General features: G+C 45.9%; 4 protein-coding genes across 6 annotated transcripts; all 4 read right to left on the bottom strand.

Annotated features, from left to right (window-relative positions):
- Positions 1-4,746: 4,746 nt before the first annotated feature.
- On the bottom strand, positions 4,747-31,099 carry RHOT2 (ras homolog family member T2). Of its 2 annotated transcripts, XM_067551229.1 has the most exons (19): positions 31,005-31,099; positions 27,809-27,867; positions 26,077-26,158; positions 25,832-25,875; positions 23,835-23,888; positions 23,087-23,139; positions 22,268-22,376; positions 21,749-21,850; positions 20,614-20,712; positions 19,685-19,793; positions 19,169-19,289; positions 16,527-16,611; positions 14,907-15,052; positions 14,698-14,798; positions 14,471-14,601; positions 13,663-13,743; positions 13,005-13,127; positions 10,824-11,026; positions 4,747-8,519 (listed from the first exon to the last, which is right to left on the bottom strand). In XM_067551229.1, the coding sequence occupies exons 1-19, from the start codon at positions 31,039-31,041 to the stop codon at positions 8,402-8,404; spliced, it is 1,857 nt and encodes a 618-aa protein (XP_067407330.1). In that variant the 5' UTR covers positions 31,042-31,099; the 3' UTR covers positions 4,747-8,401. The 2 variants fall into 2 exon arrangements, with proteins under 2 accessions (XP_067407330.1, XP_067407331.1); XM_067551230.1 differs by lacking the exon at positions 10,824-11,026.
- A 2,801-nt stretch (positions 31,100-33,900) lies between these two features.
- WDR90 (WD repeat domain 90) lies at positions 33,901-85,908 on the bottom strand. 2 transcript variants are annotated; one of them, XM_067551231.1, is made up of 43 exons: positions 85,808-85,908; positions 84,663-84,754; positions 83,808-83,984; positions 83,018-83,156; positions 81,934-82,104; positions 80,790-80,913; positions 78,999-79,066; positions 77,638-77,747; positions 76,683-76,916; positions 75,224-75,286; positions 74,674-74,742; positions 73,791-73,901; positions 73,358-73,503; positions 73,180-73,237; positions 70,876-70,994; positions 70,301-70,462; positions 67,943-68,073; positions 63,244-63,360; positions 62,348-62,583; positions 61,399-61,538; positions 60,598-60,728; positions 59,283-59,413; positions 58,496-58,657; positions 57,507-57,635; positions 57,007-57,140; positions 56,866-56,906; positions 56,219-56,350; positions 55,599-55,784; positions 54,423-54,523; positions 53,612-53,714; positions 52,873-52,994; positions 52,316-52,475; positions 51,726-51,916; positions 50,005-50,173; positions 49,479-49,590; positions 47,655-47,826; positions 46,431-46,553; positions 45,994-46,174; positions 45,350-45,480; positions 44,354-44,497; positions 36,982-37,101; positions 36,084-36,168; positions 33,901-34,927 (listed from the first exon to the last, which is right to left on the bottom strand). In XM_067551231.1, the coding sequence occupies exons 1-43, from the start codon at positions 85,812-85,814 to the stop codon at positions 34,770-34,772; spliced, it is 5,592 nt and encodes a 1,863-aa protein (XP_067407332.1). In that variant the 5' UTR covers positions 85,815-85,908; the 3' UTR covers positions 33,901-34,769. The 2 variants fall into 2 exon arrangements, with proteins under 2 accessions (XP_067407332.1, XP_067407333.1); XM_067551232.1 differs by lacking the exons at positions 33,901-34,927; positions 36,084-36,168; positions 36,982-37,101; ... (3 more) ...; positions 46,431-46,553; positions 47,655-47,826 and adding an exon at positions 48,075-48,821.
- A 2,707-nt stretch (positions 85,909-88,615) lies between these two features.
- CFAP70 (cilia and flagella associated protein 70) lies at positions 88,616-115,360 on the bottom strand. Its single transcript, XM_067551510.1, has 23 exons — positions 115,248-115,360; positions 114,598-114,780; positions 114,143-114,237; positions 110,780-110,879; positions 109,834-109,968; positions 108,440-108,601; positions 107,938-108,018; positions 107,338-107,429; positions 105,105-105,165; positions 103,736-103,927; positions 102,805-102,936; positions 101,453-101,578; positions 100,690-100,823; positions 100,473-100,588; positions 100,099-100,293; positions 97,340-97,492; positions 95,948-96,084; positions 94,066-94,218; positions 93,166-93,327; positions 92,553-92,642; positions 90,867-90,968; positions 90,458-90,505; positions 88,616-90,022 (listed from the first exon to the last, which is right to left on the bottom strand). Exons 1-23 carry the CDS (start codon positions 115,278-115,280, stop codon positions 89,942-89,944), a joined length of 2,763 nt encoding a protein of 920 aa, XP_067407611.1. The 5' UTR covers positions 115,281-115,360; the 3' UTR covers positions 88,616-89,941.
- A 1,114-nt stretch (positions 115,361-116,474) lies between these two features.
- Positions 116,475-119,895, bottom strand: LOC137155259 (cilia- and flagella-associated protein 70-like). Its single transcript, XM_067551464.1, has 4 exons — positions 119,749-119,895; positions 117,319-117,505; positions 116,830-116,928; positions 116,475-116,620 (listed from the first exon to the last, which is right to left on the bottom strand). Exons 1-4 carry the CDS (start codon positions 119,878-119,880, stop codon positions 116,475-116,477), a joined length of 564 nt encoding a protein of 187 aa, XP_067407565.1. The 5' UTR covers positions 119,881-119,895.
- Positions 119,896-121,126: the final 1,231 nt, after the last annotated feature.

The following is a 121,126-nucleotide window of genomic DNA, read 5'->3' on the forward strand; positions in this document are numbered from 1 at the left end:
CGGGCCAGCCAGTTTCAGGTGCATACAGCAACTACCCGTGGCCCCCAGCCTCCTCGCCCCACACGGACCTGGGATGCTGTTTGCACCAGTTCACCTTTGCTCTGTTCCAATGGATGCACCAAGGGTCCTACACGGCCTGAGACTCCGCCCACAAAGGGAGGAGCTTGTAAGCAGTGCTGAGCCTGGGGGCACGTGGCAGTGGCAGCCCCTATGCTCTGCTGGCCACTGCTGCTGGGGGAGGGGAGCAGAGAGGGAGCACCCCACCTGCAGCATGCAGTGTCACCGTGCTGCTTCGGGCTGCCACGTGCCTGGCCAGCACCCCCAACCAGGAGCTGGGCAGCGTTTCCCCCTGCAGCCAGCGTGTGGAGGTCCAGAGGAAACATCCCTTTCCTTCCTCTCTGCAGGGCCCTCAGCGAGGCAGTGGCTGGAGACATCCCAGGGCAGGGACCAGACACGCCATTTCCATCTTGATGGAAAAGTCTTAGAATAGGACATGGAATTGAGAGTCAGGACTGAGGGGCAGCGGCAGAGCCGGTGGGCGGGGCGGGGGGCAGCACTGGAACCACAGGGGGGCTGCAGGTCAGTTTCGACATGGGCAGGACGCCTGCCGGGGCCCTGCACCCTGGCTCCAGCCCGCCGCACTCTGAAGTGCTACGCTCTGATCAAGCTGAGAGGCAAAAACTCTTTTCCCTGCTGAAGGCAGCTCCCAGCGATGCTCCCCCAGGGGGCTGGGCAGGGGTCCTCACAACTCCACCGGGCTTGCCTGATGGGTCCCAGTCTCACACGGGGCAGCAAACAGTCAGGCTGATGGGGAGCAGATGGGCTAGAATCACCACCACACTACAGGCGACCCCCCTCGGCACTGGCTGTGCATTAGCCCTAGGTCTTTGCAGCAGAGCAGTGGTGTCCTTCTGCTCCTTTTAGGGATGGGGAAACTATGGCACAGAGGGAAGTGACTTACCCCAGGTCACATGGCAAGGGGACGGCAGAGACAGAAGTGGAGCTGAGGTGTCCCGACGTCCAGCCTGTGTCCCGTCTGCCAGGCTGTTGTAGGCCCAAAGCTTAATTCTGTTATATTGATTCAATGTAAAATATCCTTATTCTGTTCGTATGACACAAACCACCACAGCAGTTTCTGTAAGACTTTGTATTTTGAGTATGCAGCGTGATCTGTTCACTATTAAATACGTTTGTTTAAAACCACCATTTGTTTGTCCAAAACTAATATCTGGTCATTAATTATCCTGTTTATAAAGTTCCCAAAAATCATTCTGTAAAACTGTTGCTATTATTAAAGTACACGTTTTAATATCACTGCTTAATGTGACATCAACAAATGTTCTACAACAAAATTCAATATTAAATATTTTTTAATAATGTTTTAAATAAAAAATGTTATTGTTTCTAAAGAACACTGATGTCTTCCAATTACAAATTTTAAATAAATATTAAACAAATAAAACAAATAAATAAGTAAGTAATATGTATCTGTAAACTCAAACACTAATAAAAAAGGCACCAGCCTCAACGTTCAAAAACATAAAAATAACGTTTACGACCCAAATGGCCAAAAACTGCCCCGCCCCAGATTCACCTCAAAAAACAAAATAAACCAGAAAAAATAATGGTCATGCTTGCAAAACATAAGTAATTAATAATCACCCCAGAATACAAATGCAGCATAACAAAACAAAACCCATAAAATAGCATAAAAACTTACCCCTATTAAAAAAATAAATAAATAAAAACTTGGAGTTTGGTTCTACAGTGATCCTCCAGAAGCATCGGTGTGCACCGACCGACTAACCGACCCACCCCTGCTCCCTCCTTGTGCTTAGCCACCTGGCCAGTGGACTAACACAAGCAACTAAGGCTAGTAACTATACTTCATCTTTGTAGAACCCCAGTGCGCACAGCTGTGGTGTCTTTGTTTCTCCATGCTATTAGGGTAGCTTTTTTCTAAGTTCCCAACAGCCTCGTTCCACCTGATCAGTGCCTCAGGCTTGGGCTGAGTGGCTGTGCCCAGGAAAGGGCGCGATTCCTACCTACAGGCTTTGCCACCTTTGCCTTTTCTTCTGACGCCAGCTGGGCCCTTCCCCCAGCACCTGCAATAAACTGTATTATTCGCCAAGCTGCTAGTGGAAGAAAGAAGGGGCCGATGGCTGGGGACTAGCTTGTAACCATATCCCAGACAGACCAGACACTCGCTACCAAGACACATACCCACCCACCCTGATCCATGTGCAAATCAGAGGCTGCTCTGTTATCATCACATGGCTGGTCCAAGGGAGCTTCCTAGGGGGAGCAGCTCAGCCCCCTGACCTGTGCCCCGTACAACCCATTTAAATCATTTCAGATCCAGGGGGCACAAGCAATGAGTCGGACAGAGCTCCGACACCCATGTGCAGGAAAAGCCACTGGCACCCCCACTGGCCCCTGGGCAGCCGGGACACTCTGCCATCTCTGGAGAAGGGTAGCCAAGTGCTCTCTGCAGCGGGGAGAAGGTTGAGCATCTCACCCACATTCCTGCTCTTGACGTTGCTCATTGGGCTCCACGGGACCAGAAATCCAGACCCGCTCACCCACATCTGCTTCCTCCTGTGCAGGGGGCCTTCGGGGAGCCTCCTGCAAGGCTCCCAGGGAGAAGCGAGGGTGCTCCTTCCAGGCTGGAGGGGAAGCAGCTGAACCACAGCCCTGCAGGCTGGAGCAGACATGCGCTGGTTTGGGGTCATGCCAATCCACGATGCTGCATTCTGCTGGCAACTATCCTGCTGGGACCCTGGCCTCTAGGTTTCCCCTCCCCAGCCCCGCTGTCTGCAACGCCAATGGAGAGAGGAGGGGGCTGGGGGCCAATTTGCCCTAGCAGCCTGTGGCGGATGATGATTGTGACAGAAGCCAAAAGGTTGCCATGGCAACCACAGCTGAGGGATGCTCCTGAATCCGTAACCTCCGGTCGGAGAGCTGTAATGGAGCAATTACTCTTGGCAACCCAGGCCTCCGGAGAACGCCCGAGGGCTGGAAACACCAAGCCGGCTCCAGAAATAGGCTCTGGGAAGGAGCACTGCTCTAGCAGAGAGCTGCCCAGGAGCCGAAGCACAAGAGAACTGGAGCAGGGAGGAGAGTTTTTCCCTATGCTGCGCCTTCACGGCCTTCCCATGCTGAGCCGAAGGCGGGGGAGTGAAGGAACGGCTGAGCCCTGCGCTGGGCTGCACCCTGCAGCTCCCAGGGAAAGGTTCATTGGAGTAGCCCTTGTCCAGCCCCAACGAGAGCACGTACTGCGGAGCTGAAAGGAGAATTCAGGCACCGGGGTGGAATCCTGGCCCTACTGAAGTCATGGGAGTTTTGGTTTTAGCTCCTGTCCTCTCTTCCCAGCAATGGCTGCCAGCCATCCTCGTGGCAGGCTCCATGCAACACTGCACTGGATTCTGGGCAACTCGGCCTGGCTGCCTCTCACACACAGATACAAGCACACTCGCCGATTCTATGAATGAAATTTCGCCGCACCCAATGCCACAAGCTAGTCCGAATTTTTTTCTCAAGGTACCGGCTTGTGGCCCTCTGGCTGCGCCCAGTAAAGGATTCCTATTTTCCTCCCTTTACTTAGGACCTGCCTCCTGGAAGGATGGCTTGGAGGTCCTTGCCCCCAGAAGTCAAGATGACAATGCACACAGGGAAAGGGAGATCCTGATGGTCACTCATCTGCCAGGCTCCCAAGATCGTCTTTGAGTCTGTGGATGCACACGTACCTCCCTGTGTGATCTGCTGCTGGGCCCTCACCCATCCTCACCCTACATTTGTTCCTCCCACTTGCTGTGGCAGGGCTCAGGTTAGAGTCTAAGTTCCTTGGGGCAGGAGCCACAGATTCCTCTTTGTCCTGTGAGGTGCTGAGTGCACAGTGGATGCTATAAACACACAGTGCAATGGTTCAAGTACTCTGTTTGCCTTGCACTGGCGGGGGATGACAACACTGAGGCAGTCTGTGACCAAATCCACATGCTTTGCCTCTCTCTATTCATTATCAGACTCGTCTTGGCTACTATTCACTGAATAATTGTGGAAGACATTCTTGGATTTTAGCCTATTCGTGTAATCAATATATGAGCTATATTGGACACAGGGTACATAATAAACTCCTGTTCCTGGATTGGACGAGCATAACTCCACCCACAATTGTGTGTCTGGTGCAAAGACTTGATTGGAGAGTTCAAAATTGGCTGTGGCCAAGTGTAAGCCAACAGTCACTTCATGCTCCTTGCTCCCAAGGACAGTCCTGCTGATGGAAACCGCAGACGCAGGAGGAGGTGCAGCAATTTGGCTTATTCATAAAAAAATCTTCTGCGCATGGAGAGGAGTGAGGTGAGGAAAGGGGGCCACTTCAGTATTGCTCCATTTTTTTTTTTAAAGACTTATTTCAGATCTTGGTCCTTGTCCATTGTAAATTGCTCAGAGATGGACGCCACCACAGCAGTGGAGATAAATCATACTGTACAGTTTGACAAATTGCTGATTTTCTATCACTGTTGGTTTTTCTCCCCTTTGATTGTAATCTCTATGGGGCAGGGACCTATCTTCTATTCTGCTTGTACTGCAGCTAGCACGCTGAGGCCAAAATATATATACTGCTACCCCCAAGTCTTCAGCTTTGATACGTCTAGCAGAAGGTCAAGGTGGTTTCATCTGCATGAAACATAACAGAGGAAGAATCACCCTCCCCAATAAGAAAATCAGTCAAAGAATTTGCAGCCAGAAGGTGCATAAAAATTTATTTTTTTTACAGAATTCATCTGATAAAATCATATGGCTTTATAGGATTCAGACTGTCATTGGAACACAGTGTCAAGGGCAGGAGGCCCTTCATTAGTGTTTCTCATATAGAAGATGCCACATTTGGGTCTTAGCTGTGACAGGATGACATCAGATAGACTCAAACAAGAACTGGGGAACAACCAGAGAAATGGGAAACTTGACGTGGACCCGGGCCCCACAGCACAGCAAACATGGCTTCTGGGGGCCTCAAATATAATCCAGGCAGAAGATTGTGCAGATTCCACTGTGTGGCGTGCCCAACATTACTTCCACCAGCAATGAGGGGTGGGCAAGGGAACAAGGGGAAAGAACACCACAAAACAATACTGTCAATTTCAAGCCATCAGCCAAGACGGCAGCTCTGTCATGAGAGTGACTCCTAGGGAAAGCTCAACTCACAGATCACCTGTGGGCTGACAGCACCTCTCATGAACAGTAACAAACTAGGCCTGCTGAGGCTGCAGAGTCCACCCGTCGTCAGCCACAGTAAGCCTTGAAGACAGAGGCAGCTGGGCACTGCTAGGTGAATTCTGAAATCCTTCTGCTCCAGGCCGTCATGGGTCATCTTGGAGCTGGACAGCAGGACCCTTTGGCAAAGGCTGGGCCTCATGCGAACATTAAAAATTCACTGAAACACGGCTCGATTAAAACCAGAAACGCTCTTGAGCCCTGCAGCACTTTTGCCTGGATGTAGCGAATGTCCCATCAAATGGCTCGAGGGAGGGCACTGCCAGTCAACTCTGTGCTGAAGCCATAGAAGCACGGCAACTCACCTATCTCTACAACTGCACCTTGCACAGATGTCTGCGAGATTCTGGTAGCTGGTCAGTGCTCTTCCTCCAACCCCGCTGCGAGAAGACCCTGGACTGCAGCCAAGGGCTCCACACAGCAAAGCCAACGCCACAAGTTAAAGATCACCCCCACCCAAGCCTTCTCTGCCTCAGTTCATAGAGAAACTCAGCAGCAGGAGCCACTTTGACAAGCATATGTATGTCACCTACCACCAAGAATCAGCAAAGACAGGGGCCCTGCTGAAACAATCAGCTCCCTGAGCTCCTTCAGCAGGACACTGGAACACGCCCCCCAGACTGGGGACCCACACCCCATCCCCATCCCAGTTAAGGAGGAAGATGCTGTACTCAGTTGCCAGAGGAACCCCTACACATGAAGATTTAAACACAAGATAAACACACCCTCCTGCTACGAACCCAGCATTCAGACTGCTGCCGTAAGCTTTTGAACCATAGACAAGAATATAGGGAAACAGGTAGATTTTCCATCCAATCATCCCACAAGCATACTGTACACAGGCCTGCCCTGAGCGCACTCGAAAGGCTGAAGTGCTAGTGGCGTTTCCTGAATCAATCGTTTATATGTTTTTTCCAGCTCTCCAGCAACAGGCATAAACAGAGCGGAAAATTTGTGCAGATGGGAGGTGAAGAAAGCAGAGACAGGCCCGGATTGGCTGGTGAAGACAGTCTTTGCCCCTGGGAATCCCAGAGTCGGTCTTCGGCAAGTCTCCTTGGGCTTTGTGCCGGGCCGATGAAATGAGAGCTGGTATCTGTGCCCGAGAGAACCAACAAGGGGCTGGCAGTCCCCATGTCTGCCAGTTAAACACTTTGGATCAGAAAAAGCCAGGGTGTCAGTGGAAGCGGGTGTCCAGCAAAACTTCCAGTTCAACCAGGAGACTCAACATTCAAAGCTACGTATACAAAGTATTCTGTGCCCGTAGAGCCCCGCACAGACCACTGGCCATGCAGCATGGACACTGGCTACTTAGCTGCACAACACCTGCTCACCAGTGGCACAAATTCCATTAGGAACTGCGGCTGACACACAGTAACATGACAGTATCGGTTTGACACCGTGCATCGCTGATATATGTGGGCAGTCTAGACACCCCACATCTCTAACAGTGACGTCAGGCACAGCACTCTTTTGCTTAATCAGATGGCATGTCACGCTGCCAAACACGCCATCATTGCTCAGGTTTTCACATCTCCCTTGATGTCTATTAATACTGGCAACCCAAGCAGGGTGGGGTAGGAAAGGGGGAAATGGCCTTGTGAAGGGAGGGATGGGACAGGCTGGAGAAGGATCTGCCAGGCAGCAAGCCCCACTACCGGGGCATGGTGGGGCTAGCTAAAAACCTTTTAATAGAGGGGGAAAAAAAGGAGCCACTAGGAAACTATGGTGAGCTGGCGGGGGATTAGCACCTGGAAATCACTTTCTCATGACTGCCTTTGATTGCCATTGGAGTGCTGTCAAAATGCTGGGCCTTTTACAGGGACACTGGTAGTTAGGCCCAAATGGAGATTTAAAAAAAAATCTGATAAAGCAGATTATTAAAAAGTCATTTCATGACACTGAACATAAAAGTCACAGGAAACCCGCAGGGAGCTTCCAATCCAAACCCCTCTGCCCCTGCGGTTTGCAACCCCAAAACTGCAGAAAAGCCAGAAAGGGAAAGTAACTAAGCTATTTCCACTGCCCAAAGCCACGTGAAGTGCAGGAATATTTAAGTAGTAGGTTTTTTAAAGGCTCCCTTTTAATAATCTAAGGGGTTATTGGTGACAACTGTAAAGACTTCACATGTTAACTTTAACCTGATGTTATCCCTGGACACATGGAAAGGGCAGAAAGTCCCTGGAATATCTTGTATGTGACAATGCTTTGAGGAGCGCAGCATTGCTAAACTCCAGCGGCTTGGAGATTCACAATGCCACTAAGATCAGTAGGTATTCATGCCAACTACCCACTGTAGTGTTTGGCCAGCGTTCAATAGAAGGATATGCAAATAAATACCAGGCGACATTAGATGACTACTAGACAGAGGAACGCAACGATTAAACCACCCACCCTCCAGGCAGCACCATTTACAAGACATTCTTTAAGAAGCCTAGGCTTCCTAAATCCCAGTTTGTCCATTGCTTCCTGATAGAGCTTGTGCTATAGGACGGGTCACAAGCCCACTGGACAACTCCATCCCAGAGGAGAGAAAACACAAGTTGCCACCAACTATGTTGCTTTCAAAGTCCCAGCAGGCTCCAGGAAGTCCCTGTGAACCACACTGTGATATAAAATGATACCTTCCCTGGAGAATAAAAGACTGGACAGGGGTGATTGCTGCCGCCCCTTGTTTGAAAGATATGTACAGCTTTCCCAGGGTGCTGTTTGTTTCAAGTCTGAGCCGGTCTTAAAAACTATATTAAAAGAGACACAAGTGACCTCCTCAGTACTCTGAGGAGACTGGACTCCAGGCTCTGGAGATGCCCAGACATGGCAAGGGGAGGCCATGAAATTCACACTGCCGGAGTGGACTGTGGTAATGTTGAGCAATGGGGCATTCAGAGTCAAACCCCTCGTGATGGGTAGCTTGAAAGTGTAGAGAATTTCTCGGCCATGCTGGTTGGTGTCATTAGGTCCAGAGGATCCTGTTTGTGGGACTGTTTTGCTGGTGCTGTAATCAGGTTTGGGGGAGGAAGGAATTTCCTCCTGGAGGTTGCTTGATTTCTCCCACTTGGGTGCATTGTACTAGGAGAAGGAAGCTGGTGTCTGTGTTAGGTAAGCATGGGGGGAGGGCCAGTTCTCATCCTCATTTGCTCTTTGCCAGCGCTTTGTAAAGTGTGAATCCTACCACAGCAGTGATACTGGCTCCCAAGGCTACCCGGAGCCAGAAGGAAACAGCTCCCAGCTCAGTGTCGTTCAGATGACTGCAAAGAAACAGACAAGAAGCCATTCAGTGAACTGCACAGTCAAGGTCCTACAAGACAAGACAGACACATGCACAGACAAGGTCCTACATCCCACACAGATGTTAGAGAATCTGCTAGCCCAACAGGACAGGATGCACTTGGCCATGCAGTGGGCTCTCATGGCCAGCCACTGGGTTAAAGAGGGACTGTCACTGCCAGCAGTAATGTTGGAGTAAGTGCTCTGCACTGGCATGAAAACACAAGAAGCGCATGTAGCAGAGACCCGGAACTAGCTCCTTTCAGTCTGCAGCTGACAACAGAGGGTCAGCACTTCCACACAGGATCTTGAAGCTAGCCTCTGCTAGCCTGACCCCTTGAGTAGAGCAAACAAATTGAAAAGCAGAAGCACAATTGATGGAGAGGATGGGGGAGGGACAATTCCCCCCTTTTCTGAATTCTGAAAATTCAAAATTTAAAGAAAACACATGCCCAGGACTATAGTTGGCTAAAAAAGGGGAATGTGAGAATTGTATCAAAATTTTGCACTCAAAGCTTTCATGATTTCTAGGCAGAAGAGACGAGGAGAAGGGATGGGGAAGAGAACAGGAGGCATTCATTGTAAGGTTGGTCTTCACCATCATTTGTGCACTGATGACAAACAAGCCTCTTGGCAGCTAAACAGATCAGATTACAATGCAATAAAGCAATTCCTTTGCCCTTCTATGTGCATTTATGAACGGATGGAATAGATACAGGCTTTACTGTCATGCTTTTTTCTTAGCAAGGGTATAAATAGCACAGCAACATCTCAATAACTGGGGCAAACCAGGAGTTATACCTCTTCTTTTCTAGGCCAAGCTGCATTTATACCTTTCAATGCTGAGGAGATCAAAATACATCAAACCCTACACGATCAACACCACTAGTCGCCCACAGGACATTGTGATGGAGCCTGCACATCTGGAGTGCATTACAGTGCAGGCTGTTAAGCAGAACTAGACCAAGCCTCGCCATACAAGTCAGCCTCCTTAGCAAGCCTGTATTATCCAGTTTTGATAATCCAGGCACCTCCTCAATGAGGAGAGAAAAATCCATTATTCATATGCTGCTAAATCAAAGAACAGCCAATCCCAGGGCCTCCATTATATTTACTTATACTGAATTTCCTAGATATATTAGGAATTTTAAAATTTTAATACAGTGGAGGGAAAAATAGTGTCAGCGCTAAAATAAAAAATGTTTATTGAAGGGAGACTAAAGAAAAAAATCTCTTATCTGCTTAAAGTTCTTCTAGACTTAATCTAATTTGCTTCCCAGAATGAGTTTACTCCCTGCACCGAGCTAAACTGGTTTCCTTTTCCAGCTACACTCTACTAAAACAATGCTCTTAATGCAGGCAATGGTCGATTCGGGAACTTTTTTAGTAACTTTCTTTTACCACACCTAAATGTTGAACCTAAATCTGCTTCCCTGGGCAACCCGTTCAAAGCGAGCTTCTACTCCAGAAAGCAAATCTGTACAAATGGCCTCATGGGGCTCCGTTTGACCGACCTCGGTACAAAGCTGATCAGTTTAGGGGGAAAATACAAGACCAATGTCAGACCTGTAGGCTCAGCAACTGGGACTGGAAATTCCTGCTGGGTTCTTTCCCAGCTCAAGCATCAACACTAAAGATTCTGCAATGTGAATGTAGTTGACTATTCTGTTGGCAGTGCATGGACTGGAATAGAATCCAGCTTTCTCCTCCTGCGCTGAGCGAGGTGGGCAGGGCTAAAAGGTAACACAACCTTGTTTCAGTTTATAAGCAGGCCAGACCTGATGCCCACAAATGGCAGTCTACTGTGAGAGAAGGTGCTGTTTTTACACCCACTGTCTGCAGAGCCTAATCACACTAAAGGAGAAGAAGGACGATCCTGTGGCTAAGGCTGAGAATCAGGAGAGCTGGGATCTTCTCCAGGCTCTGCCACTGACTTCCTGCAAGTGCTCTCGGGCATGTCGTCCTATGCCTCACGATGGGGACTCTAATACTCCCCTACGTCCCAGTTATGCTATGAAGATACATTTAGGAATGTGCTCAGATCTTACAGCAATACAAGCCATCGTAAAGCTGATAAAATAAAAATGAACTGATGCATTTAAAGTGTTTTTGGCTTAAAAAGGATCCCATTCGTCACCATCTAAGTGCCATAACAAGGGTCTTGGCTCATAACATTTGCAGGCTGTGTTAATATGCACCCCTCAATCCCACATGCATTCTGCCTGCCCACGATCGGGCTGCATGCCTAAAAGAGTACTCTCAACTGGCTCAGAAAGAGTACTAACGGGAAGGCAGCCGCTGTGGCCAGTTTGGTATAGATGGTGGTCGTGGGCAGGCCTTGGCTGTTGCAGGTGAAGTAGCATGGGGGCGGCAGGCGATGCTTATAACAGAACTCAGCAGGCGAGAGTCCATGCTGCTGAGTCACTTCTGGCAGGTCTGACTTGGAGGCGACGAAGATGCAGGGAATCTGTCCATCCATGTATTGTTGCTGTGTAAGAGACGCACAAAAGTCACAAACAGGAAGATATAGGGAAGTGGTCACACCCCCACTACAAATTGAGGGGAAAGGGAGCAGGAGAATCCAAGGCGAGGATGTGGTGGGGTGGAGTAGCCTGGCCCCTGATGAAGGGCAGATCACCATGCAGGCAGGCAAGCGAGTTCTGCTGTGGAGGGGGCTCAACGGCAGGACCCGAGGCTGCACTGGCAGAACTTTGCTGCCACAACGCTAGCACTAACATATTGGAGTATGATGGGGTGCCTGGGGATCAGCAGAGCCATAAGCCCTGAAGCAAGAGCGGGAAAGGTAGTAGTGGGAGGGCCTGGGTCCCTCTCCTAGCCCCTGACTGCCATAACACTGGTGGCAGGACTGCAGGGGCCACTCTGGGAAGGGGCCAAGATACCTGCAGGAATACCTGAGGCAGTTGGTTGAAGAGCAGCACCATTTGCTCGAGATCCTCCAGGAGGTGGACAGGGGCCAGATGGCCTGGGACAAGAAGCGCAGCCCCAGGTCAAGAGGCCAGAAGCCTGGGCAGAGCAGTGTTATGCCTGCGGACTGAGGGGACGCTTGGAGAGAGCATGCTCCTATTGGGAAAGGAGGAAGTGTAGCCCCAAGGGAAAGAAGGCAGGAAAGCGCCAAAGTCCCCGACTTGTGAAGGGAACAGGAAGGAGGGACGCTTGTTTTGCCTGTGGGGAACCAGGGCATGTGAAGAGGCAGTGTCCTCAAAGGCAGAATAGGACCCAGGATCCTGACAGGGGATGAGAAAAGGGATCCAACTAAGGAAAAGGGCAAGGGATCCAGAAAGGACCAGAGGGAGGTGCTAAATACCCAAGAGTGGCTGCACCCAGGTGGTGGAGGAGAAGGCAAAAGGGGGCAAGCGGGTGAGACGTGAGAAACAGGAGAGAAGGAAGAGACCCTTAGACATCCAGCTGAAGAATGTGGGGCCTCATACAGACACCAATCAAAAGGAGCTGGGAACTCAGACCCGAGGGGAGGAGGTGGAGGGGGGGGCCTGCTGGGTGCACCAGCAGAGCCAGGGCCAGAGCTATGGGAAAAGCGCAAGAGGAGGCAGAGACACAGAGAGAGAAATACAGGGACACCAAGGAGGAAAAGGAGAAATTGCTACTCCTGGTGGATGACTTGAAGCAGGAGAGAGATCCCCTGCGGACCCAGCTGCGAAGGAAGCAGGGAGGTAATACCCTTCCTCGGGGCAGTCTGTCTTGAGGGGGAGGGTGTGTGATGGGGCGCCTGCCCCTCACTGCCAGGAAAGGGTTAAGAGGGCCTTTGGAAAGGCAGCGAATAGGAAGGAGCTGCGTGGTAGCCAATCAGGGCCCAGGCGGCCAGTATATAAGGCAGACAGAGCAGAGCAAGGACAGGGCCTCCCAGGAGCTGGAAGGGGAAAAACTGTCAGCACCCTGGACAGAGCAGTGGCTGGCTGCTGGGATTCAAACCCTGAAGTGAGGGCAGGGAAGGTCCTGGAGCTGCAGGGAAGTGGCCCAGGAAAAGCGGCCCAGGGAAAGCTACGGAGGAGTTGGGGGAGACACAGTGAAAGGCTGCCACACCTAAGGGCCCTGGGCCAGGACCGGAGTAGTGGGTGGGCCTGGGTCCCTCCCCCAGCCCGATTGCCATAGCACTGGTGGCAGGACTGCAGTGACCACCATGGGAAGGGGCTGCAGAATCCCCCGGAAGGGGGAAGCGCGGACTGTGACTTGAGCGGAGGACCGAGTCATGAGACCGAGACTGAGGGCTGAGCAGAGACAGGCACAAGACACTGCAGAAAGAGGTGTCTGCCTGACTGAGGGCTGATTCCCCAGATACCCAGCAGGAGGCACCAAGGCGGGGAGTCACACCATGCTACAGAGAGCGGAAGCAGGGACCCTCTGCAAGGTCTGGCCTGTCTCTCCCATTAGGAGGTGGCTTTGCTTCAGGGGGACTGGGGTTGCCGCTCAGAGGCGGACATGACACTTACCTTATAAATAGAGGCGCAGTAATTGAAAGATTTGGAATCGTTCACATTGTACATTAAGCAGGCCACATCACAGGCTGCATCCGACGCCTTCATGAACTCTGTGTCCACGTCGATCTCATACAGCTGGAGCAGTGGAAAGAAAAGGAAAGTGGTGCAAGAGAAGACAGCCAAGAGCACATGGAGCCAGGAGATCACACAGCGTCTGGAGACTGTGGTACCTTGTCCGTCAGTGCACAGGTGTCTGCCACAGGAACAGCATGTCGGGACAGACGCCCCCAAGGTCAGGACTGCAGGGTTCCCCTCCCAGTGACCGGCTCTATGACCCATGCGGAGTCACTAACCTTGCCACACCTCTATGTAGGTGCTGCATATGACACATCTCTAGAGAGCACCCAAAAGTGGCTGCCTAGCAGAGGTAGGCCTTCAACACAGGAAAAGCAAACTGTACTGGAAACCATGAAGATACTTTAGAGAATGGCTTCTAAAGACTGGGGGCTGCATACTGGGAGGCTCTTAAATGAAGCTTGCATCCTCCTCATGACCATTTCCATTGGGACATCTCCAAAATACCCAGGAAGCCCTGCTGCTCTCTCCCCATGGCAGAGAAAGCTGCTAGTCCATCCTCGAGAGCCCCCGTCTCCTGCTCCATGGGACTTACTATTAAATACTTTTCCTGGCCACTGACTTGTACCGTGTTGATTGCATAGAAGGACAGCTCTCCCGGGGACTCCTTGTGTGCCTGCAATGAAGCGGATAACAGCGGTACAGCCATGAGGAAAAGAGAATGTTTACCATGAATTGAGGTTTGTGAACTCTCTCCCAGGAGTCCCCAAGTGCTACAGCAACCCGTTACTGGACGCAAAACTACTCCAGGGGTGCGGATCCAGCTCACCTGTGTTTCTGGCACACACACACCAAGCCATTCACAGAGAGGATACAAACATACTGACAAAATGAGTAAGCAGCTATGAAGACTAGATGCTTCCTTGTCCATTCATCCCAGGGAATGGGAAATTCCTCCACAACACCAAAGCAGAGAGCAGGCCTGCTAGTGCAGAAGAAGTGTGAGGAAGGAACTTGTTGCTCTGCTCCATGAAATGAAGGAAAACTGAGGCTGAATATGAGAGGAAAACATGCTGTCAGTGAGATCTACCAGGTGGAACAGTCTGCCCACAAGAACTGGTGGAAATCTCATCATTTGGGACATTCAAACTAGTCAGAATAAAGTACGAGGGAATGTGCCGTAGGGAACAATCCTGCCCTGGCCAGAGGGATGAAGTAGATGACGTAATAGGTCTCCTCCCTGATACTACAGGCAGAGGGTCTCAGCCTCTAGTCAGTACTTGCCTGGGACAGCTTTACATATGCACAGCAACACAGGAGGAGCTTGGAAGCACTCATCTTTTCAAGCTCTAGGCCAGGCCAGAAACAAGGGGCTTTGGGGAGAGAAGAACGTGCATACTCACGGCCAGGTTCTTCCCAAGGAAGGCCTGTAGGAACGCAGACTTGCCCGTGCCCCTGGGGCCAATCACCTTACAGAGGAAGACATTTCTCTGGGTCTGACCCTTCTCTAGGTCGATTTTCTTCTCTCGGGTAACTGGAGCAAGGGACGCAGAGAGCTTGTGTTAGCACTAGGAGAGGTGGGCACCAAGGATACCAGAGGCAATGCTGGAGCCTCTGAGGGATGGCGTACCTGTGATGGCCTGTGTCTGAGAGTTGTGCTCAGAGAAGATGGGGTAGCCCAAGTAACCCAGGTACTCTAGGCAGTGATGGACATCCAGATAGGACACCAGCCTGGGGGATCCAAGCAAAGAGAACACTGCCAGTTATAGGGACCCCCGACAGAGCCAGGGATGTGCTAAGTGAATTGGGGTAAGGGGGATGGAGAAGGACTGCGCTTACGTCCATTGGCAGAGGAATCCATGCAGTGAAAGCAGGCCTTTATCAGTGGTGCATACCGTGTTGTAGAGTTCAGGGCCCCAGGGCACGTAGGGGAAGACGGTGAAGAAGCTCTGTAGTTCGACAGGTGAGAGGGCTCCATCTCCGTCCTGGGAACACAAAGGGTGGGTTGATGCTTCAAGCGGGAGCCCCAGAACATTATGGATACACTCTTGTGCGTAGTGATCCATGCCCACACACTGGCTAATTAGGCCTAAGTGATGTATTTATCTGGGCACAGACAGAGCCCCAGGTGCTCTGTGATTCTGGGACTGCACACCCTGCTGAAGAGGCCACTTGCTGCTGCAGAATTTTGCTCTGGATCAGCTAGTGTTGAAAAAAATATTTCTGATCCTCATAGTTGCAGAGACCCTGAACAAGGGGAGCCACATGTAAACAACGCAATGTTGTCTTCCTGAGGCTGCGGAAAGTCTGAATCAGTGTGAAACTGACATCATTCTTCACAAGAGTGCTAACCTGGACACCTAGAGGTGGTGACTTCAATGTCAACAGCTGTTTCACTGCTGCTCATTTCAGCAGAAACACACAACCCATGTGCTTACCCTATAATCCCATGCTTCCTTTCACACTTTCTCAGGGGCCAAAAGCTCTCACTGCCCATCACTCAGTGACCAGCTTTGCCCCAGACAGCTTCTATGATGCCATAACATGTGGGGAACAGAAAGTGCAGGAGCAGTGTAAAATGGAATTGAATATCCAAATAAAGAAGGCTACTGGAGCGACCGGGCTATCTGCCTTCAGACTGACCTCAATTCTGAGTTTGCCACCCTGGAGTGCTGGTCTGAGGCTTGGTCTGTTTCTGAGCACACAGGGGCTTGGGTATTTATATAGTGCACATCACTGTGGTCCCAGAGTGGCACACAGTTGGCTAGGCCCCAGCTGGGTGAGCTGCGCAGATCTGGCACTCTTCTCACTTCAAAGAAGCAGAAAAGAGCTTTGTTCCTTCTCCCATCTTTGGTCCTTGTGCTAGCTCCTGACGGCTGTCTGGTGCGTGGTCATTTAGAATCCCTACGCAGCTGCGGGCTGTCTCCAATTCCAGCTAGCCTCCCCTTTGTTACCAAGAGCCCGTTGTTTGAGGCTGGGCGCTACCATAGAAGGTTACGGTAATAGAGAGAGAGGCAGTCTCCATAACAGCCCAGCCCCAGCGAGCTCATCAAGACCCAGAATTTAACGGCTGCCCACTGAGCACCCCGTCAAGTTTAGGATGATCAGAGCATGTGAATTCTGTGCTCTTGACAAGCCGTGCTGGCCAGACAGCGCTGCCATGTTCTGCAACAGCTGGCATTTCCAAAGAGTCCGGTTTAATTCCAAGCTGCAGTGTGGTGCAAAATATCCTCTGTACCCAGAGGTCACAGGCATACGATGAAGATGCTCTCCCTGTGCGAGAGAGGAAGGCCTGGGCTGCCATACCCAGTCCCCTAAAGAAGGAGAATGCAAGGACAACAGAATAAGCAGATGGGACTGCATGCACAACAACTGCAAATATGCATCTACGAGCAAGAGCGTAGGGGCAGCTAAGCACATCTGCAGGATTGGACAGCCTGGCTGCCAAGCCCTGCTCACCTTGTCGTGCTTCTCAAACATCCGCTGCAGAAACTGGTATCCAAAGTGATTGAGCTCGGTGGAGCAGCCCTGGGGCACGCGAAACCTGGAGGGAGACAGTGCAACCTGTCAGCAAGGCACTCAGGGACCCACTAACTCCCATACTGGGGACATCTACTCAGACTTCTCCTCACGGTGCCTGGCGACTAGCACAGGAATTGTTATGGCTGCTTCATGCCATCCAACAGCCCACGGCATGAAACAATCCCATGAGAAGAGAGGATCGGACTCTGAACTGAGCCTGGAGCAATAGTTCTCACTGACTCTGAGGGCACAGGCTAGCCATCTGCACACAGCTCCAATGGGCAGCCAGAGGAGACCGGGGGTCCTTGGTGTCCAAACAGCCAACTTCCCAAACACAGAGAAGAGGGGAGGCCATCGTGCAGCTCCCGACCCCCTACAATGCTTTTATAGAGACTACAGCTCCCAGCTGACAATGCTTCATCTTGATCCCCGTAGCCTGGCTGCAACCTGCTCCATTTCAATGCAACTGGGCGCAGTCCCTGAGCTCCTGGCAAGTTGCTAATGCACCCTCAGCTGGTGATGTTTGGGTGCCCCTAATTTATAGGAATACAGGATTCTTCCAAGTGCCTGGATGCTTCTCTAAGTGGGGAGTAACTGCCACAGCCCTTCCTGTGTTGATTTTGCTCTGCCTTGAGCTCCAGGTGCAGTATCCACCAAAGAGATGGTCGTTACAGAATACAGCCGTGTTCACATCCTGCGCACTATTGCAAGAACTTTTGTACTAGAAATGCCTTGCAAGGTATCATTTGAAAACTCATTATTTGCTGGTCAGTATCGTCCTGTTAAAATAAGTGTGGCAATGTTGTATGTGAAGTTATAAGAGTTCCCTGTATGACATTATTAATACATATTCCAAACCCCACAGCCCTGCCCAAACCGTGGTTGGCAAACAAGTCTGTCCTAAACAAAGAAACGGGTGCTCTGCTTCATTTGCATCAAAGTAGGAAACAGAGTCATCAAGCAGGAAGGAAAACAAACAAAGCTCCAACTGGTGAGAAAAAGCCAGCAGGGAACATCTTTCCACCCAGACTCTGTCTCCTTGTGCCCAGCTGGAAATGTTTTTCAAGACAGGGACTGAAACTATAAAACTGCGGGACAAACACCCCCAGGAACTCCCCTCTCTCCCTGCCATCGCATTCACTGCACCTGAAGCGACAAAGGAGGCATTTGTTGGGCTCTGGGGGCGGGGTCCTGACCTACAAGGTTTGGTCAGTAAGGCTGCTGAAGGCATGGGCTGAGAAACTTGGCTTGAAGCTGATCTAGTTTAAGTCAGGTATTAATGAATGTCTTATCTTTACTTTTCTTGTAACCATTTCTGACTTTTAATGCCTCATTACCTGTACTCACTTAAAATCTCTCTTTGTAATTAATAAACTTGTTTTACTGTTTTATCTAATCCAATGTGTTCAAAGTGACATGCCTGAATAACTATTTGAGATAATCTGCTGGTATATTATTCCCTTTCAGGGAATGGGCTTAATGGATTTAAAATATTGTGCTCTGTCCAGGAGAGGGATGGGTAGTACAGGACACACATTTCTGGGGAGAAATCTGGGATGGGGGATGGTGGGCTAACCGTGTAGTGTAACGAAGGCTGCTGAGAGCCAAGGTGTTACCCCAGTGTCGCTGGCAGGCTGCAGTTACACACAGATACTCAGGGCATGGCTTGCATTCTGGCAGCAGCCCAGGTGGCAGCTACTTCAGCACGGAGTTGTAAGGCACCCGAGGTTACAGGGCAGGGGTGACACAGCCGCTCATTAGTCTGGGTCGTACCTGAGTATGTCACCTTGGTACTTTAATCACAGTAGTTCCCTTTCCGATGGCGAGAGCCCTGTTACACCCCCTGCTGCTCTGGCTCTAGGATTCTCTAGCTCAGTGTTTCTCAATGACCGGCCCGTGGACCGGCACCGATCCCTGAGATCTCCCTGACACAGTATAGGAATCCGGGCCCTGGTATCGAAAAGGTTGAGAAACACTGCTCTAGCTCACAAATAAATCCTTTCGTTAGTGATGGAACAACACATCTGGGGGCATGACAGGGATCAGAGAAGAGGCAGCAGCTGCAAAATCCCAGCTGAATACTGAGCTGACAGCTTATTGCTCCAAACAGCTTTTGTGAGAGGCAACGGACTTCAAAAGCCCCTTAATGATTTCACTGGAAAGTCACAGTCCCCGTTGGCTCCTCTCGGTGGGCACCAGTGGAATCAACAGCGTCTCTGGGTTTGTCGTCTCCCTGCCCCCATGTCCTGCCTTCCAAGACAGGCCACGGCAGGGGCAATGAGCGCAACTCCGTCTTTGCCAGTGAACTGGAATGGGTGTTGTGCGCTGGCATCAGGCTGGATTCCAGCTCCTGCATCTCCAGGCCAACAGGGCAGGGAGTGATGCAGACGCACTAGGACTAAAGGAGAACCTTACTGCTCAGAGACGCCGTATGGTTGGAGAAGGTCACTTAGGACAGGAGACCCCGAACCTCCTCACAAAGGAAGGATCATCGAGATAGCTCTGAGCCGTCTCCCTAGGGGACCCACCCCAGCCTGCCAACCTCTCCCCAGCATTGGAGAGGATGAGCCCATACGCACTGCGGGTGGAGATAGTCATCTGTCAGCTCCAGCTCATCAGCGTAGCCGAAGCGGCGCAGGATGGTCCAGGTGGTCTCGTGCCGCCCCCTCTGGATGAAAAGGGTGTTCAGGAAGAGGAAGCCTGTGAGCAGAGAGTAGGAAGAGCCTCAGCACAGACAATGCAGCCACTGCTATGGCGCAATGGCCCGGCAAGCTCCGCTCAGCCCAGCCAGCGAGACACTTCAGCGTAAGATCTGAACAGATGCTCCCTAAGGAAGCCATCCTTCCTCTGGGAAAGCGAGGCACCTGAACCCCACCTGGGTCAGCCACCAGATCACACCAAGAAGAGGCCCAATTAGCCTTTTCAGTATGGTTTGTGGGCCGGGATACAAAAACATGGCCCATGCTTCTGAAAATCTACTGTTTTTCCTTCTCTGCCCAGCACAGAGCTTATCTCCCAGGTGCCAGAGGGGCGTGTGACTGGGAACGGAGCAAGGAGACGGTGACAGCAACACAAAAGCACCCTGCTTCAGTTACCGTTTAATGTCAGGCCATTGTCCTGCACTCCATCCGTGGTGTTCTTCCACACCACCATCTTCACATCCTCCAGCGCCTGCGGTGCCAGGGGATTCCCGAAGCAGGACTTCTACCTCCGAGAGACACAAGGGCAATGTCAGAAAAGCCCCTTGCCAGCAGGCAGCCTCCCTGTCTCTTTCTAGCTCTCCAGAAGGGAGGGAAGGAATTAAAACCACTCCAGAGACCTCACCCTCATCTCCCCGAATCCTTGATTTACTCCATTTCTCTACTCCAGCTAGAAGGCTGCTTCCCAAGAGCTCCCAAACTCTTGATATACTATACTTAGGAAACACCCCCGGGTACTCCAAGCAAAACTTGCTACTGAATCAGAGGTAACCTTCTCCTAGAAGACAAACTCCACTCATCTCCTGGACTGCCAGCCCTGCTTTCTTCCTGATACACAAGTCCCTCAGCAGTCCAATGCAGCAGAACTCCTTCTTACTCTCTAGAGGTATCCTGCTTCACATGTCACAGAGCAAACCCTTGTAGAGCTCTCTGGAGCTGCAGCTTTGCTTGGCCTTGCTCAGAGTGTGTGGGCATGAAACCTTTCCATAGACAGACGATCAGCTACACAGATCTGTGTGTGCCAGAATATGAGCTGCTGGCACTACCGTTTGGCATCAAGGACCAGGAGTCCAAAGAGGCCTCAATGTGCCATGCAAGGGGCTCGCTCTTTACTCTGGAGTTAGAAGGAAGTCGGAATCGGAGAGGCTGGCCAGAGAACAGGCAGGTGGGGATGTGGGCAGCTGCAGAAAGCACAGCATACTCCTGCTGTAGGGACCCCATTGGAGGAACAGCAGCAGTGGTCACTGGTGATATCACAGCCCAGGGAGAGGGGAGCCTCTGGCAATACAAGCACTGGAGCAGTCTGGGCCTTGACCTGGCCATACCTGGAAGTAGTTGAGCTCATCGTCACTCAGGATCTGGTTGTTATCCTGATCTGAGATGTTGAAAATCCGTGTAAGCGCTCGTGCACATGCGGGTCTCAGCTGTGAGTATAAGACATAGTGAAAAGCACATGAAGAGGCTGTCTTCAGCTCAGTGCTCCCTCCTACCTCCAGAGGCATTCCTGTACTGGCTCAGGGCAACAGTCCACCCACTCCAGCACCCTATCTCTGACAATGGCCACTACCAGCAGCTGCAGAGGTAAGTGGTCAGCCCACATGGGAAGTTTTTTCCTAGCCCCTGTCAGAGACTGCTTATGTCCTGAAGTCTGAGGGCATACCTCCCTTCTATGCGACGCCCTGACATAACCGTGGGTGATCTTCTTATCCATATAAAAGTCCATTCCTTTTCAGAGGCCTCCGAAGCTCATGGCCTCAATGCCATCTAGTGGCAGAGAGTTCCACGGGCTAGCCATATGCTGCACAAAAAAGCATTTCCTTTTCTAAATGTTAAGATGATTTGCTGCCTTTCAGAGTCACTGGACAGCCCCTTATTATTGTGCCACTAGAACCACAGGGACAGAAGTGGTGGGTTTCCCTTCTCCAAGCCAGTCATTATTCTGGATACCTCCATCACATCCCCTCGCTAAACAGTCCCATGCTTTTCACACACACTTCCCCGGAGAAGCCTTCACAGGGTGCTAAATCACTCGCTCTGTCCCAACGGGGTCTGGTGATCTACCCATTGTGTCAGCGCAGCACGGCTCTGTTTGACAGCATGACGTGTGCAACAAGCACTTCTGGGCAAGAGACACCAGGGAAAAGGTGCACTTCAGCTCACCTAGAACAGATGCCCTAGCACCACTATGAACTGCACCTGCAGAGGGGTGCAGAGGGCACACAGCGAGTTCAGCTGCAGGGGGGGGATGCTTAATGGGCTAACTCTGCTGAACGGGAGGGACTGGCGATTGGCAGACAGAGGACAAGGAGAACCAGGCAGCATTTAAGAACATGAGGATTTACAATAGTGCCAGAGGATTGAGTGTGTACAGGCAGAACCTGGAAGGTTACTGGGAAGCGCATGGATGTTTGGGAGGGAGGAGAGGAAGGCTGACTGGGGTTCAGGGATGGCTTTGATTACCTGCTTCTCCTCTGGATCGTACAAGGGGGCGGTCGGGTGCAGAACTGCTTTCTGGGCATAGTAGAACAATTCCGAAATATTCTTTAAGTTCTTGGCCGAACACTAGTGCAACGACAGAGAAAGGGAGCATGAGTGGGCAAGGCCTAGGGCCCTTGGAGTCAGATGGAAGAGGGAGCTGAGAGCACAAGAGAGGAGTGAGGTCTCAGCTCCAGGCAGGCATTAGATCAAGGCATGGACTGAAGTCAATGAGAGTTAGTAGGAAACAAACGGAAAAGGAAAACTCCCTGTTCACATGTTGGTTTTACTAGGCTCATTTCCAGGGCTGGGGCTCTTTGAGGGATCCCCGTTGAGAAGGCAGATCTGAATCAGGGCAGAGAATGTTCCTCCTAGTTACCGTGGTCACAGTCCATGGAACCAGGAACAAGGTCTCTGGTTAGTAATTAACATAAGCCATTCATAGGGCTGGACATTCCCCTTTCACTGACCAAAGTGCAATAGACGTCCCTACTGTTTTCCCACCTCCACGCAGGTCTCTATCTCAGAAAACTGGTTCATGATGGGTAGGATGATCTCCATGGAGCTCCCAGACTGTAGGTCAGACTTGTTTCCCACTAGGATGATTGGGATTCTAGGAAGGAAGAGAAGAAGTGTCATGGAGAGAAAAGACAGAGGACAAGGCCTGACACTGTCTCCCTATCATGCAATTCCCACCTGGGCTCCCATATTCCACATGTGCTCTTAGGGCAGCTGGTCAGAAGAGCATTCAGAGGAACAGAACTGCCAGCACCCTGACCTCTCTTCCCCCTACAGCCACTGTAAACAGATATCTGCTCAGCAAGAACAAACCAGGCTGGGTGGTCCTGTGGATGTTTTCACCAGACCATCGGGCACGTGAGACGACCTTACATTCAAGTAACCCACAGTTCGCTTGTGCCTCTGTAGTCCTGCACTGACTCAGCAGCTCAGCTGCTCCCCTACATCTGGCATCAGGAGGTACCTCACCAGCAGGTCCTCTTGTCTCAGTGGCAGGAGGAAAAGCCTCCAGATTCTCCCCACCTCTCTCAGCTGGGGGACGCACGAGCTGGACGACTGCCCCCCAGTGCTGAGTGCTGCAATTGGCAGGAAGCTCTCAGGCAGTGCCAGGCTCTTTTCTCTGCAGGATCCCCCAGGTCCCAAATCCCTGTCACACAGCCAGCAATTCTCAGGCTGTGCTCAAGTGTTTGTGTGCATAGCCACCATACTGAGCTACAGGGCAGCAGAACCCAGAGCTGGTCCAGTGGGCCACTGGCATTCCCTCTTCCCTGCCAGCCTCCAGAAGAGCGGTCTTAGGCACAGTACCTGGAACCCTTTTCAACTCCCCCATTCACCAAGGGAATCCATTTGGTCCGGATCTGAAAGGCAAACAAGGAGACAGCCCTGCTAAAACAGACTGGTGACTGCAACGCATGGCTGGGAAGGTGGGGATGTGGCGTGTGCATTAACTGGAAGCCAGCAGGGGGCCACGGCAATACAACAACCCCATCAGCACAGCCCATCTGCTCCAGTGCAACCCCTAGTGAGCACAGATAATCAGAGTGCATGTGACAATAAACAGGTCCGAGGCTAATCCCAGGGCGGTGCGCTGGTGGTGACCCAGTCAGGGCTCCACCAGAGGTGGGCAGGAATTTCTCTGCCTCTGATCTGATGCAGTCCCATTGTGGCTGAAGAAATCTCCAGCACGCCACCCCCTGAATCCCTTTAGGAACTGCCTGTGACTGCTAATGACGAGGTGCTCAATGGTGGTTGTGAGCAAAAGTGGACTGGAAAATGACCTACACTGCAGTACATTCCCTTCACATACAGAGCTGGGGAGATGGGGCTGGATTGGATGGCATGTCTTGGAGACGACAACCAGCTAGTGGCTTCAGCAAGAAGCAGCAGCAAGCAAACAACTCCAGGAAGCCTCAGACTGTGGCTGAGAAGCAGGTAGTGCTCCAATGAGAACATTGAACAGGGCAGTCTTTGGGGTATTTGGGGGGTAGATCAGAGCGAGGCCACATGTGACATTGTGGGTCAGAAGCACACAAGTCTGGAGTTAGCCCGTTACCTTCTCAATGGTGGCCTCCACGGTGACATCGTACACCACACAGACAACGTTGGCCTGCAGGAGAGAAGAGCAGGATGAGGCTGTTGGGGACACTCCGCAATGCGTTGCACTCAGGTATTTTAGAGGCTGTTCTACGCAACAGCCACTGCGTGCTGCAGACCATGCTCCTCTCCCAGAGTGGAGAGGCAGGTCCCGTCCTGGGCGCAGTACAGCTCTATTGCAACGCAGGCTCACCAATGGCCCTGCACTTTGTACCAATGCCCGCTGCCGCTTCCCGCACACACACCCACGAGCCACACCTAGACTGAGACAGGCTGCTTGGCAGCCAGATGATTTGAACTGAACAGATGCTAGCTGTCATTCCAGCTGCCAAAATTCCCCCCACAGCCCAGGCCGGAGCTCCAATTTCATTACGTGTTAATCTTCAGTGAAACCGCTGCTGCTGAAAGGGAAGAGCCCTGCAGTCTGACACTCTGTGTCACTCTCAATGCAGCCCCACTTCTCCCGCGCCCACCCTCACAGTGAGCCTCAACTCCCCCCAGGAAAAGCACCTTCTAGGAGAGGCGCGCCTCTGCATGCTGCGAATCCCTCTGACGGCCCTCTCTGCTCAGCCTGCCAAACAGGCCAGCTAAGGCCAAGTGGAAGGGTGGATTTTGCAGTGTGGAAACTTGCTCACCGGGAGCTTCAGCGAGAGCCTGAAACAACCCAGCAAACAGCCGCCAGATAGCACGGCCAGGCTTGCTGTCTGTGTGGGCTGGCTCTGAACTGGGAAAAGACTCCATACCCCACTCTCAAGCCCCTGAGCCAGTTAGTTTCCTAACGTTGGGTTCTGAAGCATGAACAAATCCTTCCCCTCCATTCTCTGCCTTTACTGAGCATCCATTTCTTCCTGGGACGGATGAGTACTATTAACTGTCCATACCTACCCCAACGAGATCCAGCTGGGATCTCGGCATCCCAGCTCTGGCTCAGCACAGAGGTAAGCCTTGGAGCTGCCACAGTCGGGTGCTGGATCGTAGGATCACAGAGATAACCAACACCTTTCCCATGTGTGGCAGCTGTCAACACCCCTAGCCTTCACCCCCACCATATGTTACATCCCCCACTGCGCCTAGCCACAATCAGCTATTCCATCTGCTTGCTATGCTCTGACTGGGTCCCTGCCCTCCCCCTCCAATCCCCAGTTCAGATAGCACCAGCCCAAGTGCTTTTAAATAAGCAGATAGGCGGATCACTGCCCCTTTCAGGAGAGAGTTTATTGCTAATCCCAGAAATATGCAAGGGTTTAGGCAGGGTTTAATGTAACCACTTTAAGCCTCCTGTTTGCATACTTGCTCTGTGGGGGTAGAGTGAGCTGGTTCACACGGCCGCTCCAGTTCCTTTCCCATGGGATCCCAGGGTGGAGAGTGCAGAAAGCTTAGCTTAAACAAGGATTTCAGTTTGATTACCCATATCAACGGGACATCCCCCTCCTGCCCTCACTCAATCTGGTTAATCCTAGTGCTGCCAAGAACTGGGTATCAGCTCAGATTGCTCATCAGAAGGTTGCTATGATGATCAACCCATGAGCCCTTCCTCCCAACCTTACCAGCACCTGCAGTGCCCAGTCTTATACCTCTACTTAGAACCTCCTGGGCAATCGCTTCATAAAGCAAGAGCTCTGACCCTGAGCCAGCTCAGTGCCAGGGGAGATCTCACCCAGAGATCTGGGTGTATAAACTCATGGCTTGCTTGGGAAGCCCTGCTAGTCAGCAACTTCTCCCCTTCTTACCCCCCCACCTCAGGAGGCTTCCCAGGAAGCTGGGGCAAATCACACCCTGCAGCTTACAAAAAGGAAGAAGTTATTCAAGCTTCTAACAAAACAGACAACATTAATCCTGCGGTAGCTCTGCAGCCTGCCCATGTACACCACCTCAGAGAGCTGCCATAGGCTAAGACTCACACACCCTGACTTGCCATCTCAAACCCAGATGCCCCAGCCTCCCATCCCCACTCACCTTGGCAATCTCCTCCTGCAGCTCGTCCTCTGTTTGCTCGGCCTCTGAAAGGGAAAAAAGGCAGTCACTCAGCTGCTGCTGCCTGCCTCTCTAAAGCCCACCTGGGCTGGCAGCATGGCACAGCTGCGGGGCTTGTGCATGGTGTGGGTCTGCAGGCTGGGTTCTGGTGAGGAAGGAAGGAGTAGGAAAAGCCGGAGGTGCAGCAGTGAAGGTGCAATGGCATGCAGGAGGGAGAGGGGCCCTACCTGAGTAGTCCACGATGTGAGTGGGGACTTTCTCAGGTGTGACATCGGCTGGGATCGTGATCTCCTCTGCACGGGGGGGCACCTTCAAAATAAACAGACACGTTCAGCCTGGTAGCATGAGGAGGAACAAGCCCCGGGGCGGAGGGAAGAGATAGTTGCATTCAGCATAGATCTGCCTAAGAGGAGACACAGAGGACTTCCGTCACCTGAGAGACGCAAGAGCGGAGGGGTCAGGGACTATGTGAGCTTCTGTGGCTCAGCACCATCCCCGCTGGGGCCACAGCACATGCCTCAAAACAGCTACAACCCAGGAGTGGGAGACTCCGGGAGTCGGCCTTGCATCCCCTCCAGGAGATGTCCCCTACTGGGCAGAACTGGGACCCATCAGCACAGAGAGGTTCGGGGGAAGCCAGCCCAGGACTGAATGAACAGGGAGAGTGGGTTACTACCCAGCCTGTTGATTAGCTAGCAGGAAGGAGAAGGACCAATGCCTGATTGCTTCTTACTCAGGGCTACTCCAGCGCTCACATCTAAGCCCGAGTTCTGCTGTGGATCCGGTGCAGGGGCCAGCTGATGCTTTGGCACAACTATCGTCCTGCACTGTGCACCCCAGTGGCTTTGTATTCAAATAACCTCCAGCCTTGGAGTGCACCGTGCCCCAGGCACCGCACGACAGGGAGAGGCTGTACAGCACTACACTTAACTCAAGAGGAAACTCCACATGGGGCCATTCTACCTTCTCTTGCCCATGAGAAGATGGGATATGGAAGGTCAAACCTCCCCCTTTTTGGCCTGTAGATTAAACCTCTTAAGCATTCCCACAGCTCCTTAAACCTTACAGAAACACTGATCTGAAGCCCTGACCTCACTGCATCTTGGGAAGAGCGTTAATCTGATTATCTGGACTTTGCTAAGGAAATGGGGAAGGCGTTTAGAACTATCCCGCAAAGGGTCACGCTGCAGCAGGGCAAGTGTGTCAGAGGCCAGAAAGGGGCTCAGGGACTCTCACCATCTGCTCTATGGCCGGGGGAGATGCTGGCTCATGGTACTGGGGAAATACACAGTCATTTGGGTCCATAATGTTTTCTATTTCTAAAGCAGCCCATGCCCTGAAGCTGGGAGGTTTTCTATAGTGCATGAAGGCAGGCTGGCTGCTCTGTATTTCACACAGATGGCAGCAGCTCTGGGCTCCAGGCACATCTCTGCATGTACACAAAAAAGCAGAGATCACCAGGCAACCACTTCAAGGGACTTCCCCAACTGGGCCAGTGACAGCAGCCTGAATTGTCACGCTAGAGAGGACACCTTCCAGCTGGGAGAAGGAGGCTGGAACAGGGACACTGCTTTGGGAAGCTTCTAGTGGCCAATGCATGGAACAGAGCAGACAACTGTTCAGATGGGCTGCTCATTCCAAAGGCACAACAGCAGCCTGCTATAGAGAAAGAACCAGGCACGATTGCATGAGGGCAGGCTGCTCTCCAAAGTGGGCATGAGCAGTAAGGACTGTGGTAAGAAAACACAGGGGAAAGCCTGCCTGTCACACCCTCAAAAAGGCAGTAAAGGATTTGCTGCTCCAGGCTCAATCTACCCTGGATAGTAGAGCTGACGCTATTAACACTGGTCTCACATCTAGAGGCTCTGCTGGCCTCCGTCCCATGACAGACATTCACCCTCGCAGGAAGAGCAGGACGCATTAAAAACACCCAGGAAAGGCAAACGGCCTGTCGCTCACCTCCTCAGGGAACTCCTCGCCCACCAGAGCCATAATCAGCGATGTCTTCCCCACCTGGGCTATGGGAGAAAGAAAGGTTCAGATTGGACCTTTACAGGACTGGCATTTGGGAATGGAGGTAGCAGAGCCATCACATGCTCGGTGCTGAAATCTGTCCAGGTGGCAAAGTAGAGGAGTGGGGGTTGGAGCAGAGAGATGAAAGCAATTTCATTCCAAGTCCAGAGGCTAGAGGGTGAAATTTCCTACATCCACTGAAGGTCACAGGCTGTTGCTCCCTTGAACATTCACACCTGCCCTTAAACCTTAAGTCCCAACTGTTTTGTGAAGCAGAGGGGGATCAGTGCCACATCGAAGGTCACGTTACCACCAGGGCCCTGCACCAGTAAACACCATAGTTTACTATCAGTAGATGGTTAAGCATCTAACCTCACTTTCACACACTCCTAACTTCCCAGGACATTTGCTCTTTGGGGTGCAATTTTCTATGCTCAGGCTCAGCCTACAGGGAGATCCATTTGGAAAGCTTGAGGAAAACCCCACCAGCTATTTTCTCAGTTATGAAAGCATGAAAAAGATAGTTCCTTAACAAGAACAGGAATTGAGATGGCTGGAAAACACTATACCGGAGAGATCTTTATGAAGATGGGGGATTGCAAATGGGGTAACCAAGGCACAAAGAGGCAAAGTGACTTGCCTGACATTACACAGCAAGTTGGGGCAGGCAGGAATCAAACGTAGGTTTCTTGACTGCTATCTTTGTGCTCACGCCACAAGAACACAATTGCCTCCAGAACATGCTACTTTTTTAAAAACAAGTGCAAAATAAATAATAAAAACCAAACCAGAGCTCTGCACCTTGAAAGCTGACAAAGATGCAGCTCTCAATGAAGAACTAAGTATGAAAAAAAGAAAGCAAGTTATTAATATTTGAAAATGCCGCATGGAACCTGGGAAATGTCTTTAAATTGTAATTGCACAGGTCCCAGCTGAGACATTTGTGCACACAGCTCTAGGGGTTGGTCTACATGGGGAAGTTTACCAGCATAATTAGAGCACTACAGTTATACTGGTCTGTCTTCCCACATGGACATTCTTATTCTGAATTAAAGTCTTTTTCCAGATTAATTTATCTCGCTTTCAGAGTGACATGAGAAACTGGAAAAGGCACTCTAACTCTGGAAGAAGAGTGTCCTCATGGAGAGTGAGACTGGTATAATTATACCTGACTAGCGGTATAATTATACCAGTAAATTTTCAGACAAGCACTGAGATGCATCTCTGAAACCAAGGTTAAAAGATAGCAGTCAGGCTTAACCCAAAAGACATTATCTCTTTGCTCGAGCTCCCTCCTGGCCAGGCCCTCAAAGCCCCTTTGCCCCCCACCCCCCAGGTTGTATTTTTCAAATGGGTTTTTTTTGACCATTTAAAGTCTCCTGCCTGGTAGGTCTCTGCATCACAGAACGTGCTCACAGCTCAAGGGTTATGAGAAATAAATGGGAAAGGACTGAATCCTGCCATTCCTTTCCCTAGCCTAGCACTGGAACCCATGGCTGAATCCCTATAAGCAAGTCCTATTCTTGTTAATATTGCCCCGCGCCTCTATGAAGAGCATGTGTACAAGCGGAACACTGAGTACACACTTCAGAGATGCTTCAATTCTTTCTCCTGCTCCCTGCCCCAATTTTATAAAAAGGGAAATGTAATGTGAAAACCCATGTGAACATCACTGGGTTTTAAAACATTTTAAAAAAGGAAATGTAAGGTTCTTACAGTAATATCCATCCACCATACTTCACATATTAGAGATCTTGCCTGTCTTTAGATTAGTACAACAATAAAAAGGGGGCACCTGTGCAGGGCTATGGGTGCTGTTACCCTACATAAACAGCCAGCAGAAGACAAACCCCCCTTCCTCATGGGCAATCTAACAAGCCACCCAAAACCACCTTCCGCAGCACCCGCACAAAGAAAGAGGCCTTGCAAGATGCCCTCAACTTCTTCGGACCAGATGGGGGAGCTTGTTCCAGAGCTGAGGCCCTTCCCAGAGCATGCTCCTCTACCACCCACCTCCACTCTTTAAAAGGGGGGAGAAATCCCAGCTCGAGCACCTCTGCTGATCACAACTGTGCCGCATGTTACATGTAATTAGATATAATTATTATAGGGAAGGGGCACATTCAACAACATAAGCATTAATGGAAACCCCACTGTATGTGGGTGTCAGTTACTGTTAAAATGAGAACCCTAGGTCAGATCCCTAGCCAGTGTAAGTCTGTGTCTTACCACTGACTTCAATGACACAAGGTCAGTTTACGCCAACTCAGGATCTAGTCCCCCAACTTTTCCTGTTACCAAATTTGTACATGGTAAGCGTTTTCCCACTGAATCAGCCATCCAGATGCAGCACAGCTGGAGCCTGCTCCTTAGGGTTGGCCAGCGGGACATCCCTGACACTGGCAGTCCTGGATGGAGCAGGAGGGATGTCACTATGTTTCATGATGGGGCTAATTCTACAGATAATTCCGCTCATGGCAGGCCAGTCTCCTCTGCCCTAGTTCACAAAGCCATGGTGGGTTAATTCCTATCAGCAGATTGCTTCCAGATATAGGCCAAAGCAGGCAGAACCGTCTAGTGGTTACAACACAGGCTGGGGGTCAGGAAAGCCGGTCTCCAGTCCCAGCTGTGGGGTTGATGGGCTGCATGACCTTGGGTGAGCCTCTTCTCTGCCTCAGTTTTCCCAACAGGGACGACTCCTCCCCCTTCCCAATCTCAGGGGAAGTGTCCCCCAGTGTACAGAGGGGCTCGCTAGGGACAGCCACCTCACCCAGCTCCCCCCCTCCACGGAGTGGGGATCTTTTTCCCCACACAGGACATTTCTCTGTCTCCCCAGTCCCGTCCCCCGCCCCCGGGCAGGAGGCTGGAATTGAAGAAGAGACAGAACAGGAGATCGCCCTGCCCTGCCCCCACCCAGTCTGACCTGGAGGGGCCTGATGTCTGGGGGGGGGGGGGGGTTTGCCCCCATTACCCAGCGTGCCCCGGGGGGCTGATCTCTCTGCACGGGGCGGGGGTGTCTCCCCCCATTACCCAGGCTGGCCCTAAGGGGGAGCAGAGCAGAAACCCCTCCCTCCGCCCTCAGGGGCCCCCCATTACCCAGAGTGCCCCGGGGACGCCCCGGTAGCCAGGCCCCGGCTCTTACCCTCCCCCACCAGGAGAATGCGCACGTCTCGCTTCATCGCCGCCTCTAGTCCCGCGCCTGGGGCTGCCCCTCCCCCCTCAGCCTCAACCACTTCCGGCCTTCCTGCCTCAGCGTCACCACAGAGAGACCATGCGGGGAAGGACGTGGGGCACGAGCGTCGCTCGCGGAGCAACTCCGGGGGGCCAGGATCCGCCAGCGCCGCCGTGCGGCCAGTTGGGGCACGGCGGCACCTGCCCGCCCGGCTGGCCTCGGCGGACAGCGAGGGAGCGGTTCGGGGCGGGGCAGGCCCCTCCCTCGCTGCTTGTTCAAGGTACAGGGTGGGAAAATGTGAGTGTCCCCTGCCCCCCCTGGGCTGTCCCTAGGACAAAGAAATGGAGGCTGTGGGATACGGGTGGGGAGTCCAGAGCACAAATCCACTGCATTTACTCTGCCACACAACGGGACTTGACCCCTGGGTCCCAGCTTGACACACTCAGCCCATCCACTCTCATGGGCTACTGGGATCTGGACCCTAGAGCAGCATGATTTGGGGGTAGAGGGAAAGGCGCCCTGAGTTCAAACTCTGCGCTTAAGTTGAGGCTGAGGTTGAACGCTGGAATGAAGTTGCAGTGTAGAGATAGCCAAAGGATCTGAAACAGGCCCTGGGCCTGTCCTTTCCTTTGCTAGCAGTCCTAGTTATTCTGCACCTGACAGAATTACCCCCAGTGACTGGTAATGATTTTGACTGGGGTAAGTGGGGGAGAACAACATATTCATGCTGTAGCCAAACCAAGATGTCAAGACTCCAGTTAAAAATTACAGAGGCTTCCCCTACAGTGATTCAGCACCACACTTAGAGCACTGCAAAACACACCCCTGAAAAGAGCTGGATCTAACTTTATATAAAGCTTTGAGTAGTGTTGCTGCAGAAGAACAGCTGCCTTTTTTGAAGAACATATTGATACGGACAAATTGAGACAGCTATTGAGAGCAACTATTTCCAGCATGTGCAATTCCAAAAAAAAAACCCAGCACCATCTCCTCTTTCATACACAACCTGACCAGCATGCTTCTGTCCCACCCCCTCGATACAGCTCTCAGTAGACGATGCTCTGTCCTGATCCAAACACTTGGGTGCAGATACCAGAACCATAGGTTCCTGCATACAAGGGCTTCCTCTATGCAGATAGGGACAGCACATTGCAAACTAAAACATGCGTGATACTACAGTTCAACCACTGAGTGCATAATGGGACCAATGCAAATTAGGGACAACTCTGAGAAGCCTGGAAGTTGCCAATATGGTCCCCTCAGTGTTGCACAACTGCTAATATTTGAGTTTGTTTGGCAATCACAAATTGATGAACTCCACCATCCCATATGCCCCAAACCCCATCACCCACCATCTATTTGTCCCAGATGCCTGTTTTACAGTCCAAGCTGCAGAAAGGAGAATACACACCCACAATTGGTTTAACTACTTTAGAATTTCTGCAGTTAAAACATGCAGCACCTAAACAGAGTGTCACTCTCTCACAGAGATAATGGTTTTTCCTGGTAGGCCAACCTGGCCCCTTAGAATAGTTGCTTGGTTTTAACACCACTATTTCCTTTGCTAGTAAACACACAGTGTCAGATGATTGTTCCTTCTCATTGTCAGATTATGACAAAGCTATGTTTGCCTCTTGTTCAGGTACGTAAGATTTGCCATACGGCAACAAACCAGCAGTTTTTCTAGTCAAACATCCCCTGACAGCATCCAGTGTTGGGTGTGAACTCCACATTCACCCGCTAAATACACTTACCTGTGCATGATTCAAATATGGTAGGTGGCAGGGGTGCTCTTGATCATGGCCGTTGATCAACGTGTAGCCTGAAGCATTAAGCTTGATAAAGACTAGGTGCCAAGAAATACATACCATGTTGTGCAGTCAGAAGACAGCCTTCTAATTTCCATCCTGACATCACACAGCAGGATATCAGCTTCTCCCTTGAAATCAAGCAGGGTCATTATGTAACTAAGAGTTTCAGGCAGCACGTCTCATTAGATGTGCTTAAGTGCCAGAACAGTCCCTTGATGTGCTCATCATGCTACTTTCTACCTCCTAGCTGCTCCTGCTGCCTTTCTAACACACCCATTTTCCAAATTACACCGCAGAAGTGTTTGAAGCTGGTACTATTTTTTTGTCATGCATGTATAGTTTATAGCAGCAGGATGATCTCCTCAAAGACTGCAACACCAGTATCACTGATCCATAATGATTAAGGAGGCTCAATTCTGTATCTGCCCCATGCTCAAAACTCCCTTTGCCTTCAATGGGAGTTGCACTATAGAATCTGCCCCAAGTGAACAAGTGCAGAGAAAAGTACGATGGAACACGGAAGAGGAACACTCACAAAGCAGAGTATTACTGTCTAGTGTTCTCAATTCTCCTCAGTCACCACTTATATAATTTAAAAACAGCTCAGCCAGCTAAACACTTGGGCCAGATTCTGATTACAGATACACCAGTGTAAAACCAGAGACAATAAAGTTACTCTGTATTAACTCTGGTGAAACAGAGGAGAATTGTAATGCAGAATTACAGCTCTTTCAGCTGATTTCTTCAGGTAAGTGACACACTTGTATCTCCTGTCAATACACAGAGCAACAGAATTTAGACTTCATATCCAAGTCTGCCGCTGCAAAGGAGCAGTGAGAGAGAATGACAGAGGCCCTACTTCATTAAATTTGAATCTGGGAAAGAGTCCCCCTAGTTCAGCTCCTAGCTGTGATGTGAAAGGCAGACTGAGCAGGCATCTTTTTTGGAATAAGCAGCGGTGGGAGAGGGGGTGGGAACAGCTCTACGTTGTCACACGCAGGTCCCACTAGAAACGCTATAGGCAATTAAAGAAAACAGGGGGAACCAACCAGACAGAAAATCAACCCAACACCTTTATTTAAGAACTATACAGCTTATAAAAACCAATACAAAACTCTTCCCAATAAAAATCGATTCCATGTTACATACAAAATGACACGCGGAGCCATTGGGTCCTGATCATTTACAAATAAAAATGCCATGTATCTGCATCAGGTGGGGCAAGCCAGACTTCTGCACACAAAGAGCCTAGGAATGAAAACCCTGAAGGAACATGAGAACAGAGAGAGGCCAGGTTACAGCCATGTCTTTCGTTAGCGTGTGGGGTGTTTTCTTTTGCAAGATATGTTAGATGCTTGACAGCCCTGGAGATTGTCCTCTATTTAACCATAGAACACAGCACAGGCAGTGGCGGCAAAAGCTTCCCTTCCCTGACATCGCAGTGTGTCTTAGTGCTGATCTGGTGGACCACTCTTAGTGGGAGAGAGGGGAATCCAGTCTTCTTGGCTCATTCAATTCTTGGCCTCTGCTTAGCCTGCCAAGAAGGTATCAACTGTGATGGTGCCTTTCTGATTCGGACACTGTCCACTAAGACCCCAAATTCATTTCACATCCTGTAAGTCAGGTTGTGTGTGAAAGCAGAATTAGATTTATGATTAAATACTGGCCGCTCCCAATTTCTGGTTAGTTTGGGCGTCTATGCCTTGTGAACTGGAACAAAATGGCTGGCACAGACTCTGAAATGCCATTAATACCCAGAAGTGACTGAAGATTGCAAGGGTCTGGATTGGATTTATTCAGTTGCTAACACCTGAGAGAGATGGAAACATTTCTCTTCTCACATTATCTGCCTTGATTCATGCTAGAGTAAAACTGTTGTTTTGAAAACCTCTCTCGACTCTGGTAGGAGCCAAACTTGCTCAGTTCATCTGTTCGTTATCTCCCACACCAGGATTTCATTGTAGGAAGCCGTGAAGAGGCGTTTGCCGGAAGGGGTGAATCTGCAGAGGTGAATGGAGTCATCGTGTCCCACAAAGTCTTGTTCTGTTCTCGTCATGCAGTCAATCAGCCTCAGCACACGCTCTGTGGAACAAACACAGCCGCATATCAGACACAAAACTGACCCACTCCCCTGGCCATATAGAAAAGCCCGCATTTCTGGGATGCTAAATGGTATATCAGAGTCCCTTTGCAGATCCTCTCCAGTTCTAAAAATAAAACACATTCAGTTTTGTGAAGGGTGTGACAGAAATGCAAGTGGAGGTGAGGAAGCCTGCAGTAATTAAGAGTTAACAGCAGTTTCTTTGTACATGAGGCCCTATGATAAAGCAAAAGCTCCCACCCTCGCCTGTTTTATTCTGTTTAGTTCTGTTTGCTGATAATTACCATCTTGCCCTGAGTTTGTAGAAAACCTTCCCCCACACATTGAAACTGCTCCTTGATTAGCTAAGAGATGTGGAGGGGTTTCTACAGAAACAGGCAGGTAATTAGTGGCTGGTAATCAGGATGAGTGGGTGTGACAATGGCAGTGCCATGCTGTATGTCAGACTGTCAGTCCATAGAACGTACACTGCAGAACATGCGTGCAGAAATACTGCATCATTTAGAGCTTTCCTGGCAAACTTATAGACAAGGAGACAATTTAATGAACTGTTCTCAGAAAGGCGGAGGACTTAGCTGCATGCGTTTTAAAGCCAGAAGAGACCAATATGCTCATCTAGTCTAAGTTCCTGCATAAGACAGGCCAGAAAACCTCAGCCAGTGATTCCTGCATCTAGCCCCAACTTCTGTTTGAGCTAGAACATCTCTTTCACAAAGACACCCAGCCTTGAGTTAAAGAGATGGAGAATCCACCACATCCTTAGGTAAGTGGTTAATTACCTGCATTGTAAACAAAATCATGCCTTCTAGTCTGAATTTGTCTAGCTTCAGCTTTCAACCATACTCATGATGGGATCTCATGATGCCTTTTTCTGCTGGATTAAAAGCACATACTGCTCATGGAGATGGAGGAAACTCCCTGCATCCCACAGGCAATACCTCCACATAAAGAAGGGGTATGCTGGAAGGACTTTTTTGGTCACTAACAAAGAAGAAAGACGAGGTTGTTGATGCAGAGATGGGGAATGGGAGACACTTCATAATCACAGGTGAACTGTTGCTCCTAGTGCAACCACCACTAGCAGCATGCCAGAAAAGAGGGGGTCCTCTGACTTCAGCATGTCTTCTGGACACTTACCATTAAAGCCCACAGCCAGGAAGCGCGCTGCTGGAGACAGGCTCAGTGACGTGGCGAAATGCGACAAGGGGATCTTCTCGACTACCTGCATGAAAGCAAGAGAAACATGACACCTGCACCTGGAAATTAACATGCAGCAGCAAAGAGCCAGGAACTGACACTCTGTGGGAGGCCAGCTGACAGACGGTCACCAATGTTGACAGCTGAACAGCACCCTCTGAGCTCAGGAAGCTGCTAAGTTCTTCGTTTCCAGAGCAGTCTTAAGAATTTCAACCTTGTCTCTTTCATCAAAAGAAATGGGTCCAATGAAAGGTAAAAACATTAATGTTCATGAAAGCAAAAAAACAGCAGTGGCAGCAGTCAGGTGCTTTGCAAGCTTTACCGCATGCAGCTCAAACTTGAGCCACAGCACTCCTTGCTATTCATCGGTGATCCAAGTCAGACCTAAAGAGGTTTCTGGAAATGAAAAGCTGGTACCATTAACTGTCTGTTAGGCAGAGTCTACAATGCCCCATCCCACCACATATATGCACCATGTTTCATTCTATGTCAACTGCTTGATGGCTGGTCCACATTAGTTATACTGGGTGCTGCTCTTTATACCAGGTGTCAAGAGGATACTGACACTCCAGCACCATGGCTATCTTTCACTGCAGCATTCCCACGCTACATCTGTTTGGCTTCGAGGTTTCCAAAGCCATGGCAGAGGAGCACCACATTATCCTCTATATTATTTTTGTCGGTGTCTTTCGCGGTGAGCTAAGGCTGGACTCAGAGTCCAGGACGAACTCCACGGTTTTCCAATATGCACACAGAGGAGTTTGTAGCAATTTGTAACATCTCGTGAACTTGCCCCATACAGGAGGGCAGGTTGGAGAGGGAAGACACTGCTGCGTACCTGTTTCTGGCGCAGACTGTAAAAAAGGATCTCCTTTTGCATCCCAAAGCCTACGTACACCAAAGTACCATTGTCCCAAGGGCAGAAAGCCGCCAGGCTAGGAGGGAGGCTGCTAGGAGCCTAGGAAGTGAAACAAAAAAGGAGCAGAATTAGCTCTAACTTCTCCCCACTTATTTCAGCAAGGCCAGACATGCAGGGGAAAGAAAGGAGAGTGCTTAGGTGTGTCAGCATTTCTTCTTTAGATCTGTCAGCAGTAGAAGCCTGTGACCCCCTGTATTATGGAATTAGTAGCGTGCAGGAACTTTCCTTGTTCTTATGATGCACTCCCAAACAGATGTGCTCACTAACAAACGAAGAACAAATGTATATTGACCTGGGCACATAAGATGAGTCTCTGCTGTATATTGTAGTGGGATCATATGACATAAGCAAGATCGAACATGCTAAATACCACCCAACTTCATTTACACCACTAGGCTCAAATATTGGAGTAGTTCCTGGATATGGACGGGCTTGTTAATTTCTCAGGGAGCGAAAACAGTTTAAAAAAGATCAGATCCCTGGTAGTGGATGCTAATCCAATTGAAACAATAAAACTCATACCAAATCATTATGGTGAGAACACAGCCCACTGACTGTGATTCCCTTCTTTAACATTTGAGGACAAACAGAAAAAAACTTCAAATGGCATCACTGGACTTGTTGCTGTGTCTGCCAGTGCCGTATCTAGGACTGATTAAGCTTGAAGGTGGATAGTCTGATGAGCCACTGCTGTACATCAGAAGAGTGACCTACCACTTACATTCTGCCACATTCCATAGGCACAGCCTGCGCAGTAAGGCTCCTCCTTCTCTTCCCCCAAACCCACTTCTTTCCCAAAGCTTTCTTATATCAATCTCCTCTTTTTCTCATGTCTCAACTCTTGTACTAAGTCTTGTATCTAATTTGGGGCAAAAGTTCTGGTCAGGGACCCTGCCTACGTGTTCTGTGAAGTGCCATACCTTTTTGACGTTCTGTACATAAGGCAGAATTGGAACAGATGTATCTGGGCTATATTAACCTACGTAACCATGAAGCTACTAGCTCAGAGCATTAATGCTATTACTGAGCAGCCAAGTTAGCAGAAAAAACCTTCTGTAACTTTTGTTCTTCGAGATGTGTTGCTCATGTCCATTCCAAGTAGGTGTATGTGCGCCACATGCATAGTCTCCAGAAGGTTTTTCCCCTAGTGGTAACCTTAGCTTTGGCTCTGGTGCTCTCTGGAGTTGTGTCCTCAAGGTGCTGTGTATAGGGCTCTGCTGACCCCCTGCCTCTTCCGTTCCTTCTTGCTGGCACAGAGGTAGATGGGTGGGTCTTGGAATGGACATGAGCAACACATCTCAAAAAACAACAGTTACAGAAGGAGAGTAACCTTTTTTTCTTCTTCGAGTGCTTGCTCATATTGATTCCATGTAGGTGACTCCCAAGCTGATCCATTGGAGGAGAGGTCGGAGTTCAAAGACCCACAGATTGTAGTACTGCTCTGCCAAAAGCATCATCATCTTTGGTGTGCTGTGTAATAGCATAGTGTGCTGTGAAGGTGTGAATAGATAACCATGTTGCTGCTCTACGAACGTCCTGGATGGGGACTTGGGCAAGGAATACTGTTGAAGATGCCTGTGCCCTTGTGGAATGAGCTCTCAATGCTGGGGCAAGCACCCTCACCAAGTTGTAACACATCCAGCTACACAATGTGATCTATGAAGAAATTCTTTGAGAAGAGACAGGGAGACCATTCATCCTATCTGCTATTGCTATGAAGAGCGGTGTTGTTTCCTGAATGGTTTTGTCCTCTTAATATAGAAGGTCCACCAGGCATCCAGAGAATGCAGCCTGCGCTCCAAACTGTTGGTGTGTGGTTTCAGATAGAAGACCAGGAGGAATATGTCCTGGTTTGTATGGAATTGGGAAACCACCTTTGGAAGGAAGGCTGGGTGAGGATGAAGTTGAACCTTATTCTTGAAGAATGTTGTGTAAGGAGGCTCTAACATGAGAGCTTGAGTTCAGACACCCTCCTGGCTGATATGGCCACCATAAAAGCTACTTTCCAGGACAGATAGAGGAGCAAGCATGATGTTAGGGGCTCAAAGGGCAGTCCCATCAGCCTTGACAGCATGAGGTTAAGGTCCCATTGGGGAATCAGCTGACACATATGACGGTATAGCCTGTCTAGGCCCTTAAGGAAATGCCTGACCATGAGATTAACAAAGACCAAATGGCCTGCAACCCATAGGTGAAAAGCTGAGATGGTGTTCAAGTGGACCTGAATTGAGGACACTGGCAGGTCCTGTTGCTTCCAGTATAACAAATAGTCCAAGACAGAGGGTACTGAAGACAGCTTAGGTGGGATGCCCTTCTGAGCTGCCCAAATAGAAAATCTCTTTCACTTAGCTAGGTAAGTGGCCCTCCTGGAAGGCTTTCTGCTGCCCAAGGAGGACCTCTCTAACTGATTCCGAGCACGCTATTTCCAGAGGGTTCAGCCATGTCGCTTCCATGCTGTGAGTTGAAAAGACTCAAGGTTGGTGTGCTGAATGCTGCCATGGTGCTGGATGATCAGGTCCAGAACTAGAGGCAGAGTGATTGGGGCTTCCACAGAGAGGTTGAGAAGTGTGGTATACCAGATGTTGACGTGGCCAGGCTGGGGCTATCAGAATCACGGAGGATCCTTCTTTCCTGATCTTCAGCAGAACCTTGTGAACAAGCAGGATAGGCAGGAACGTGTAGAACAGCTGACCCGTTCACAGGATGAGAAACACATGCACAATTGATCCCAGACTGTGATTCAGGACAGAACTGCAGGCAGAACTTAGGCACATCCAGCTGAGCCTTGTTGTGAACAAATCTATGTGGTGAACTCCCAACATCTTCCAACCGTGGATCACCACATTCGGGTGAATAGACCACTCATGACTAAGAAAGGATTTGCTGAGGCTGTCCATCAACTCGTTCTGAGCTCCAGGAAGGTAGAATGCCTCCAGGTGTATTGATCAAGCAATGCAAAAGTCCCATAATCTGAGGGCTTCCAGGCACAGGGAAGAGGAGTGTGCTCCACCCTATCTGTTTATATAAAATATTGCTGTTGTATTGTCTGCCAGGACCAATACAGACTTGCCTTCCAGATGGACATGGAAGGCTTGACAGGCCAGGTGTACTGCTCTCTCTCACTTCTTTTACACAGATGTGGAGTAAGAGTTGTGTGTGATACCAAAGACCTTGGTCCTGAGCTCCCCAGCCCATCGCCGAGGCGTCCGTCACTAGGCACAGTGAGGGGTGAGATGCGGAGAAAGATACTCCTGCGCATACGCTGTGCAGGTTGAGCCACCAATCTAGGCTCTCAATCACTGAGGGCGGAAGTGAGATTACTCTGTCTATGTGGTCCTGAGCTGGATGGTACACTGAGGCTAGTTACATCTGAAGTAGCCTGAGGCGTATTCTCGCATGCTGAACTGCGTATATGCATGCCGCCATGTGCATGCCACAACAGCTTCAGACAATTTTGATCCATAGTGCTTTAAGTCCTTTATGATGCCACATAGGTACAGGAAACAAGATTCCAGGAGGAATGCCCTGGCCTGAACCAAGTCTAATACTGCCCCGATGAGTTCTATCCTCTGAGTGGGTGAGAGCTGACCTCTGCTCGTTGACCAAGAGCCCCAAACCGTCAAACCAAGAGCCCCAGACTGTATCAGGTTCACACCTGCCTCTACAGTGCCCTGGTGCATCCTTTGACTAGACAGTTGTCTTGTTAAGGATAGACTTGTACCTTCTGCTTCCTCAGGAGCGTGGCCACAACTGCCATAGAATTGGTGTATACACAAAGTGCTGCAGATAGGCCAAAAGGTAGGACCATGAACTGGTAGTGGGTCTGACTGACTACAAATCAGAGGAACCTCCTGTGACTTGGGAAGATGGCCATGTGGAAGCATGTGTCCTTCAAGTCGAAGGTGGCATAACAATACCCCAGATCCAGAGAGGGAATAATGGAGGCCAAAGAGACCATGCAGAATCTCAGCTTCTTCATGAATTTGTTGAGGTTTCACAGGTCAAGGATGGGCCTGAGCTCCCCTTTGACTTTTAGGATTAGGAAATATAGGGAATAAAATCCCTTGCTTCATAGCTCCCGAGGAACCTCTTCCACTGCTCCTATTCTTATAAGCTTGCACCTCTTGTAGTAGAAGTTGCTCATGAGGGGGTCCCTGAAGAGTAACGGGGAGGGTGGGGGTTCGGTAAGAGGGAGAGAAGAAAATGGGAGTGAAAAACCCAGTTGTACCATACGTAGCATCCAGCCGTCTGATGTGATCTGGGCCCTTGCTTGGTAGAAATGGGATAGGCAGTCCACAAATAAAAGGGGTGGTGGAGCCGAGTCTTTGACTGGTGCACTGTCCTCAGGGGCACCCTCAAAAAGTGTTGTTTGGGACTGGAGGGTTGTCTCGCGGGTCCAGGCCCTTGAATGGAGGAAGGCTGAGGAGGCCTCTTCCTGTAATTCCTGCCCCTCTTTTGATTATAGTCCTGCCTAGATTGATTTTGATAAAACTGAGGCAGGAGTTGAGGTTTGAAGTGCCTCCTTTGAGATACCAGGCTGTGAAGACCCAGGTACTTCAAGGTAGTCAGAGTACCGAAGGCTGTGAAGTTTGGAATCTGTCTGTTCAGAGAACTGAGCTGGTCCCTCAAAGGGGAGGTCTTCAAAAGATTTTGTTGGACCTCATGAGGTAGGCCCGAGGCTTGCAGCCAAGAGCTTCTTTGCATGGCTACACCAGATGTCATGGTACTAGCTGCTGTGTTGAGTGCTGCCTGGAGTGAGGCCTTTGCCACAGCCATATCCTCATCTACTAGGCCTGTGAATTCCAGCTTGGAGTCTGATGGTATTGACTCCGTGAACTTGGACATGGACCCCCCAAGAGTTAAAAGCATATCTGCTTAGGGTTCCTTGCTGGTTCGCAATGCAGAGTTGGAGTGCCTGATAGAGTACACCTTCCTACCAAAAAGGTCCAACCTCTTAAATGTCTTTGGCCTTGGGCGTGGGGCCCTGCTGACCCTGCCTCTCATGCTCATTAGCCACTGCCACTACAAGCGATCCTGGTGGAGGATGAGTGTAAAGGTACTCATGGTCCTTGAAAAGCACGAAATACTTTCTCATCACCCTCTTTACCATGGGAGGTAAACAGGCTGGAGTTTGCCATAGTGACTTCTGTGTGTCACGTATGGTCTTTATTAATGGCAAAGCGACTCTGGAGGGACCCACTGGAGCTAAAATGTCAACCATGGGGTGAGTCTGAACTCTCTGAGACCTCCTCTATTTGGAATCGCATGTTCTGTGCTACCCTGTAATTCCTGGGGAGCTCTGCTGTCATCCACAATAGGCACAGCTGCTGCTCCTGCCACTGCCTCGCCCAACGAAGAAATTCTTAGGGGCCTGGACCCCTGTTCTTGCTCTTCAGCACCCAAGGGCTCCCACGGTACCAGTTCCTCATCCTTAGTGCAGGGGTTGAGATCCTGCTCAGTGCCAGACTCAACACTAGGTTCAGGACTGGGCTTGGTGCACTGTCCGGTGCCACGTGGTATTTTCTCAACTGCATGAGTTGGTAGGGTTCTGCTCTCGGAAACAAGTGACAGCGACCGTCTGGAATGCAACCTCTGCACCTGGTGGAAAGCCCATGTGGTCCAGAAGGCCACTGAGCCAGCATCTGCCATTGGGCAGGCTAAGGTATGGAGAGAGGTTGTGCTGCCTCAACTCTCTGGTGCCATCTGCCTGAATGGTGCCGGCTTCTTCTTGAGTTGTATAACTCTGCCTTGGAGTCGGAGGTGTACTGTTCACTCCTAGGTAACCAGGGCACTGCGGTGCCAGACACAGCCGGGGAGCAGTACTATGGGGAGGGTGATTGCTGCATCATGGATGGCTTGCCCTAGACAGCACCAGGAGCTTTCTTGAAGCCGGTAGTCTGGGGTCCTGGTCTCAGTCCTGCCTCGGAAGGGGTGTCAGTGCCGTGCACTCTGTGAGCTCTCTCGCCACCTCAAAAGTCTCCAGCGTGGAGGGGAGCTGCAATTCTTCCGCATGACTCTCCCTGGGCAGGGAGTCAAAAGGCACTGGAGTCGATGGTACCATACTCTAGGGTCTGGGACAGGAGTGGCCTGACGAGGGTCGCACTCCGCTCAAGCCCTTACAACCAGATGTTTTTGGCGTCAGCAAGGGTCCCGTCTTCTTTTACTTTTTAGGTGGGATTGGGGATTGAGAGTGCTGCCGGGTCTCTCCTCATGAAGCATCCCTCGGTGCTGGTGATGCATGCTGGTAACGAGCATCTCTATGCATAGAGTCCTTCCTCAGCGCCATATCTCTTACCGATACTGGTGTGGCTCCACACTGAAGCCAAGGTGCTGGGTCTTGGCTCCACTGGACTTTGCTCCGGAGGTCGGAGAGCAGCCCCCATTAAATTTATCCTAAGTCTCTGGCTTCTTTCCTTTTTGATTCTGGGGTGGAAACCCTTGCAGATCTTGCAGCAATCCCTCTGATGGATCTCTCCCAGGCACTTGAGACCAGTTGAATGCGGATTGTTTCTTGGCATAGGTTTCTTACAGAGCCTGCACAGCTTAAAGCTAGGGGATTGAGGCATGCCCCAGCCCCAGGGACAGGGGAAAAGACCCTGATAAGCGGGATCCTAACTACTCTAATCTATGAACTATCACTACTAATGCTAAATCTTAACTATTTACAGGTGCGTATGAAAAGTCCACAGGGGAAGAGCTTGCTGAGCAGGGAAAGAGTGATGGTCCAGCAACTGTCACAGGGGGTAAGAAGGAACTGAAGAGGCAGAGGTTCAGTAGGGCCCTATATATGGTGCCATGAAGGCACGACTCCAGGGGGCACCAGAGCTGACTTTACAGATACTAGAGGAAAAGCCTTCCAGCATCTGTGCGTGTAGTGTGCATGCACACCTACTTGGAATTGACATGAGCAAGCACTCGAAGAACACCTGTGATTAGCTCGTCTTTGTATACTGATCTCAGAAAAATCCTATCCCTGTGTTTTGTATAGCAGAGGTACCAACTATTTGCAAATTTAATGTTTTGACTTGAAATACTTACAAAGCAAATACCCTCTCAGCAGTTATGCAGTGATGCAGTCACATTGCAAATCTACATCTTAAAGGAAGACTCAAAAACACACACTGTTCTCTTTATATACACGCACCCTGATTGTTAGCAGTTCCTAGGTAAACCTTTCGCAAGCAGAAATAGCTAGTAGTAGTGTAATTGTGTGGGAAGGATCTGCTCTACTCTTGGCCTTGGCTATAATGCTGAATGTATGTATCATATAGTCAGTAAGGTTTAATCTTACCTCAGAGCTTGCAGGAGCTGGGAAGCTTAGCCAATCGATGAGCTCACATTTATCCTTCAGCCAGGCAGAGACCCAGACACTGACACGTCGATCTGAACTTGCAGCCAACCAGAGTTCACCACCTTCAACCCCAAAGTCATGGAACTACAGAACATAAAAGCATAGTTATGATTGTACTGACATATCAAAGCAACAACACAGCAGAGCTTTCAAATAAGGCTGAAAACTAGTAGATTGATACAGGGCAAAAGTTTATCTGCACTAAAATTTTAGAGAGCAGGGGATTAAAGTGCTAGATTTTCCCATTTGGAGAATAGTGCTTAAATCTATTTTATCACAAGTGAAAGAGGCTTGGTGCCTCAGTCTGGTACTCAGTGGATGTCTATACACATCAGAAAAACACAGTAGTATGTGGCCTAATTCTCTCCACACTCAGAGTTGAAGGAACAAGATTGCTTCAGATTGTTCACTGGCAGAGAGTATGTGGCAAGAGATTGTAGCATTGAACCTCACTGTGCTGGCTCTAGTCAGTGCTAGCATGATCTCCTTTATATAAAAGCACCAAATTCCTTCCCCTACTCCACCTGCACAGTAAGTGGTGGCTACTTCCTAGTCTTGCAGCAGAACTCCTAGTGTTCTCTGGAACTTCAAGTGTTACTTTGGTAGCAAGGGAACAGCAGCAAGCGATTAGACATTCAGCTCCTGTGGGTAGTGGGAAACTGAGGACTTCCCATCCACTTTATATGTATCATACTATGACTGCACCCTACCATGCTTGACTTTACTCTATTGAAGATCCTCCTAAACGAACAGAACAAGATTCTGTGGCGGTGGCATGGGCTGGGGGGGTGGGAAATCGTAGAGGGACAATAAACTAAGCAGCACAGTTATTAATCTGTCCCCTGTCTATGCAGCTGTCTATGGCTGTGGAGTAACAATACAATGGAGACTGTGCTCTGGTACAAGAGTACTACGGCACCTGGGCTCAGGCCTCACCTGTTTCTTTGTGCACTGGATGACTGTGATGGGGGATCCTTTGTGGTCAATGAGGACACGAATGGTCATTCCAGTCCGAGGGCTGCTGACAGCCATCAGCCCATCCTTGCCTCCAGACAAGATGATTTCGCCTACAGATAGGGGAGAGGAGAGAGCTAATCAGCTTCCTGCAGATGAAGAAAAGACCAAATGGGGAAGCCTGCAGGAATGCCTGACTCAAGCTTTCTGAGCACTTGCCAGGGGCTGAAACAACCTGGTCCTAGGGATGAGAGAGGAGAGGTGAGATGAGAGGACACATTTACTTCACTTTAAAACACTGCTTCAGAAAAATAGCTGACATAAGTTTTAAGCAGACAAAAGCTTTATGTGCCAAGTCCCTGAGCTGTCCCAAGGCTACTGTCCCATGGGACACCCAGGATGACAAGGTGCCAGATACACAGCTGGTGTGAACTGGCATAGCTTTATTGACTTCAATTCTCCATCTTAGAATCTGACCTGGGGCCTTCGGAGGGTCACCAATATCTGTAGTGGCCGGAGAGTAGAGCTGTCTCCTCCAAGCACACAGAAGCTGAGCTGCATGACCAAACTATGCTCCTTGAAGCAACATCAATGTATTGGTTATGGGAAACAGCATGTGATCTCACCATCCACAGAGTAGGCAATTGCAGTCAGTGCAACAGAGTGAGGGTGCATTTTCAGTTCCATCTCTGTCCTTGAAATGCTGAACACACGGATGGTGCCATCGCTGTACCCTGCCACTACATGCTGACCCTCAGCCCCACCATGGGAGATGGGGCTAGGGCTCCAGGCCAGACACTGGCAGCTCTGCAAAGGAACAAGATTAGAGACATGGGAAGAAGGAGCATTATGTTCCAAAGAGGTGCATGTAGGTTATTCCTCAACCCCCACACAATGAAGACATGTGAATGATGCTAATCTACATAGATTTCATACCTAAACCCTTCAGTTACAAGCATTTCTCCCACCTCTAGTTCATTCAGTGAGGACAAAGAGGTTCTATCACAACAGACAGTGGCTGCTATCAAGACAACATAGGACATTAGAATGTATCAATGATTACCTGATTCAGCACTTGAAACTGTACCACCAGCTCCATGCTGGACAGAGACCAAACCCTCACACTGCCGTCCTCCCCGCATGTGGCACAGTGAGACTCATCAGGGCTGAATGTCACTTCATTCACCTGCAGCAACAAAGGGGACGGACACTCTACAAATGCCAAAGCAAGTTGCATATCTGCCCCATTCCTTACCCCTATTCCTATCCCTTTCCCCTATCCCCACCAAATTCTCCTCTGGTAGGAGACAGCACACAGGACATTTCAGAGGGAAAGGAAGATTTTTTTAAAGAAAGCTGAGGGATGATGGTAATTAAAATTAGTTGGGCCTATAATGGAAACTTAGAACCGTAACTGCAAAGTTCTGACTGGTTGCTCCATAATGAAGGTCTCAGAAGGGAAGTCTGCAAATCCCATTACCAATCTAGTCACATGCGTTTCTTCCAGGCAAACCCTTATTCAGTAGCACAAATGCAGTGCAAATTAGCATCCAGACTGACACCCTTCAGACACATTTTCCAATATTCTGGACAAAAGACCTCTTTATCCATTAGAGAAGTCTAGCTAGTAAGTAACACTGCACTTCTAGAGTGTTTCATCCAAGAGCCCAATGTTCTAAATAAATTAAGCCTCAAAGGTTCTGTGAGATGCCTCAGGATTGTCCCCCTTTTACTACAGGAGACAGACACAGGGCAGTTAAATGACTTAACCAAGGTCACACAGGATATCTGTGGCAAAGCAGGAAAGAGAACTCAGATTTTCTGACTTTCAAGTCCTCTGCTTTAGCCACAAGACCATCTTTCTCTCTTGGATGAGAGAATATTACCTAGCCCTTCTATAGCACTTTTCATCCATACCTCTCAAAATGCTTTACAAAGGAGGTAGGTAACATCCTCCTTATTTTACAGACGGGGAAACTGAGGCACAGAAGTGAAGTGACTTATTCAGCAATCCATTGGCACAGCCTGGAATAGAACCCAGGTCTCTCAAATCATAGTCCAGTGCTCTATCCGCTAGGCCACATTGCCTAGGCAGCAGTGACAGATCTTTTACCAGTGCCCTGTCAATATTAGCCAAGGCACCAGCAGTGCAAATTCTCTCAGTTGGGCCTGGCCAGCCCTTCTGCAGCGTGAGCCTCCTCACACTGCATTGCGCCTCTGGCTCAGGTGGCACTTGAAACATGTGCTTCCTTCCAGCACAGAAACCCCCCCTTCCAATCCCGCTCACCTTATTCTTGTGTCCACTGATTAGTCGGATGCTGGTGCTCTCCGTCCAGTTTATGTACCACAATGTTCCTGCAGTGGTGCCCACGATTCCCATATCCAGAGAGTCATCAAAGGTTGCACCAACTATTGTCCCATCCAGGGTCATCTCATGTTCCAAAAGGACTGAGCTAGACCTGGGGGAAAGTGGAGTCCAGAGTGGAATATACAAAATAACTAGTTACATCCTTAAGCTGGTAGAGGACAGCCATTATCCTGCCTTCATGGGCAAACTGCCTGGGACTGCCTTAAGGATAATGTGGTTATCCTTAACTACATACATGGCACCTAGGTTCTACAGTGATGGGCTCATTAGACCTGCAGCCAGTGACTACCTTTAACCATATAGCGTAACCATCTTTCTGGGGGAAATAGGTAAGCTCTAAAAGGATTATTTTGATCATCCACTGTGCCTCCTTAATTTGATCCAAAATATTTCACATGTAAAAAAAAAGTCAGAAAAAGAGAAGAGCTGATATGTACAAAGATATTCCTCAAATGTTTGTGCTGTAAAAGGGCTAGCTATCTAAACAGTCTAGTTTAAACAAGACAGCTAAGGCCTACCGGGCTTTCCAACAAGGCAAAAGCACATACAAGAGTTCTGAATTGCAGAGCAGACACATTAGCTCAGTATTGCCTTGTTCAACCTAACATTTAAATGGAAGTGTAAAATAAGCAGCTTTACGTAAGGCTGGGACAAATCACTACATGAGGTAAGACTGACTGAATAGCAGGCTTTCTGTAGTGAGCTGGAGTTACAAGTCTTGATAGGAAATCTGGGGAAAGGAATTCAGGGAAGATTTCCTTCTCCTTGGAGTTTCAGAATTCGAGTGGGGCATCAAAGCTTGTATCCGTCAGCTGAGCCATTAGCAGTTCACATGGCATTTGAAGGCCACAACTAAGTTGAACAAAATAAAGCATATTGCAGCTGAGCTTGCCTTTAGGATGCTTAGATACCATGGTAACAGGTGCCTTATAAAAACTTAAGGCAAAGACAGAGGTACATCCCAAGGAGACCAGAAGGCTGCTCAGATCAGGATGGTGTATTGCATGCTAAGAGCTGTAGTCTCCACAGGCTGAACTCCTGTAGTAAAGATGATGGTGGTCCCACATCGTGCTGGGATAGACTTCGCTGAGAAGAGAGGGAGTCACAGTTGTTAAAGGGGCAGCAAGGGATGCAATATTCCAAGACAGAATAAGCACATTAAATTCTCTTTCCTGCTAATGGAGCTTTTACAAATCACCAAGCCAAAAGGTCAGGTGAGGTAAACTCAAACATTTTTAGTACCAAAAATGTCTATTAGTGACATGATCAGAAAGGAGATGGAACATTCTTTAAGCCTGCCCAGGATTAAATACCTACCTGGACATGCTAAAATACACCAATGAAGAAAATGCAAATTGTATCCGGTTCAAAAAGTTTGATACTCAGGCTTGTCACAGACATACACAAAGAGAACTGTAGGTGTTCTAGACCCCAACCCCTTTGGACAAGGATAAAAAAGGAACAGCCAGAAATTTCCACCTTGAATTCCAAGAGAATCCAGACTGAAGGAACCAGGAGTCTCAGGAATTTAGAGGAGAAGCTAAGAATTAAAGGACAAGGGGAAGCAATTGCATAGGCCAAACAAAAGCCAATGAAAAGATACCACCTACTACGTTCAGGGAGTACAAGAGGAAGGAGAAGGTATGTCTCGAGAATGACTAAATAGCTACGTATCTCAGCACAAACCTCTCTTTTCAGGTTTGTGAAACATGAGTTAGCCACTGCACACACAAGCCAGCTCACCTGGCACCAGAACCTTTCAGCCTCAGCTCCTGCACAGCTGCCACTGACCACAGTCGGATTCTCTTGGTGTTGCTGCCACTGACCAGTCTGTTGCCGCAACATAGAAGCACACCTAGGACACCAGAAAGAAAATGCTTAATGCGACATTAATACCTAGGCTTGTTGATCATTGTAAAGGGATTCATGGACTCTATCAGCTAGTTCACTGGTAAATGTTTGGGAAAAGGAGCAGTGGCTCCGATAGCAGGACTTTGAATCCAAAGCCTCTTGGTTGCTATCCAGAGTTTTCTAGAAGTTGGAGGTGGAACCCAGGCCTCTTAGCAATTGCACAGGAAGGGTGGGGACAGCACCAGCTGTGGCATGAATCTAGCCCCCTTCTATTCTAGCATCTGCCAGTGACTCAGCATTTGAGTGCTGGGAAAATGCTGGAATCAGGATCCAGCAGGGCCAAGATTCTTCTTTCCTCTCAAGTCTCTGTGGAATTTAAGACACAATCCCAGCAGAAGCCAGCAGTATCTGTACCTACCAATCTCACCCTCATCAGCCTCCCAAGTCATAAAACAGCGATTGGTTTGTGTGTCCCACACGCAGATCTGTCCTGTGTTGGTCCCACTATAGAGGAGGTGGTTGGTGCTGTAGCAGAGAGATGTCAGTTCCACCAGTCCTACCATATCAGGGAGGGGGGCTCTATGAACCTACCACATAACAAAAAGCAGCAGGGTCAAAGACATCTTGATAGTTTATGTTTAAAAACCACCCCCAAATTAAGTTAATTCAGCCAATACTTTAGCTCTAACTGAAAACCAGTCACCACCAGTAAGCGTTGCATCACTAAGAGAAGCCAATAGCTCCCACTGGCACAGATGAGTATGGCAGAGCCTTCCATATCCATTACTATGTGCGCTTTAAAAGAAGAGAAGGCAAAGTCTGACAAATAGAAAGGGGAAGTTCAGATGTTCAATTTGCAAACACCTAGAAGATCATAAGCAGATAAGTAACAGTCAGGGTTTGTCAAGAACAAATCATGTCACACCAATCTAATAGTTTTCTTTGACAAGGTAACAAGCCTTGTGGATGGGGGAAGTGGTAGATATGGTATAACTTGACTTTAGTAAGGCTTTTGATCCTGTCTCACTTGATCTTTTCACAAACAAAGTAGGGAAATACAAACCTAGATGGAGTTGCTATAAGGTGGGTGTATAACTGGTTGGAAAACTGTTCCCAGAGAGTAGTTATCAGTGCTCACAGTCAAGCTGGAAGGGCGTATCAACTGGGGTGCCACAGGGATCAGTTCTGGGTCTGGTTCTGTTCAATATCTTCATCAATGATTTGGACAATGGCACAGAGAGAACACTTGGATGATATCAAAGTGGGAGGGGTTGCAAGTGCTTTGAATGATAGGATTAAAATTCAAAATGATCTGGACAAACTAGGGAAATGGTCTGAAGTAAACAGGATGAATTTCAATAAGGACAAATGCAAAGTACTCCATTTAGGAAGGAACAATCAGTTGCACACATACAAAATGGGAAATGATGGCCTAGGAGGGAGTACTGTGGAAAGGGATCTGGGGGTTATAGCTAAATATGAATCAACAGTGTAACATTGTTGCAAAAAAAAAAAAAGCAAACATCATTCTGGGATGCATTAGCAGGAATGTTGCAATCAAGACAGGAGAAGTAATTTTTCCACTCTACTCCATGCTGATAAAGTCTCAGCTGGAGAACTATGTTCATTTCTGGGCGCCACATTACAGGAAAGATGTGGACAAACTGGAGAAAGTTCAGAACAGAGCAACAAAAATGATTCAAGGTCTAGAAAACACGATCTATGAGGAAAGACTGAAAAAAATTGGGTTTGTTTAGTCTGGAGAAGAGAAGGCTGATGGGGGGGGGAGGAACATGATAGCAGTTTTCAAGCACATAAAAGATTGTTACAAGTAGGAGAGTGAGAAATTGTTCTTGTTAGCCTCTAAGCATAAGACAAGAAGCAAAGGGCTTAATAGCAGCAAGAGAGATTTAGGTTGGACATTAGGAAAAATTTCCTAACTGACAGGGTAGTTAAGCACTGGAACAATTACCTAGGGAGGTTGTGGAATCTGTGTCATTGGAGGTTTTTAGGAACAAGTTAGACAAACACCTGGCAGGAATAGTCTAGTTATTACATAGACCAGGCTTGAGGGCAGGGTCTGGACTAGATGATCTCTCGAAGTCCCTTCCAGTCCTACATTTCTATGATTCTATATACCTTGAGGCTGATGTCAGCTCCCCGTTGCTCCATTAGCCAGAAAGTCACTGCTCCCTTTCCTACACAGGCAAGTTCACCAGCAGAAAGAGGGTTAAAGGCCACCTCATGGACTGGTTCTGAGAAATGGGTGGATGACATTAGGTCATAAGTATGGGTGTTCCACAGGGCAAGGGTGCGGTCACTGTAGTCCCCTAGGTATGATGTGAGAGACAGCAAGAACTTCAGCATATCACTTTAATTTGATACCAATATAGTACATTTCCATATTAAATTACTCAGAATTCCCCCAGTTTAACACAGACACAATTTAAACTTGAACTCTCTTTGCTTAAACATGTACTACCAACTTAGTGATGTTACACAAAACAGACACCACAAATGACCCTGTCATATTATGTGTACATTCTGGAGACATCCAGTGTCCCAAGTGACCATGTAACAGCAACTGGATATCCTAACTCTATGCCCCAAGTGACCCCATTATACCTAAGTATGTGTGGACACCACATCCTCAGTGACCTCTTTACACTGGCTGGCTGTCCTGGAGACATCCTACACACGCACATAGCTTTAAGCTTCAGATGACTGACCTAGTGTAACAAGGAGCCTATCGTCACGAGAGTATGCCATGGCCTGTACTTGGGTCTCATGATGGAAAATAACTTTTTGGCAAGTCCCATCCTGTATGTTCCAGATGCGGATCTGACAGCGCGAGTCTCCATTCCCCTGGCCAGAGGCAGAGGCGAGAACCTGGCAGAACAAACAATCCATCACCACTGGCAACTCAATAAGAAATTACATAAATAAACAAGCCCTGTGTAGCCATGAAACCAGGAGTGAAATCATACAGATGGCAAGAGGAAAGCTCCGAAGATTCATAAACAGGGGGACACCTGATGAAAAAAAACACACCGCAGGAGAAGAGTGAAAGCTTCATGGCCACATACCCACAGCATCAACGGCCAGCTAGTTGCAAACATGTGGCATGAGGATTAGAACATGCACGCTTTAGCTTCAAAACCCATAGTGTTTATGTAGTGGACTAGAGAAGGAGCTCAGGGAGCTCATTCAGCAAAGTCCATCCAGTCAAGGACAAATAGCACATTTATACAAACCAGAGCTTCTTCAGGACAGTAGACATCCATACCTGGGCATCATGGCTAACTGCTAAAGTAGAGATTTCTTCAGGGTGGCCAAGCCAATGTTGCTGTGATCCTGAGTGCAGGTCTTCAACCACAATCACACAGCCACAGGTATAGGCAAAGAAACCTAGCAGGTGCAGTGTGAAGGAGAGATATGATATCAGGAGAGGTCTGCACAGAGGTCTTGTGTACAGGCTTTTACATTGCTGTGTCTAACCTATACACCATAATTAAAGAAGTGAAGTTAACTCTTCTGTCCAGAGTGCTTTAGAGTTAACCACCTCTCCCTTATAGGCCATGGGATGTCCTTCCAAGCAGGGAATGAGTGGAGGTAGAAATCTACGTTCTTCCAAATTTGGTGAAGAAAACGTCTTCTGCTTCTTCAGCTCCATCTAACACATATTACTTGTTGGGTTCACAACAGCTCTGATACAAAAAGGTGAGACAGCCTATAGAACAACCAGCTCTCTTCCCTGCCACCATGTGAGCTGAACAACCAAAGGCTGGAAATTACTTTGCCACGTCTGTACCAGCATTTGGATACCACATAAAAAAGGTCCCTTATGGTGCAAAATAAACTCACTGCAGCAGAGTGATGCTCTCGTGTGCATGGCAACATGACTATTTAACTCATCTGACTAATGTCTGCACATTAAATGTGCCATTATAGAAGTGTGTACACACACACACACACACACACACACACACACACACACTTCCCCGAAGCCTCAGCTCCATGAGTACCTGTATCTGGATTCCAGACCATATTCCCCCTTCCATTCCCATTGTAGCCAATAACTGCCTTTAGTTTCAGTCCTTCATTACCAGCTGGAGGATACAAGACACTCTGCAAGGAAAACAGACACTGGTTCAAGACCACCTTTGACAGGATACTCCATTTCAGTTCTAAATACTCTCACAGGAACTACCACACAAACACATAAGGCTAAACGGATTCTGCTGACTCACTGATGGAGATGCTTATTTACCCCACTTGGAGATAAGGAAGATAAGGAGAAAAGGAGATACCCCACTTGGAGATAAGGGAAAAGCTCTGAGGGACAGGTGATCTAGGATGTGAGCTGAGCAGTCCTAAGGGAGAAAGTCTAGGAGCTATAAAACCTTGGAAGAAAGACGAAGCTGAAATTTATGTTCTCATTGATTTATTGGCTAATGAAGCTGGTCTCCAGGAAGGGGTAAGTTTGGAGTTCCTACACAGTGTGAATTATATTGGTACAGCAGACTGGGAAGGCAACTTGCTCTCAAACATGTGCATATAGACTCTGGAGCACTCTTGCACTCTCAATATCTTCTGAACAAAAATATGCAGATTGCAAAGAAAAATAATTGACCCAAAACTGCTTACGGAAAGATCATAGTCAACTCATCTGCCATCATAATAGAAAGTGAGATTAATGCTAAGGGTTTCTAAAACCATTTCACAAAATCCTTTCAACTGTTTGAGGTATTAAAAGGAAGCTATATTAGGAAAAAAACAAAACCAACCTTTCCTGCTCTTTACCTGGCCAGAATTTAGCACTGGGGCAATTCTTACCTGAGGGAGCACAGATGCTTTGAAGCGAGGAGTAAAGTGCCTGTAGGAATCTGGACGGATACAGTGCTGTGGTTCAGGACCTTTGGCCTCCTTTCTAGGTTCTAGCACAGAACATAAAATAAGTCTAACTTTGCTTATGGAAATGGTACATCTCGAGCAACTAGGCCAGTTAATGTTCTGGTTTATTAACCTTCTGAATATTGAGATGCGTACACATGGACACACACACAGAGGCTGGGTTCTCCATTGCCCTGCAGCTTGTGCAGTTATTTATACCAATACAAAGCAAGTATAAAATGACCCAATCAGAATGGTACATTCACACCCACTTTGCCCAGGTGCAAATGGTTGCACAAGGTGCAGGGCCACAGAGATTCATATACACATCTTCCTATACAATCTCCTATCTGGTTGGAAAATGTCAGCATAGCAGGTGTAAAGACAGACTATAATTTGATAACTTATTTCTGTCATCTTGCAGGGTGACAGATACTCCATAAATGCAAAGCACTACCACACTATGGGCATGAGTACTACAGGAGAATGAGCCAAGCAAATAGAAAACTACGACTTTAGATAGAGACAAAGCACATCCTTACTTTTAAATGGACGCTCTCTGACAAATCTTGCCTGAGGCTTTGTGCGCTGGCAGCTGCATGCCTCTGGCAACTAGCTGTGAGCTGCTGCAGCTTTGAAGTTGTATTTCTATTAATAGACACGTTGAGAGCTTTCACAGAAAGCATAACTTCAAAGCAGACAGGTTACATGGTGGAAAGGACTCCAGCGTGCTTAGAAGCAGCAGCAGAGATGAAGATGTATCTGTCTCCCTCCCTGGTCCAACAATTGGTCACAGAGACCAAAACAAATTTCCCTTACATTATTCCTGTGGCAAATGATAGCCAAAAGAAGGAAAATATCACCTGGAAATTCTAGGAACACATACTGCATATGATCTTGTGGCTTAAATCACATCCCTGCCAGAAGCCCATGGCAGGCTGTCAGTATTACTACAGGCACCATACAGAATGCAACATACACGTTCTACTTGTGTCTATATTTTCAGGGATCTTCCCTCATTTCTTTTATTGCTAGAAGCATACTGCCTTGCAGGCAAATGCACTATTTGCTCCCCTAGGAGCAAAGCTCTTCAAAGGCCCAGAACACCCCTTGATTTACCATTTCCTGAGTGACTGGGAGACCTCGAACAGTCCTGACTCACTTTGGGCCTCACAACAAGAGGCTCCTCATTCTCGATTGGATCCTCCATGACAAAGACGGAGTGATCTTTGGTTCCATCTGCAGCCCCTCTACTGCTGCCTTTCAGCCCTGCTTCTTCCCCTTCATCTGACTCAGAGAAAATATCTGAAAAGGAGAGTTGGTGGAAATGAGGGGAGAGTTATTCTGTGCTTCTCCAGGTCTGTTTTATGAGGCTGACCTGTCAATTACAGATAGCTTACCAAGCAAAGCAGGATTTTCCTGTTGCACATTGGGGAGAATGTGGTCAATCATCAAAGGGCCAGAGATCAGAGGTATTCACAGCACCCCCTGGAAATGTCTGGCCAGCGGTTTGATAGATTGAACCGGAGATAAGAGAAAAAGTGGCACCAAGAATTCCTAAACAGTATCGGCTGGCTATGTTTGATTTAGGGAACGGAAGGTGCAGAGCTGCTCATCTTAACCTAGAGGAAGGGGAGGAGGTGGAGAGAAGGAGTGCCATGGCAGCTGTTGAATTATAAAGGGAGCTTTCCCCAACAAACACTTAATTCCCCTTTTCTACAAGAGATTCCTCTTCTCACCATCATGTCCTGCTTGGTGGATGGAGCTGATGTCCAGACATGGTGGTGAGGCCAGAGAAGGAAGAGGAGCTGACAGACGGGGTATCTCATTGGCACTGGATGTAAAATCCTTTGGCTTCTCAGAGCTAGTGTCTGTGAACAGAAAAGGGGACTGGGTAATTCCCTCTGACATCCTCCTAAGACAAGCTGAGGCAATGGCAATACCAATATGCTCAGCTCTCCAGCTTTCTCATACCCAGATGAAGCTATTTACAGATGCCTTATCCTTTATCCCCTGAAGGAGAGAAAAGGGAGACAGGGAGAGGTGAGGAGAGATGAGAAGGAAGAGACAGTGAAGTGGGAGAAAAGCAGAAGAGGCTGAGGTAACAGAGGAGGAGGAGGAGAAGTAAGAGGTAGAAGAGATGAGGAAGACGTTTATCAGTTTTGCCCTTGCCCTCCCAGCAGTTATCTCTGTGACAAGGGGAAACACTTATCACCTGGAGATTTTAAACTTCAGATTAATCCCTAGCACTTAGAGGGAATTAGCTTTTAGTGTCCTGGTCAAGGAGCTAAAATCCCATTTATAACCCCTTCAAGGCTCTCCTGTCTGAAAACAACTTTGGAAAAACGTGTCTGAATGTGTAACAAGATGAAAGGGGTAAACTCACCAGCTCTGGGAGGCACAAGGGACTCAACAGCGGGATGAACACTGGAAAGGTAATGAGACCAGAATTACAACAATAGGGTTGAGAACAAAAGAGAGGGGAACACGGAACGCATTCCCAAGCCAACGGCTGTAGTGCTCTTACTCAGCCTTGGGTGATTCTGCTCTGGATATAGCTAGGAAGTCCCAGAGGAAGATGGCATCTCCAATGCTGATGACGTGCTGTTGGTCAGGGGTGAAGGCCACCTGTCGCACCGGTTCTGAGTGGCCAATATATACCTGGGAGAAAGTAAGAGTGGAAGGGCATGTCTTGTACTTCCAGTGCTCAACTGCTACACCTTTGCATGCTCTCTGGACCATTGATAGTGATGTGGTGAGGATTATTTAATGATAAAGTGCTACAGAAATACTAAGTATTATTAAGTGAAATGAGTTTGGGGTTCTCAATCCATGCCCCATTGGACAAGACTATCACAGTTATGGTTGGGAACCATGGCTCAATTCTGGACAAATCAAGGTTGAGGGCCATTGTCAAACCCATGTGGGGGAGGTTAGCTGCACTATTGCTTTCTGCTCAGAAGGGCTAAGTGGCATTCCAAGTGGAAAAGTCCAAGGCACCACTGATTTTTCCCTCGTGTGCAATACCTGAAAGTTGATGTCGAACCTCATTTGATAGTCCCACACTTTGACAACCCTGTCACCAGCAGTCAGCAGGTATCTGGCATCCTCGCTCAGTGCCAATGAAGAACAGGACAGCTTGTGCACATGGGACACCTGTGAACAAGACATCAATGATAGCTGAACCAGCTGTTTCCATCAGCAGACTTAATTGTTGCAAGAACAAACAGAAAGAACATAAGGCCAGATTGTCTAAGACAGGGGTGGCCAACCCGCAGCTCGCGAGCCGCATGCGGCTCTTTGCTCATACAAATGCGGCCAAAGAGCCGCATGCGGCTCTTTGCATGCGGCTCTTTGCTCTGTGCATTGTATGGGGCGCCAAAGTGAAACTGACAAGCTGCTGCAGAAATGGAAGGAGCAGCTGGAGTTTTCAGTGGAGAGTAAGAGACACTGAAAAGTGAAATTGACAAGCTGCCACCGAAATTGACGGATCATCCTGGTATCTATAGCTATTTTTTGGCTCTTCGTCTCTGACTGGTTGGCCACCCCTGGTCTAAGATGTCCAGTTGGAAATGGGTGGGGAAGGAGGTTTATATAAGGGAATACTTTTGCCCTCTTCTGATTAAAAAAAAGTTTCAAACGATAGGGGAAAGGGGACAGAGATGCCCAGCTATTCCAGACATAAAAGGTCTATGATTGCTTCCAATCCTACATCACTCTGTAACTATGCACAGACTGCTAAGTTTGTTAGACACAGGGAATCTGGATAAACATGCTATTTTTCAGTGGGGTAACAGGAGTATGAGGGAGCAAAGCAGGTGGGAACAGATTTAACCCCATCTGGGGAATAACCATGTTAGCTATCTACACTCAGGTGACTCCGTTTTTCTTAGAAACCTGTGACTGCCAGGACTTCATCACAAGAGTCCCATATCCACGTGTGTTAACTGTCAGAAGTCATGGAAGGTTTGGGATATCCCAGAGACCACAGAGCACCCACTTCACAAGTTCCTTACCTCTCGGACCAAGCGCCCAGTTTTGGCATCAAGCACAAGGATCTTGTTGGAGGAAGTGGACACCAAGAGGTGGCCAACAGGCATGGGAGCAAAGCAGAGTCTCAGAGCAGAGTCCAAGCTGGTGCTGTCCAAGTCCAGGATGCTGACGTCTATCCTCAATAGCTGTGAAACAAGAAGCTACTGAACACCAGCTTCCTGGAATGAACAGTTTCACATGAAGTGATCAGGAACTTCTACAATCTGTGGCTATTTTTAGACCATTTCTCCCACTGCTTTATTGTCTGAGTCTGCTAGAAGAGGAGGGAAAGGTATATCACTCTCTTTCCCTTTTAATCTTCTCAAACTCAAGCTACCTGATTAAGTGGTGGCTCGGGGAAGGCATTGTAAGTGTGCATTACTCAACAAGACATTTTCTAAAGACGGTACAGATGCTGCAAGATTCCCTACTGTTGTAAGACTCCCTATTGCTTTTCAGCAACTTCACCTCTCACTCCAGAAGGGTTGGATGTGATTGTGGAAGGAAGACACCCTGATTTGGTGTTTCCATCCCACAGCAACATCCAAAAAGAGGATATCAAAACCACATTCCAAGTGTTTTCCACATGGGGAAGGACAGGTAAAGGGGCCATGTCAGATCATATTTGGTGGAGTCTATGGGGTTCTCTATTTACCTGGGAGGAAATCTCTCTTCCCTGTCCTGCAAAGCATTCTGCAGTGTGTGACATTAGGAATGCCCTCCCTCCTACTCTATTCTCCCTTTGTATCAAGGCAACTTCCTTCCAGTTACCTCATCTAAAGAGTGAGCGTCCATAACAGTCACTGTGTACTTCGAGGGGCCCACAAAGGCAAGGAGACGTCCATCCCCATTAAGGGCCAAAGCGTTGGGACTATGCTCAGCATCTTGGGACACCACATTGCCTGGATACGACAAAACACAGGGTGAATAAGATAAATGGGGAAGGAGAGAAAGCCTAAAGGGAGAGTGACTGATTATATACTGCAGCTGAGATAAAATTCATTCTTTTAAGGTTTTAGGGGGTGTTCCTTTCTCTGAATCAGCAATGAACCAATGCCTCAGCATGGAGCTAGGGATCAATCTGTTTTATGGAAGGTGCCAGATTTGAACAGCTATTGTACACACATTAAAGACAGAACTGAATCAGAACATTCACAACAAGATCTGGAACAGCACAATTTGGGGAGGTCTGGAACTGGGGTTGGAATTTGAGCAAATGGATACTTGAGGCGCACACAGTACCACAGTGCAATATCAATGATGAAGTTTGGATTTTCTTGTAGCTTTGTTAACATAGGCAAGGGGTTGTGACAAGCAGTTACTGCACATGGATCTCAGTGAGGATTTAAAAAGCTGAAATTCCATAAGGAGATAAATGGCTGCAAAAAACTGCAGTACAGTGAAGTGATTTTTAGTTTGTAGATGTACTCGGAGAATGTCTTTTATCATAAAAATCAAGATAACTGGCCTATATTTAATCTGTTGCTGATTAATTATCTAGATTAACGATCATATGTTATTTCTGGGGGTGGGCAGGAAAAAAAGGGAGGCAGTATGATTTAGTGGCCAGGGCACTGGCTTCAGACCGGAGTCAAGAAGTCCTGGGTTCTAACCCCAGTTTTCACACTGACTTGTGTGACCCTGGGCAAGTCCCATCCTCTCTCTGTGCCTCTGCTTCCCCTCCCACCCTTTGTCTGTCTCACCTGTTTAGACAGGAGGCTCTCCAGGGCAGGGGCCATCTCTCACTGTTCGTATAGTACCTAACAGAATGGGGGGCCCCCAACTTCCGCTAAAGCCTCTATGTGCTACTGTAATTCTACTACTACTCATTTAAAAAGAAATGTGCATTAAATCTGAAACAGCATATACATGCAATTCAAGCAAATTAAAATACATCAACCCAGTTACACCCTTTGGAAACCAGAGTTACAAGGGAAGTGTTAACGGACGCTCAGTGAGAGCAGTGTTAACAGGCATGAAAGAAAGGCAGCTAACTGGTCTCAAAAGGACCATAGGATCCTCTCCAAAAACTTCTCTGTGGAATTTTGAGCCTGTACTAGACGACAGAGGGATGCAGAACCCTTACCTAGAACTCGGAGGACATGACTCTTCTGGCTCACAACATTATAAAGAGCCAGGGTCCCACGTGCGCAGGAACTGAACATCAAATTGCCATCTGGGGAGAAGGTCAGACCAGTGATTGCATCACGGTGCTGCCTACAGAACACAGAAAACATGGGAGACAGTGGGGGGAGAAAAAAGCAGAGCGGAGTGGTGTGAAGTGCAGTGAGATCAAAATCAATGTCCATGACAGTGAAAGCCCACCCTATTTTCCCTGTCATCGTATAAGACAGTTGATCATCTTTATTCCCAAGGTGCTGGGGGAGACTGATCAAGTGCAGTGCTCTTGCTGCTAACAGCTTCCAGGATGGCGTACCCACACACTGACATACACTTTTGATCATCCTCCACTCCCCAACAAAAATGTTCCCAAGCGCGTCCTGTCTGGTTGACCTCCAACACACTCGACTGCCTCTTCTAAGGCTGGGACATCACTATCTCCATTCCCTCCTCTTGGCCACCTCTCTCCAAGATGGAGAGTCCCAGCATTTAACTCTGTCAGTCCTGACTCTTAAAAAAAACCCAAAACCACATGCCCCACAGCCATGATCTCACTAGGCTTTTCTTCTCTGAAAACCAGCTGATTGTAACTCACTGAATGAGAAAGCTAAGTTCAAGGAATGTGTTCTTCCACTATGGCCCAACGCTCATGTTAGCGCCTGATGTTTCACCCATGTGGATGGATATCTTACTGACACTCATTGCCATGACTCCCATCATTTAGATTTGCACACATGAACAGACAATACCCATTTGTCACACGTACTTGTGTTCCATTAGTAGATCAGAGGCAGCCAGGCTGAAGGTTCTCACCACTCCACTGCTGAACCCACATGCAAAGATCTGTTGTGCAGGATGAAAGGCCACAGCACATGGAATCTCATCAGAGGCAGTGAAGTCATATAGCTGTGAGAAAGGGCACATAGAAACAACGCTTCGGCATAAGCAAAACCTGGCAGCAGTCTGTGGCAGAATGAGGTAACCCCATATACCAGTTCATTGTCACAAGCCTATAATTACAGTGAAACTGTGTAACCCCTTGGGGCCTGAACCAAAGCCCAGCGAAATCAATGGGCGTCTTTCTATGAACTTCAACAGGCATTGGAAGGGGCCTTTAGGGGATGCCTATGCTGCAGTAATACACTGGTGGCTGGCCCATGTCAGCAGACTCAGGCTCATGGGGCTTGGGCTACAGGGCTATAAAACTGTATTGCAGACATCTGGGCTTGGGCTGGAGCCCAGGCACTGGGACCTTCCTCCCTTGCTGGGTCTCAGAGCCTGGGTTACAGCCTAAGCCTGGATATTTACACTGCAATTTTACAGTCCCACAGCCCGAGTCTGAGTCAGTTGACATGGGCCGGCTGCAAGTGTTTTACTGCAGTGTAAACACACCCACAGAAACCTGATCATCATGGCCTAACGTTTTCCGTCTATTAAATATTGTAAGTTAATAAGTGATTTTAAATATTTGATGTTGGGAGCTAAAGTCAAACTACACTGAAAAATCTTGAACTTCATGCAGTAGTTCTGGAGGGATCTGGTGTTGTTTGGAGTAGATTTTTAAGTGATTTTAAAGTGAGATATTTTGCTAGCACCAGCTCCAGAAAGTTGGAACAAACAAAGATTGTGCAGATGTCCCTTTTACAGCTCTGCAAGCAAAGCTGAGTTTTGACTTCTGCTACCTCTATCTTCATTAGAAAGTGAGCTTACGCTACCTGATGCATAGACACAAGATCCCAGATCCGGATGGTGTTATCCTGGGACACCGTAGCCATCTGCTTCCGGAGCCCCTCCACAGAAAATGCCAGAACAGAGTCAGTGTGGGAGCGCATGAGGGTACTGTAGCCCCGGGATTGTGTATCCAGGTAACCCAAGTTCCCAGTGAAGGTGGTGCACAGAACTTTGAGACTATCTGGACTGATGCTGACAGCACTCATTGGACCTTCATGCTCTGGGGAAACAGATGTACCAGTTGATAAATTATCCCAGGACCCAAAACAGTGGTAGCTCTAGACCATAGCTAAGTGACCACCCTTTTATGAACCGTACTGAGCCATGTACTTTCATTTCTATGGGCTGCACTTTCCTGTGTACTTTGAGACTAACTGTTCTCATCTCAGGTTTTAGTCTAGCCACCTGATCCAGCCACTGCCATTTCTAAAAAGTTTTTATTTTTCAGTATCACTGATGGATGATGTACTCCTGTGCTTCTCCCATATATTTTCATTGGACAGATATGCAATAAAGCATTGAGGACTAATGTTTACCTTACTCAGAAAACGCCTGTCTTTCTCTAGAATTCCAGAAAAACAAGGACCATTCTTGAAGAGCGAATCCCCAAGATTAATTCAGTACAAACGTACCTAGTATTTCACTGCAGGTGTTGGCAGTTGCTCCACCTCAGGGAGCACCATAAGAGAAGTCCAAGAATGAATTTCCATCACTCTTCACCAGAGCTCAGGTTTGGGAATGGATTAGAAGAGCAGTTGAGTGGAACCCCAGGATTGCATTCTCTTTTTCCCCCAGGAAAGCTTTGGCCCTGGAGAGCTAGGCTGACATGAATGCAGAACTGAGTGGGGGAATGAGTGAGAGAGTGCCAAGGTATACTCACCTGCCTCCAAGAAGACTGCCGAGAAATCCAGTGGCCACAGCCGCAGGTAGCCATCCTCCGAGGCTGTGGCACAGAAAGTAGAGGAGACACTAATACTGTTTATAGCAATCCCAGGGCCTGAAAGTACAAACAGATTACCAATCGGCCCACTGTAAGGAAGCAAAAAATTACCAGACTGGATCAGACCAATGGTCTGTCTAATCCAATATTGAGTGATTCAGAGGAAGATGGAATAAACCCTGCAGTAGCAGTTTTGGGATAAGCTGCCCCCAGAAAACACCTCCTCCTAACCCCCAATTGGTAGATGACAGATCATGCCCCAAATCAGAAGAGTTTTTAGTACAACCAGAACTCTTGTTCATATTTAATATTACTATTATAACTGTGGATATCCTTGTTATCCATAGAAACGTCCAATCGTTTTTTCAAATGCTGCCATGCTCTTGGCCTTAATATCTTGTGGCAACGAGAGCCACAGGCTAATTGTGTATTGTGCAAAAAAAGTTTCCTTTATATTTTGTAATTGGTTCAGCTATGGAGGGAGAAACAAAAAGAAAGTAAAGAGAAAAAAGAGAGATGGAAAAGGGGGTGGGAATGTAGCAAATAAGACTGTGTGCATTAAGCAATGGCTAAGATATTCAATGCTTAAGACTATATCGACGAAGTCTAGTCTAATCAAAAGCACTGGAAGCCAGAAACTCTGACCCTAACACAACTTGTGACCTTGGTCAAGTGTTAAATTCTATGGCTCAGTTTCTCCATCTGTAAAATGGGAATATTTATCCTCCTCGAAGAGACACTGAGAAGCTTAATTAGTTTACAGTTATGAAGTGAAAATGGTAGGGGTCATAGATGGGGTGGGAGGTCTATTAGAGATCACCAAATCAGGAAGAGGAGGTGGATGAGGCATTTCTAGGACAAACAACAAATATCCAAACTACAAGACCTGGTATTAATGGGGGATTTTAACTACCCAGACATCTGTTGGAAAAGTAATACTCAAAAACACAAATTCTGGTGAGTTCATGGAATGTATTGGGACAACTTCTTGTTTCAGAAAGTGAAGGAAGTAACCAGGGGGACAGCCATTTTTGATTGATTCTGAACAAGAGGGAGTAATTGGTTGCAAATCTGAAGGTGGAATGCAATTTGGGTGAAAGTGACCATGAAATGATAGATTTCAATATTCTAAGTACAGGAAGGACAATGGACTTCAAAAAAGCAGACTTCAACAGCCTCGGAACTAGTAGGTAAGGTCCCACGGGAGGAAAATTTAAGGGATAAAGGAGTTCAGGAGTGCTGACAGTTTCTCAAGAAGACTGTATTAAAGGCACAACTGCAAAGAATCCCAAAGTGAAGGAAAGATAGGAACAATAGTAAGAGGCCAATATGGCTGCATCAGGAGCTATTTAATTAACTAAAAATTAAAAAGGAATCCTATAAAAAGTGGAAACATGGATGAACTGCTAAATCAGAGTACAAAAGAACAGTACAAGCATGTAGGGACTACACAGAAAGGCAACAGCACAAAATGAGTTACACCTAGCAAGGGACATAAAAGGCAAGAAGAAGAGATTGGGAGAATATGTTAGGAGCCTGTTTAATGCCTAATTTGCTTCAGTCTTCAGTAAAAAATTAATGATGACCAGATACTCAACACAATTAAAATTAACAAGGGGGAAGGAATGCATGACAAAATAAAGAAAGAATAGGTTAAGGAACATTTAGATAAGTTACATGTATTCAAGTCAGCAGTGCCTGTTGAAATTCACCTAGGTACTAAAGGAAATAGCTGAAACAATCTCGGAACCATTAGCAATTATCTTCAAACACTCCTGGAGGAACGGGTGAGGTCCCAGAGGAATGAAGAAAGGCCAACATAGTATTTATCTTTAAAAAAAGAGGAACAAAGTCAAAGAGGACCTGGGAAATTATAGACCAATAAGTCTAATTTTGATACATAGAAAGATACTGGAACAAATTATAAAACAATCAAGTTGTAACCACCTAGAGGATAACAGTGTTATGAAATAACATGGATGTCAAGAACAAAACATGCCAAACCAAACTAATTTCCTTCTTTGACAGAGTTACTTGGGTAGTGGATGGGGAGGAGGGAAGCAGTAGATGTGATCTATCTTGATTTTCTTGAGGCTTTTCATACAGTTCCACAGGACATTCTTATAAGCAAACTAGGGAAATGTAGTCTAGATGAAATTACTATAAAGGTGGGTGCACAACTGGTTGAAAGACTGTACTCAGAGTAGTTATCAATTGTTTGCTGTCAGATTGGGAGGATGTATCTAGTAGAATCCTGAAGGGGTCAGTCCTGAGTTGGGTATTATTCAATATTTTCATTAACAGTTTGGATAATGGAGTGAAGAGTATGCTTATAAAATGTGTGGATGACACCAAGATGGGAGGTGTTTGGAGGTCAGGATTAGAATTCAAAACTAACTTGACAAACTAGAGAATTGGTCTGAAACCAAGAAGATGAAATTCAATAAAGACAAGTGGGAAGGGAAAATCAAAAGCATTAATAAAAAGTGGGGAATAATTGGCTAGGTGATAGTACTGCTGAAAAGGATCTGGGGACTATAGTGGATCACAAATTGAATTTGAGTCAACAATGTGATGCAGTTGCAAAAGAGTCTAGTATCATTCTGGGATACATTAATAGATATTAGCCTTTATTGCAACTGCATCACAGGAATGTCATATGTAAGATATAGGAGGTAATTGTCCTGCTCTGCTTGGCATTGGTGAGGCCTCTCCTCAAGTACTTCATTCAATTCTGGGCGACACGCTTTAGGAAACACATGGATAAACTGAAGAGAGTTCAAAGGAGAGCAACAAAAATGATAAAAGATTTAGAAAACCTGATCATTGAGGAAAGGGTAAAAAAACAGGTTTAGTCTTGAGAAAAGATGACTGAGGGGAGAGCTGATAATAGTCTTCAGATAAGTTAAAGGCTATTATAAAGAAGAGGAGGATTAATTGTTCTCTATGTTCACTGAAGATAAGACAAGTAGTAATGGGCATAATCACCAGCATAAGGAGATTTAGGTTAGATATTAGGAAAACCTTTCTAACTATAAGGCTAGTTCAGCTCTAGACTCAGTTTTCAAGGGAAGTTGTGGAATTACCATCTTTAGAGGTTTTTGAGACCAGACTGGACAAACACCTGTCAGGGACGGCCTAGGTTTACTTGGTCCTGCCTCAGTGCAGGGAGCTGGACTTGATGACCTCTCAAGGTCACTTCTGGCCCTATTAGTCTATAATTCTATAAAAGAAAGCACAGTATATGCTATCTTATAATACTAGTAGCAGTAACACTTGAAAACAAATTCTAACTAATGTTATATCAGCAATACAAGACTTGCTGAAAGTCATAATAGTTGGACTTCTATAGCATTAAAGAATTCTAATTACTGTTGAGATCTTGCTGACCAATGAAATAACAGTATAGTTGTTTTTCTTTGTATATTTAGCTCTTTACATGATACTAGACACAGGATTCCTATTGGCTGATTAAAACATTGCTTTATGTCATTAAAAAAAGGTGTTTATTCTAAACATTCATCTATTAAAACATCAAAATTCTTCTTAAAATGGTAATTGGCCATGCCAGGTCAGACGATTTTTGGTAGGAAGTTTGTCACCACTGATCTGATCTAAACCAGTCATCTGTGTTAGGCAGAGTATTGCTTTATTTTCAATGAATTTGCTTAATTTCAACTTCAATCCGCCTAATAGATTTTACTTTAATTATTTAATGAGGCCACTCCACTCATGTTGTCCTCACAAGCAAAGCTTTTCCCTCCCAGCTGAATTGATTTACACTCATTGTTTTTAATTCAGCCCCTAGGGCCAAAGTTCCAAAGGCCTCCATTTGTCCTCCAAATCTGCACACCTACATTTCTACATGTATACTTTTTGGAGCATGAGGTTTTACATGCGCAAAATCTCAGCTGTGAATGTACATGAAAAATCATGTCGATATTCAACTGCTTGGTTTGCATACACAAGTACAGCTTGTGTATCCATGAGATTTTGCATATGCAAATATCTTTAGGATTCAAAACAATACATGTGCAAAAACTTATGCACACACATTAAGAGGTAGCTTCTGAAAATGTGCCCTTCTTGTCATTTCCCCTCATATTATAATCTTTAAATAGTTATACACAGATACAAACCCTTCCCCCAAATCCAGATTATTTAGATTCATAGATTAAGGTCAGGAGGGACTATCAGATCACTGAGTCTGACCTTCTGTATAACACGGCCAGTGAATTACATCCCGTTATGCCTGCACTGAGCCCAACAGGTTAGGGTTATGTAGGTTAATATGAATAGATGGGTAATAGTATTCAGGTTAAATATAGTCTCTCTCCCCCTTTATAGGAGATTTCTCTGGAGAAGAAATTGACTGAAGCCTCATTTGTGCTCCCCAAAACCTTACTGTTAGTGTGATTTCATCTTATTTCAGTCTACAGATGATCTCCTGCAATTCTGCCTATTTTGCACCTAATATTATGACTCTTGAGTCTTAGGTTTGCTTTTGTTTGGTGTTCCCTTAGCAGGGCTTTCCCTTCAAACTCAGGAGACAATTTAAGTAAAAACTTTTCTTGTGAAAGTTCATAATGCAGAATGTCCTACTTCCTCTTGGTAATCTATCCCCCACCAAAACCCATACCCGAGTTGAAAGTTTGCTTCTCCCGCCGATGAGAATGCTGAATCTGAGAAGGCAGGAGGCGCCGGACGTTTCTGATAATGACGTTCTTGTAGTCAATTTCCAAGATGTGGCCACTCCTGCTGCAAACAAAGCTGAAAGCAAAAGGGCATCACCATTAGACACCAGTGATAACAAAGGGGAACTTCAGAGACATTATTTAGCAGAAGAACTGTATTCTGCATTTTGTTTTGATGTTAACTTTACACCACACTTCTGTAAACAAGCTTGGAATCACTTTAAACATGCTGTGTCTAAACTTTAGCAATTCTAGTTTGTAATACATGATAGCTTGACTGGATGATAGGATTCAAGCATTTGACTTTCAGCAGGAGCTAACTTAGGAATCTGTAACTGGTAGATAGAATTAGATCTCTCCATCCTGCTTTTCCTTTTCCCTTTGAAAGAGCAATTTAGGGAAAGATCTCAAGAGTTAATTCAGCCAACATAAAATGACAGGGGAAAAAACAAAAGTAATGAGCTCTGAGTCTGTATGCATCAAGTCAGCCACAAAAATGATCTTCAGTTATACTGTATATCTATATAAACTAATTGTTCCCAATCTTTTTGGCTCGAGGGCCACAAATATAATTTTTAAAACCCTGAAGGGCCACCAGTCTCTAACAGCAGCCCCTCTACCCCCTCACTGCAGCCAGAGGGAAAGAGATCAGTGAGGAGGATCTCCTGTCCCCGACTGCAGCGGTGAAACGGTGTTCCCCTCCCTGCAGCCAATGGGAGGGGAGCCGTGTGCCACTCTGAAAGACCCTGCGGGCCACTTTCAGCCCATGGACCATGGGTTGGGAACCACTGATATAAGCTATAGCCTTCAGACTCGGCAGTCTGGAAACAACTGAAAATTTTAATCAAGATGTGGCTACTTCTTATTAAGAAATCATATCTTTTCCTTTGTGAAGAAATAAAAAGAAATACATTCTAATGGCCTGTTACGGAGGAATCATTAGAAAGATTTTTTACCCATCTTTTCTAATTTAGGAGGAAAAAAATAGAAGTAAAGAGGCAGAGACCAGCCTCCCAAAGCGTAGTAACACTTTAAAGAAAACATACAAGTGTTGGATTATTATTATTTCCATTATTGTAGGACACAGACACCTCTATCAAGGATCAGTAAGGAGGAGAGCTCACACTCAGGTATCCATCCCAAAACCACCTGGAGACTAAAAACGGAATTATTACTAACCTGTACCAGAAGGAAATTAGGATAAGTTCACAGAAACAAGATCTCTGGCAACTTCTGCCCAATACCTCTTTCACTAGCTCAATCTGTGGAATGGATGTAACCATAAGTCCATGACCGTATGGGAAATAATGGGGTCCCAGGTAAATTTGGCATAATTGCTAGCCTGAACTGAACTGGAATAAACAGAGCCAGAGAGGCTTCACAGAAATGAGCCCTGGAAATCAAAGCCACATTTTGCTTAAGTTTAATGGAAGTCACTGTTAAACTTTTGGAGGGGAATATTTCAGGAGAATTATTATAGCGTCAGATAAATTGTGCTGGAAAGGCAAAGATTTTCCCCATATAGGAGATCTTGATGTAAAATGTAAGAAGATGAAAGCATGATTTTGAGGAAGGCTTTTTCACTTCTGACTTTTGAACTTTTTGTTCACAGTTTTGGTAAATAGTTTAGTTGGTGAATAAATACATCACATTTTATTTATTTATACAATGTCTTTGATCCAAAGCACTGAATAAAATGTTAGGGGAAAGTGATTTTTGTCATGGTGCATCCATCAACCAGAAACAAGGCAATACTGGGCAATCTACAACAATAGTGCTCAGACCACAGAGCAAAGGTGAAAATTAACAGACCTGGCAAATTTTTGGAATATCGCTCTGGTAGCAGCAGTCTTGGTCTAGCGATTAACCTGAAGTATAAAAAAGTCACGGGGGATGATATTACCCCACACCCCTCCCACTGCCAAATGAACACTAATGGCAAAATCATTGGGAGATGGACATGACTGGAAAAATAAACCATCTCTTGTGCCACTCTACCAGGTATTTTAGCTTCTTTTAGGATCTGAAGTCCTAGAAAGGAGGAGAATAAAGAACAGGCTGGTTTTGTAGGGCACCTTTGTTTATGCAAACAGAATGCAGACCAAGAACTGTAGACTGCTCTTGTTAGAGACAGGGATGAGCAAATCAAAACCACAACTGTTCAGCCTTTTCTCTATTTTACTAATCAAAAGCTCACCATGCCAGTGCAGACAGCTCCCAGAGACAGAGGCAGACTGAGACATGTCCCTAAAGAATTAATTTAAGGAAAGTGATTAAAGGAAAGAAAGTGATTCCATCCTTACAGTGTCCGGTCCTCAGGTTCCCGCTCGGCGGAATGCCCCTCCTCAAAGGCCAGGTCAGTGAACTCCAAGGAATGGTATTCCCCCAAATTCACTGGGCACGAGCGCAGCGCTCCACTCCGCACTCGCCACAGCCTCACATTGTCTCTGCCGCACGACACCATCCTGTTACAAGAGAGACTGATGAGGTAACTGGGGAGAACTCACTCTATACTAACAAAAGACCTGCTCCCTGAAAGCAGCAGAAATGGATACGCCGACACCAAGGGAGACAAGAGGAAGGCTAACAGCAGCTTCCTCCCAGCAGTGCCCTGTGCTTGCAGGCTGGAACTCCAGCAATGCCTTAATCCAGGGGTAATCTATTTCTTGTCACAGTCCAAATTTCTTGGTCAGGGGATAGTCAAGGTCCAGGTTCCAGACAAAATAATTTTAAAAATAAACAAGAACAAAAAGATTTTGGGGTCCATTCAAAAGCATCTGATGGTCTGGATTTGGTTTGCAAGCCACCTATTGACTACCCTGCCTTAATCTTTGCTGTTATTTTACACTATTCTCACAGTCCCCTATTTGCACATTACCTGGTATCATCAAAAAAAGCAATCTTTAAAGTCTGGATGTCCACATCTGTGTGAGCCTTGGCCAGCACGACCACCTCTCCGCCGTGGTTCACCTGAGCAGTGTTCCACACCACCACCATCTGCAGTGATAGTACAGCAAGAGTAGAACTGCTGGAAATGTGACACCAAGGAGGGCTCAGACCACACAAGCCATGGAGAAGATTGCTAGCATTCCCACAGCAGGTGAAGTCCCAGATACTGCTCCCAATTCCCAGGACATTGGTAATGTGCACTGGGGCTTTTACCCACCTCGTTGTGAACAGAGTAGGGGAAAATCTCCAGGAGATTGCTGTGAATCAGAGTGGGAAACCCAAGAGAGCCTGGTGATATTCATTTTAATAGATTATTCTGCCTGATAATCAGTTTCCCTACCTGCAGGTTTGCCTGGGGCCAGGGCTTAAATCTGGAACTAAGATACAGTACTTGCAAACGGAGAAAGAATGGAAACCAATGTGTAACTAATTACAGGGGCTGTGCTAGAGCAGCAAAGCTGTATAAGAGTAGGAGCTAGAGTTCCCTCTAGATCAGGTCCATAGTTAGGGTCCAGCTGCATCGCTGCTCTGCCACATTATTTCTGATAACATTGTTACGTATTATAACCTTGACTTCTTCCCTGAACCATCTTCTACAAAGAAAAGTCAGATTTTTAAAGAAAATGACTGACATGGAACAAGTCCTATTTATTTATCTGAGTACATACATGAACCTCACCACAGTACATACCACCTCAAAGTGCTTATCTCAGCAGGTCTCAGACTAAGTATTGGATGGGACCCTCCAATAGAAACCCAGGGCGTTGCAGAAATGGCATTAGTGATTCAGTATTCCTCCTTTCAAGCTAGTATTGAAAGAATGACCCAGCATGGTGTTAAGTGGCAGAAGGCTGTTGGAGGTGCCATCTTTGGAAGCAGACATAAAAATGGATGGCCAGATCATTTGCAATCATTAATGTTTTCATGGCACTTTCTATAGTTACATCTTGTGCTTGGGGCCCAAGTGATTATATTCTGCTTATTTAAATTCCTCAGGCAGTTTCAGTTGTCTAGGAGTCTCACTTTGTGTGTAATGTGCTGTTCTGTGCTGTTAAAAAATAATTGCAATTCAGTGAATGTTTATATCTTTACTACGTAAAGTATGTAGTTAGCACAGTCAGTAGGTGAAGTGCTATTAGTTCTCAATAGGGGCCTACTTGGACGAAAGTTGCTATATTGGTATAAATGCAGCATCATCAGCATCATAAAACAGTCAAAAACTAACTTACTACATTTGGGATACAATTCAGAATACACATACACTAACTGCAGGCTAGTTATACTGCTTTAGAGCACAGTTCTTGTTTTTGGTGTGTTTAATTACTACTAATTGATATTACTGGAAGCTGTACTTAATACCTGCCGTATTGCATATATATTTTTTTTAAGTTGGGAAAATGGATTCTGGGTTTCTGCCCAAGACCTCCCACCAAATCTGAGGACTAGACTAACACTTAGCGGTGCAACATCCTAAACTTTACTTTTTGGTTTATCAATTTTTCCTGACAATTCAAAGTGGTGCAGCTTCAGGTAAAACATTATTGAAAGTGGAATGGCAACAGAAAAGGGCATATAGCTACCATAATACGCAGCTCAGTGAGATACTCTAGGTTCTGTTCTCAATCTCTCACTAAACGTTTTGGCATCCTTCTGCCTAAAGATGCTATACCATGTAAGTCACTGTTAAAGAGGCAGGGTGGGAGACCTGTAGAGGAATGTGCTGGGCCCCTTCAGAAGAATGCCTTGTGTCAACTTGTAGAGACCCCTGTAGGGTGTAAGTGGAACCAAAAGCACTCCAAAGGCAGTCCTACCCATTCATTAACTGAGAGGTTAGTTAATAAACAATGTGAAGCAGGGAAGTTCTCAAGGTTCAGCATGAACTGGTTCCATACCAACAAAAAGATGTGACTAGATACAGAACCAGAATTTACTCAGTAGAATTCAGGAAGGTGTGTGTTCCCAGATGTATGAACATCAAGTAAGGAGGCAAACAATCAAATATTTTCTAACCAGTCTGATGATAGGAGGATTTCTCATGATCTATAATGAATGGTATTTCCTAAGAATATTTAAGGAAACTAGCATTTAGCCACTGTGTCTTTAAAGGGGCGTATAATTGGTTCTATGTGCAGATTAACTGCATATTCAGGGAGAAGAACAAACATCATTTCACTTGTTTTTGTTCAAAGTCATGCAAGTGGAACCCAAATAGCCCAAGCACTTTATTACTCACTGTTTTACCATGTCCATCTTTCCCAATGCCGCAGAGAACAGCTCCACTGTAGGAAAGGCTGCAAGAGAAGAAAACTCAGGGTGAAATACAGTATTCTGTACCCTGCCTGGATCTCAATGGGAAAAATTATAAACCCACTCTCAACAACTCCCCCACGCAGAACATGCCTGTAACGTACCTGAGGGATGAGACTGAGTGGACGTGGGTTTTAAACATGGATAGGCATTTCCCCTTCTGAAAATCCCAGAGCCGCACCATGCTCAGATGACCCATCTGTGCAGAAGCTAGCAATGTGCTGTTTCCATTAAATGCCAAAGCTGACACCTGCAGAGAACATCATGTTAGTGAAAACAACCCACAGCTTCTGGGAGAGGCTGAAACTCTCACTGTTGTCGATCCAATATCATTTCTTAGAATGACTTCTGCTAGGAGCTGGAGTTCTTGTGATTTCCCGGTAGCCAGTGAGCTGATACTATTCCATAGAATGAACCATGCTTGGGACTGGACTGGTCTCATGTTCTCTCACCATCAAATATTTGCCATTGTAGCATATTCTCAGGGGGTGGTGAGGATGTTGTTATATCTGTTTTTGCAAAGAAATCCAGTTTTACCTTATCTGTATGTCCAATGAAGAATCTTTGCTCCCTAGTCTCAATCTGCATGGTTATTATAACAGCATGACAGGGGTAAACCACTGCAGAGCTGTTCTTCGTCCATAAGGCCTGCAGGACAAAGGCAAGAATGACAGCAAGGGCAGAAGAAAGGATACGACACTTGTCTACTAACTGAGAGAAGAGCCCACCTGTGCTTGCACAGATGGACATGCATAGAATTAAGACATGCAGATATTTGGAAATCTGGTGCAAATATGCAGGAGTGTGTTATTTAAGATGATTTCTGTTCCACACAAACAAATGCAAATTTATAACTGTCAAAAGAAAACTGAGTGGTCAGCTTACTTACATCCCAATTAATTCGGCTGATCTTTCATCCAAGTCATGTTTAATATTATATGTGCAAAATATAAAAAGGGAACAATCCTTTGTTCACAGGGAAATGGACTAGATGACCTAACAGGATTTTTTTTAACTCTAAAATAGATCATTAAGAGGACCGTTAGAAGGCAATATCCCAGGAGGACAAACTGACATACCAGGCTAAGGCACCAGTGCATTTTTGGATTCCAAAGAAATTCTAGAAATGTGATACACTGATCAGTTTAGAATCTGTAAGAAGATTTGGCAAGGGGCATGCATAATTTTGGAATTTTACTGGGGCAAATCCCATGTATGGAAATGAGCTTTTCACCATAAAAAGTCTGTAGTCAAAAGAGACCAGGTGGGACAGTGGGTAGGGAGTTCCAAAGACAAAGCACCTGACTCCCACTGAAAGTCAATAGGAGTTAGGCACCTAACTAACTGCCCTTTGAGCCTTTGAAAATCTCCCATGTCAATGTACTGCAACTACATTCTGAAAAGGTTCTTCATTACTGACCCATTTGGTGCTGCAACCCCCAAAGCCAATAATTGTCTTCAGCTTCAGGATTGGATCTGGTAGGAGGCTCTGAAAGAAGAAAATATTGTCAAAAGTACCAGCATGAATACAGCCCTAAACTGTACCAGCACCAACTGCAACTTACATCCCAGTGATCTACCATGCTCCCTCTGTCCCACGTTAATCTGTGTCCCTCTGGACCCATTTCATATTTCTCCCTGAGTGAAAGGCCTCTCTCCACCTCAACTTCTTCACATTAAGGGAACAGTTAAATCAGTAGGTAATTATCATTAAAGCAAATCCAAAAGGAAGCAAGAGCAGGAACTGACTGAAGTCTTGTTTTCAGGAGTTCCATCTCCTCCAGAAACAGAAGCATCGAAGCCCGTGGTTGACAGTGCTAAATGGAATGATCCTAACAATGTAATGACTCGGTTAATCTGAATCATCTTTCCAAGAGGACAGCCAACTCCTTTCCACGGTTACATACAAATGCCATGAAAATTCAAGGGAGCATCTGTAACGATGGAGAGGGGGGAATCTGTTTTCTTACCCGGCAGTGAGAGGCCTTCTTGCTGGAAAGCACCTCTGGTCCAGTCATCTTTGTGTACATAGTCTAGGGAAATCAATAAATAGGTGTTATTTGCTAAATGCCAACAGCATGATCATCTCTGTACATGACATATGGGCCCTGCCTAGAGAAGCTTAATATACAAGTGAAATAAAAGAAGATGATCAAGAGAGAATTGCAGGCTCTGGGCCTGCGGTGTGGGTCGGCGCTACGCCAAGCTCATGCGGCGCCTCATGGTCTCGGACTCCATCCGGTGGTCCAGGGACATCTACGTAGAGCACGTCACCGGCCACCGACAGTACCAGGAGGAGAGGGACGGAGCACCACCGCAGGACCCTCCTTCCGGACCGGCGGACCCAACCGACGACCACCACGACAGACGCGGCGGGGGAAGCACCGGCGGACGCGGCGGGGGACGCACCGGCGGACGCGGCGGCTGCTGATGCATCGGACTTAATGGGGGACACCCCACTTTGTATGGACTTATTTACTCCATTTGTTAAAACCCCCAAAAAGTAACCCATAAGCATACTTAGTGACGCTCCCCCATTCCCATATACTCCCTTGTACCTTTTAACGCCCACACCATCACACCCCCATCCAGGACCCCGCAGATTATCCGTCGTTATTCTCCCCAGACTTCCAGCCACTCCCCTCACCTCCCGATAACCTGCACATAGTCCCTGGATGTTATATAACTTCGCCCCTTTAAAAATCTATAGGTTACCTGTTTGTTATTTTTTCTGAAATATTTTCTCAATAAAAACTTTAACTAATCATCTCACCAAGCCCCAACCAGGAGTGGGCATTCCTGTTGCTCTTTCTTCTGAGTTACTGAGTATCAGCCCCAAACATTCCAGACCCATCCTTCCAGTTTGTTCCTAGTACACTGGAGTCCCTTACCTCTATATATCCTCTCTCATGGTCAACAAGAGTTTGAGCAAGAGGGCTGGGTTCAGGAGCTCTGTTTCCATATGAAGTCTTGGCCTAATGCTCTTTAACCTACTAGTCAGCCCCAAGAATCAAGACAATCATGTTTCTGTATCTCTGCACACCAGACAGCAGTGTGTGGGTCTGAAAGGGAACTGATCTGTTCTACCTAAATTCTTCCTTGAGAAGGTATTTACAGATGGAGGCTGGGGTAAATCAGCATTGTTGCACTGAAGTCAACAGAGCAACACCAATTACACCAGCTGAGGATCTGGTGTGGGGAACTTATGGGAATGGGGGAAAGGAAGCCTGAGCCATTGGGCTGGAGAGTACAGCGCAAAGCATACTTTTCTTTTAATGAAAGCATTGTGCATTTTCAGAGCAACCATGAAGGCAGATTTGAGGGAAGAGTTAGTAAGATTCCGTACAAGTTAGAGAGGGGATGTGGATCTACCCAGAGGATAGTTAGTGGGGTCAGACTGTCAAGGTCGTTGGGTGCTCTCTCACTTACCTCATCTGAGCCAACACTGACAGCATGGATGGCGGCATCACGCATTCTGTGAGCATACACATGAATACCACCATCAGTCGTTGCATGTAATGGTACAGTGGAATCTCCAGCAGCTTGTCGTCCCTCTCCCCTGCTGACTTCCTGATCCCCAGAGTACACCAGTTCCAGAGGCCCAGAGGTTGCTAAGTGAACCTCAGGGATGCTCTTTGTAACTAGGGGAGACCAGCGAGGCATCTGAGAAAGATTAAACAAATGAATACAGATCAGGCCTGCCCCAGAGTTCCCTATGATTGCTGTGATTGGAGAGAAAGGGAAAAACTAATTTTGCCTTGACTGAATCTTACTCAGCCATCTAAAACTCAAGAAACCCAACATGTCAAAAACATTTAGGTGTGCCAAGTGGTGCAGGAGAATAAAACAGAGTGCTCTGTGTGACTTTTGGATTTGGAATGGAAGAATTGCTGCTTTTACTTGGTTTCCAATGCAATTTCTCTCTCTCCACTGTATGACAGTCAAAAAAAATATCTGAAACACAGACCCTTCCCTCCTTCCCGTCCCACCCCATCAGAAACAGATCCATCACTCCCCTAGAAACTTCACTATTCTTCAGTGCCTCCGTTCCCCATCTGTAAAATGTAGACAATAACACTTCCCTATCTCTCAGGGGTGTCACAAGCAAAAATACACTAAAAGATTGTGAGATGTTCATATATAACAGTAACGGGGGCCGGATAAATATCTTTGATAGACGGACAAACCAACCCTCACAGTCATTAAACTGCAGAGTTTATTGACTGTATGACAGTGCACAGCCCAGGCCATATAAGACAAAAGATAGCCACTACAAAAACTGAAAATGTCCCAAACACAAAGTGAATGGGAGACAGGATACGTGGAAACCCTCTGGCCAGAGGTGGTACAGGAAGCTATGCTTACAGCCTGCGGGCATACTCACATCCTTGGGACTGGTTATCTGTTGGATGAGGGACACTCGGTCCCGAACAGCTTTGGTGAGAGTCACTGGCCGTGGAAGATGACGGATTGGGTCTTCTAGCACTTGAACACCTGGATTACAACAGCAAAGTGTTGGGCTCTTTCCTGCAATCTGCTTTCCCCCCTGCTGATCACATAGCTGAACAGCTACTTCACTCTACTACTTAATCCTTCCTTAAAGAACTCAAGGAACAATTTGGAAACACAGGCCATGTCACAACAGAGGGAAACAAAGGGTACATTATCTATTAGGCACACACTGCACAAGACCCAAAAGGGCTGGACTGGTGCTAGTCGCACAGGAGATCAGGTTCAAATCCTGTTCCTTTTGCCTGAGTCAACAGGAATTGGATGTGCTGCGGAAAAAGCATGCTGTGCTCAGGGGGAAGGAAGTGTTTTGTAATACTCAACAATAACCATTCTACCCTTTAAGAAGTGTTGTTAATTCCAGTGGGAGCTCCATCAGATCCCCTTGATTGGGGTAATGGCTGCAACAAGATATCATAACAGGTAAGCAACAGATGGGGAATCCTTCATGGTTCTGACAAAGATGTAGATGATTTTGAGCAGGGGAGAAGGGGAGAGTTCTCAGAAGGATCACTGCAGGGATGCTTGCTATATCACTGTGCTGCAGGAGGGCTCTGTGGAGCAGTTTCCTGAAGATGCTGATTGAAATTTACTTGCCCAGGAAGGTATTTATTATAGTGACCTTTTAAAAATTCAGCAGCACTTTAGAGATCCTGCATTTGTTCCTCAGCAACCCATTCACACTGATTTTTCCCTTGAGAAACTAACCAGTTCATTGGGGTAGCCCACAGCCTGCAGAAAATCAATTAGCCCTCCCAACTCAGGGTATCAACCACAAAAAAATTGGAACTTTCACAAGTTCTTCCTAATCCTTGGTAGATGCTCCACCTCAACTCCTTGGGCTGACTTCTTCCAATAAGGGCAAGAGGGGGGTATTAAAAAGTGGGCATTAATCACCCAATCCCCTACTGCTGCTCGAGTGATCTCTTACAGGACACAGCCAGAGACTGATAGCATATGCTAGGAGCAGAACTCTGATGCCAGGAAGATTAGTCAACAGTTGCTATCTTATCATATTGATCATAAGAGTGAATGGATGGATCTTCTACACCATGCTCTACTGAAGTTGTACTTTGAGTTGTATTTGGTTAACAGCAGTAGATGGTGCAGGTGGCTTTGTATCATGTCATACTTAGTTTCAGGTAGGACAATAATCTGGAAGCCAGTTTGGCACATTGCTCAGTCAGACACCAAGTGGGTACCACAGCTTGTGGTCATTCATCTCAGACTCCCTACCTGCTGCAGGACTGGAACAGCCTTTTTGAATTGAGTCATATGGCAGCTTGGACCCATCAGAGGGAAACCTGAACAACAAGATCAGAGGAAAGTCACCTAGTAAAAGGGTGGCAGGTTTTAGGACACTTCAACAAAATAGAGCCATGCATACCTGTGACTTACTATTGGTGCTAAAAGGCTTCATTCACAGAGAAGCAGAGTTATTTGGCTGATTCAACCTGATGTTAGCTCAGGTGAGTCCTATAAGCTCCAGCCCAGGATAAGGGTTGGAGTCTCTCTGTGGTCTGAAATACACTATGACATTTTTCTGTGTCTGAACGTTCATTAGCTGATGTAAATGCTGACCATAATCTAGCAGTCAATGTACACCAAGCCTCTAAGGCACAGGGAACTAAAGGCATGGTTACAGGACTCCTTAGGAATAACCAAGCTTGGGAGAAAGGTTCGTGTGTGCTTAAGTTAGCAATACAAGTAAACCCCAGCAAGGAGGGAAATTTGGACCATTTCCAGGGCATGGCTATAGTATTAGAAATACAGTGTGAACTATATCTGCTGTGACAAAGTTCCTCTACCTCAATGGGACCAGCACTTCCTTCTAGCGGTAGGCCAAGGAACTGATTCATCCTTAGTGTTCTTCCACCCTCTAGTTGTGGGGGAGGATAATACAGCCTTTCTAAGGTGGCTGCTCCCTGCTGGGTCCCAGCCCTGTCTCTGGTTCTCAGAGGCCCTTGCCTCTTTGCTGGGGCTCTTGCCCCTCCAGTGAATGGCTGGCAGGGGGTGGCCCGGTCCCACTTTCGACTCTGGGCCCCAACCCAGGGACCATACAAATAGCAGCCTTGTGCTGTGGCTTCAAGAAAGCTGCTAGCTTCCCTGAGTTACTTCCTTGTGCCCCTTGACGTAATGTCTGGACCCTGCTTGGACAGGGGCCCTTCCTGGCCTCCTTGCCAGGGGAGGCTCTTGACTTCTGACGGCCTACTAGGAATAGTACTGCCGTACCAGATGTCCAGTTCTATCTTCCTCTTCTGGCAGGGTCTTTTCCCTCAGGCCTCCATGCCTGGGAAAGGTCCTTTGCCCTCTTCGGGCAGGGATTTTCCCTCCCCCAGTCTTTGCACGTGCAGGGTTCTCTTCTGCCAGCATTCCGCTCCTTCTCCTAAACCCTCCTGGTTTCTGACAGCATCTTGCCTACTCACACACTCTCTTGTAGCTAAGCTCCTCTCACAACTCCAGCCACACCCTTTCTCTGGAGGGGAGGCTTTTAACAAGTCCTGGGAGGGAGGGGGCCTTGATTGGCTCCAGGTGTGTTAATTAACCTGGAATAACTCCTGCTCAGCTACCAGGGGAAAAGGGACTTGCTGAGCCTGGGGCTGATATATTGGCCTTCTAGCACTCTCTGGTAGCCATCTAGTCTGACCCTGTCACACTGCTTACTGACCTGTTGATCAGGAACTGGAAATTTTTGTGGTTGATACCTTAAACAGCCCATTACCTATCCAAAATATTAGTTGCCAACAATAAAGTGCTAAAGATGTGAGTTGGGCTACACTCGGGTCCCCATCATTACAGCCACAACATTAGTGACATGTAGAGTTAAGGTGGCCAAAATGTTTCCACTATAATCCTGGTTTTGTGCAAACTCTTGCATTTCCTGACTTCTGCATGCTTAACTCTGCAGCCTTCATACCCTCAGACTGAAGTGTTTTGATGAATTATGTTACATATACAAAATAATCAGACTAAGGAAGAAAAGCATTCAAAGTTTCATCCATGAAAAGCAGCATTTAGTAAATATACCTGATATAGTCGTAGCGGTCATGCCACTTCTCTCCCTTTGGCACAGGAAATGCCATTTCTCGTGGCATAGGGGAGACGCCATGAAATGCCAGTTTAGCTTGTCGGGCCTCAGAAAAGGTCACCCCTAAAAGCACAGAAGGACACAGATAAGGACACAAAGCACTCCTAGAATGAATGAATTTGTTTACGGAGGTGGCTGGAACCATGCACTCTTAACAGGTCACGTACAAACAAATATAGAAAACTCTAATATTAAAGTAAGTCTTGAAAACAAAGACAACAACATGGAAAAAGAACAAAGATTACTGTAGTAAGTGCATAAGCCTTTCTGTGGGAATATCCTTGAAACTCTCAGCTTCCAATAAAGCGTGGTAGTTTAGAGCTTTATTATGACAGATTAACTTTTTCTTCTTTAAAATGTTGCTTCAATGCTCTACAAGAGGATTTGGAACTTAATACTGATGATCCTTTCAGGTTGCTAGTGAATCAGTTGGTGATTCTTTTTGCAGTTCTATGTAATTGGTGTCAAGATATTTACAATGTCTAAGATTTCTTTCTTCTGACGGATTGTAGTTGGGCAGCTTTCAAACAAAGGATAATGTATTCATAACAAAGGTCTTGACTCAGTCTCTGCTGCACTGAGCAGTTAGATAAAAAACACTGGAGGAAATCTGGATTTCAGCATGACAAGAAAAAGAAGCTTTTAAGGAAGGATGGTCTGGTGGTTAAAGCACAGGACTGGGAGCCAGGAAATTTGGGGTCCATTCTCTCATCAGTCACTGATTTGATGTGTGACATTGGGTAAGTCACTTAATCTTTCTTTGTCTCTCAGTTTTTCCAGCTACAGTGGGAGAGGTTGTGAGGTTTGACATCCTCAGATGGAAGGCACCAGACAAGGGAAAATTACAGTAATTATTATTAGTGTTACTATTAAAGTAAGAATTTTGTTGACAGTGTCTTCTTCTTATTGGCTGAAAACACAGTGTCAAATAGTTATAAGCAGGAATATTTGTCCATGTTGGAATTATGTCTGGAAATGCAGTAGTAAGACTGGATTAGGCCCAGAGTTTCACATTCTAGCAGCCAGGTTTGATTTAAAAACCACAAAAGATGCTGCTCCCTACACAAACCTTCAGCTCCTTACCTGGCTCAAACAGTAAGTCACTGGTATAGAGGTTTTTCACTAGCAAGTTGGAGCAGAGTTTGATACTCTTCAGATGGCTGTAACGTCTATTCAGGTACATGGAGAGGATGTAGTGGAGGTCAAGCATCAGGCAGGTCCAGCGCACATTAGTTGGGGCTACACCCACCAAATCTGCAGAGCAGAAAAACCACTGTCAAAACCAACATTAAACACTGAGAAGCTGCTTTAAAAATAACACAAACCCAGCCTTACATATGGACTGAGATCCTTACAGAAAGGGAGGCATGAGATTGGTGTGTGTGTGTGCGCACAAATGTGCATGTGCTCATTTAGAGACAATTGCCACAGTATGCAAATGGATAGTTAGGTTTCTAATGATCATTTGAGTCTAAATGTTGATATGTAGCACAACTGTGGTAGCTGCATGTGAACAGAGATAATTAACTGCACATGCATTGTTATGCATGGATCTGTGGCCTTCATTCCTGAAAATGTAGACCTCAGAATCTAGTTAACTTTCCTCACATTTTACAACTTCCAAAGCAGATCAATTTTTTTCTCCAAACTGACCATCTTTTTAGGAACATACTTTCATTACAGACTAAAAGCCCATCTAATCCGGTATCTTGTGTCCAATGCCTGAGACTTTTGAATTTTGTGTCAAATAAGCACAATGCACCTAATTGTTTCATAGTACACAATGAGGGCACCAGCTGGTAGTTAACTGAGATTTCGATGTATGAGGCTTGATCGCCCTAGTAATTTTTATTCTAATTAGTGCAATTGCTCATTCTACTGTTATTCATATAAAGTGCTTAATCCTTTTTTAAACTCAGTCTCCTGAGCCTGTGAGTTCCACAGGTTAATTCTACATTGTGTAAAATGAAAAAACCCTGTAAAACCTAGTGTTAAAAATATTTAATAAAACATGGACTTAATAAACCACCCCGCATAGTTAGCCACCTGAAATAGATTAAATCTGTGATGGAAAACTCAGGTCACATTCTCTCTTGATTAAGGTATGTAGTGCTATTCCCACACTGAGGGATCAGCCACACTATTATTCAAATATGCTTTTCTTTACCTTGCTTTGAAGTTCTGGCTGTGCACTCATACACCGACCCTTTGGCTGCTCCACAGATGAAGGGGAACTGAAGCCAGGTGGCTGTGGACTTGAATTCCTTAAAAAGGTTGGAGAAGGAGATGCGCACAACCTGGTTATCCTGAGAACAAAGACACACAGAATGTTATCCACATGGCAGACCACTCAAGGAAAAGCTGCAAATAAGGGAGGATCTAGTTTCTTGATTGACACTCCTTGGTCCAGCTTGGATGCCACCCAAGTCTAAGAGACTACTGCCAGCTTGCCTTCCATGTGGCCTACCTCATACAATGTGGCCCTAGGTAGGAAGGAGTGAAGTCAGAAGAAAACATACAGTAAGGTAAAAGAAGTGTGGGCTTGATATTTTTACCTTGAGTCCACAGATGTTAGATCAGAATGTGAAATCATATGAGGTTCTGAGCAATCACCACTGATAATGCATCAAGCCTTCTAGTAAGTAAATGAAGAGCCAAGGAGGAATGACTGGAGCTCTCTGAATTCAAACTCTAAGAAATGAGGCAAAAGGTGATCAAGAAAGGTAGCAATCCTCTCTTTTAACTCCATTCTAACAGCTACTATAGCTGTCTACGGGACGTCAGCATGGGATATTTATGGCAGATGATTATCTTGCTCTAGAACACTCATGTGACACACAGTTCAGTTTTCTATGTTCAAACTCTTATGAAAGGCTACTGTATTTCAACCCCCACTCTTCTACTCATATTAGAACATCAGTTACACCAAGGGCTATGCAACAGACTCTCTCACACACCTCTGTGGTAACATCCAGATGCACAACGAAGTATTTGGCAGGCATGGGCTTGAACAGCAGGTAGAGGTAATGACCAGTGAGCCCCAATGACTGTGTGCTGGTTTTGGGAAGCTGGATGTAGTTACTGGCAGGAATGGAGCCACGGATGCGATATACTGTTCCCTTCAATGTCTTATCCTGAAAGAAAGAGAATATGCATAGATGCAAAGTTCTACCCTACTGTAAAGTAAGAGAGGCGATCCAGTTGTGGAAGTCTTACTACTTGTGTACTTGACACGTGCAATTACATATTCCAGCATTGGCTCAGAGTCAGGTGTATGCCAAGATTAATCTAATAAAGCTCTGCAAAATGAGGGGTAGAAAGTTCTGATGCCATAATCAGGGGTTCTCTAACATTTTCTGGGTGGATCACATCTTAACAGAGACATTGTCCTATGACCACCTGTCTTTCCATTTGTGATCACTTACATCTCGTGTGGCAATCACAATGATTGCCTAAATGGAAAGGTAACATTAGGGAAGTAAAGTATTTTTGAGCTGCCTTTAATATGATGCAGAAGTGAGAAATGACCGCCAGCACCATTTGGCCATATCTGTGCTCTGGGACCACCAGCAAGTGCTCTCGGGACCTCTTTAGGCACATCTGTTACAATAAGTAGAAGGCAGGATGGAAAGATGTCATCGTTTTCTCTCTTAATGAGACAAAGCAAGGGAATCTGAAATCTTCCTCTTTTTTGACATCACAAAGCAAGAGGGACAGGGAAATCCCGCTCTCTCAGCATCATAAAGTGCTTGTCTCTCTCTGCAGTACAGAGTGCAGTCCAATCAGGAAACATTTGGAGTACAATGTGTTACCATAAATGTTGTCACATCTCCCTCCTTAGTTGATCTTTTCCACTCCTCCACTTTAAAGTGCTTGAAGACATTCAGATATGGATGCTGCCACACTGCAGAGAATCAGAAGAGAGAAAAGATGCTAGGGTATCCATGACCATCAATGCACCCAGTTATACTGATTCATCAGTACACAGTAGGGAGTTAAAGCAACCAATTAGCACATTTGCCAGACTGTACTGACCCATGAGCCTGTTTCACTGGCACATGCACTATTGGTTCCATGAGATGAGGACAGAAACTCTTCTGAAATGCAGAAGCTGGTACCTGACAGCACAATGCGATGATGCCAGGCGCTCCTTTAATAATGCCACGGGGGCAGGTAAACCCCAGACCTCCAGCCAAGGGTCTTTCCACAAGCACTGCTGCTGGTGTGATTTTTGCCCCTTGCTCTAATGGGACATGGGGAGCAGACTAGTCGGTTTCACGGTGTTTATAATCAGCTCCCAAGGCCTTTCAGGCTCTCAGACCCTAGCAGGCTGCCATGGGAGGCAGGCTTGTGTCCTGTGGCAAAGGGGTTATCGAGAGAGACTCCTGCCCACAGGCAGGTGCCCCCAGCCCCACAGGGCCCCCTCTTCCGGGCCCTATCCCTCAGCCCCGCCTCACCACATCCCCCCCAGACTCCCCACCCAGGAGCCTGGCCCCTCAGCCCCGCCCCCCACAGGGAGTCCATTCCCCGCCAGCCCCGTGCCCCAAAGCCCCGGGTACCTTTGGCCATGGCTGCCCCGCTCCCCTGCCGTACAGTCCGCAACTCAACCGCCCCGCCCGCCCGGCCGCGCCGCCCGGCCCGCCAGTAACCATAGAGCTGCCTCCCTCCCTCGGTACTCAGCTAGCGCGGCAACGGCAAGGCCAAGCCCCAATGGGCCACGTGACCTATGCGCCGAGCGAGCGAGCGAGAGGCTGCCTCCAGGAGAGCTCGCGGAGCGCCCCTCAGGTGGCGAGCAGGGCGTCATGCCGAGGCCACCGTCGCTCCGCTCTGTCTCCGGCTACTGGACACTTCCGCCACGGTCGGTGTCATGGCCGCCCTGGGGCGCGCGGCGCAAGTTGCGGGTGCCTAGAATCAGCGCCTCCGTGCGTGGGTCCCGCCTCCCCCCAAGGCCACGGACCTGGCATCCTGCCTGCGCCGCGCGGAGTCGCCCCAGGGTCTCCCTGGGCCGGCCGCTCTGCCTTGTCCCCTTGCGGGCAGGGGGCATCCAGCTCGCTGCGCCCGCCTTGGCACGGGCTCGCCACCGTCTCAAGGATCCTTGCGACAAACGGGTCCGGCAGCACGTCAGCCTGGGGCAACCGTGGTGGGCCCGGCCTATCACCGGGCACGTGTGTGTGTGTCGGGGCACCAAGCACCCGAATGTCATCCGCAGGTGGGGCCAGAAATGTCAGTCCCGCACTCAGGAACCATCCCATTCAATCAGAGCCCGTCCCAGGGCACAGCTGCACACCCTGAATAACTCCGAGGGTGGGTGGATAATTACTCTCTAGGGATTTTCGGCCAGCGCCCCAGTATAACAACAACAACACAAACACACCTTCCATCCACGGACCTCAACGCACTTTGTGAACCTTAGTGAGTTAAGCCTCACTACATCGCTCCCCGTGAGAGATGGATTGTCTCCATTTCACTGGGGGAAGCTGCGAGATTAAGAGGCTTGCCTAAAGGCACACTGCAAACCTGTGGCATCAGCATAGGGCTGACATAAGAGATCTGCTTGTTTGCCAAGAAAGATAGGTCTTATTTACTCACAGAAGATTGAATAGTCCTGAAGGATCACTCTGCCATTATACAGAAGTGCTACTGCCTTCTAGTTTGAAGTGTATTTAATCGGAGAATGAGTCCATAGCAAAAGTGCTTAATCAAGAATAAGGTGACCAGATAGCAAATGTGAAAAATCGGGACGGGGGTAATAGGCACCAAAAAGCCCCAAATATCGGGACTATACCTATAAAATCAGGACATCTGGTCACCCTAATTAGGAATCTGCAAAATATGGATTCTTGGAGGAAAAAGCTTTCCCCCGTAGCCCAGTCACAGAACACATGGGATCAGTGCAGCTGGCCTGTTCAGTAATCAGCAGTTTTATACAGTCTTGTTCTCTCTGCGTTACAATTTCCCAGCATGATTCACTCCTCCATTATTTAACAAACAGTCCTGCCTATTCACTGCAGATTAAAACAAACCTCCTCCAAAACAGGCTTAATGTTGGGAGGAGGAGGTAAATCTTTAGTTCAATAGCTAATGCTGCTGTATGGGGAAGGTTGTGTGCTCTTCTAGGAAACAGTGCTGATGTTTCACTGACAATTAGCTGCACAGAAGGATTCAAAGAACTAGCAGACCACTTGCTTGGATCACATCTTTTCCATCTTTCACTCTTCCTTCCCTTCTCACCTAACAGCCAGTTTCTTGCCAAACCTCTCACACTAACATTTCTAAAATCTACTTTTTTCTCTCTGTTCCTACTGCCAAAATCTTGGTTCACACCATTGTTATATCTTGCCTGGATAACTAATCTCCTTCTTTCCACGTGTCCCTGAATTTCTCCTCTTCAACCTATTCACAACTCAGTAGCTCAAATATACTTGCTTTCCTACCTCTCTAGTAATGTCACCCCCAAAGTACCTTTGTCAAGTTCCTATCTCTTTGTGTCAAGATCAAAATCATCTTCACTTACTGTTCTGCACAGCTCTGCACCTTGCCCGTGTTTCATCTCTTGCCTCCTGTTGCTTCCCACCTTGCTCCTGCGTTCTGCCCACTCTTTTCATTTTGTTATTCCCTTTATCCTCCCATTTGATTTCATACCTTCCACTCTTACTACTCCCTACTTCTGGAATAGCATCCTTCTTTCTGTGTATCAAGCATCTTTGCCATCCTCCCTCCTCAAAACACATAGCATTTTCTTTGCTTTTTACCAGAGACTTCTGCTCCTGTGTTCTCTATTCTTCCCTTTGTACTGCATCACTCAAGCTCTACTTAAAAGTATCAGAATATATGAGATTCACTTGCTGTATAACGACTCACATTTTGCTTTAACCCTCATCTCTCCTTTCTCTAAACCCCTCTCTACTATCTAACTTCATGGTCTATGCTTGTCTAATTTAGATGGAAAATTATTTGTGGCAAAATTATGGCACTATATAAATGTTTATTAATCATAACAGTGCAAGAAGACAAATCTCTGGCAGTTTCAATCACTGTGGCATCTGTTCTAGTTTGCAAAGCCTTCTTCAGTTTGATAGGTGAACTATACCACCCAACCAGCTGACTTACAAAGCATCTCCAATTTTTGTGTTGATTTTATATCTTTCTTGGTAATTTTCTAGGTGAGGTGGACTCTTCTTAAATATAAATATTGAGGGCTGTTTTTATGTTGCTGTAACCATATGCAGGATTCATAACTACTGAACTGTTTTAAAAATCAAACAAAAATAAGTGGGAAAAATAAATAAACAAGTCTCTTTTGGGAAGTATCAATCTTTCATTTTAAATATTAATTAAACAGTATAAAAGCCCTGCATAGCTTAAGATAGCAATAATACAAAAAAAATTTAAAAATCAGTAATTAAATTGTAATCTCCGTGGGGCAGGGACCATCTTTTTATTCTGTGTTTTGTACAGCGCCTAGCACAATGGGGTCATGGTCCATGACTGGGCCCCAAGCGCTATGACAATAAAAATAATAATAATAATGTTTATTTACGAAGTGCCATCTCAACTTCTAGGCTGTAAAACTTAAGTACTGTACAACATAATACAAATAAATTAAAAAAGAATTAATTAAAACCAGCCCTCTTAAAAATCAAATATAAACAAGGGAGTAGATTTTTTTTAAAAGGGGAAGGGAGGGAAGGACAAGACATAAAGGGCTCATATCCTTTTGTCCACACAAATTCTTTGGGGAAAAGTTTTTTGGTGTTTTTAGATGTGTAAATGACTAAGATTAATTTTGGGTGCAAATGGAATCCCACCTTAGGGAAGGCCCAAAAGCACAGCCTCCTGCTGACATACATGTAAAGGCAGGTAGCATATGAGTGCAGAAGCCCATCAAGACAAAGCTTGAGGCTTTACAAACAAGAAGCATACAAAGATTGTTTCAAGTACAGAAACTTAATTTTATTAGGAATAAAGTTAACACAGCATTGTAATCTCTCCTAGCCTCCCTTCAATATGGTTGCCAAAACTGCTACAATTAAAACAAGACTGCAAATAAGGAAAAGATGTATAATATATTTTGAAAAGGTATAATCCTGATGAAACCAGGCTTCAGTTCTGAATGATGGAAATATTACTGGTTAACTGCTGATTTATGAGTAGTTTTCTTTTACCAACTCCACCCTAACAGAAAAATACGGTGGTCGGGTACCCAGTGGTCAGGTACTAGTATATTGTAATAAACCCACTCACAGACTTGCTTTTTGACTATAATAACTTCCTAAGATATCTTTCTGCTAATGTTCCTTAAAATATGGTTCTACTCTGAAAAAGTGACTGTAAAAATGATACCTTCTTACTCAATAGATCTGCTCACTGTAATTATTTCAAGTCATATCTGCTTACTGACAATAATACATTTTTACTATTTTATACACCTGCTGCCACGGCTTACATAACAGAACTATGGGAGAGAGAGCTCCCATGGAATCCATTCTGGCTCATGCACCATCGACCAAACTGTTAACTATATGTCAATTGCAGAAGCTTTAGTACTGGTGAAGATGTGTAACGCTGAAAGAACCCAGTTTGATTTTCAGATCTCAGTTGGAGTTTCAGAGCTGGCAGTTAGGGAAAAAAACCTATATTTTTACTCCTAAACTAAGCGAATGGGATCTGAAAAATCATTAACAAACTATCAACTAGAAATGCCCCGGTACCATTTTTAGAGTTACTTTTCAGAGTCTCACCCCAAGTTAATTGCTTCTGAGCTATTTTATTCTTGTTTTATACATGAGAGTTATTTGTCATAAAGCACATGAACTGGGCTGATGAATGTATTATATGTTACATCAAGGAACTGAACATAGCCAACACATCGTAAAAGGGGAATGAATTCCTAGGGCCTTCTATCTAGGGGTTCTCCCGTCACCCCAGTGCCACTGAGGGATTTAATTTCTCCAGACCTCTTTTTGATTCACTATGTCAGCGGGAGTATGGAAGTTTGGAATGTTTCATTACTGAATGAGGGCCAAGGCCATGATGTTCACCTATCCCCTGACTAAACAGAAGAGATCACAGATTGAAGAAGGGGAGGTGCTCAGAATGATGGATTGCCAAAGCCGACCATTTGCTGTACCTCGTGGATTTCCTGGAGCAGATCCTCATTCTTCAGCTCTAACTGTATGGAAAAGAGGAGGATCAAACATGGACACAAAAACACATCTTAAAGCACTTAAAAATACATCTGTCTAGAATACTTTGGGTCATGAAGAAGGGTTCAACCAACTAATCCCATTTAGAGACTATAAAGGAAATAGAAATAGCCTGTTTGTCATTGTGCCAAATATTCCCCTATTGCTGGTATGAGAAGTGATATCACATGTCAACAAGATGATAGCTGCTGACAGCAGAAACTTCAGAAATGTCAGCTTTAATTAAGTATATTATTTTAAAATATAATTCACACCTGAAAAAGGGCAAGTACTTCTCACCATAGGAGTATGTTGTATTGAGCAAAACAGGTGTCTTCCTTTTTAATTGACACCAGACCACGAGCCGACCTTTTCATCCTGCTTTCCTTCCCCAAACTAGAAGGGATGAGAAAAATACAAACCTTCATTGCATATTTGTAAGACTGCTCTGCCTCCAACTGCCTTCCTCCCTGAAAAACACCAGTAACCAGTGAGAAGCTTGTTTGACAGGACAAAATCAAGTGTTTCAGCTACTGTCAAGAGACACGTTTTAACAAGGCTGGGTGACAGGAACACCTCAGGTGCAGAATATTCTGTCACTGTATTCAATAAAAGAAAGGGTAATGACAAACAAGGGAGAAGATTGTTTCTTTTGGCACTAAAATGCTTCCAGTTTTGTGTTTTTTCAGAGAACAAACCCCGACCCTAGCTATTTTTACTAGTGGAGTCTATGGGGCACCTTTGCAACATTTAGACAGACACTGATGTAGATAAAGCAGAACATGTTTCACCACATTTGATGTTGAGGTAGCTGGTTGTCTGGACACTCACTTGCATGCAGACTAGGGCTAGATATGCCCACACTTCGGCATTGTTGTTATTCAGGGCATTGGCCTCAGAGAGGGCATCTTCTGCCTCCGTCATTTCTTTCAGCTTTACAGATAGAAAGAGAGAGATGAGCAAAAACTGAACAGCAGGTGAAGTACTGGCCAGAGTTTAACAAGCACCTGGTCTACGACAGCTGAAGAAATCAGTGTGACAAAAACCTTCAGAAATGATCCTCACTCTAGGCTCCTCTGAATTTTACAATAATAATGACACAGTGTAACAAATTTAGAGCAGAGAGAGACAACTTCAATGTCAGACTCTCCAGCTCTCCTGACACACTGCTGTCATAACCTGTATCTGAGAGGTGTCACGTAAGGTATCATATGCAAACTAATAACACGCTGGTCCCCAAAATCATTGTGTAGTGTATATATGGGGTGTATACAAAGAGTTATAGATGTGTGCTTTTCTTGATATGTTTGGGAGGCAGCACATAAGCCCAGTCTGCCCTAGACAAAGGAATGTGTACAGTATTTACTTGTCTGACCAGCTTGATCACAAGCAGAGGACAATGTAAATTTATTTACATATAAGATAAACAAAGCCATCAAGCTAACAACAAAGGGAGAAGACTTCTTAACAATCATGATGGGGGATGGAATCTGCATTCCAGGAAGTCTTCCTGGCTCCAGAAACAATGAACTTTGGGGAATATAAAGACAAGCAAAATGCCATTTTGGTTATCCATCACTGAGGGGGACTTAGTGTTCAGTGCCCTCCGAGCCTATGAAAGCTGGATTCTCTTGGCCTGAATTGCAAGAGTCGCTGGAAACTAATTTCAGGTGAGAAACCTGCTTAGACAAAGATAGTAACTTGCTGAAATTAAGTTTTAGTCACTAGAAAGTGTGCTGTATTTAGTTTTACTTGTAATCATACTTTTCTTTTGTTCTTATTAACATTTATATCTCTATTCTTTGTTCCTGTTTCACTACAAAACCATCTCAGTGCTGTGTATAACAGTGAAGTGTAAATCTTCAGATAACTTAACAGGATGGTGTGTGTTCTGCCTCTTTGGAGGCAGCAAACTTAATAACTTCTGTGAGTGTCCAGTGAGAAGGACTGGATGTCACAGAGAGACGTCTCTGGGGAACTTGGAAATTGGTGTTCATTGACTGTTACTTGCCAGGCAAAGTTTGGACTGGCAGAATCTTGGAGAGTTTGCAGACAAGACAGATGAGCTAGTGTCAGGGAGCTGACACCCAGCTTAGCAACAGCAAAGCTCTCACTTGCTGAGGCTGACAGGGATAACACAGTGGCTCACAGTTCTGGGTACCCCAAGCAGGATGTCACACCGAGAAAGGAGATTCTAGTCCCAGGAGGGGTTAATTGCTGTACAATGAATGTCTGTTCTACAGCTGGTTAGGGTAATTTTTCTCTCACAAACTTTCCATTCTAACATCAGTGAGTATTATGCTTGTAACTATGATGGCACTCAATGCGATGTGGCCTTTACGCTAAGAACAGCTTTAGAAAACTCTAATCCCCCAGATAGTTTGGATGAAAAGCTTTTACCTAAGGAAATGGGAAAGTGGAAAGTCAAGTGATAATATTAGTTTTCCAAGATCCATGCAGTTATCATAGACCGTCCAGGCATGGATGCTTTTCACCTTAAGACCCTAATTCTCTTACCCTGTAGCAGGCGATTCCTACTCCCAGCCACGTCAGGCAGGATGAGGACTTCTTACAGGCCAGCATGTAGGTTTGTTTTGCCTTGTCATACTGCCAAGAGAAGAGATTGGTAAGTTGCTCTCTCTAGTGTAACCATTCACTATGCACCATGGCTGCTTTTCCTCCACAGGAACTCTAAAACCACCATGTTTTCAACAGGACTCATATGAGAGGCGACACTACCATCCGACTGCTGTTGGATGTGTCTAAGAGCTTCCAGTAGCAGGCAGTTCTTCCTGTATAGCGCCTGAGAGCCTCAGACTAATAAGGCTAACAATAAATGTTTAGATCTCCATATCTAGTGCTAGAAAAATTATTGGGGTTATTATTACAGTAGCACCCAGAGATCCTGATCAGGATTGGAGCCCTGTTGGGCTAGGCACTGTACATACAAAGAAGTAAAGCAGATCCCTGCTCCAAAGAGTTGAGTTTGTTAAAAGGCTTAGTTGTATTGTCTGATCTGCAGCTATGAAGCTATAAAAGCTGCAATTCACATTATAACTGGGACCCAGAATAATTACTTTCCCTGCCTTGATTTAGTTCCCATTCTTAGATCCCATGTTCAGCTCCTCACCTCTTTCTCTTTCAGATAGATGGACCCCAATCGCAGGTAAACAAAGTGCATCTCAGAAGCATCTGTTACAAAGCTGATGGTTCTCTCATAGCATTCCTTTGCCTCACTAAAATTTCCACTCAGGTAGCACAGGTGCCCTTTCAGTGCCCAAACATTTGGATTCTATGCAAACAAACCCAGCAGTTAGACAAAGTGAGACAGGTTGGGCAAAGTGGGCAAGAGATGAACTGGATAGCACTCTAAGCTCAGAAGTAAGGGAGATGATGAAGGCTATTTGCTTACAGATATGGACTTACATACAGTATAACAATCAAGTGTGAGTTTGCAGGTGTAGTGACTGCACCTAACACAATGCGGGCCTAGTCCATGACAAATACAAATAATATAAAACATTTAGCGATATCAGTTCTGCTGATGTCTGCATGCTGTATTTAACCTGACAGTCTCAAAATATGTATCTCTCTTTCATCTGAATATCATGATTATATATGTATGAACTAGAGAAGTGCACATGCTCACAAAGGGAGAAAGGGACATATATATACTGAGGGGAAAGAAAGGCATGTATACACATGTACAAAGAGGAGTCCTCATCCTGATGTGCTGCCTCATGTAGAAGATCAATTAGTCTGCAAAATAATGAGCTAAATAAAGGGGGAGAGAAGTGCAACAGATCAAATCCTGATGTTCTTACTCAACTTTTATGTAGTCCTTGCTTAGGCAAACTCCTTTTGACTGCAATGGGAATTTGACTGAACAAATATCAAGTCTTGACCTCAGGATCTGACCCATTGGAGCAAACATAGCAGGGATATACTGTATTGTTCTGCAAAGCTCCTTGCGTTTTAAAAGGGCATGCTGACTGCTCAGAGCAGCATAGCGCTAAAAAGAGATAGTTACCAGATAGTCAATCTGGATAGCCTCTCGGAGACATTCTTCAGCCTTAGAGAAGTCCTTCTTCATCAAGTGTGTTTGTGCTAGCACTAGGTAATACTCACAGCTGGGTCCTTCTTGCAGGCACAATAGCTCATGTGCTAGTGCCCTGTGAACAAACTGAAAGAGAAAGCCACACATGGGCACTGTAGTGAAACGAACACCTGCCATGGACATCCCAACTACTGTTCTGCTGCCCATCATGGAGAAAAGGGATAACATGCAGCCTCCACTGTGACAGACAACCAGTACGCTCACCGTGCTCTGTACGTACAGGAACACAAGTAATGGCTCAGAATCCCTCAAGGCATCCTTTGATTTAATGACAGGGGCCTCATTAGCAGTTCAAACATGGGACAGATACACTTTTTTCCTTTGAAATTTTAGTTTAAGTTGCTTTTATTGTAGTTTTCTTTGTTTGCTTTTAACACTCAGCACATTTTCTATCCCTTCTCTGTCAAGTTAACGTCAGCTAGCACAATGTGGAAATCACTGCATTAGAGGAGGTCCCTGGCAATGCGGGCCAGGAGACAGTGGGGACAGAACTGAAAGACAAGTTGCCGGAAGAGAAGCTTGGGGCACTGCTATGAAGGCAGCTGTTCCCTCTCACCAACCTCCAGTGGTTGCGCAGAGAGTAGCTCTGGTCTGATGGACAAAGTTTGTCTGATGGACTGATACTGGTGGTGTTGGGCTTAACTTGAAGGGAGGAGGAATGTGGTGTGAGAGAGAAAGAGAACCTGGATGAGGGGATGTAGGGGGCACATACAAGTTGGCTTTGGGACTGAAGAGGAGATCTGAGCAGTGAGTCTCCTGGACTCACTGCACACCCCTTCCCAGGGCTGCTGTGTATACTGGTTTGTTAAGTTTGGAAAGTGCTTTGTGCTCCTTTGGGATATTATGATTGTATGGTTTTAATGCATGGGGAGATATGGTAAGGAAGCATTGAATTGGGTGCCAGAGAGAGGAAAGAGAAAATGAGGAAGGCAAAGGAAGTACTGGCAGAAGACAGTGACAGAGGATACTGAATGCACTGGCATCATCTCGGAGGAAATCCCACAAGTAGTGAGTGACCGTAATCAAAGGAGGAACTAGGCTGCCCAATGTGTCAGTGCTAGAGGAGAGCTGAGTTCGAAGGTGTATGCTTATATATTAGAATGACATGGACATGTGAAAGTCTGTGGAACAACATATGTGCCTGGAGTCCTCTTCACAACTCTTTTAGGGAGAAATCATTTTGTATGGCTAGGATTAAATGATGCACTGTAACTTAGTATGGTGGCTATTGTGAAATTCCAAGGTCACAGGGGGAGTTCCGTCCGATGAAACCCACAGGGAGCCATTGTTTTGGATGGGAAGCACGCCACATGTATATGAAAGGTTACTCTGATGCACACAGAAGTGCCTGGATGGCTATTCAGATCCAAGAAGTGACCACCTGGATCTGTAGGATGCATTAATACCACAGTTATTTCCTCTCAAAACTATCCTTGAACGAGGCCCTGTTATGGATAAATTTTTGGATTACTTTTCTTCCTACAACAAACAAATGGTGGGTTTGAACACTCCTATTATTTTGCCTATCTAAGGTTATTTTTGGTTATCTAAGGATCATTTCTGTTCTGAATGCTCTAAACAGCCATATCTTGGCAGCACTTGATAGTAACTGCTTCAGTCGGCTCTGATGTTTGGTGAGCTGTCTGCATGGCCCATTCTTTAAACCCACAAGAACATCTTTCTGGAAGCTGCCATGATCTCACTATTTTAATACCACAGAGAAGTAACTATCATCCATGAAAATGAGTTCAAAATCCTAAAGCCACCTTCTGTCCCCAGTTCATGCTGCACTGACCTGTAGAGCATTGACCTCCATCAAGAAGTGTATGGTCTCCATGAAGATTGTGAGGGAAGGCTGTGAAAGTCCAGAAATGGGGATAGGGGCCACCCCATGTGAAGGATCAAATCCTCCTGCACTAGTTTTCTTCATTACTGAAATAACAGCAAGAAAGAGAGTCTTGTGGACACTGAAAAGACCAGAGGTTCAAAATAACAGTGATAATTCAAAAACAAATCTTGCATTTGTCTATTATGTGGGCAGCATAGGCCTCAGGCTGAGCTTACCTCGTCATTTCATTTTTTCAGTGCTTAAGTTTTGATAAATGATGCAAAAAGAAGCTACACCATTGTCACAAAGATGATGTCTACACTATAATTAAAAACCAGGCTCCAGCCCAAGCCTGAACATCTACACCACAATTAAATAGCCCCTTAATCCGAGCCCCCGAGCCTGAGTCAGCTGTCATGGGCCAGCCACAGGTGTCTAATTGCAGTGTAGACATACTCTTAGTAACCTGTCAATTTAGCCAATCTAATTTTTAAATCAATTTTAGAGGTGGGATAACATAGGCATTCATAATAGAAGCTGGTCGGAACTTGAACTATAGATAGCTACTGCCACTTTAAGTAATCCAAGGGTGACATGTCATGAAAGATTTTAATATGTGGCACCATATGGCCATGCCATGATTATACCACCAGGAAGAAGATTGTGCATGACAAGAGGATAAAGGATCAGAAGATAAGAGACGCAGAGGATTATGCGGCATGTGATCAGAGGAAAATAACAGGTACAATATAAAAGGTGTATCATGAGGGGTTTATTAGAGAAAGTGATTGTGAATTATTTGATGTAGCAACATGTGTGGGAAGAGGAAAAGGATGCAGTAGGGATCCTGTGAAGAAGGAAGGACAGGAAGAGGAGGAGGAGCTGTGATGACTGAGAAGGATTACAGTGCTCAATGGAGGAGAAATAAAAACAGAAGATTCCAGGGTGATGAAAATTTTTCCTTCCTATTGATTTTCCTTAGTTGCTAATTAAATCAAAACCCACAAAAAAACCTCAATTTTCCTCCTCTTCTCAGGACCATGCTTCCAAGAACTATGTCCTTGCTCCATCTAGTCCCCACCCCACCCCCAAAAATTGCATGTTGGAGATAGCTCTGTGAGAAATCAAGAAAATCTACTTTGCTGAAAATTCCTAACTTGGTGCTGGAGAGCAAACCCTGCTGCCTTGTACCCCTTCCTGATTAACTGAATGGCAAGTCAGTTAGCTTTTTCTGACCATCTCCCGTATTATCTGTATTTAATCTCACCCCATCTTTCCCGCTGCTTACTGTGAAGTCCCAATCCTCCACCCCAGCACTGAAATCCCCCCTCTCTCTAAGCCACAGACCCACTTTCTAACCTTTCTGGGATGTCTCCTTGTTCTTACTGAGAGTGGGGGAAAGTTTCTTGGTCAGTTTCACTGCAGCATCCTCTTCTGGCAGCTGAATGGTCACAACGGGCTCTACAGAATCTGGCTGTACTTTTGAGGAGCCATCTGGAGCCTCATCTGGAACTAAACCCCATGAAAGATTAAGTGCAATAAAACGTTCTCCATAAATTGGTCAGTTCTTAACAAGACGCTGTATCTGACAGAAGTCAGACAATTGTAGAACTAGCACAGTCTTAGGACTGCTGGGAAAAAACTGCACTGAATGCAAATCCTTGAGAATGGATTTTTGGTTACATTAATACCTTGCAAAGTTATAATGAAGTATCAATAAGATAATGTTCCATTCCCTGAATCCTTGTATACACAGAGGGCAAAAAAAATGTGCCTGCCAAAATTTACTGCAGTGATGGTAAAGTAGAAAATAACATTGGCCAGAATCTACCATGCCCTGCCCAAGTATTTGTGATATAGGACAGAAAACATGTAAAGGTCTAGGAACAAAAAGCCACATGAAGGGACTTTTGATTCCAGACTGCCACTAAGCAGCAGGGGACTGGCAGTCATAAGATCTGGATCCTGCTCCTGCCTTTGCCACAGACTCCCTGTGTGACTTTAGAGCAAATCATGTAATATCTCTGTGTCTCAGTTTTCCCATCTGTAAAATGCAAAATCTATTTTTGTAAATTGTTGTGGGATTCCTGGATGAAAGATGCTATATAAAAATGCAAAGTATTCTAAACATATTCTCTATGTGATTCTGGGTTGCAAAGAAAGGTAATCTGTGGCTACCTCACACCACTTTTGGGGTCCTTTTAAAAAAAAATAATTCAGAAGACTGTAGCCCTTTTCTAGTCTCTGGGATAGGGTGAGGTTTGGGGCTATGCTATTTTGTGAGATCTCCTTTATTTTAAAAAGAGAGGACTATCACTCACTATTCTCCACACTTTCCAGCAAACTTTGATGATCTCTCTATCTTAGAGCCTATTTCATATCATTCTCTAATGTATTTTGTGTTGTTAATAGTTGGGTGAAACCTTGTTATGGGATTGTGATCTGATTCCCCAAACTTTCTATGCCATGACCCCCCTTACTCTGCCTGCATCTCTCTCCCCCCAGCCAGGGCCAGGAGCGAGGTCACTGGTGGGGCCGGAGCTGTGGCTGGGACCACGCTCGGGACAAGAGGTTGAAGCTGGGGCCAGAGCCATGGCTGGGAGCCAGGGGCGGGAGCCAGGGCTGAGGATGGGAATGGGGCTGTGGCCAGGCTGCGGAACTGTGCCGGGCCAGGCTGGGTGCAGAGCCCCGGCCAGGCCAGGAGCCAAGGGCCAAAGCCAGAGCTGCAGCTGGGGCTGAAGCTGGGACCAGAGCAGAGCTGAGGCCAGAGCGGTGCTGGGTAGTGCTCCCTGCCTGCACCACCTCCTGTGGGGGCTGCCCCAGCCCCTCTGTACCCCGCAATGTTCCTCCATGCTCTCCTAAGGGGGCGTGCCCCACAGTTTGGGGACCTCTGATTTAACACAACTGTAAGCATAAATCCCACCCAACACATCTCCTGAATGTGTGAACCCACCCAGGAGTTTTTGCTAAGTGTTTGGGGGGAAGGCAGAACAAAAGGAAACTGACAGTGACAAGAGACAAGAGTGGGAGAGAGAGCAGCCTAAAGGAGCAGCTGAAAGCAGGGCCCAAGCATAATTTTTTCGGGCCCAGTACAAACTTGTAACACTGGCCCCCTCCCACACACATACCACAATCTCTCATCCCATACATACAATCTCATGAGCCATGAAAAATGTTTTCCTCATAGTAATGGGGGTTGCAGCCTGGGCCAGGTCCTTCAGGGCCTCTGGGCCCCAGTAAAGTGTACCCTTTTCCCCCCCATGTGGGGGCCCTGGCTGAAAGCACAGTGTGACCCTGGAAAAATTTGAAGAGAGAGCTAGAGCTTTCAAGTCTGGTATTGGCAGGCTTGGGGGTGATAAGCTAAGAAATTGCTCCTTTTGTTCTTAGTTCCCTCTGCATTCAGAGAAACAGGACTTGGTATATTCTTTGTAAATAAACAAGATTACAATAAAGCACAGGTTCTCAAACTTATCTAATCACACACCCCTTCTTGGGTGCCACACAAGTACATATACACACATATGCGTCAGTGGTGCTTCACTTGAATCAGTTTCAGCTTCTTTGTTTTTCACTTGAGGGTTTTTTTTTTTGTTGCATGAATGAGCCAACGATCCATTGAAATAAGAGCAAAAGCAAAACTGTGATTGTGGTCCATGTTTACAATTAAATGTGCATGCTGCATTGTGGCAAACGGATTAGTGTACAGATGTCAACAACTTTGTATAATGCTATGCAAGCTTAACAGAAATCCATCAAAATGCACAATGCCGTCTGAGGACCTGATATGTCTGGAGGAATCAGCTTTGCTAATTATTCATTGCTGTGGGTAAAATGTGCGCAGTAAGTTTTTTATTCCTGAAAGCTTCTCACGTCACCCTGAAACACATTCCATGCCCCCCAAATTTGAAACCCTCTGCAATAAAGAATATACCAGATTCCATCAATTTCTACTTCCAACTGGGACATCCCAAGTGCCCTGACTTTGACTAGCTTCTCAGGTCAAAAGGGGCAATATTATTGTTCCTAGGATGTGTTTCACTGGGCATCATCCCTCCACATTAAATCTGAACACCCTCCTCACCAGTCTCTGACTGGCTGCTGGCTACATGCTGACTTACCTAGTATGGTGTCTTCCTGGGGAGAAGTGACAGGTCTTAGAACTGTGGCAGAGAGAGCGTGTAACTTTTTTCCTCCTCCTTCAGCAGCTTCAGTGATATTTTTCTCCTTGGCCAGTCGTGCCTTTAGTAGTTTGTTAGCCTCATGGAAGGCCATTTCCACCCGAATATCATTTTCCTGTATTTCATAGAACAAACCTGAGGGGAGACAAAAGAATTGCACAATGAGGAGTTGTGCAATTTCCCTCTGTTCTGCAGCGTTTCATACTCCTGCTCTTTCAGCACCAGAACTAGCAATGGGGATGAGGACCAAAATAAGGAGCAGAAACTAAAATCTACAGAGTTTATCAAAGATACATATTCAGTTGATCTCATACCTAAGAGAGTCCAGGACAGGATGCTGGATGGCTCCAAGCAGGTGGCATCCTCAAAGAAGATTTCAGCCTCTTCATAGTGCTCCATCATGACAGCTATGATACCACACAGCAGCAAGCTGGAGATGGTGTCAAACAGGTTACCCACAAACACCCACAACTGATTAAATCAATGACATTAAATACATTCCTCTCCCTGCCATCCCAGAATCAGCAGTACCTGTGCAGGTGACTTGGGTTCAGAGAAAGAGCTTCACGAAAACACTCCTGGGCTTTGATATTTTCCTCCATCAGGAGGCAGAATGCTCCATAATCTAGCCAGTGCTGGACAACCTGGCGGTCACGAGCCAGCCTCTAGGTACAAGATACCATTGCTAGTTAGGACTTCTGTGGTTTTATCTGATACAGAGGAAGTTTAGAATGAGGGTTACAGATTTATGGAAATCCCTCTTTCTGTACCTTCACTCAACATTTGGCTGTCAACTATCAGACTTTATTTGCTATGAGCTAGGGTTTCTCCCAAGTAGCAATCATGACCAGTATCAACCTTCTACCCATCTTCAGTCTTTTTACCTCCTTCACCTGGTAGTAAGGAGCAGAGAGTCCTCCATATTTAGCCAGTCTTGTTGCTTTTCCTTCTAGCCCTCTTTCCCCTGTTGTTAGATGACACAATCTTCCAGTTCTCACTCAGATCCTTTCTTTTCCTCTCCCCATCAGGCTGAAAGCCCACAATGACATGGACAGCCTTTGTCATGCCTTCAGCTTGGCATGAGCATTATTCTGACAAACATCTCACAATGGTAAGGGAGAAGCATACTGAGCTGCATCATCCTTCCTTCACTGTGCACAGCCTACAGTGGATTTACTGTAAGAAACTTGAGGTCTTTTTTGATTTCAGCCACACAGCCATCCCTATAGCACACTGTGTGCTGAAAAATGTGCCTGGAGAGACGGGAGGGGAGGGAAGGGAGACACTCCCTCACCTCCTGGTAGTAGACAGATGCCAGATCATAGTCCTCATTGACTTCGGCTTCATGAGCAAAGAGTCGGAGCTGCTCACAGCTTGTGAAGGTGGGTGAGGCAATGACAGTACTATCCTGTGATAATATCTGTAAAGAGACAAGGAAATACAGGAGACAAAAGGAAGTCAAATTAGCATGCAGAAGTTTGGCAAGGATGAACAAGGTTACTCTGTGGCTGGCATTGCTGTGCAAATGTAGGGTGATAAAAAACGCAATACATTGCAGGCTGGGTGACAAATTATAAATCATTCTGACTGGTGAGGCAAATGGAACTCATTCCTGCATCTCTCACTATCAGGTACATAAAATCACGTCAGACTTTGAGCTACCTTCATCACATAAGCAAGGTGTCTTCCCCAAGGTATTTACACCTGTGGCCTGTTGCTATCAGAAAGTCTCAATCTTAAAAACCAAAGAAACATCTAAAGACTTTCACCTGGATCAAGAATATTTCAAGCTTCCTACTCTACTAATTTGTGTAATGTCACCAGTGTGCGTCTTTGATACACAATGAAAGATCTGGATCATATATCTGAGTCTACTATCTGACATCTCATCATCCACCCCTAACATGCACCAACCTAAAGACTCCTCATATCGTGGAAGAACCCAAACTCAGGGGTCCTTACTAACATGTCCGTTGCCTAGCGGATGGTCCAGAATATGCCAAACAACAGATTAGCAAAGTCAGAGTTTATTCTTTACGTAAAGAAGGTAGTCCCTTCAGATGTAAGGGGAGACAACTTAATAAAAAAACCTAACAGCTTTTTATTGGCTCATACAAACAAGTCTTTATACATCACAGTTTCCATGGTCATACATACTAAAAAAATATTATCTAGGAATTTTCTAGCTGAGTATTTGCAACTTTCCTTATCTAAGTTACAAGGTCTTTCTCTGCATTCCATCCCTGCTGGCGTCTAGTCCTCTTAACTATTTTGTTAACCCTTAACATTCTAAGATTTAAACTTCTGCTAGAAAGGCACTTTCCATCTGAGGCTTTTACAGCCATTACTAAAAATCAGTTCTCAGCAGAAACAGAGACCCCATCTTCTTTTCCCTTCACAATATACATACATATGCTATAGCAATGGGACCATAAACGTACCGAGATATTGTAGATGAAAGATGTTTCTGAAAATGTCTTGGGGTCTTCATGTTAGGCTAATTGTAGTAATTGCATATTAAGTGTTTGATCCTGTTCCCATTGACTTTCAAGAAAGCAGTGTCAGGCCTTAGCTCCATAGTGAAACAAATACACTCCAAGTCACATAATTACAATGTTATTACTATGTCACTGGGTGTCTGCCTACCTGGTTTAAAGCAACGTGCATCTGATCCACCAGGTACACATACAGCTCACTCAGGAAAGTTTGTAGTTGCTCCAGGTTGTTGAATGCTGTTGTTCTCAAGTACTTCTCTCTTACAATCTTCACCACTGCATGCTGCAGAGAACATAAAATAACTACTTGACCATAGGGCCCCACCCTTCAACCTGCCACTTTCCTCTATGTCAGCAGCAGAGAGCCAAAAACACCAACTTCATTTAGCCTGAACCAGAAACTTGTATTTAAAGAAAGAACGTCATGTACAGCATTGGTTAAGGGGATGGGTGAATGCAGCTGAACTCCACTTTTACCCGGCAGACTATGGTCCCTCTTGGACAGACCCAAGTCCACTAATGGAGCAGTGTATGGGGGAGCATAGGATAAATACACCTGGAGACTAAATTCTGCTCTTACACCAAGAAAGGGCAGTTCCTCCAACGGGTGAGGTCAATTGTCAGAGTGGTACAATTGGCAGGACTAACTAAATAAAAAAAGTGAACTCTCTTTTCATCTTAGTAGGATGGTTTAGGTCCAGAATTGTACATGGAGGATTATTGCATGTGGAAAGGTGATTATCCATCCCTTCCTTTAGCTCGAAACTAAACTAAACCTGCCTAGAAATGTGGTGCGAGCACATGCCCTTTGCGACTGTGTGCTTGGAGCTATACAGAGCTGACAAAAAAAGATTCTCCTGACATGCAACCAAAGTTTGGCCAACTGCCTGCCCTGTTAGGTCATAATCCTGAGAATTTATGCCCCCGCTGGAACAGGCACTATTTGAAGGAGATTCCTCAGTTGCAGTAAGATGGCACCTGTCATTTTAAGTTCCTGTTAAAGTACAGAAGCTTTTTGCTGAAGAGATAGAGTCAGGAAGGAAATGACAAGGCAACCAAAGAGATACAAATGGAATATTTGCCTTCAGCTGTTCCTTAAAAGCAAAGTATTTTCCTGAGCTGTTGAGCTCATAGTTCAGCTGACACTTCTGTTCCTCCAGGGCGTGTTGATCTATCACACCACCATCAACCAACTGCTTCCCAAACAGCTCATGGTACTCATCCAGGATGGCTCCAGCAATGCTAGTGATCTGATTGTGGTAATCTTCCACAGCCTAGAAAACAGAGAACCCGGAGCTGAAACAGGAATCTGGCCCTGGGATTCAAACTTTAAAGGTTACTTCTAGTACGAAGCTTGAAATTGATTTATGTTACAGAGCCTACTCCTTCTGCTAAGTACATTTGACTCAGCCTCAATTAGCCTGTCATGTCCTTCCCATCAGTGATTGACAACTACTAAGTTATCTGTGTATAAATAGAAGCTTCCTTCTTTATAATTAGATATTGCTCCTGCTATATTTTATCTGCATACTTTAGTATTTCAGACATCATCATCTCTTCCATGGTAGCATAATAGGCTTTAAATAAAATATATTTAAATTTGTCAGGACCACTTTAAACTCATGGACCAACCCTCTGCAGCATAGTCTGTACATTCCATACTATAAGTGGCAGAAGCTTCCAACTACTGCTGTTATCAAAACATATCATTCTGTGTACTCCAGACACAACAGTACAAGTCAATTCAACAGCAGCACTTGGCATCAATTATTATCCACAGCTTTCACTACTAGGTCATGCATTCAAACTCAATCCTAGTGAATAGTGATCAAAAGCCATTTTTGTCTGAAGGTTGCTTGGTGGCCTATGGGAAATGAGTCAGTGGTCTCAGTCTAGTTTCTAGTGAACATGTGTCCACTCACATGCACACAAAACCCCACAAAAACTGGACTCATTGGCAATCTCAGAGAGGCCAAGGATTGAGTGGGTCACTGAAACTGAACTTGGCTCTCATTGGTAGAAGTGGGACCCTCCCAGTCTGAGCTGAGGCACACTGGTTTGTTGGAAAGGTGAAGCTGGCCCTGTCCTTCCCAGTCTGACTGTTCTGGGGATAAACAGAGAGCTTCAGTATCCTCTCAATTCGACACCTTTCACCAGCATTAAATTCACTTATAAATCTAACTTACTGCTGCTTCCTCCCTCTGATTTCCCATGAGTCTAGCTAACACAGAATAGGGGAGGAACTCCTTAAAGGTGTGATACAAGCGCCATATACAAAATACATCCCTAAACACTTTCTTCGTTCTGTTTGTCCTTTAGAAAGGAACGTGTACCCTGCAAATCTTATTTGCTCATTCTACTACTGACTTCTTGGTGGTGTTGATTTGAAAACAAGGATTTTTGAGTGCTACTAGACACCTCTGGAGAGGAAAACAGTTAGAGAGGACCTACCTTCTTAGCTCCTGCACTCCGGCGTGGTAGCTGGGGGCGTGGAGGAATCATCTCCTTAACTCTGTATGTGAGAGAGCAGAAGTAAGTTATTCAACCTGCAGTAAGCAGCCCTAATCTATCCTGGACTCAAGTAGTCTGTATTTCTAGGATGACAGGCCTGTCAGAATTCATTTGATAAGGCACAGAAACAATCAGATCATAAGAGAAATCATGAAGCCTCCCAGGGAATGTCCATACAGCAGCTGGAAGGGCAATTCGCAGCTCAGGTAAAACACATGCGCTCAAGCTATCACACTAAAAACAGGAGTGTGTTCGTGATGGCATGGGTGGTGGCTTGGACCAGTTGCCCAAGTACAATCCTGCCTGATCTCCTGGACAGCTAACCTGAGCTGCTGCCATGCCATCACAGCCACATTGCTATTTTCAGTGTGCCAGCTCAAGCAGAACTGGAAATCACCCTGCTAGCTGCAGTGTAGACATACCATTGACCGAGAACAACTCGGTGCAGACAAAAATCTCTAATTTCAGTATCTGTGGCTCATCATGACTTCTTAGATAACTAGTTGTTGCCTCACACCTCACTAAAGGCCCACGGCCTGATTTTCATTTACATTACAGGGTGTAAAGGAGGCTGAGTATGAATGCAAATAAAGTCCATAGGCTCTTTTCACAAACTTAACTATCCCGCACTATCTAGTCTAGTGTCTAGTACTTGTGCTGTGAGTCCACTGCTCTGGCCCTTGATATTCCTGCAATGTGCCCATTGATCTCTAGCATCTGCCCCTGCCCATTGCCATAGGCTGGTCTCTGAAAACGCGCAACACCGGTACAAATACATCCCAAAATATGTCCCCTAACTTACTTACCTACCCACCTGCTGCCACACTGAAACCACACATATCTCAGACCTTGGATGTTTGTCAACACATGACTCCATGACTACTGACAGGAACAAAAACTGTACAGCATTACCTACTTGATTATTAGAAAACGTTGTGAAAATATTGTTAAGGGTGAACGATCAGGCAAATAAAGCTGGAGATGCAAGGATAGATTATAGAGAACCCTAACTAAGTCCCCAGAAGCCGACTGTGAAATTCACCGTATTTTAAACACAAGACAAGTATTTTATACATGATTTCAAAAAAAAAAATTCAGTCTTGACACACACAGAAATAACATTTGCAATTACATGAGCACACTTCTGGATGTAACCTGATTACCAGCTAGGGCCAGAATAGATTCACAGATTCCAAACCCAGAATCCAGAGTCACAGATCTCAAGCCATCATGGTCACCTCGTATGATCTCCTGTAAAACACAGGCCAGAAGCCTTCCTGCCCAACATTCAGAACTGCACAACTGGCTGGCAATACTGAGCGTAATTCTGATCTCACTTACCACAGTATAACTCAGGACCATTTACATCAAATTCTGTGAAGTTACCCAGAAGTGGAACTGGTGTAAACAAAGTTACAATGAGGACTATTATAAGAGGGTTTCCAACTTCCTCTCATGCACCACACATAGGCCATTGTTAGAACATACTGGTTTATTAGGCCAATGACCTGTTGAAGTATGGCAATTCCTGCTTTGTTTCAGGGTCAGCAGAACTAGGGGAGGGGAGAGAGGCATGTAGTAGGGGCAGTGAGAGTGGTGAAAGCAAAAGTGAGACCCAGAAGGACTGAAGCAGCATGCAGTTCCCAGGTTCAGGCTGGAGAGCAGGTAGGAACTGCTGGGACCATCCTTCCCAGCCTGAAGTGGGCTGCCACCTCCTCAGCCGAGTGTCAGTAGCTCCCCATATACCCTCTTCTATCCCTTCGTCCCCCTGTGTTGTTTCCTTAGGTCTGTTGATTTAGTCGTGCATCGAGAGAGTTTGTGAGACCTTTCTTCTGCAATGCTGGATTTTATGCATTTTCTGTATTCTCTCTTTCCCAATTCAATAAATTATACATTCAAAAGAACCATAGTAGGCTGGGTGAAATGTGGATCTATCTTCCTGTCTTCCAAACCCACCCCAGCTTCCTGTTCTGAATGGGCTTGATCCAAAGGCCACTGAAGTCCAAGAAATTCTTTCTACTGATTTCAGTGGGCTTTGGATCAGACCCATTATTTTTTATACAGCCCCACGAGTGTGCGTGACATTTTACAGATACATTACAAAACAATCCCTGGCCTGAGGAGCTTACAGTCAAAACACTGACTCCAATGTTATAGTCTTGCCTTTACGCACCGACTAGCGAGCTCCTCTGGCAATCGTTTTGGTACCAAAGCCTTGGCCAGCTCTATTTCCATCACCAGGAATGTCCCTGCATCTACATATTGCTGTGAAGACAAACATTGCTCTCTCAGGATCACATTTTTCATTGTAATTACTGTCATGACTGAAGACTTAGCACACAGTTCCATATGTTTAACAAGGACCCTGCTGGAATCACAAAGTAACAGCTTCTTTTCTAACCTGCCCTCAAGATTTTATACCGCAGCAAAATCCAGCCAGAGAAATGAACAGGTCTGGAGAATCAACCTCCTCTGAGATTTAGTGTGTGCAACCAGTTTATTTTTCTGAGAAGGAAGCCAAAATATGGAAATTATTGAAGAGCCCTCCTCAATTCAGACCCAGATGTTTAAGGACATACCCCCACTCGACTGTTAAAGTGTGCACAGATGTCACTGGAGAGATTTCACTCTGGTATCTTCAAAAGAGGGGAAAGCCCCCAGTCCTCACCTCTCCCAGAAGAAGTCAATTAAGTAAATGGTGTTGGAGTGTGGGCTACAGGAATTTACACAATAATCTACAGATTCTTTCCATCTGTTTAAAGCATACAATTACCTGTCCTTCCAGGTTCTGACACACTGTTGCTTCAGTTTCTATAGCAGTCTCTGACGTCTGAGATTTTAGTGTAGTGGACAGCTAGCAAGAGAAAGAAAATGTACACTGTTCAATATTCAAAGAGCCTCACACTTCCCAGAATTAATCCAGTCCCTCTGACACCAAGAGGGCAGTAAAACAGCTGTAAACAAGAAATTATACGCTAGCAGAGGTTTATTACCTGCTTACAGTGCTACAGTTTTGAAAGCTATGAATATTAAATAGCCAAGCCATTCTCAATGTTAGATTTGGTTCATGCATCATGTATTAGAAAATTCCAAAGGGATGACTGTTTTTCAATCATGCAGGAAGAAGGCATACTAGTTGGCCCCCTGCCTCCCTTCTGTCCTAAAACATCCAACATTCACAAGCTTCTGAGCTCTTCAAACCTGCTTTCTCTTATACAAGCATGTCGAGACCCAAGAGCATTAGCACCACGTGTGAATCTCGCTCTAACCCGTACCTTTCTTAGAACATCCTTTTCTTTGGTCATTTTATCCTCTTTCTGGTTCCTACTAGGAACAGATTTTGAATGAGGGGAGCTGGCTGCTGGGATCACTGGCCCTAATTTGTTCAGATTGGCTTGATGCCCAAGATCACGTAAAATGCTGAACAGACACTTAGTCTGAAAAAGAGGGAAACAAAAGAAAATGATGAAATTGAGGCAAGAAAAGAAATGCAACTTGCAGCAAACTGGATATCACCTCCTTCTTGTCTTAACCCTTGAGCACAGCAATGAATCATTCAATTATCACTAAACATTTTTCAGAGATTGTCTCCTTAAATAACACTTTATCTCTGCATAGGAGGGTGGCATCACCTGCAATTTAGCCCCTATTTAAAAGCTATGGTTAGTGCAATAACTTAGGTTGGTTTGAATTAGCTACATCATCTGGACAACAGCTCTCATCAAGCATAAGGTCCAGCCCAAGGCATTAAGGAGACCAGGAAATGAGAATGTAAAAGAGACAGAGAGAGCATGTGTTGTTTTATTTGCAAGTTACAATGTATTTTTATAAATGTGACCCTCATATGGGAAAGAGGACATCACCAAAGCACTGCTGGGATATCGTGTAGCATAGATTAGAGGAAAACTGTCTGCCTAGATCTGCTTTTCAATAATCCATCTCCTAGAAGGACAAAGTTAGTGCGACTGACATGGGAAAGGGCTGGTGTTTTTGTCCAGGTCCAGGCTACTAGACTGCACCTGGGATATCTGTGATCCCCAGTCAACAGCTAAGGGGGACGAGGAGACCAATAAAACCAAATTGCTTTCCCTTGTGTGCATCTCTCCTGCTTTGAGACAAACACTGAAAGAAACTCAACATTCTATTATTACTGTAGGAAACATGAATGTTAATATCTGTCTAGAGTAACATGGTCAGGAGTGGGGAGGGAAGAGAAACTAAAATAGAAAAAACAATATGAATTACAACCCTAATATGGTCCTTTTAATTAATTAAACTCCTTTGAATATCCCTGGTAGTAACTACTATATTTTTCTAGGGAGAACCTGCCTCACTCACCAATATCAGGAACTGGTAGGGAAAATGCCTGACTGACTACTACCAGAGAAAAGAGTGCAGACAAGTCATGTCTTAAAAGTCCCTTTAATCCCCAAGTCCCATTGCTCAGGACGTCTGCCTCATACTGTGGCTTAGGAAATAAATCTGCTCCTTTATGAAACTACTCCAATAAGCTTGTCTTATTACTTCTCACTGGAGCACCTGAAAACCCAGTGAAGTCTTTGTTGTAAAGGCAAACCTAAAATACCATTCTTATAGCCCTGACTGCTCCCAAACATGTGATGCACGAATAAGGATGGACAAGGAGATTACAGCACAAGCCCTTTCTCACCTTCTCAAACACCTCACTGTCTTGGTAGGCAACAACACGGAAAGCCCCTCTTATCCGCTTCACACCAGGGTATAGTAAAGGCACCATGTTGACGTATGCCACACCGTGGAAGAAAATCTGTCCATCATCATCTCCCTGGAAATGCAGAACAAGACCAGGCATAAGTTATCTAAGAGACTGTTCTCAAGACTGTTCTTTGCAAGGTTTTAAGGCCATCACTGCAGGCTTCTGCATGTAGCACCAATTCCTAGTAAAGCAAAGGCCACCTAGCAAAGGTATAAGCTTAAACGGTCAATGGTATCCTGTCGCTGAAGTTTCCCCAGCTGGGGTAGAGCTGTGTCATCTTGAAAGAATATGCTGTAGTCCTTCCATACCCAATATCATCCCAATCTCTGCAGGTCAGGACCACATTTTCTTACTGCAGCCAAGTGCTCTGTTCCTATTGGGCTGTAGCCTGGCAGTCAGTTGCAAAGAGATAAGCCTCTAAAAGCACTCCCCATCTGACTAGGCAACAGAATGTCCTGCTAGAGTTGTGAGGAACTTAGTGTCCAGCATGGGGCCAAGGAGAACAAAGTTAGTCATCGCTGCAAAATCCCATGACCAGTTTGGGATCCCTGAATGTCTGAGAGGTGCTCAAGGAACACCTTGGCCAAAGGAAAGATCAGCCAATCACTTCCTCAAACAGTTACTTTCCCAAGTAATCCCTCTTCAGTTGCCCTGCTACTAAAGAACACTAACAAGGTATTTGTACACTGTAACTTGAAATACTGCTATTTGTTTGGCAGCTCTGGCACCAGCCAATTACTCTATTACCAAAGCCTCTACGTCTCCCTAGCTCACCTCTGCCATTTGGAAATTGTTCTTAGCTTAGCAAAGCCACTGCAGGAAAATGGCATAAAAATACAATCAATCGGACGCACACATACAAATCCCTAGGCATATTTACCTTGTCTAATTTGCTAGATTTCCCTTTAGTGGAAGTAACCATAGGGACCCTGGTGATCTCCACTGGCCAGTACCGGCATTCTGCAATGCGCTTCTGTAAACTGCAACACCAAAGGAAACAATTGAGAAATACAGAAAAACCTGTGCCATTTAGGGAAGGTGAGGCTATACATTTACAGTAAGATATAGGGGAAGAAATAAACTAGTAGAATGATTTTCTAAAAATAATCTACCAATGCCGTCTGTTAAATGTTCTTGTTTAACATTCAGTTTTTATTAGTAGGGACAACTGCAGTAAAACTGGAATGTTATTTCTTAAGAGTTCATCTGCTCCTATGGTTCATTCTGCATCGCAAGTCACAGTGCTTTGGCTGTGATATCACAGCATCCAACTGTGAAATCACAAAGGACAGAATCACAGAAATGTGGGGCTGGAAGGGACCTTGAAAGGTGACCTAGTCCCTCACCCCGTGCTGAGGCAGGATCAAGTATACCTATACCATCCTGAAAGGCATTTGTCTAACCTCTTCTTAAAAACCTCCAGTGACGGGGATTCCACAAACTCTGTTGGTAACCTGTTCCTGTACTTAACTATCCTTATAGTTGAAAGGTTTTGCTAATATCTAATATTAGTCTCATTTGCTGCTGATTAAGTCCATTACTTCTTGTCCTACCTTCAGTGGACATGGAGAACAATTGATCACCTTCCTCTTTACACCTGGCCTTAACATACTTGGAGACTTATCAGGCTCTCTCTCAGTCATCTTTTCTCAAGACTAAACATGTCCAGTGTTTTGTTCCTCATAAGTCAGGTTCTCTAAACCTTTTATCATTTTTGTTGCTGTTCTCTGGACTCTCTCCAACTTGTCCACAACCTTCTTAAAGTGTGATGCCCAGAACTGGCCACAATACTCCAGCTAAGGCCTCACCATTGCTAAGTAGAATGAAACAGTTACTTCTCAGGTCATACATATGACAGTCCGGTTAATACGCCCCAGGATATTAACTATTTTCATAACTGCATCTGTAGTTGGCTCACAATCAGTATGACCCAGTATAACCCTCAGATCCTTTTCAGCAGCAGTACTGCCTAGCCATTTATTCCCCATGTTATAGTTGTGTGTAAGTGTAGCACCTTGCACTTGTTTTTATTGAATTTCATCTTGTTGATTTCTAACCAATTCTCCAATATCTCAAGATCATTTTTAATTCTAATCCTGTCCTCCAAAGTGCTTGCAATTCCTGCCAGCTCAGTGTCATCCACAATTTTTATCAGCCTACTCTCCACTCCTTTATCCAAGTTATTAATGAAAATATTTAATAGTACACAACCCAGGACAGATCCCCGTGGGACCCCAGTAGATACATCCCTGCCCATTAAACAGTGAACCATTGATAACTACTCTCTGGAGTATGTTTTTTCAACTACATTCCCCTAATTTGTTTATGAGACTGTCATGTGGGACTGCATCAAAAACTTTATTAAAATCTTGATAAATCACATCTGTTGCTTCTCCTCTATCCAGTAGGCCAGTAACCCTATTGAAGGAGGAAATTAGGTTGGGTCCTTTTTATTCCCCTTTTTAAAGATAGGCACTATGTTTGCCCTTCTCCAGTCCCCTGGGACCTCAACCCATCCTCTATGAGTTCCTGAGGATATTTGCTAATGATTTTGAGACTACTTCACCTAGTTCCTTAAGTACCCTGGGGGTGCATTTTGTCAGGCCCAGACTATTTGAATACATCTAATTTACCTAAATAGTCTTTAATCTGTTCTTTCCCTATTCTGGCTTGTGTTCCTTCCCCCTTGTTGTTAATATTAATTGTATGAAGCATCTGGTTAAAATTAATGTTTTTAGTGAAGACTGAAGCAAAAAAACATTAAACACCTCAGCATTCTTAGTGTTGTCCATTATTAGCTCTCCTCCTCCACCAAATAGTGGACCTGCAATTTCCTTCACTCTCTCTTGCCTCCAATGTATTTATAGAACCTCTTCTTGCCTTTTATGAGTTAGGCATAACTCAATTTGTGCCTTAGTCTTTCTGATTTTGTCCCTCCATGCTTGTGCTATTCTTTTACACTCATCTTTAGCAATTTGTCTAGGTTTCCACTTTTTGTAGGATTCCTTTTAATTTTTCATGTCATTAAAGAATTCCCATGCAGCCATGTTGGCCTCTTAGTATTCTTCCTATCTTTGCATCAGGACAGTTTGCTGTTGATAGGATAGGATGATCTCTTAGGGCAGGGAAAGAGCTGGTCAGGTTTAAAGAGGAAATTTCAGTACAACAGACCACATCTCATGTCTTCTTTCACGCTACTTATGCCTAGAATAGCCATTTAATGTTAGCCAAGTCCTCCCTCTTTCTCAAAATACTCCTTCTTCTTGCAAAGCATCCAACTATAAAGACCAAACTCCACTCTGTTCGGTACCCTTTGCACTGGACTGAACAAACCACCCTGTGGCTTTAAAACATAAGCATTTTGGGGCTGGGACTCTTATTTGTTTGGTACATTTTAATCACTGTACATAGGGCCCAAGCATAATTTTTTTGGGCCCAGTACAAACTTGTAACACGGGCCCCCTCCCATACACATAATGGGGGTTGCAGCCTGGGCTGGGGCCCCAATAAAGTGTACCCTTCCCCCCCCATGTGGGGGCTCTGACTGTACATGCCATATGCATTCACGGTACATTAGATAGAGATCTATTATTAAATTGGCAAATCACTCTGAAACATGTTGGAGTTTTCTTTTCTTTTCTCCCCTTTACCTTAGAAAGGAGATGAATCAGAGTGGACATGACAAAAGTTTATAAATGAAGTTTATAAATGATAAAAGTTTATATATAGAGAAGATAAATTGGGAGTGTCCATTCTTCCTGTCTAAAATAGCTCAAAAACAAGGGGAACATTCAATGAAATTGAAAAGTAGCAAATTCAAAACTGATACAAGGAAATACTTCTACACACAGTGTATAATTAGACTGGAGAACTCATTGCCACAGAATGACATTGAGCTCAAGAATTTAGCAAGATTCAAAGAAGGACTGGACATTTATTTGAACAACAGGAATATCCAGACAGTTAATACTAAAAAAATACAAAGTATTAGAAGGGATATAAAACCTCATGCTTCAGAACTTAAAACAAGCTCTGTTACGGATTATGATGAAACCTTCATAGGGGCAGATTATCCCACATCTATGGTGGGGTCTAGTGCGCCTTCCTCAAGAGCACTTGGTGTTGGTCACTATCACAGGATACTGAATGAGGTGAATCATGGGGCTGATGCGGTCTGGAAATTGGTATGTTCCTCCCTATACCCAACGCTTTTTGCCCAGGGAATTTTCCTTTGTTTTCTTACCTGAGTACTGCTGGAGGGTCTAGGTAACAGCGCCTTTCCAAGTCCCAAACAATTCTCTTCTTTATGCTCTCTGCTTGAATTCTAAATTCCCTGTCCTAGGAAAATCAATGAGATGTTTATACACATCCTAAGACAGTATACTGCATTCCAACTGAAATGCTTATCACCTCCAAGGAGAGAACTTACTGCAGAATTTGATTCAACACAGAAACAATCAGCATCTGAACAAAATGAGTTAGTAACAGTTACTACAGTTCTGGGGCCAATTAGAGTTTGATTTACTTGTGTCACCAGCAGCCTGGCCTAGGATGGTGTTCAGAGGCGCATCAGGTCTCCTCCTCCTGACCTTATTTCCCATTCCTCCGGTTTTGCATCTTTGAAAGTAGGTCTTCAGTAACTAGCTTTGTATACACTCTGGCTCTCTCCCAGCTTCTTCAAAGTAATTTCTTCCTCACCTCTGTTTTGTTGAACTCTCCATCCTCATCCTCATAAGGGCCACCAACAATAAAAGAATCTGGAATGTTTTGAGCTCCTGGTGCCAGGATGTTGCTAATGGGCCATTTTTTTGGCCGGGGTATTGGCTCTTTTTCACCACCAAGCTTCAGGACCCCATTCTTGAACATCAAGGGGTACTCTTTCTAGAGAGGTATAAAGAAAAAGGATGTTCATTCAGAGGTCTGAGCAAAAGCAAGTAAACACTATAGTGAGGTTGACCAATAAGCAAAAAGCAGCATTATAGCAACACAGGTTGGAAAACATGCTCCAGCCCACACAGGTACAGAAACTACAGAATATAAACATCAAACTGCATGAACTGACAGAGACAGGAAAATCCCACCCATTCAGCACACATGCACCTGGGAGCTGCCATGCAGACACACAAACCAGGAAGCAACAAGCTTGATCCAAGTCACAGAAATATACTTTCACATACACAAACAGCTGAAAAATCATTGACAAATATCATTATAGTTATGTGGTGGCAGAAATGCTTGGACATACCCATATAATAGGCATAGGCATTCATTATTAATGAAGAAACCACAACCACAGAAGCAAAGACATATCTGGGACATGTACAAAGAATTCATTGACAGTTCCCTACCTCTCCAACAGTTGGTACTTGCAAGCAAACCATGTAGTTTTGCTGGGGTCCTGTGGGAACAAACACTTCAGGGACAGAATAAGCAGCTTCTAATGTAACCCTGACGAGGTTGCCACCTGAAAGTTGTGATACAGAAAGCAGGGGCTCTTGGATGGACACTGACACTTCAAGGCCACACTGCAAGACAAGAACAAACTGAAGTGACATTCCACTGGAAACAGCAAAGTTATTAAACAGTTACCAAGCATCTGTCTTTGCAGGGGATATGAGTAGAAGTCTGCCTAAATTGGGAATCTATAATAGTATTTTATTCATTGATTCAAATGAAGAAAACCGGGCGTTACTGTGTGCTAAATGAATCTTATGGTCATTTAATGATTTGTGTCCATATTGTAATGCTTCACTATTTAGAACAGAAGCTTCTCAGGGCAGGGACCATGTCTCACGCAGCCACTGCTTAACAAATCAATGAAAAATTAAATAAAAATTAGCTATGTTGAAAGAATATTAATGATTCAAAATGAAGCATTCAATATTCAGGAGATGCTAAAGTTAAGGTTGCACATGGAACCTAAACTGAACCCTTTATCGTATACGTTATTACCGAGTATTTAATCACACGATCGATGGATGGCATGCAATGAATGAAGTAGCTTTTGAATATTTATTATCTTCACTGTTCAGTGTGAGTGGATACTTGCCTCATTCATTACATACTAATTGAGCTATCTACTGACGATAGAAATATGCTTTCAGATATAGCAGTGTAAATTTAAAGTCCACTGATTTCAATGAATTGACACTAGTAATTGCAAACAGAATTTGGATTAAAATTAGACACATTTCCACATTCACTATGAATCATTGCTTCATTCACTGAACACTGTTCAACCAGTGTGCTGAATAAGGCAAGGATCCTGCAGTAAAAATAGTATGCGATAATGTAATAAAAGACCATGTAGTATTTTGTTTACACAAAGGCACAGAGTTTAAGGATACTTTTAATGATACCATTTCTGATTTTTCAATGCTTCACTATACAACATTAATGCTCTTTCAATGAAGTTTTTTGTACAGCATAGATTAGCATTTATGGACCCAATCCTGCTCCTATTGTAATCAACTGGAGAAGAACTGAGCCTCAAAATTTTATATGTATCACCATAACATATACATAATGTGCAATATGGTTGAGTCATAGTTCCTGAAAGATTCATAGCATTTGAATTAAACTGCAGCATGTAGCTGAATAGTTGAATTATTGAGTGAATGGCCCTGAGAAATTCCAAATACCTTGGCATCTGGGCGAAGGCTCTCTAGTGGAGAGCCAGGAACTGGATGCACTGGAACTGTTGCCCTAAATGAACACAATCCTGTGAAGAAACAAAGACAGACATAAAGTCTGAAGCCCTCCTGTAGTGAAATCACTCTCTGAATGGAAAAACTGCTGTCTGTCCCCCACATAATCCAACTTCCTGAAGACAGCACTAGGTATTATTTGTCAGTAGAAGTGAAGCTACAATGAAGAAGCTTTGTAAGAGCAAGAGGCAGATGTGGATGCAGTATGAATTCTACATTGCACCTTCCAGTAGAGGTAGTAGGTCCACAACAGCCTGACCAAGAGCCACGGTCTTCTCCTCCTTCTGCTTCTTCTCCTTTGGTAAAACTTCAGTCACTGTCACTGAGAAAAAAATACATAGAATCTGATGTTGTTTCTCAATCACCTATAAATAGCAGCTGATAGCAATGAGATCATTCAGGGTATTTAAAGAGTGAGGGGCTGTATTAGCTGCTAGCCAGCACTTCTACTTGATTCCCCAGTGACTGAAGGGAATAGAGTAGCAGAGCATTTCCCACAGCTAATGCTCAGACTTCCTTCTCAAGCAAATCCTGCTGGAAGAGGATGAAAATAGAGTAGCTGAGAATTCTCCACAGACACCACTTCTACTCTATTCTCTAATGAGTGACTCCTGCTGGGAGCAGATGAGGATGGTGTAGCCGAGAGCTCCCAAAGGCCAGAGCTCCTTTCAATTCTATAGTGATTCATATAGTTAGAGTGACAGTTGCTTACAGAATAAGGGTTTGTGTGCAATGTCATCTAGAGAGTTTGGTCCATCAAGGTTGTATTCAAAGCTAGTGGTGAAGTTATATTTCACTGTCCCATCTGAAGAAACATCAATTTTCGGGGAGTCACCCAGGATAACACTGTTATACTCTGCACGCACATAGGTCACTGGAGTGTCTCCTTTGACACCTTTCTGTAAAATGCAAACCAACAATAGGTTAATTATTTTATTCTACAGCAAAAGGCAGATTTCAAATTGCTCACAACCAGACCTGTCCACAGAAGGTGGTTGAGCTAAGGAATGCTTGTTTGGGAAAGAATACACTGAACAATTTGTTTCAGTTACAGTACATACAAGAATGGGTTTCTGATGAAAAAATCAGGTCTTACTGAGATTTCACCCTCTTTGAAGGCTTTTCTCCATTTTTACCCCTCTGCAGAGCCTCAGGGATCACTAGCACCCAGCTGTGAGAAGGGCATTCAGAGGTAATAATCTTAGCAACATGGAGGAGGACAGCAGCAAATGAAACTACACTGACTTTCATCCAAAGTGACAAAATCATAATAATTTCAAGAAAGGTTCTGATTTTTGTAAACAACTGAGAAGATAGCACACAAATGGCATGGCTGAGTTAATATGAAATTCTGGGATAATGTATGGCTAAAGAACTCCTTGAAATCTAGTGAATAGTTTATCAAGCTTTTTTAAAATATTTGGATTCTGTAGACTAATTAATTTTACACTAGTAGCTTTAAAGAAGAGTACAATTTTAACATGTTTTTGCCGGTGTTCTTAAACACTGGAACACAGGAAATTCTAAAGCAGATCAGACTAATCGTGTATCTAGCTCATCAGTCTTTCTCTGACAGTGGCCAAGAGCATATGCTTCTGAAGACAGTGCAAGAAATTATGAAATGGGCAATTATGGTATAACCTCAACACAGAGAAAAACTTCTTCCTAACCTTCTTGAGATAGAGGTTGGCTTATGCTCTGAAACACAAATGTCGATATCCCATCCAAACTTTTCTTTAATCTTTAGCCATACAAATAGCCAAATCTTTATTTGAATCCTGCTAAGCAGTTTTGCCTTAATGGTGCCTTGTGGTAACAAATTCCATGATTTTATTGTGCATTGTATAATCAGTATATCCTTTTATCAGTTTTAAATTTAAAAACAAGTTAACTGTACCTCTTCCTTAAAGTTACTAGTGTAAAGTTAATGAGTCTTCATTAAATGTCTCCTTGTTCTTTCATTTAAGAAAGGCTAAATAGAAGTTACCTTTTCTGTACCATTCATTATTCCTTTCTCATGTCCTCTCTTATTTATCGCTTCTCTAACTAAATATTTCCAGATTTCTTCTATGTACCTTCATCTGGAAGTTTTTACATATTTCTTATCAATTTTTTGCCCATCTCTTAGCCCTCTCTATTTTTGCTATTTTCTTTTTGAGAGGGAGAGACCAGAACTGAAGATAGTATTTAATTTCAGGTTGTACTATTGATTTATATAATAACATTATAATATTTTCAGTATTATTTCCCATCCCATTCCTTTTTATACTTCCCTAATGCACAAAGGAATAGTGGGGATAAATCTATTTATGTGTGAGAAGTATTTTGATACTATGGTATAAATGCCTAGATAGATAGCTAGATGCAGTCTAACATTTTATTTGCTTTTCTGACTGCTTCTATGTAACAAAAATCTCTGCTCATTAAGCAGTCCACTGTGGCACCGAGGTCTTTTTCTTGAGTTGTTACAATTACTCTAGAAGCCACTCAGGACGGCCAGGAATGTAATGTGGTACATGGACTTCATTAATAGCCAGATTTTGATCTTTAGTTAACTGGCACAAATTTCAGTGGAGTTATTTTAGATTTACATTGCTGAAACTGAGATCAGAATCTGCCCTTATATCAGGGAACAATGGAGGGGATTAAAAAAACCTCTTTTATGGGTATGTGTCTCTATATTATATTGGTGATGAAAGGAGGGTGTGTAATTAAAGAAAGAAAAGAACATGTTAGCAAAACAGGAGTATAATCTATATCATGCATTGCTTAGAAAACCTTGTGATAAAGAATTAATTAAAATACAATAGTAATGCAGGAGGAGGCATGGCAGGCCACATTTCAAATTAATATTCATGCAATGTAATATCCCTATCAGTGGGGATTGAACCCAAGATCTTTGGACCGAAAAACAAGAGCCTTTACTCTACATATGGACTAACCACTACAGGGGAAGAGAGAGTCATCCCGTGTAATTATGGGTTACATGGAGGTCCTGGTATCATTACAGATTGCTCATGACTGTTACATTCTCACACCAAGTTTGTGAAGGGTTTGCAATATGATGGTTCATGCCTGCCCCATTTACTAAACCAGATATATCTAATGCCAGAGAATCTGAGACATTTTCAGAAGACTTTACCAGGTCACGTCCCTCCAACACTGTGATCTGTACCGGTTTGATTGGGGACGGAGATGCCTCAGTGGGTATAACAGAAGGTGGCGCCAATGTAAGAGATCCTCTTTTACTAGCCTGCCCAGAAGAGAGAGCCATGTCTCTGCAGGAACAATGAATGAAAAAAAAAATCATACATAGCAATACTTTCTTATAGGCTCTGTTTTGCAGTAACTCAGCACAGCCTCTGGCTGTGCTCTCAGCAGCACTATTCCTGTGTAACTAGAGCTGGATGCTGAAACACCACAAAGTGCACATGGTTTTACCGGGCACACAAACACGTTTTAGAGCTCGGCTGAGTGTGAAGCTCAAAGTGAAAAATGTCTTATGGAAAGCACAAGCCCAGTATGGAGAGAGAGAGAGAGAGAGAGAGACAGTGAGTGTGTGTGTGGAGGGGGGGGCATCAAAAGTTTGTGTGACGCACCTAGCTATGGCGGTGGGGTGTGTGTGTGTGTGTGAAGGGATACCCACAGGGGGCCAGTTCCCAAGGGATAGCCGGCGGAGCAGTTTCCGAGGCGGGGGGAGGGGATACCGGTGGGGCAGTTCCCGGGGGTCCCCCCCGAGTCTACATGACGGGGACAGCCCCAGGGCAGGGCAGGGTAGGAGATCACCCCCCGCTCTCCCCCCGCCCCGGGTGTAGGGCTCCCCCCTCGGGGGAACATGAGAGGTTCCTGCGGGGGAGGGGATACTCACCGCTTACGAGCTGCCCTGCCCCTTAACGGCGCGTCCTCCGTAACCGTGGCAACCGCTCCTCCTCCCGCGCGTGCCTCGCCCGCCCCTACGCACGTGACGTGTTCTGAAGCCGACTATCTTGCCGCCCTGCCTGTTGAGGGCAGCGGGGGCGCGGGCGGGGGGATGCCTCGCCCCTGAACGGGAGCTGAGGCCCAGGCAGCCATTTTGGGTACTGGTGCAGGCGGGCTCGGCCCAGCTCCAGAGCCTGCCCGTGGGCAGACTGACCACGCATTGACTTAGATAGGAGCAGGACGTTGGTTCCCGCTGCCTGGGCCCCCACTGGGGTATATTCTCCTGCAGCCTAAGCTGCCATGGGATAGAACCGCTCTAACATGCCTGTATCCTCATGTGGCAGTGCCATGGGATCATGCCATGACCTCACACGGTGGGAACACGCTCTGAGCGCCCGTGGCTGTGCCATAGGGACACACCGTGACCTTGCATGGCTCACATAGCCACACAAGTTACTGCAAGGCTCCCCAGCAACCTGGGGCTTCTACAGCTCTGGCCTGAGTGTGGACCCTACCGTTTACTTTAAGGGCTTCCCTTACTTAGGGTCTAATGTCCTGTAGCTTATACCAGGTCACTATAGAATCATTATAGCCAACCCCAA

Source organism: Emydura macquarii, unplaced genomic scaffold (assembly GCF_026122565.2).
Source record: "Emydura macquarii macquarii isolate MOO-44397 ecotype Brisbane River unplaced genomic scaffold, CSIRO-AGI_Emac_v2 contig_1348, whole genome shotgun sequence".
NCBI lineage: Eukaryota > Metazoa > Chordata > Testudines > Chelidae > Emydura > Emydura macquarii.

Coding starts and splice junctions, on each gene's coding strand:
- CFAP70 (XM_067551510.1), bottom strand. CDS start 115,280: ATGGTTTGCTTGCAAGTACCAACTGTTGGAGAG. Junction 105,166..107,337: donor CCAGAGGAGCTCGCTAGTCG/GTGCGTAAAGGC, acceptor TCTCACATACAG/AGTTAAGGAGATGATTCCTC. Junction 94,219..95,947: donor TGGAGGTCAATGCTCTACAG/GTCAGTGCAGCA, acceptor TTTCTCTTTCAG/TTTGTTCACAGGGCACTAGC.
- WDR90 (XM_067551231.1), bottom strand. Junction 82,105..83,017: donor AGCCAGAACTTCAAAGCAAG/GTAAAGAAAAGC, acceptor TCTGCTCTGCAG/ATTTGGTGGGTGTAGCCCCA. Junction 70,995..73,179: donor AAGATGGACATGGTAAAACA/GTGAGTAATAAA, acceptor CTATCACTGCAG/ATGGTGGTGGTGTGGAACAC.
- RHOT2 (XM_067551229.1), bottom strand. CDS start 31,041: ATGAAGCGAGACGTGCGCATTCTCCTGGTGGGGGAGG. Junction 23,889..25,831: donor TGCAGGAGGAGATTGCCAAG/GTGAGTGGGGAT, acceptor TCTCTCCTGCAG/GCCAACGTTGTCTGTGTGGT. Junction 15,053..16,526: donor TGTTTGAGAAGCACGACAAG/GTGAGCAGGGCT, acceptor TTGTGTTCCCAG/GACGGAGATGGAGCCCTCTC.
- LOC137155259 (XM_067551464.1), bottom strand. CDS start 119,880: ATGGCTCTCTCTTCTGGGCAGGCTAGTAAAAGAGGATCTCTTACATTG. Junction 117,506..119,748: donor TGTTGGAGGGACGTGACCTG/GTAAAGTCTTCT, acceptor TGCATTTTACAG/AAAGGTGTCAAAGGAGACAC. Junction 116,929..117,318: donor TGCACACAAACCCTTATTCT/GTAAGCAACTGT, acceptor TTTTTTTCTCAG/TGACAGTGACTGAAGTTTTA.